The sequence below is a fragment of the Panicum virgatum genome, chromosome 8N, assembly GCF_016808335.1.
Source record: "Panicum virgatum strain AP13 chromosome 8N, P.virgatum_v5, whole genome shotgun sequence".
Classification (NCBI taxonomy): domain Eukaryota; kingdom Viridiplantae; phylum Streptophyta; class Magnoliopsida; order Poales; family Poaceae; genus Panicum; species Panicum virgatum.
In genome coordinates, this window is record NC_053152.1 from 3,027,238 (window position 1) to 3,128,448 (window position 101,211).

A 101,211-nucleotide genomic window follows, 5' to 3' on the forward strand; every position below is an offset into this window, starting at 1 on the left:
GAGAAAAATTAAACAGTTAAGGTCTGATCGCGGTGGAGAATATATTTCCAAAGAATTTTCCGATTTCTGCGCTGAGCATGGGATTATTCATGAGAGGACACCGCCATACTCATCTGAATCCAATGGGATTGCCGAAAGAAAGAACCGCACTCTAACTGAGTTGGTTGACGCCATGTTAGAGACCGCGGGCTTATCTAAGGAATGGTGGGGTGAGGCAATTTTGACTGTATGTCATGTCCTGAATAGAGTGCCCACAAAGAATAAAGAAATTTCACCATATGAGGAATGGTACAATAGGAAATTAAATCTCTCATATTTGCGCACTTGGGGTTGTTTGGCCATGGTGAATGTGCCAATTAACAAGAAGCGCAAACTTGGACCTAAAACTGTTGATTGTGTTTTCCTTGGTTATGCTATGAACAATGTGGGATATAAATTCATAGTTGCTAAATCTGGAGTACCTGAGATGGCTGTGGGTACAATTTTTTATTCCAGAGATGCTACATTTTTTGAGAGTGAATTTCTGATGAAAAATAAACATAGCACTTCTAGTCATGAATCTGTAGTTCCCCATGAGCATTTTTCACCGGTTATACACAATGAAGAACCCCTTGCATAGAATCCTGAGGACGATGACAATGGAGTCGCTCGAAAGAGCAAGAGGTAGAAGATTGCAAAATCCTTTGGTGATGACTTCATTGTGTACCTTGTGGATGACACACCCAGTACCATTGAGGAGGCATATTCCTCTCCTGATGCCAACTTATGGAAGGAGGCAGTAAGGAGTGAGATGGATTCAATTATGTCTAATGGAACTTGGGAAGTTGTCGAACGACCATATGGGTGCAAACCTATTGGGTGCAAATGGGTGTTTAAGAAAAAGCTTAGGCCTGATGGTACTATTAAGAGGTACAAGGCAAGACTTATGGTTAAGGGATATTCACAAAAGGAGGGTGAAGATTATTTCGACACTTATTCACCTGTTGCCCGTTTGACCACGATTCGAGTATTACTTTCCCTAGCAGCCTCACATGATCTTCTCGTTCATCAGATGGACGTTAAGACTGCTTTCCTTTATGGAGAGTTAGAGGAAGAGATCTATATGGATCAGCCTGATGGGTTTGTAATAGAGGGTCAAAAGGGTTTGGTGTGCAAATTGTTTAAATCCCTGTACGACCTAAAGCAAGCACCTAAGCAATGGCACGAGAAGTTTGAGAGAACTTTGATAACGGCCGGCTTTATTGTGAATGAAGCTGACAAATGTGTATATTATCGGCATGGTGGGGGCGAGGGAGTTATCTTTGGGACCAGCCTTAATGTGATTAAGGAGGTAAAAGATTTCTGTCAAATAATTTTGAGATGAAAGATTTGGGAGTAGCTGATGTTATTCTTAATATCAAGTTACTAAGAGAAGGTAATGGTGGGGTTACTCTAGCGCAATCCCATTATGTGGAGAAGATTTTGGATCGCTTCGGGTTTAGCGATTGTAAACCTTCTCCTACACCTTATGATCCTAGTGTGCTATTAAAGAAAAATAAGAGAATGACAAGGGATCAGTTGCGATACTCCCAAATCATAGGTTCTCTCATGTATTTAGCTGGTGCTACGAGGCCTGACATCTCTTTTGCTGTGAGAAAATTTGAGCTGGTTTGTGTCAAACCCGGGAGATGATCATTGGCATGCTCTTGAGAGAGTGATGCGCTATCTAAAGGGCACTATGAGCTATGGCATTCACTACACTGGGTATCCGAGGATACTAGAGGGTTACTGTGATGCCAACTGGATTTCTGATGCTGATGGAATGTATGCCACGAGTGGATATGTGTTTCTGCTTGGAGGTGACACTGTTTCCTGGAAGTCTTGCAAGCAGACCACCTTAACGAGGTCAACTATGGAAGCAGAACTAATAGCATTAGACACCGCTAGCATGGAGGCTGAATGGCTTCGTGATTTTCTTATGGATTTACCGGTGGTTGAAAAAAACTATACCGGCTATTTCTATGAACTGTGATAATCAGACTGTGATAGTCAAAGTGAACAGTTCTAAGGATAACATGAAGTCATCCAGGCATGTTAAAAGGCGTTTGAAATCTGTCAGGAAATTGAGAAACTCTGGAGTAATAGCGTTGGACTATGTCCATACGACTAAAAATCTTGCATATCAATTTACAAAGGGACTATCACGCAATGTGGTAGATAGTGCATCGAGTGAGATGGGCATGAGACCCACTTGATGGACTGTTTCAGTGGTAACCTGTTCCATGAGATCGGAGATCCCGTGAATTGGAATGGCGAAACAAGCTGGAATTAGTCTGAGAGGAAAGACCCTTTATCGGTCCATCTCAGATGTATTTCTTTCCTATGCTGTATGGCAGGCTGGTTTTTACCTTAATGTGTTCTGAATGGCTTATGAGAAGCAAAGATATCATCCTACATGATATCTTCTGAGGAATGCACCTATATGAGTCCGATTGCTAGTCATAGTCTATGAGATGGTGGGAATCTCTAGATGCTCATGAATGGGCCAGGAGTATGACTTATACGCTCCAACCAGAGGGGATGCTCTAGGCAATCTAGTATCAGTAAAGAACATGGGTGAAACTTATTTCGCACAAGACTGACAATTCAAGACTTAGTCCAATGTTCAGTTGTGAAGAAGTGTAGTCTTTGTTCTAGGTGGATGTTCAACTTAACAGTCTCCATCGAAACACTGGTATATTAAACAACAGAGAAGTGAGAGCAATTCATATGTGCCTAAGAATTTGGTGGGGATTGTTGGAATTAATGTGGGTTATGCCCATATTATTTTCAATTAAATCATATAAATTCAAAGGCTGTATAAATTGCTAGGTGCAATAAAATGGTGGTCTGAATGTATTTGATGAGTGAACTAGTGACGGTTACATTATGGTTGCGGTTACCAGTAACCCCCATGCTAAAGGCAGAGGTTACTAGTGAATAATGGACACTTATGTCGTCCAGGTTCATCCTCTACACTTCACCTTCCATTGGCTATAAGAAGGAGCCCTTTTTCAGCCATATACACGAGTACGAGCGCATCTCAACCTTCCCTGTTGAATTGCCTTCTGAGTTCTTCCTGTCCCGGACCTCTGCGCGCACAGAGGATCGGGAGAGCAGGCCTCCGGAACCACACCCGTGCTTGCGACACCTGCTCGGGTGTGCCGGGCGATCAGGTTTTCGGGGAGCATATCGCGGCGCGACTGCTCGCTCTTTCCCGGCGATCGCGATCTTCATCGACTCCTCTTCGCGCGCCTGATCTACGACAACAATCGGCTGTGCGTTCCTCCTGCATCGGCTGCATGCATTACTGCATCGGTTGTGCGTTCGTACGAGGGACTGCACTACAAACCTCGTCCTGCACCGAATTTGTACGACTACTTCAAGCAACATACCATGGCAACTGGTGCGAATGGAGCCGCCAGTGCCTTCGGCAATGGTCCCTCCGCAGGGTACATTCTGATCCTATTTCTATTTACCGGTTTTCTTGCGATGTTAACTGGTAACGTAGAAAATGCGAAAACTGTCATCACATATTTGCTGCTATTTTCCCGATTAATATGGATTAAATTTAACATGAATATGCCTAAATTTCTAACATGGGTGTCCTCCTCTGCATCGCGAGCAGGGCGCCTCCCGCCTGCCCAGGCCGCCGCAGTCCGCCTGCCCGCGGTGTCGCCGCCCGCGCCAGCCCCTGGCCGCTCCACCATTTGCACGCACCGGCCCTGTCCGTCCCACCGCCTGCGTGCGCCCAGGCATGTGCGCCCCGCCACCCGTGGCATGGCCTGGCTGCGCTGCCGCCGCCGCCTGGCCATGCCATCTGCAGCACCTCTGGGCAAGCATGTCCGTCCCGCCGTCCGCGGCATGGTTTGCCGCCGCCGCCGCCTGGCCGTGCCGACTGCCCAGCCCCGCCGCTCGCCTGCCGATGCCTTTGCATGTGTGAAAATAATGTTGATGTACATATACTTGCTTTGAAACCAAAATTATGGATGGAGGGATCAATTATTTCTAGCTGCTAGCAAGGGCAGCGGAATGGGCAGCCGGCGGCGATGCAGGGGCGGGCGAGCGCGGGAGCAGGCTCGCGGCGGCGGCGCCCTCGTGCGTGCGGAGGAGAATGACGGGAGAAGAGAGGGATGGGCAGAATCCCTGCCCCGTTATCCAGGTATGCATATAGATGGGTCCAGGGGCAATACAGGAAGATATGAAAATACATGGCTTGGCAGGTGGGTCCATGTATGCGGGAGATGTACAGAATGGCTTGGCTGTGGTGTGGTAGATGGAGAATTTTAATGGCGTTTTTTCAATTTCATGAATTCCAGTGCCGTATCTCCAAACTGGAAGAATTGTAATAACCTCATTGCAATTCTCCCAAGTAATAATTATGGCAAGCTCCATTGCTCCTACTCGTAGGGGGACTCATTATTCATTCTCGCTCTACGGTCTTAGAGCATCTCCTAGAGTCTCTGTAGAATAGGTTAGCTAGCTAAAAATAGCAAAATTGTGGTAAAAATGGGATCCAAGAGCCTCTCCAAAACCTTGTGCTCGCTTTCCGGCTTGGTATTCAGCCTGCTCCGGTAGCTTTCTTTGCCGAGCGCAGGGGGCTCGCCATCCACTCCTGCGATCCCGCGCAGCGCCGACGCGGTGGAGTGGAGGTCCAAAGAGCGCGCGGCGGCAGTTCGCGGCGGTGGCGGAGAAGGCGCGGGGTGGTGGAAAAGGGAGGGAGGGTGGGTCGCCGGCGCGACAGATTGGAGGTACCGAGGGCGCGTGGCGGTGGCAGCGGCGGTGGCGATGGCGCGCGGTGGCGAAGAATGGAGGGTGGGTCGCGGACGCGGACGCGGCAGAGTGGAGTGGAGATCCCAAGGGCGCGCGGCGGCAGTGGCGGAGAAGGGAGGGAGGTCTGCTAGCGAAGGGCTTGGTGTGACGGCTCAGGTTTTTAAATAGCCAATTTAGGGTAATTAGAACCAAATCATGCATCATTAAATAGGAAACCTTGAATTAATGCATGTGGATGCATGAATGTCTATATGTATGTGTGTCTATGTGTGTGTTTGAACACAGGGGAGAACACTTAAATAACTTTTGAACCGAGGCACGTGTGCATATGAAATTGATTAGGCATCTCATTAACATCATGATAAACCAAAGTTTAGTTGAGGTCAAGGGGAGAAAATGAAGTTTTACACATGAAATGACGAGTTCTTCAAATTACAGCTTTTAAACGTTTAAATCATCTTTCAAATCGTAACAAACAGGTATTAAAAATGAATTTTAAACTGTTGCTCAAATGAATTTTTGCCCAAAACCAATGTTATAGGTTTTCGAATGACAAACAACTTTCGTGTTCAAAGTTTTTCGATTTGCCACACAAAAATAGGAGGAAAAGTTGATTTCCGAAGTGTATACGATATTTTCAAATACACTCAAGTTTTAAATTTTATTTTTCAAACGAAGCCTCAAATGAAAAAGCGCCTAAAACGAAAGATGTAGATCTTGAAATTTTAAGCAAGTTTGATATTCAAAAGTTTTTCATTTGACCTTTGGAATAGGGAGAAAAATAGAGTTTACGAACTGGAGTTTTGAACTTCGAGTTAATTACGAGACTGCCATCAACTCCATCTCCTCCTCTGCTCGCGCCGCCGCAGCTTCTCGGCGTCCGCGTCGCCGTGCCGCTGCTCTCATTGCCGCTTAAGCCATCCGTGAAGCTTCTCAGCCCTGCCAAGCCGCCTTCCCCTCGCCGGTGTGGCGCAGCCGCGACACAGGGCTGCCGCCGGCCGCCGGCGCCCGCGGACAGGCTGCCACAGGCCACCTCAGCCCCCACTGAGACCATCTATAGGTGCGATTCGAACTCCTCTCCCTTTTCCCCAACTTTCCCCTTGCCGCCGGGGCCGAACCTCGCTGGAAACGGCACCGTTAGACCCTCCCCTGTTCTCAGTTCATCCAGGGACCTCGGGTTAAAAGAAATTAAAGTTCAGTGGTTAGAGTGAAAAATAAAATGAACACTATTGAATCCAAATCAGTGAACTTTGAAAATGTCTAGAAATTTGTAGAAAACTTAGAAAAATTCAAAGTAAAATGTTTTGGAATCCTTAGATCAAAACCTACAACTTTTGTTACACCCACCTTTGTATTTGACCAATAGTTTTATCTTTATATTAAATATTAGTTTTATCCACATTTGTATGTATCTCAAGTTCTACCCATGATCTTTAGCTTATTTTTGGACAGTGTGCTATACCCTAGATGAGTAGCTTACTGTAAAAATTTGAGGATATTTTGACAACTCTAGCTGTATGTTTCATTAGATCTTGGTTTATGCCTATGTTAAATAGAATTAAATCCACAGGGTTCTATTTTAGTTTTCCTAAGCTGAAATTTTTACAGCAGCCTTACTTTAGTTTCTACATGCATTTCATTTAGGTATGATAGATGAATCACGTGAAGGACGCGACATTGGAGTCGAGCCAGAAGACGGTGAATAGTGGACACATCCAGAAGATGGACGGATGGATTTCGTTGTGCACGACCGAAGGAAGATGTTCGTCGAGCAAGTATTCTCTAACTAACACTAACCTAGTGTTATTCTCAGGCAAGCCCCGGAGCATGTCCTATCTATTTTAAATTTCTGCAACTTATTATTGTTTCTATCTACTTGCGCATTTAAGTTTACAGGAGTTGCTTGGAACCTTAGCTGCATAATCCTAGGTACCTATGCTTGAACACTAGTATGTGTAGGTCGCTATATGGCTAGGCTAATGGTTTGGTAGAAGTCGAGTGATTTTCTGTCACTCGCGAGAACTATAGGAGTTAAATATCTGCTACATGCTGCTATCATAAGGTTTACGGGTAGGGTTGTTGTACTTGTGATACCCCGTCTGTTTAGTGAAAATGGATATGGCCGCAGTGTGTGGTAGTGGTGGTTAAGCTTTTGAACGTACCAACCACATACCGAGAAATATGGTAATCGGTAAGCTTAAGTACCTGATCGGCCCGGCGAGTGGACTTTACTCTCACCCTCTTTGAACGTTGTTCTCATGCGGCCACATGCGGGTGCAAGAAGGCTCACGACCCGACGTACGGTGGCGTGTATTCTTGTACTCGAAGTGGGTGACCCTGATCCACAACCCGGAAAGAAAGGGGAAAAGTCGCGTGGGCGAAGAGAGATGTCGATCCCCATGCGTGTGTGTTAGGTTTGCCTGGCCAGGTTAACAAATTCGATTCGAATCGTCCGCTTCCCACGGTTTGGGACTGCTTAACCCTTTTGCGACATAGAGTAAGAAGTGGAAGATGATGATGATGAATTTGGCTGGTTGGATGATGAAAGATAATTGTTTCCCACCATGTATGCTATTAGATAGATGCTCACCTAGAATGGTTAATTGAACTAGAATTTGGCAGCTAAAATATGAAATTAAGGATCTACTCTTTACTACTTTTCGACAAAACAAACCCCTCAAGCCAAAAGCCTTGCATGTCTAGATAAAGGGCTAAGTATACCCTTAGTCGGGTAAGCCTTGCTAAGTATTAGTATACTCAGCCTTGTTTGTGGTTTTGTTTTTCATGTGGTACATCTGAGGATGTGATTGATGTCATGTACGGGCTTCATCATGACTTCTTCTATCATCGCTAGACTATCGCATATTTTTCTGCTGCACTTGAACTCTGTTGTCTTTTTATAAATTCAAACTTGGTTTGTAATAATAATTCAATTTCATACTCTGTGCTTTAAAATTTGTGGAATGTTGCACACTCTGAACTGCTTTGTCGATCCTGTTTCAAGTGGTTTAATCGGGATTTTACCCGACAGCACTGCCGGATTACTCCATTTTAAGTGCGTGTTAACCCTAATTGTTGTTTTGATGATGGTTAGCGCACTTAATCCGGATTAATTTGGGCGGAGCTGCCACAGCTGGTATCAGAGCTACAAAGCATACTTCCGAGAGTGTGACAAATCTTAAAATTTGTTTTCTTAAAACTTAATCACAAAAATCGCGTTTGCAAATGCGTTGGTCTGTTAAGGATTGTGCATAGTTCGTAAAGCCCTAGGGGAAATTATGGGAAGTTGCTAGGTGGCTATCTATTTATGGTTTATTTATATCTGACTTCCAGCACTTTACATTTCTGTTAAACCTGACTTTTGTGCAAAACCAACCCTTAAATTCGGTAACGACACACCTACGCTAAGGTAAGAAGGTAAGGATCCTCAGTCAGCTGAGGGAGTCTGACCTTCCCGTCGGTGATGCGAGCCTAACGCTGCCCTCAAGCAGTGGCTTACTTGAGGTGTTGCCAATATATCAACTATCGGTTGACTATATTGGGAGTAAAGTATATTCAGTCAGCTGAGGGAGTCTGACCTTCCCGTCGGTGATGCGAACCGAACGCTGTGCTCAAGCAGTGGCCTACTTGAGCTGCTGCCAATATATCGACCTAAAGGAACTCGAGAATACACTACCTCAGTGGCGTATGTTAACGTTGGCCATACGGTGGAAATTGTATGGCTGCCGTTTCTATAGTGAACGGTAATGTATGGGTGAATATGTGGGCAACTGCATATGCGTTACCCATGTGGCGTAGGACACATGGGGGCCGTTCGTGAATGCTGGCACGAAGGGTCCAGTCGTGAATATTTATATATCTATATGTTGTCAATTTCCTGCAGGTACACTAACCACAATTGCGATAGGTTAAAAACGAATAGAATTCGGCTAAATATATATAGGGAGAGACGTAATTTGTGCCATGCTACCGGTGCTAACCCTGTAAGTCCAAAGCTATTTGGCAGTTGTTTTGTTTTGTGAGGACATATTGGACATGCATGCATCATGGCATATCTTGGTTTGGTTGATCGCCTTTCTTGTTATGTTGTTTTACTAAAATGTGTTGCTCTTACCTGAATGTCCTCCTAGGTTTCTGTTGTAGTAATGCGACCGACATAATATGCTAGTTCAATCTTGAGTTGAGAAGGTCCTTTTGTAAGTTAGTGGCTTTGGGTCTTGCATGAACCTTACCGTTGATCTTAACCTGTCAATCGATCCAACCCTTGATCAATGCTTTGAATCTATTCCTATCAAAACCATTGTTCCTTTTTCCTTCATGGCTCCCTGGCTAAGCCATGATGTTTGTTAACAAAACCCCATCAATAATCATTCTATTCCTCTTGGTGTTATGCCTGATCCTGCTGGCTATTTTGATTTCAACATCTGAATCCTATATTTTCATTTTTGCTCAGTTAATTTTGTATAAATTTAAAAAGGTTCATGGCAAATTATATGGTTATAATTGTAACAGTCATGCATTAACATCACTTCACATCATTGGTCAATGCATGGTGTCGTACCATCATTAGGAATCCGTAGACTGATTAATAGGTAAGCGTCCGAGTGTAACATCGTGGGCTGTCTTCAGTTCCCTCTAACCTATCCTACCATTGCTGGCACTATTGGGTTGCTGCTCTTGATTTCTCGTGTGGTGATGTTTAGTCACGTGACCTTGATGCCGCGACGGAACCTAGACTCTCGTGTGCGCTGCAACCACATGATTGAGCTACTAGGAGCGTGCTGGTGTCTAGGTATGTGTGACGTAACTCACTGCAATCCCTTTCTATGCAACCTTATTAGTGTCATAACTTCTGATCCTTACTCAAGGGTATAGGGCTAACGAGATTTAGTCGCGGGAAAATAGGTACGGTATGCGCATTGTATTATGTGCATCATCAACTTATCCATATGCGCATCATACTTTATGCCTCTCCTACATGCATACGTCAAAGAACATTGTCATCGTTGCATCATGATGTCTGCATCATTGGTCCAGCATCATGGCAATTGCATCATGTCATATTCACCATTTCATTCGCATGGAAAATTTCATCATTGCATTGCACTAGCAGTGCAATCATACATCTCGAGGATGCATCATTTTCATGGTCATTGAGCACATGCATCTCGCATCATATTGTTTAATTTAATCAACAGTTTGAGTAAGAATGTCCTTGAGCAAAAACTCACCTTGATATCTTTTCTATCTAGATTCACCACCCGATTGAGAAATTGATTCTTCCATAACTTAGATCCTCTCTTCTCTGCAAAATCCTACTATATGTTGGTACTAGAATAGTCCACCGGTCCTTTCCATCCGACTTTGGTGGTGATTGTGTCCGCATATATTATCCACATACTCTTGCTGCAAAAACTGAAGCCCTGGAGCTTTTTAGTGTGGAAAAACAATTGATTAGTTCACACAATGGTACGATTAATCTCTACCACTCATATACCATACCTTGTATTTGGATCACCTCTTCGCTATCCATCTTTCTCATAATGCCATACCGAAATTCTTGTTAGAGATATGCTCCTTAGTGGTGTTATTAGTAACGACTGGCAGTACTACGACAGAAACGAGCGAGAGTCTTCTATGAACAACCAACACCAGGTTCTATCACTTGGCCCGCGCAGGTGTCGCGTGAGCCTTCCTCAATTCTGTCTCTATTGTCTGTCTGGAGATCTATATATCAGATCCAAAATCGAGTAAGTCTTTTTTCTGAAGATGCGAAGAGGACAATCATCGAAGGAACTGGTAATGGATGTGAACGTGGGATGACTCTAAGAGGTGGTAGACAAGGGACTCCGTTTAATCTGTCCAGATGTTCAAGCAATCTATGCCAATACCATTGGAACAAGAGGGCATAAAACACACAAAGATGGACAAGTTACCAATCGGACAAAATTGTAGGAGATATCGTGTTTCCTATACCTTGCTTCTTAAACTTTCTCTACATTCTCCATTCTTATCTACAAAGAATTATATCGTTAACATCAACCTTCTCTATCGTGACTTGGTCCTACTGGCTTTGATGGTTAGTCTACTCCTCTTCTCTTGAGACCCTTTCGTATGGAATCTCGGAACGAGATTCTTTTTAAGGGGGGTAGGCTGTGACGGCTCAGGTTTTTAAATAGCCAATTTAGGGTAATTAGAACCAAATCATGCATCATTAAATAGGAAACCTTGAATTAATGCATGTGTATGCATGAATGTCTATATGTATGTGTGTCTATGTGTGTGTTTGAACACAGGGGAGAACACTTAAATAACTTTTGAACCGAGGCACGTGTGCATATGAAATTGATTAGGCATCTCATTAACATCATGATAAACCAAAGTTTAGTTGAGGTCAAGGGGAGAAAATGAAGTTTTACACATGAAATGACGAGTTCTTCAAATTACAGCTTTTAAACGTTTAAATCAGCTTTCAAATCGTAACAAACAGGTATTAAAATTGAATTTTAAACTATTGCTCAACTGAATTTTTGTCCAAAATCAATATTATAGGTTTTCTAATGACGAACAACTTTCGTGTTCAAAGTTTTTCGATTTGCCACACAAAAATGGGAGGAAAAGTTGATTTCCGAAGTGTATACGATATTTTCAAATACACTCAAGTTTTAAATTTTATTTTTCAAACGAAGCCTCAAATGAAAAAGCGCCTACAACGAAAGTTTTATATCTCGAAATTTTAAGCAAGTTTGATATTCAAAAGTTTTTCATTTGACCTTTGGAATAGGGAGAAAAATAGAGTTTACGAACTGGAGTTTTGAACTTCGAGTTAATTACGAGACTGCCATCAACTCCATCTCCTCCTCTGCTCGCGCCGCCGCAGCTCGTCCGCGTCCACGCGTCGCCGTGCCCCTGCTCTCGTTGCCGTTTAAGCCATCCGTCGAAGCCGATTTCGTTTTCGCCACTCCACCCTCGCTCCTCAGAGCCGAGCTCCCTTTCTTCCCGTCGTTCAGCAACACCGCCGCCCATCATTGCTTGCCGTCGAGCCACCTCCACGCGGAGCCCCTCCTCCGCTCGTCCTCGCCCCCAACCAAACCCCTAGCGAGCTTCTTCTCGATGTTCCGCAGCTCCTCGGCCCAGCCATCGCCACCCAGACCCACTGGAACGCCGCCGCCGCGAGCCATGGCCGCAGCCCCTTAGCAGCTCGCCGTGGCGCCGCCCGTCCGCTCAACCATGGCCCAAATCGAGTACCCCAATACCTTCCTAGCCTCTCCGTGAAGCTTCTCAGCCCAGCCAAGCCGCCTTCCCCTCGCCGGTGTGGCGCAGCCGCGACACAGGGCCGTCGCCGGCCGCCGGCGCTCGCGGACAGGCCGCCACAGGCCACGTCAGCCCCCACTGAGACCATCTACAGGTGCGGTTCGAACTTCTCTCCCTTTTCCCCAACTTTCCCCTCGCCGCCGGGGCCGAACCTCGCTGGAAACGGCACCGTTAGACCCTCCCCTGTTCTCAGTTCGTCCAGGGACCTCGGGTTAAAAGAAATGAAAGTTCAGGGGTTAGAGTGAAAAATGACATGAACACTATTGAATCCAAATTAGTGAACTTTGAAAATGCCTAGAAATTCGTAGAAAAATCAAAAAAATGCAAAATAAAATGTTTTGGAATCCTTATATCAAAACCTACAACTTTTGTTACACCCACTTTTGTATTTGACCAATAGTTTTATCTTTATATTAAATATTAGTTTTATCCACATTTGTATGTATCTCAAGTTATACCCATGATATTTATCTTATTTTTGGACAGTGTGCTATACCCTAGATGAGTAGCTTACTACAAAAATTTGAGGACATTTTGATAAATCTAGCTATATGTTTCATTAGATCTTGGTTTATGCCTATGTTAAATAGAATTAAATCCACAGGGTTCTATTTTAGTTTTCCTAAGCTGAAATTTTTACAGACGCCTTACTTTAGTTTCTATATGCTATAGGAAAATTTTTGGAACTTTTAGTATTGTATAACTACTCCTTTTGATTTATTCATGAATAAACTTTGTAAATCAAAAACCCTAGTTTCCTTCATTAGAAAAATCTCATATTATTACTAAAGCTTGGTTTTCAGTACATGATCATGCCCGTAAAATTTTAGCCACTAAAACTAAGTAGTTTACTCTATAGTTTTGTAGTTAGACAAATGCCTAGGAAAGGAATCTAAATTGCTATGCTTGTTGTATATCTCAATAAATTATGAAAACTTTACCACAAGCTCATCTTAAGGAATCTAACCTACTGGTCAAATTTCATTACTAGCATTTACATTTCCTAGCCCGGAGAATTATTTTTGGGTAGAAATGCTTTTTCTGTATTAATATAAAAGAAAAACAACACACCCAGCTCTTTTATGAGTTAGTATAGATAAAATTACTACTCTATAAATGACTGCCCAGGAGATGTTAATTAAGAAGTTCACATCCAAACTCACATCATGTTGGACTACAACTTTATCGTGAAGGAAAAATAATAACATCTACATTGTTGAGCAACTCGAAACTATGCATTCATAAATATGCATTGTTGCATTTCATTTAGGTACGATACATGAATCACGTGAAGGACGCGACGTTGGAGTCGAGCCAGAAGACGGTGAATGGTGGACACATCCAGAAGATGGACGGATGGATTCCGTTGTGCACGACCGAAGGAAGATGTTCGTCGAGCAAGTATTCTCTAACTAACACTGACCTAGTGTTATTCTCAGGCAAGCCCCGGAGCATGTCCTATCTATTTTAAATTTCTGCAACTTATTATTGTTTCTATCTACTTGCACATTTAAGTTTACAGGAGTTGCTTGGAACCTTAGCTGCATAATCCTAGGTACCTATGCTTAAATACTAGTATGTGTAGGTCGCTAGATGGCTAGGCTAATGGTTCGGTAGAAGTCGAGTGATTTCCTGTCACTCGCGAGAACTATAGGAGTTAAATATCTGCTACATGCTGCAATCATAAGGTTTACGGGCGGGGTTGTTGTACTTGTGATACCCCGTCTGTTTAGTGAAAATGGATAAGGCCGCAGTGTATGGTAGTGGTGGTTAAGCTTTTGAACGTACTAACCACATACCGAGAAATATGGTAATCGGTAAGCTTAAGTACATGATCGGCCCGGCGAGTGGACTTTACTCTCACCCTCTTTGAACGTTGTTCTCATGCGGCCACATGCGGGTGCAAGAAGGCTCACGACCCGACGTACGGTGGCGTGTATTCTTGTACTCGAAGTGGGTGACCCTGATCCACAACCCGGAAAGAAAGGGGAAAAGTCGCGTGGGCGAAGCGAGATGTCGATCCCCATGCGTGTGTGTTAGGTTTGCCTGGCCAGGTTAACAAATTCGATTTGAATCGTCCGCTTCCCACGGTTTGGGACTGCTTAACTCTTTTGCGACATAGAGTAAGAAGTGGAAGATGATGATGATGAATTTGGCTGGTTGGATGATGAAAGATAATTGTTTCCCACCATGTATGCTATTGGATAGATGCTCACCTAGAATGGTTAATTGAACTAGAATTTGGAAGCTAAAATATGAAATTAAGGATCTACTCTTTACTGCTTTTCGACAAAACAAACCCCTCAAGCCAAAAGCCTTGCATGTCTAGATAAAGGGCTAAGTATACCCTTAGTCAGGTAAGCCTTGCTGAGTGTTAGTATACTCAGCCTTGTTTGTGGCTTTGTTTTTCATTTGGTACATCTGAGGATGTGATTGATGTCATGTACGGGCTTCATCATGACTTCTTCTATCGTCGCTAGACTATCGCGTATTTTTCTGCTGCACTTGAACTCTGTTGTCTTTTTATAAATTCAAACTTGGTTTGTAATAATAATTCAATTTCATACTCTGTGCTTTAAAATTTGTGGAATGTTGCACGCTCTGAACTGCTTTGTCGATCCTGTTTTAAGTGGTTTAATCGGGATTTTACCCGACAGCACTGCCGGATTATTCCGTTTTAAGTGTGTGTTAACTCTGATTGTCGTTTTGATGATGGTTAGCGCACTTAAGCCGGATTAATTTGGGCGGGGCTGCCACACTTGGCGGGTGGCTAGGGAGCTCCGGCGTCGGTACGCCATGCTGCTGGGTAGGAGGAGACGAGCTGTGGAGAGAAAGAAGACAATGAAAGGTGTTTGACAACCGGGGGGGGATGGAGGGGAGGAGGGGATGGATGGAGAAGCTGTTGGATTTTCCACTCTTTGGATAGCTAAGTGACTAGCTAAATAAAATTCGGCTAGTGTGATTTGGAGAATCTCCTGAGATGCTCTTAGGCCCTCCACAATGTGTGTCTAAAGTGATGCCTAAAAAGGAGAGAGAAGATTGAAGTATCACTCTTCTAGCTATAGCTTGTGATAGCTCAAAAAACCGGGAGCGGGGCATGTACATGCACGGATGCTCCCATTCCTAAACAATTTTTTTTCTGCTCTGTCTGTTGCAAGTTAACTACCTGGCCCCTGATGTATGGGCGCAAGATAGCAATATTTTATTTCCAGCGGATCCCGAGCTTTTAAGTAGCTGCGATGCCAAACTTTTCACATGCTGGAGACTGATGCTTATTTTCTTGCAGGGGTCAATTTTTTCAGGCTTCCCTAGCACATTACGAAGGGCCTTAGTCTTCCCTGCAGCTTGCCTAGTACCAAGCATAACTGTTCGTCCTGGTGGGTGATATGAAGTTGTGGGCAAGTGGATGTTTTCAATTATTGGTACTACTTTTTTTGCGGGTAATTATTGGTACTTTTAAGTCACCTAACTTGCATAAAAATATATGATCATACTCCATCTGTTACAAAATATAAGTCATTCTAGAAATTTTAGAAAAAATTAACAAAAAAGTAAAATAATCATGTTTGCTTTTATTTATTACTCATATCTGACGGTAGTTGATTATTAAATGCATATGCATTTTAAAGTGATTTGTTTTCTAAATAGAGTAAGGATGAAAGCCTACAGCCAAAACCACCGCCACACACACACAACCACCGCGCGCCCGGGGTGTGATACAAATGGATCATCATGGACCTGTTCGCATTCCGAAAACACACGGCGCGGCTAGTGTAGTGTTCTCAAGCTCAGAGTCGCATTGTATTTTATCAGGAGGAGCCGTGTCGAGGATGAGGGGGTGCTGCGCGCACCGGCCTCTCCCTGTCCTCCATTCCTACCTCAAGCGTCTATAGGCCAATTCGTAGAAGTGTAAGGAACATGGCACCTTTTATGCCATTTCAAGTGATTTTGGTGATCGAATGACAACACAACACTTGGACTAATATGATTGTTAAGATGATCTTTCTCAGGCTTTTAGGTTCAAGTGATGACAAAAAGAAAGAGAAAATAGGCGTAGCAAGGGCCGAAGGGCCGCCCCTACGGGGGTTCCGCTGGTAGTCGGAAGAACCGACGCTATGGAATTCTGGTGCAGAAGGGAATCGAAGCCAAGTCAGCCTATAGGCACCGGTTGAACCGACGGGTCAAAAAGGGGCATCGGTGCATTGGACGTCCTATGTTCCAGAGACGATGTCAAGCACCCAGGAGAAGATTCTTCAGCACCGGTTCAACCGACGGTGCATCGGAGTATTGCGTCGGTGCAATGACGTCAGTGCCCAGTAGAAGATTCTTAAGCACCGGATGAACCGGTGATGCATCGGTACAAAGCATCGGTTCAACCGGTGGTCACTGTGTCAGCTGTCAGGAGTTCAACGGCTACTTCGGGTTATGAGTGACCGGATGAACCGACGCTACTCTTGCCTGAGGCATCGGTTCTTCCGGTGATACGCAGATTTTCAGTTGACCGTTGGAGCAACGGCTACAAGACTTGGTGGCCTATATATACGTCTCACCCCGGCCATTTGAAGCTTGCTGGAGTCCCAAGACACTTCATACACATCCAAGAACATCTCCAAGCCATACAAGAGCTCATAGATCATATCCTTAGCTTATAGCACTTGCTTTGTAAAGTGTGAGTGCTAGATTAGCTCTTAGTGAGTGTGATTGCAAGGCCTTGAGCCTTTGTGCTGTGGTTCTCTAGTGAACCAAAACAAGAGCTTGGTGCGCCGGCACCTTAGAGCGTGAAGCTCACCGGCAACGTCATCGACCCTCCGACTTGGTGTGGAGCGGCGACGACATCCTTGTGCGGGGGACGTGGAGACCCCCATCCTTTGTGGAGAAGCTCCTTAGTGGAACCCGGGGCCAAGGTGACCGTGATTGTGTTCACGGAAGAGACTTGGTGGCCGAGTAGCAATACTCTTAGTGAGTGCTACAATAATGTGGATGTAGGTGTGCCTTTGTGGCTAACCGAACCACGGGATAAACACCCGCGTCAAGAGTTTGCTATCTCCTATCGCGCACTTTAAGCTTCCGCATTTCATACTAGCAATTTGTGTGTCTTTACTTTCATAGAATAGTTTCTTGATAGGAAAGGTTATAGGTTGCTAAACTCTTTTGGGATAGGGTTTTCACACTAGAACAATGTAGTTGCACATCTAGATAGCATGTTTTATTTTAAGTTTTGTGCAAACTAGTTGGAGCTATAGGTCTAAGTTTTTAGAGTGCATAATTCACCCCCTCTCCCTCTTAGTCTAGAGCAACCGATCACTTTCAAGAAGGTAAATCCTCCTCTCTAGCACAATCGGTAGATTTTCCTGTTGATCTAATCATTGTTGTCACGCCGCCTCCTTTTCCCTTCGATCTTTGCTTGCGGCATGTACATCATTACATGTTTGCTTGAGTAATATAAGCTTAAATAGTTGATGGATTGTTAATTAGTACTGTATTCCTTAATTAATTAAGATATTTTAAAGAAAACCCAATATATATATGAATAATAAAAAGATGCCGGCTCGTTTACGTCCCATTTGGATCAAAAGAATTTCAAAGGAAAACCCAAAGGAATCAGAAAATGGAGGAAAGAAGAGCTGTTTGGCATGGAAGAAACGCTCGTTCCTTTCTTCACTCAGATCTCTTGGTTTCTCTTTCTTCGCGTAAGCACGAGGCAGTGCGCTTGCAGAAGAAATAGGACAGCCGGCGCGCCGCATCAAGAACCTGGTTCGTCGCTGGCTCACCGCTGCGCGTTGCTCCACGGCGGCCGGCTTGTATTGCTTCCGCCAGCGCCACAACGAGGCTGTCCCAGTGTCGACCAGTACTATACCTCTGCAGCTGCTCCATCACCGACCAGAAGCTTTTGCTTTCTTATTTGCAAAGATCAACTAGATGAAGAAAGACTGGATATGAGTAAAGACAGAATAATGGATGAGAACGAGGGGAGAGAGGGATAAGATTCAGTGGACCAGCCGGAACAAGAGCGTTTTGTTTTTCATTTACACTCACTGGCAGTGGGACAGCGTGCGTCAACACGCCAATGGGAAGCGTGTGCTATCTGAGATGCAACCTGGATATAGTTTTTTTTTCCTGCGAAACCTGGATATGGTTCATGGATGCATGTTTTTTTTCTTTTTGTGGGGACCACAGGTTTCCTACGATTTCAACTCCGCTCCAAACAAGATTTTCCTCCGGTTTTATGATCCTCTCTTTGTCACTCATTCCTCCTTTGTTGCAAAAAAGATTGGGAAAATTGGTTCTGTTGCACCGAAAGATCACGACTTCCCTAAAATACCATTAAAAGTGTGAGCCCCCATAAAATACCACTGAAAGGTTGAAACATTATCTGAATATACCATTCCGTTAAATTTTCTTCACGGAAGGGTTTCTTTCATCTATTTGAGCACAAAATCCAGATATGAAATGATTCATATGCCCCTGCCCATACGAGTATAGCCGGGCCGGCCTGCGGCACGGAAAAATGGCACGGCTCTGGCCCGGCCCGGCACAGGGCTTCGTGGGCCCGGGCTGGCACGAGCACGCTTGCAAAGCGTGCCTAGGCCCTACATTAGGCCTCGGCCCGTCAGGCATGCAAATTGGCCTGCGATCGAATTTGGCCCGTCGGCCCGCAGGCACGACTTCCCCCCACCACCCCCGGCCCGGCCCAACACCAACGGCTCCCCCCCCCCGGCCCAACGGCTCTCTCCCCACTGGCTATATAAATGAGTGGACGGGGACGGAGGAGGCCGACGCAAACCCTAGCCTCCGCCCTCCGCTCACCCTCACCCATTCGCCCAACTCGCCACCGCCTCCGCTCTCGGCTCTCCCAGTTGGGGACCTCCCCACCGACGCCGAGATGCCACCGACCGCCGGCCGCCGCGCCCGATCTACGCCGTCCCTCTCTTATCTCGACTCTCCCACTCTAGCCTCTCCGGCTCTCTCTCTCTCTCTCAGATCTGGCCCCCACCTCGACCGCCGGCCGCCGGGCAGGATCGACGCCGTCCCCTCTCTGATCTCGACTCTCCCTCTCCGGCCTCTCCCCTCTCAGCCTCTCCGGCTCTCTCTCTCGGATCTGCCCCCCACCTCCTCTCTGTGCTCCGGCTTCTCCCGCTCCGGTCACCCTGGCTTCTCGTCGTCCTCCAATGGATCCACGACGGCGACTCCGGTGCTCCGGTGCTCCGGTGAGTCTCTGTAGTCTGTACAGTTAGGGTTAGTGTTAGGGTTAGGGTTAGGGTTTGGGTTTGGGTTATTTCACTCGTCTCACTCTCTTCTCTCTCTGTTCTTGCAGGCACCGTCGAGGAACCGAGCGCCGGAGATGGATCCGACGTCCAGCAACTATGAGCTCCGGTTGCTTAGTCAAGCCGGATGACGAGGACGACATGGACGCCAAGCGGGAGGAGCTGTTTGGGAGCAGTGTTGGGTCTCAGGATGGTGGCGCGGGCGACGGCACCAGCGCTGACGTTGCGGGTCACGCTGCCGCCGCAGCCGCCGCCGAGGAACCCGAGCCGGTCATCGACGTCGATGCCTGCCCGACCCAGAGCGCAGCGGCGGCACCCCGAACCCTCCCGCGCTGGCGACGTGATGATGCCGCGCCTCCCCCTTTCACGCATCTGGGCGGGCAGAAGGGGGGCGCGTGAGCGTCCCCGGCCGGGATTGGCCTCCAGGCCGACGGAGGTGACGGCGAGGTGCAAGATTGTGACGCGAACGCACACGTCCACCACTGCCATCACCTGGATGTTCACGCCGCCGCCGCAGCCGTGCGCCTCCGAGTAGCTCACGCACTGCGGGGAGACAAATACTCCGTCGGATGCAGTCGTCGCCGTCGCCTTCGCCGCCGTGCCCACCGTGCCGGCAGCCAGCTGCTACTCGAGCAGGCTGTCGGCCTCCTCGGTTTCCTGTGCTTCTCTGGCAGCGGCGCGGCGCCCGTCCTCTGCCTTGGCTGCTTCCTCCGCCTCTCCGCCCTGGTCGCTGGATGCAACGCCACAGGGTCACCTGCTGCCGCCCGTGTGATGCAGCTCTCGAACAGGTCGAGGTTGCCAGCGCGCGCGAAGGATGCGTCCCTCTTGTGCCCGTCCTCCACCACGACGCCCGCGCACTGGAGGTGAGCCAGGAAGGGCATCTGCATGCCATCAGTGAGCAAGGCAAGTGAGAGGGTCGCCCCCTCTCCTTCTCCCAGTAAGGCACAGTAGTCATTGTTTTGGGGTATTTATGTCCAAGGTAACATAGCTGCACCCGAAATCTAAAAAAATGGTATATTCAGATAACGTTTCAAGCTTTCAGTGGTATTTTACGAGGACTCAAACTTTTGATGGTATTTTGTGGAAGTCGTGATCTTTCAGTGCTAGAAAACCAAATTTCCCAAAAATATTTTCCTGCGTTTTTTATATTCCTCTCTTTGTCACTCCATTTCTATCATTTTTTTGTGTTTTTTCATTCCTCCAGCTCTAAACAGATCCTAATGGCTAAAATTATTGTGTTAATTAGATAAAATATACTATGTTCCATGAAGAGTGCAATCGTACAATCAAAAAAAGTCTCACAAAAGAGTGATATTGGACCAAGGTATGACTCGTTTAATTACCTTACATGCCTAATCAAGTGGCCAAAACTGATTGGCCATCCTGAAATTACCTTACATGCTGTGATTGTGTAGGAAAGAAGCACGCAAAATAGGTGGGCTCATCTAATTAATAAGTGTACCAAGATTATGTAATAACCATACTGATTTATCTAAAAAATAATTGCACTCTTCGTATTAAAATAACCATACTATTTTTGCAATTAGCGTATCTCTCTTTTTTTCTCGAACATGCAGGAGATCTGCGTATCAATATCTTAAGAAGAAGGTGGGTGAGAACACCCAGAGAACACGGGTTTTGATTTGCTTATTTAGGGGGAAACAAAAACCTTTAGAAACAAACCGCCCTCACACACAAACTAACACTCTATTACCTGTAGCACTTTTTTTCTAGACCCAACAAGACCAGGATCAACTATCCTAACCAGACGGTAACTAGGCGAGGATATGAGTAACTCCTCGAGCTCCAGCAAAACCCCATAAGTGCAGCTCCTCCCTGATGGAAGAAAGAACTTGTTAACACTAATTTGCGCCAATACACTTGAAAGCGCTAGAACGTGCGGATCGTCGACACGATCTTCACCAACGGGCTCCCTGGGCACAGACCGGTCAGACCGATTATGGCGACCGGTCAGACCGGTTCTATAGAGAACACCGCGAAAACCTAAAACCTCGAGCTCGGGAGTGACCCCGTCGGAGCTCGTGGATCTAGGGTTGCTCTGAGGTCGGCAGGCCACTCAGAACATCATCGAATGCCATAGAGACGAGCGACGAACAGCAGATGAGATTGGAAAAGTTAGGGTTTGGAGGTAAAAAGTAATGGATAAGTGTGTGAATCGATTGGGATTACCTCAATCGGCCTTAGCCTTTATATTTATAGGCCGGGGAAGTCGTACCCCTTCTCCAAGTCAGATTACATAAAGATTCCACAAATAAAACAACTCCTACTCGGACTAGAACTGGGCAGACCGGTCTGACCGGTCGGCCCGACTGGTCAGACTGGTCGGCCCGACTGGTCAGACCGGTCGGCCTCTGACCTGCCAAATTTGCCTGTCAACATATGCCCCCTCTGCTTTTTGGTGAGTTTCACAAGCCAAAAAGTAAGAACTAATCTGATGTACATGTTTTAACAGAGCATACAAGTCTAAAATAAAACTAAGGGCGATATCTAATACCGGCCGTCTTCATCTTCACGCACTTTGCCATATGTTGGGCAGAATTTCGTCAAGTATCTCCCATTGATAGCTCTAGGTAGACGCTCACCTCGCACCGTCTCCATCATATATCAATTACCGGAGATAACCGTGATAATCTTATATGGACCCTCCCAACTTGGCGACCATTTGCCAAACTTGTTACTTTTCATCCCAAGAGGCAAAATTGTCTTGCAAACCAAATCTCCAACCTGAAAAGATTTAAGTTTTACTTTTTTGTTGTAAGCTCTAGCCACCCGAAGCTTGTCCTTCTCAATCTCCTTTAAAGTTTTCAAATGCTTGTCGGTCACCTTATCAATATTATCCATCATCAAGTCATGGTAATCAACAGTAAAAAGGTTATTTTGTTTTGCTAGCCTATAAGCGTCCAGATTTACCTCAACTGGTAAAACGGCATCTTGACCATACACGAGCTCAAAAGGAGTAACCTTAGTAGCGCCATGTCGAGATATGCGATGAGCCCATAATGCTTCGGATAACACCTCATGCCACCTCCTAGGATTTTCTTCTATTTTGTTCTGGACAAGTTTGATCAAAACCTTATTACTAGACTCGGCCTGTCCATTGGCCTGAGCATAGTAGCGCCATGTCGAGATATGCGATGAGCCCATAATGCTTCGGATAACACCTCATGCCACCTCCTAGGATTTTCTTCTATTTTGTTCTGGACAAGTTTGATCAAAACCTTATTACTAGACTCGGCCTGTCCATTGGCCTGAGCATAGTATGGAGATGAATTGAGCAACTTAATCTTATAAAATTCGGCAAAGGCACGCACCTCTTTTGATATAAATGAAGAACCTTGATCCATTGTCAAAGTTTGTGGAATGCCGAATCTATGAATAATATGCTCAGTAATAAACTCAATTACCTCCTTATGTGTCATATTCTTCAAAGCAACTGCTTCGGTCCATTTAGTGAATAATCCGTAGCAACCAATACAAAGTGATGCCCCTTTGAAGACGGAGGATTAATTTGTCCAATGAAGTCCAACCCCCAACCTCGGAACGACCATGGTTTAATAATAAGATGCATCAACGCAGCAGGCACCAATTGCAAATCATCAAACCGCTGACATTTTTCACATCTCTTATAATACTTGAAACAATCAGACATCATGGTAGGCCAATAGAAACCGGCTCTTCTAAGTAACCACTTTATCTTGGGAGCCGATTGATGGGTACTACAAATACCCTCATGAACCTCACCCATAGCAACTCTGGCCTGATCCGAGTCTAAACACTTAAGAAGCAAATCTTCGGCAGTTTGGTGATAAAGCTCATCATCAATTAAAATATACTTGAAAGCCAAACGCCGAATATTTCTCTCCGCACCACGACCAGGATCTCTCAAATATGATATAAGAGGGACCCTCCAATCCTGAGCTTCGGCCGCGATGATCAAATCATCTTTTTTGGCCGAATTAGAATCAACAGCAGCATCACCGGTCAGACCAGTCTCTGGACCGGTCAGACCGTTCTAGGCGGTCAGACCGGTCTCACTGACCGGTCGGACCGGTGCGTCTAGAACCAGAAACTCGGCTTTCGTTTGCATCGGCTTGCGAATGTTGAAATATTTTTTCGTAATATTATAGCCAGATGCTTGCTGAGCCAGAGTGTTTGACTTTCCATTCTCTTCCCTTGGAATATGTTTAATAATAAATTCATCAAAGGAAGAAATAATATCAAGGCATTTAACAAGATACGCATTTAGAGAACCATTATAGCATTGGCATACCTTGGATACTTGCTGCACCACCAGAAGAGAATCTCCAAAGGCTTCAACATGCTTCACGCCCATGGATTGCAAGAATTCCAAGCCAAATAGAATCGCTTCATATTCAACTTGGTTATTTGTGCATTCTTCTTCCAATCGGTTTGAGAATTCAAAAACGGCGCCATTCGGGGAAATAAGAATAGCACCAATTCCTTGACCATCATCACAAACCGATCCATCAAAGTACAACTTCTATGGTATGCAAGTAATATAGCCGACTTCTAAATCATGCTTGTCATCAACCCGATGCTCAACAATAAAATCCGCTACAATTTGGCCCCTCGTAGATTCCAAAGGTTCACAAGCCAAATTATATTCAACCAAAGCATAAGCCCACTTACCGATTCTACCACTCAAAATCGGATTTTGCAACATATGCTTGATCACATCGGTTTGACACACTACTATGCAAGCACTAGTTAGTAGATAATGCCTTAATTTGGTACAAGCATAATAGAGAGACAAACATAATTTTTCAATGAACGTATACCTTGTCTCTGCATCAATAAGTCGTCGGCTTAAATATGTAATGATATACTCCTTTCCTTCAGTTTCTTCAGTCAAAACAGCCCTAATAACTTTGTCTTCAGCAGTCACATAAAGTCTGAAAGGTACTCCTCTCCTAGGCGCCTTGAGCACAGGTGGTGAAGACAAATAAACCTTGATCTTCTCGAACGCTTCTTGCTGTTTTGCCCCCCAAGTAAATTCGGTTTCATCCTTTAACCGAAGAATAGGAGTAAAAGCATCGATCTTTCCAGACAAGTTAGATATAAATCTTCTCAAGAAATTTACCTTGCCCAAGAACTTCTGTAAATCTTTCTTGCATGTAGGAGCTTCAACTTGCTTCATGCTTGGCTTCAATTCTCTTTGGATCAATTTCTATCCCCTTCTCATGAATAATAAAACCAAGAAACTTCCCAGCCGACACACCAAAAGCACATTTGAGTGGATTCATCTTCAAATTATACCGGCACATCCTCTCAAGAGTAAGTCTCAAATCGGCTAAATGATGATCTAAACCAGCCGATTTAATGACAATATCATCAATGTACACTTCCAAGATGACACCAAGCAAATCATGGAAGATTAAATTCATAGCTCTTTGATAAATAGCACCCGTATTTTTTAAACCAAAAGTCATAACAACCCACTCAAACAAATCGACAAATCCCGGACACCTAAAGGTCGTTTTAGATATATCTTCTTCGGCCATAAATATTTGATTGTAACCGGCGATACCATCAAGAAAACTAATGACACGATGTACGGAAGCATCATTGATCAACATATCGGCTATGGGCATAGGATATTCATCCTTGGCAGTAGCTTTCTTAAGATCTCTAAACTCAATGCACACTCTAATTTTCCCCGAATTTTTTTTCTCAATGGGCACAATATTAGAGATCCAATCAGCATAACAACAAGACCGAATAAATCCAGCATCAAGTAAACGATGCCTAACCGGTTACTTATAAGGTCTAAAACAGGCTTTAATCGGTAAACGATGCTCAACAAGATCACGACTTAAACCAGGTATTTCATGATACTCTCAATTAAAGCAATCAACATATTCTTTCAATAAATTAACCAAATCGGCTTTATATTCAGCCGATAAATTTTTGTTTACAAAGGTCGGCCTAGGAACAGTTCCATCACCAATGTCTACCTTTTCTAAAGGATCAGCCGATGTAAACCCTTGGCCCAGCTTATCCAGATCACCAGAGTCTTCAATGGCTTCACACATATCGTTCGTACGTGCCCGATATTGATCTAGCCTCTGCTGTAGCCATTCTGCGTTAGACCGGTCTGACTGGTCGGAGGGTCCGACCTGACCGGTCGGCCCTGTGCGCCGAACGGGACAGGACCGGTCTGACCGGTCGGCACAAGCGGTCTGACCGGTCGCCTCTAGAGTTTCTGTTGTACTCATCTGATTTACATTAATTGATTCAATCGATTGTCCATCGGCTTTAGTACAGCAGAAACAAAACCATCCTTAGTGCAACTGATCAAATCATAATCGGACAGATCCATGTCCAATAAACACTTGACGTTGTCGTGTACACTAATAGAATCAGAATCGGCCAAAGCAACAAAAGATGAAGTGTCCCCATGGACTATCTCAACCTCATCGCCGATCCACCGAACAAGAAACTGATGCAAGGTAGAAGGAACGCACTGATTTGTATGAATCCAATCCCTCCCAAGAATCAAGTTGTAGTTACCTTGCACCTCCGAGACGAAGAAGGCCGTAGCAAGCGTCTTGCTTCCAATAGTGAGCTCCATGGAGACAACTCCCTTAGCGCTAAGGGGCTCGCTTCTGCCAATGCCACTGACCGTAATGTTTGTCTGAATCAAGTCCTTGTCTTGGCCACCGAGCTTCTTGTACAATGAGTAGCGCATAAGATTTACAATGGCCCCAACATCCACTAGCATACGGGTCACCGGCTTCCCGTTGATGTGCCCCCTCATGTAAAGAGCTTTGAGATGATTATCCTTCTCGCTTGGCTTTTGGAACACAGCTTCACGGGGCCCGAACTGAAGATGAGCCAAGTCTTCCTCCGGAACCATGAAGTAATCTGAAGACAAGTGCACCACATTGACTTCCAAGTTGGTGCGCTCCGGAGATGCCTCGTAATCCACCAATTCCTCGTCTTCTAAAGTTGGAGGAACTGCTGGTGCTTCATCAACAGAAGGAACCGAAACGGGCGGCACCGATTCGGCTGCTGGCTCTGCACTGGGCTCGACCGGTCTGACCGGTCGGCTGCGGCAGTCCGACCGATCTCCCTGGATGATCAGCTGTCTTGATCTGCCAAACCTTGCCTTGAGGGATCATGTGTCTGTACCTGTTGAAGTGCTCATCCCTCATGTTCTCTGCCTCCTGCTCCTTCTTTTCCTTGTTGCGGAGACGCTGTAGCTTCCTCTTCTGTGTATGAGTCAAACCCGAAGGGCACCACCTAGGTTGATGGTACTTGTCTGTTGCGCTCTTGCTGCTACCGGCCTCATGATCATTGGCCATGACCGGCTTTTGTGAAGGAACATCAACCGATTTCTCTATGTCCATTGGTTCTTTGCCCGCATCTTTTATGGGCACCTTGATCTCACCGATCTAAACAATAGCATCGGCTTTAGGCTTCCCTGGATCAACAACAAGCTTCTGCTCCTCCTTCTTTTCTTTGATGCGGTATTCAAACCTTGGAACAGGAGCTTGGCCTGATCTCTGATGAGACTGGTCTAACCAGTTAGTGGCGACCGGTCTGACCGGTGCAGTCTGCTGCACTGGACCAGATTGGCGTGGTCCCAATCGGTCATGCACAGGTACCCTGGAACTTTTCCCCCTGATAATGGGGAGGATAAGGCATCGGGAAACACTGCATCCATATCCCTTCATGCTCCCATGCCGGATTTGTTGCATTTGACGCTGGCGGCACCCATGGCATGGTGGCATACATCTTCTGGGGAGGATACAATGTGACAACATCACCTCTGCGCCTGCTGGATTCCCTCCTTGGATACAATGTGACAACATCACCTCCTTTTGAACGGCCTTTGTGTACTTATTTAACAACTGGTTGAAGGTAGGCTTCAGATTAGCAGCTCTTCCCTACACCTTCACCTCATTGGTCTTCCAAGTACCCACTTCTGCATGCTTTGGCTTGAAAGTCCGGGGACGGTCACCAGATTGAATTGACCGGTTGGAGGCACCGGTCTGACCGGTCGTGCCTGAGCAGCAGACCGATTTTCTATTGGAGACCTTCCTTGCCCCCCGAGCCTTGGGTTTCTAATGATGATCTTCATAGTACCTTTGCCGTCATCAGTCTTCTCCTTGATAACCTCTCTGGCAAGAATCTTATCACTTGTATTCATCGGTCTTGGATCACCGATGACAACATTCTTCCCCTTAGCTCCTTCGGCTTGTTCCGGCCGAATGAGCACCTTGACATTATCCAAATCAATTGTATGGACAGGGAATGACGCCTTGTCATCTTTCACCTCCTGCATTGTCAATCGTCCTTCATTAACAGCCGATTGGATTTTTTGACAAAAGATATTGCAATCATTAGTTGCATGAGAAAAAGTATTATGCCACTTGAAATATGCATGCCGCTTTAGCTCCTCAAGCGGCGGTATGGCATGAGACAACTTGATGTTTCCACTTCTAAGCAATTCATCAAATATGCGATCACACTTAGAAACATCAAATGTGAAATGAACTTGTTCTTGCTGATTCTTTGGAATCGGCTTAAGCGATGAACAAGAACATGGCTTAGCTTCTGATTGCCATATGAACTCAGCAACCTCCTTTTTCTCATTGTCCGAATCAGATTTACAATCAACATGTATGGACCGATGAGTATTATGAGCATCTTTTGCGTTCTGGAGCCTAAATTCTAAACCCAAGGCTTTCATATGCAAATAATTAACAGTGTGGTACTCAAAGCCTTCGAGTTCTTTTTTTCAAATAAGAATGCAAACCATCAAAAGCTAAATCAGCCAATTCCTTTTCAGAAACTGTTAAATTGAAGCATCGGTTTATTATATCTTTAAACCTTCGGAAGTAATCCGAAACAGGCTCATCTTGCCCTTGCCTAACCGATGCCAGATCCGACAGTTTAGCTTCATTGTGCCCATTATAAAAACAATCATGAAACTTACGTTCCAATTGATTCCAAGATTGAATATAATTCGGGGCCAATGAAGAAAACCAAGAAAAAGATGTTCCAGTCAAAGATAATGAAAATAAGCAAATGCGCAAAGCCTCATGGAAACCAGCTTTTCCTAGTTGTAAGATATATTGGTCAATGTGCTCCCAAGGTGCTCTATTATCATCACCACTAAATTTCACAAAATTAGGAACACACCAACCAGCACGAAAATGAACCAAATCAAATTCAACGGGATATGGCTTTTGGTATAATGTAGAATTACCTATATCCACACCGAATTTGGTTTTCAGCGCACTAGCCGGATCCTCTTTTAACCTAGAGGGATCGGCTTCGCATCTACCACTCGTGGATGCTTGTGCTACGGAACTAAGATGATGTTCTATAGGATCATCTTGTACCATCGTCTGAACCGAACTTATTGGTGCACGCCCAAAAGAATTTCCATGTACACTATCAAAAATTGGTTCGTGTGGAGAACTAGATTCTTGTCAAGAAAAAGGCTGCACACAATTTGTCATCTCATTGGTTTGTCTAAGGGTTGCCAAGCAAGGAGTAGACGTGTTCGGTGTAGATGTTACTGGGCTGACCACCATCGCACCGGTCTGATCGGTCTAGCCGTATTCAGCTGTACCAGTTTCAATGGTGATGTTTTCCGTACAAAATAGTTTGTCGGCATGCCATATAGTGATTCTTGAACAGATGCTGGCGTAGCCAATGAATTAGCAGTTTGGAAAGCACAATTATCATCTACAGATTTGCCTTTTTTCATGATATCTAATTGATCTTTTCAATCATTCATGGGCTTGTATATATCAGCAATCTTTTGATCCATAATATATGATAATTGGCTAAATAAGTCGGAAGATGAAGTGCTTACATCGCTTATTACCTCGACTTGCTTATTCTTGAGCGTGAAGGAGGGCATCACGAAGTCTTGAACCCTCGTGGCCTGGCCTTCTGATTTTTCTTGAATCCCTTCAAGAATTGTGCTTTGAAGTGCTCCCTGACCACCAAGTAATCTTGGCGCTCCTCCTCGCTGAGTTCCTCGATAGATGTGGAGATGTTGCCTTCGTTGAGGTCGGTGATGACGCCCATCTTCTTTGAGAACTAGATTAGATCGGTTTAAAAACCAGATTAATCTATCCCCAGTGGAGTCGCCAAAAAGTGTGTTGACACTAATTTGCGCCAATACACTCGAAAGCGCTAGAACGCGCGGATCGTCGACACGATCTTCACCAATAGGCTCCCTGCACACAGACCGGTTATGGCGACCGGTCAGACTGGTTCTATAGAGAACGCCGTGAAAACCTAAAACCTCGAGCTTGGGAGGGACCCCATCGGAGCTCGTGGATCTAGGGTTGCTCTGAGGTCGGCAGGCCACTCAGAACATTCTCGAACGCCGTAGAGACGAGCGAAGAACAGCAGATGAGATTGGAAAAGTTAAGGTTTGGAGGTAAAAAGTAAAGGATAATTGTGTGAATCGATTGGGATTACCCCAATCGGCCTTAGCATTTATATTTATAAGCCGGGTAAGTACCCCTTCTCCAAGTCGGATTATATAAAGATTCCACAAATAAAACAACTCCTACTCGGACTAGAACTGGGCGGACCGGTCTGACCGGTCGGCCCGACCGATCAGACCGGTCGGCCTCTGACCTGCCAAATTTGGCTGTCAACAGAACTTCCCTCAGGTTTGGCTGCACTCCATCAAACACACATCGGTATCTCTCGACACGATTATTATAACAAATGCCCAAATTACTATTCCTTCCATCTAACTTCCCTAGGCTTATGGAGCACATAATATTCTTGTGCTCATCAACATATGATACCACCAAAACTGATTTGTTGCAAATCCGTGGGGCTTGGAATTTTCACCTTCAGGCTGTGTGTTCTTCTATATATGGAGATTCTACCGGGAATAATCTTACATAGAATTTCTTCTCTTTCCTCATGTGCAAGAACAACTCTAGAGAAGATATGAGGTTGCCTCAAAAAAAATTTGAGGTTCGTCCTCGTAGTAGTAGTGTATATATATATATATATATATATATATATATATATATATATATATATATATATATATATATATATATATATCTGTGTGTGTGTGTGCGCGCGCGCGCGCGCATATATATGTATGCATATTTTGGAGGTATATTTATTGCTCTCCATTGTTTCATGCCTATATATACTCGTGTACCTTGAAAAAAATTAAAAACACTCGTGTACCTCGAGTTTGTCACACTTTCATTAGCAGCGGTTTGGTAGATGCCATAGTTAATTTCTAGCCTCAGACCCCCAATGTCATAAACTCATTACTAAGCCACACCATTGTGTAAGGTTTGACGAGAGGAAATTTTTAGATGCGCATTGGGCAATGCCGTATTTGCCAAGATGTGTAGTAAAGGGAAACATGTCCTAAATTCTAGATCAGCCTCCTGTAACTCTGTGTGAATAGTTGTTAGAAGTAATTAAATTCCTTTGTTGCAGAGGAATACATCATGGGAGATTTATTATCGTTCGCTTATCCGGAGATGCTCAAGGGGTGTTACCTGAAGATGTTCGAGGAGAAGTCCACCGCCACTGTGCAGGTCATGCTGCGGCGGGTCAATAAGAAGCCCATGAAGAGTGTCTAGCTACGGTAAAATCGCTGCACACATCACAGATGAGCACAGGCACAGTGGCTCCTTCCGAGCTGGGAGCATGCTCTTCACACGCACACAGGAGGATAAGCTGATATGCTCCAACTCCAACTCGTCGGTTGAGGTTCCACTGGCGAGGTCTGATGTTGAGGTGCCATCTGTTTGGGAACTTCACATAAAGCTTGACCTGTATATTGAAATTCCCAACGGCAACAATGAGAAACTCAAGCATTTTGATGTTACTCTCACCTTGGGTAAAAAAAATACGAGTACAAAGTTACAGCCAAAAGGCACCGGCATCGAAGTTGAAGTGAAGCCCACCTGGTGCCACAACCAAGAACAGTTAAGGCCTCAACTGACTAGCCCAGTGCAGGTAACAACAGATTGGCCACCAATAGTTGCTGCGCAAAACTTATTGACATTTATTATCGCTTTTCTTTTTCTTTTTAACTAATTTTCCATATGCTACAGATCGAGCGGACAGCTGGGCATCAACTTGAAGTAGTGTCCACCATTGGAGATGATGTAATGTCGTTCACTGAATTCGTAATGGCTCAACGTCGCATCCTGGCTGACCATCCAGGTCAGGAGGATATCTTGGATGGACACCACTTCTTAAATCGTCATTCCACCCGAGAACACCCACTGCTCCCCAAGTATGACATACAACCAGAAAGGTGGCTTCACGTCAAGCTAAAAGCGGTGGATCCGAAAAACAAGACGTCATCATGGACAACCACCCTAGTCATGCGGAGTGCTAACTTGTACCACTAATGTGATTTGTCCCGGTTAGGAAATCCATTTTGTCCCGGTTTCCCAACCGTTTTGTCCCGGGTCTAGCAACCAGGACGGGTTGGTAACACCAACCCGGGACAAAAGGTTCTTTTTTCTCTATTTTTCTTTTCTCAATTCTTTTTCTATTTTAATTATACTTTTGCATTTCAATTAAACTTATGTATTGGAATTCAGTGTGTATGATTATATATATATAGTTACTTATATAATATTTGTCCTAAATAGTTTTCATATATAAATCAATTCACTTATATATGTATACACATATCTATACGTGTGAATTCCTTTACATATGAAAATGTCTAGGACCAATATTATATAAACATATATATACACACATATATATTATTGGAGGGCTTATATATATAATACATACATACTCATAAATAGATATAAAATACATACACATATATATTTACATAGATATATTCGTTCTTAATTACATATATACACGTATATTATCATATTTGCTGCGATTGTTAATGTGTGATTTTCTATCATAGTAGAATTTGCCTTTTGGATCAAGGACTTGCTCAACAATAAATCCGGACAATTATTCTTGAATCGCCATAATCTTTTCCTCCGGTATGAGTTTATCGCGCATCGTCTCGACCTATGGAAAAGGGGGATAATTAATTTCGACTAATTAAAATACTTGTTCAAATATTAACAAGTTTTTTACTTATTTCCCCCTCCCAATCTGCGAAGGCCCTTGAAGGTCCTACCACACCATAGATGTTCTTGCATACATAGTATGCGCATAAATTAGTGCCTTGTTCCTGCCTCATACACTTTAAGAGAGAAGAAATTATCAGGTATTTACATGAATATATAATAAAACTAATGAAACGTTTAAAGAATCATCCAAGTGCGTACCACAAAAATTGTCTTGATCTTCAATTCCTTGTCGAATTTGCCTGGATGATTTTTAGCGACTTGTTTCCAAACCCTGTGCATGATTAGAACAATTATAGTCAAGTAACACAGTGATTCAAAGTATCGGTCATCGACGGAGTAGTGGTAGAATTACTTTTTCATAATGTTAAGAAGATCACTGTATTGTTCTGGAGGTCTCCTTAATGAGTCCATAACCACCATCATGCTAATGTCGACAAGTATGAGCATTAGGACCCAGTGTTCACTGCAAGATTATACGGAATAGTTAGGGTTTAAACAATTTGATGATACAGAATAGAAAGAGTTAGATGGTAGGAATCACTCACGCAAAGTTATATGGAAACAATATCATTTGCTTGTTGTGATAAACTCTTAAGTATTTGAACAAGTTTTGAAATATCCCATTGGAATTGTCACGTAGAAGCCTCTAATTACAAGTAATTGGGTCGATGAAGCCGAGGTGAGAGTATCCCTTTCTCCTGCAAGTTTGTATCTCCATTCTACATGATACCGAATAAATCAAGGGATCAGTATGTTGAGATCATGGAAAACAACACGTAAGGAGAGTAAAATACTTACAGAACCCACAAGCCGACCATAGAGATGTCGAGGTCCTCCTGATGGAATAGTTGGTAAACTTCTTCACAGTTTATCCATATAATGGCCTCCCCCCGTAAGAAATCGTCATCTTTAATCTTTGCGCCCTGCATGAAGATGCAATCAGCCATCGCACGCATGTAGTGCTGGTGCAGCTTATACATTTGCGTTGGAAGCACAGACACTACTTCATTGGTACAAGAGATTTGCCCAGCTCATACGTCCATTTGACGACCACTTCGGCCTTTGGAATATCTTCTCTCCCTGCAATCTGAGCCGCCGTCAGGTTTGCTTCTTTCAAAAATGTAACAAAGTCTTGTTGTTGCGTCGTCTGTCCCACTACGAGAGGCTCTATTGATTGTTTCTTTTGGGCTCCGAGCTGTGGGACATTGGACGACGACGACTTTGATTGTCTCTTCTTTTTCTCAGTAGTTTTCATAATTGTGCGGTCATAGTCTGAAGGGGGATTTTTCAGAATGAATTTTCTCTTATTTGCTTCGCACATTCCCTTAAAAAATTTTAAATCTCCCGGATGTATCACTTTCTCGGGCTTCGGCTTCGGCTTCGGCTTGATGTGCTCTTTAACGCATTGATCACTTATCCGTCCACATTCTTCAAGATTCATGTCCCAGGGTTCAATAGGAGCCTCCTTTGTTTTTTTCTTGTTTTCCTTCTTCTTTGGAGGCTCCTTAGCCGGTGCAGCTACTTTCTTTGCCGGTGGCTGTTTCTGTTTCTTTGCCGGCGGCGGAGGGGGTGATCAAAGAGGTGACGGTGATGCTTGAGTGCTCATCGGCGCATGAGATGATGGTGACGAAGAATGTGCCGGTGAATCTTGCCGAGATAATGCTGCCCTTGGGGAGTTTTACGGAGATGCCGGCCTTGGAAAGGCATGCTGAGATGCCGGCCTTGGTGTTCGATCATCCGACTTTAGGATGATGTAGCGCTTATCCCATAGGATGTAGCCATGAATGGCTTCTGCTAGTGTCCTATCCCCATCGCCTCCAGGAATATCAAGCTCGAGCGTCTCCCAACCCTAGCACACCTGCTCCACACCAAGTCTTGTGTATCCTGCCAGAATTTGCTGCCCGTGGTACATGTCACCTGGTTGGGTTGGCATGGCGGTACCGTACGCAACAGTGAACATTAAGTTCTTAATGCTAGTCTGCAGGTCACAAGGTGTCTGCTGATTGATCTCATCCACTGGAAATCGCTGTGGGGCCGTCGCTTCAATTGCGTCCTGGATCCTCATTGTCTCGACGGCGACGTCTATGGAAGAGCAGCTGCTTTTCCGTTGAGACAGATGATCGGCTACGACATTAGGCTCTGGAGGCACCGGTTGCGCTTGTTGTTGCTGGCTCATTGCTATGGCCACTTGGCGTTGAACCTCTTCCTCCAGTCTTTGATCATGTGACATGAGCCGTTCCTCTAGCCTTCGCAAGTGCTCCCGCTCATCATTCTTTCTTCTTTGCTGACTTCTATATGATTCAATGTAATCCCTGAACCCATACTTGCACGGAACCACGCCTTTGCCTCTTGTGTGGCCCGGATGTTCTGGATTCCCAAGGGCATAAGCCAACTCATCCCTCTCTCTATCCGGCTAGAATGTTCCCTCGGCCGCTGCTTGTCTGGCCTCCAGTAGTCTCTGGGCTGCTAGCTGGATTTTTGGCCCATAGATGCAGGCCCCAGTCAATGGGTCCAAGCTTCCCCCGTGACCATAAAACCAGGTCCTTGACCTTTCAGGCCAGTTCATGGTCGCAGGTTGGATGCCTCTGTCAAGAAGATCCTGCTCCATCTTCTCCCATTTGGGTATTGCAAGCTTGTAGCCTCCTTGCCCTAGAGTGTGATGGTTCACATTCTTCGAGGCATTATCTTTGGCCTTCTGCACCTTCTGAAGCCCACGCTCTGAAGACTTGTATTGCACAAATGCATCCCAGTGACCCCTATGCTTTTTGAGCTCGCCGGTAAACATGGGCGTGGTCCCGGTCTTGATATATTTCTTCGTCAAAATTTTCTTGAATGATTGCAGCTGTTCGGCCATCTTGCTCGGGGTCCAGCACTTGCATATCTCTTCAGATTCAGCTGGAACCGTGAAGTTCTTCTTAAGCTCCCGCCAGCACCATTCTTTTTCTCTTTCGGGTACCACATCCCGTTCCTCGCTTGGATTGGCAGCTTTCCATAGCCTGAAGCTGATCGAGATGTGGTCCCTGACAATACATCTGGATTGTCTTACGAATTTTTTGGCGGCAGCTTCTGGAGCAATCGGTTCACCATCTGGACCAACTTCCGCCATAATGTACCACCCTTCCAGTTTTTTTGCCGGGCCTTGCTTCGTCTTTTTCTGCTGCGATGATGATCCAGACGGCTATATAAAAACATTCATATATATTTATATAGTATTCACATAGATTCAGATGAAAATATGATTTTCAATACAAGTAAGGATAGTTGTGATATGTACATTAGCACTTTGTTCACCAGCAGCGTCATCCTGAATGGATGGTGCCTCAATTCTATCACTGGACATATTCAAACATATGTTGGTATTACTGCCATCATCAGCTTGTTCGGGGGCATCTCCTTGTGCACCACCACCATCGGCAATCATATTCAATAGGAATTGTTCGTCTTCCGCGTCTGTGTGTCGCGGGTCCATCGTAACTAAAAAATGAATACAAATGAAACCCTTAAGAAAATTCTCTAAAGAATGCACATATTTGCGAGGATTTGATCGAAATTCGTTTAGATGGACGAGGTCGAGAAGGGGACTACGTTTGGATCGGACTACGTTTACATGGACGTGTAGATGGAAAATACTCTAACCATTCGATCGGAAACATGTCGGTAATGATCGGAAACTATCGGAAATGATTCGATCGGGATCGGTGAGTAGACAACGGAAGAGCGTTGAACGAATGTGTGTGTGTGCGCGCGCGCGCGCGCGTCGGTGAGTGAGTGAGCGAGAGACTGAGCGTAAGTTTGTGTGTTAGCAAGAGTTTGCGAGCTCGAGAAGTAATATAAATGACATAATTAAATAATAAATATATGATACATTAAAGTCTTTGAATGATATAATTAAATAATAAATACATGATAAATTAAACTCTTTGAATGACATAAAAAAAATAATAAATACATGATAAATTAAAGTCTTTGAATGACATAATTAAATAATGAATAGATGATAAATTAAAGTCTTTGAATGATATAATTAAATAATAAATACATGATAAATTAAAGTCTTTGAATGACATAATTAAATAATGAATAGATGATAAATTAAAGTCTTTGAATGATATAATTAAATAATAAATACATGATAAATTAAAGTCTTTGAATGACATAATTTAATAATGAATACATCATAATAGAAATTTTCTCTAATTCTCTATTTCCTTCTCTATTTCTCTCTAAATTCTCTCTAATAATATATCCATAATTAAATTCTAATAATATATCCATAATTGAATTCTAATAATATTTCCATAATTGAATTCTAATAATATATCTATAAATCAATTCAACTTAATATATAATAAATAAAATTTTCCAACTTTTTTTCATGATTTTTCACGATTCTACGATTTTTCCAACTATTTTCTACTATTTTCATGATTCTTCAACAATTTGATAACTATTTTATATAATTTTCTACCTATTTTCTACAAACTCCTATATATTTTCGACTTTTTCTAACATAATAAAAAAAAGCTGACGTCAGCACATAGTAGTGCTAACGTCACCAAAGGCTTACGTCCTTGGGCGGCGCCGGCGGTGGTGCGTCGGGTCAGCGAGGCCGCGGCCGAGGGGTGCAGCGCGCCGGCGGTCGAGGTCGCGGCGGCACGGCGGCGGTTGAGGGCGGGGGGCCGGCACGGCGGGCGTCGAGGTCGGGGCCGGCGAGCTCGGGCCGGCGGCGGTGGAGGTCGCTTGGGGGCGGGGGGCCGGCACGGGGGCAGGCGAGGTCGGGACCGGCGAGCTCGGGCGGCGGCTGGAGGTCGAGGGCAGGGTCCGGCACGGCGGCAGGCAAGGTCGGGGCCGGTGAGCTCAGGCGGCGCACGGGTGGAGGACGTCGGTGCTCGGGGCAGTGCTCGGCGACGACGGCGCTCGGGAATGACCGCGCGATAGGGCGGCGAAGCTCGGGCGGCGGTGGTCGGCGGCGCTCGGGGACGATGAGAGTGGCGAGCAGGAGGCGGTTCGGATCGAGCAGGGGACGACGGCGCGCCGGCACAGATCAAGAAAATCACGAAGTGTTGGGGGAACAAGGGGCGAGGAAGAAGGATAGTTATCTAGGGGGATTTTGTCCCGGGTGGTGGTTTCACCCGGGACAAAAGGGCCTTTTGTCCCGGGTGAAACCACCACCCGGGACAAAAGGGTCTTTTTGTCCCGGGTCGTGGCTCCACCCGGGACAAAAGGTGTTTTTGGGCGGGCCGGGAAAATTCCCAGCCCGCGGCCCACCTTTAGTCCCGGGTGGATCTACCACCCGGGACAAAAGGGGCCCATTTTCTCTCATTCCAGCCAAATCTTATGTTTGTTTTTGTTTCTTTTTACTTCTCTTTTAAAATAGGCTTTCATTTGTTAATTCAGTTAAAAAAATTATAGTTCCAAAAATTATGGAATAAAATTTCTTATCTCTATATAGACTTGATACACGCAACAAAAATATTTAATTTTCATTCAAGTGATTGGGTCAACGAAATATCTAACTTTTTTTAAATCATATTTTTTATTTTGACCATGCAAAAATATATTAGGTGAACAAATTTTTTCAAACTTTTGCTTTTCGACAGAAAGTGGGTTCTACACGATATTAACGTTTAAAAAGTGAATTTTACATAAAACTAAGCAATTTCATGACATTAATGAGTAGTGTGTGAGTTTGTGAGATAGTGTGTGTGTTAGTGAGAGAGTATAGTGTGTTAATGTGAATGTAATTTCATGAAATAAATAAAATTTGTTGGGTAATCCATATTATTGTATGAAAATTATACTTGAGTCTGAAAATTATGTGAAAACTATAAAAAATGATATATATATATATAACACATAAAGGATAATGGTACAATACATATATAATAAAAGTATTCGAATTGTCATTACTTTTGTATATAATAATAGAAAATAATTCAAGTACATGAATGATTAGCGGTAACAGACTTTCTTTTGACAAATGTCCCTTGATTATGATCACTGCGCAAGTATGGAACATCATCATTGGCTAGCAGGATGCATGGATCAGCATTTACTTCGAAAGGTGGAATGGCAACAAAGTTATTATATTCTTCTGACAAGTCTTTCTTGTCCTCCACTCCAACGATATTTCTCCTCCCTGATAGAACTATGTGTCGCTTATGCTCATCCTTTGGCTTGTTTATCCCCTTTTTTGGCTTGCTGGACATGTCTTTCATGTAGAAAACCTGAGCGACATCCTGGGCTAGAACAAACGGCTCGTCTCTATACCCAAGATTGTTGAAATCAACTATTGTCATCCCATAGTCATCTTTTGTTACCCCTCCTCCAGATAGTTTAACCCATTGGCAACGAAATAGAGCCACCTTGAAATTAGGACCGTAATCCGGCTCCCTTATCTCTTCAATATAGCTGTAATATGTGTCTTTTTTTCCATTATTGTCCGTGGCATCCATACGAACACCGTTGTTTTGCTTGGTACTCTTTTTATCTTGGGCTATCGTATAAAATGTGTTTCCAATTATCTCGTACCCTTGATATGTTAAGATATTCCAAGATGATCCCCTAGCCAATAAGAACAGTTGTTCACTTATATCCAAGTTATGCATTAGATGCTTCCGCAACCAGCTGCCGAAAGTGTTCATGTGCTCACATGTAATCCATGCCTCAGACTTTTTCGGGAATTTGGAGAGCAGAATCTTCTTGTGTTCCTCGATATCCGGGTCAACCAAGGATGATTGTTGAAGAACCGCATAATGCGCTTTTTTGAATGAGAAATCATCTGTGCAGACATAAGATTTCTTTCCTAATGTACCCTTTCCATTTAGTCTCCCCTCATATCGCGATTCAGGGACCCCAATCGGTTTAAGGTCATCAATAAAGTCAACACAAAAGTCAATGACCTCCTTAGTTCCGTAGGCACTGGCGATGCTTCGTTCTGGACGAGCTCGATTACGAACACATTTCTTGAGTACCCCCATGAACCTTTCGAATAGAAACATGTTGTGTAGAAATACTGGTCCGAGGATATCAATCTCTTTCACAAGGTGCACTAGAAGATGTTTCATGATGTTGAAGAAAGATGGTGGAAATATCAGCTCAAAGCCAACAAGGCATTGCACCACATCGTTTTGCAGCTTTATCAAATTGTCCGCATCAATTACCTTCTGAGAAACTACGTTGAGGAAGGCACATAGCTTCACGAATGTTAACCGGACGTTATCAGGCAGAATCCCCCGCAGCACAACTGGAAGAAGTTCGGTCATAAACACGTGGCAGTCATGAGACTTGAGATTTGTAAATTTCCGCTCTGCCAAATTTAGGATTCCTTTTATATTGGATGAGTATCCAAATGGAACCTTTATACTGCTCAAGCAGTCAAACATGCATTCCTTCTCTTCCTTGCTAAGAGTATAGCTGGCAGGACTTAAATATTCTCGTTCATTATCTCGCTGTTGTGGATGTAAGGCATCTCGTTCTTCTATACGTTGCAATTCTTGACGTGCTTCTAGTGGATCTTTTGTCTTTCTATAAACTCCCAAGAATGCTATCAGGTTGACGCAAAGATTCTTCATGAGGTGCATCACATCAATTGCATGACGAACATCTAAGACTTCCCAATACGGTAGCTCCCAAAATATAGATTTTTTCTTCCATATGGGCGTCATTCCGTTTTCATTCGGAACAGGTTGGCTACCAGGTCCCTTTCCAAAAATAACTTCTAGATCTTTTACCATGTTGTCAGACCCGGGGCAGCGGGACTGGTTACAGGCATAGAATATTCTAGAGTAAGGGATAGACCATGGATGTACCTTACCTCTTTTGTAACTACTCGAATAGGCATAGAACTAACTGCAGTACAAAGGAAACTACCCGATTGTGTTCTAGTAGGACTCCAACTGTACTCGGCTAGGACTTTCCATGTAACCCTGTACCCCTGGATATATAAGGGCGGGCAGGGACCCCTTCAAACAATCATCAACACCTAAGGCAATACAAACCACATAGGACGTAGGGTGTTACACAAACTCGCGGTCCGAACCTGTCTAAATCTTTGTGTTCCTTACACCATCGAGTTCTAGTGCCGTCAATCCCTACCTACAAACCTTACTGCTAAGGGTATCCCTGAGCAGGCTTGGCGATAAACACCGACAGCTGGCGCGCCAGGTAGGGGATTCGGCGAGTTCATCAGCGAATTAGATGGCCGGATCAAGCAACGCCGACAACGTGCCAGCAGGCATGACCCTCGTTTTCAGTTCCTGGGCTTGCACGGCTGACGGAACAGGAGGCTTCTCCAGCCACCTTGTCATGCCTAACTTGCCTAAATCGAAAACCCGCTCCCGACTCGCCGGCATCCCCGAGTCTGCGGATCTCGGCGAGAAAAGAGTTCCACCCGAACTCAATTCAGACAACCCAGAAAACGTGTCAACTCTAAACCAAACTCTCGGTTCGGTCGAGTCCGGCACAAACTCTGACTTCGAAAAACCCCACTTTTCCAAAACTCTTGGAAAATACTTGAATCATCTCAAGACGATCAAAAGCCCCAAGATCAAAAACTCAGAACTACTTGCCGGAGTAGATCAAGTTTCACGGTCAATCGAGGGCTACATCAAACTTGCAGAAACTGCTTTCAGCCCATCTACGTCACAGCAGATCCCAAAAGCGTTGAACCCACCACAGAAGAGGTCGGGTGATATGCTCTCAGGGATCGATCGGGTGAATTCGAAGCTCGCCAACTGCATTAAGGTGGCTGAAAGCACTCTGCAAAACAAAGAGCAGAAAGCAGGAGGAGGAATCTGCGGGGGAGCTGGTGAGACAAACCCCCGGCTTGTTCGGATGGGACCGTCTATCTCCAGGATACCGCAGAGCCCTTTACCGAAACCTGCTCATACTCGGACTCCGAAACCAGTCGAGTCCAAGTTCGGTCAAGACTTTGATCGTTTCATGAACGGTCTTGAGAAATTTGAACCATTTGACAATCTCGAAGATTGGTCAGACAACGTCGAGCTATTCATGGATGCTATGGCCAGCGCATCCAAACACGCTGACGCCCTCTGGGAACTGGCCAAGCTTGAAAAAGGAAAAGCCAAAGCTCCAGAACAATCCAGCGATTCAATCTATGACAGACCCTGGATCAAGGAGCCTGAGGGGCTGACTCCCACTCAATCATGGCTACACTGGATGAACGAGAATGCCCTCCGTGTAGAGATGGGCATCCTACTTCTCGCTCACCCAAAACATACATATTCCAAAATTGGTGGGCTAACCGACTCCGAATCCGAGTACTCCTCTCACTCGGAGGACGAGCTGGATGACCTAATCCAGTACGGTAAACAAGTCGAGTCCAACTCGGCCAAGAACCTCAAGTCAGATCAGAACTCCCTGCCTAACTTGGTTATATATGCAACGCCACAAGGACGTACAATGCATCTTAGGAAGGCACAAGATCCCAACACTCCCGACTCACAGTTGGCAGATCTGCCCTACCAACAGAGCACTCTTTTAGACCCGTCCTCAAGCAAACAAGACCAAGAAGTTCAAGATCTCTGCCGTGAAATCCTCATGGTTTGTATCTATGAAGAACCTGAGGGCGATCCCACGGAGCGTCTCAACCTCAATGGCTACAATTCTGATGATTTCGATGAGTACCTTTCTGACAACATGGAAACTACTCCTCCCGCAATCACTGAAGCCAAAGCTACCACTAAGCAGGATCTACCTGCTCCTCCCCCTCCTCCAGCGGTGACCGTCACCGTCCAACTAGATGAGCAGCATCCAACAGAAGATCTCTACGAACGTCGTCGCCAGCTCAACCAGAAGAGGGCGTTCAAGCGTCAGCGCCTTGCTAACACCCTACAAGAACAACAAGGCGACAACTACAACTACTCCAACTACGACCTCCGCAGTGTGATCAACGTTGGGCACGATGCGCGCAACATCATCATCTCAAGGAGAAAGGAACGGGAGGAAGTCGAGGCATACAGCCCTTCTTCTAACTACCGTATCCCGCTAAAGGCTTCCGCATCCTTCAAGAAGCACAAGCCGACAAACATCAGTACCCGTCCTCAGGGTAAACCGTGCACCCCGCAACAGGGTGAATCGTCTCAAGGCGAAAACAGGATCAACAAAGTACTGCTACGCAAGTGCTTCATCCACCCAAAGAGCTCTCACACGATCTTCCAGTGTGACTCACTCCGCAAGGCCCTTGGGCCACCTCTCCTGAAGGAGACCCTTCCACAAATCTAGTCGACCCCTGTATCGACTAGTTTTATCTTCAAATAAATTCAGTCATGTAAATCATTGCTTACGTCCAACGAGCAAGGGGTAGGTCTTAAGAGTCAGAGTCTGTCACTTTACAGTTATTGTAATTTCGACAAATCCAAATAAAGTTGATTTCTCCTATATCGACTACTTGGCTCTCGCTCACACGACCAAAACCCCATCTTGAAAGTCTTCCTTAGCATTAGAGCAGCTATCGAGTAGTTTTCATGGTTCACACTTGAGTGCTTTTTTGACATTTACGTCTTGGGCAACCCGACGGGGTTCGTACCTAACAGTTCTGTTCTAAAAGACACTCTAGTCCTCTGGAAGGACGCCCTACTCGCCCTGCTCGAGTAGGTCTTGGATACACTTTTGGCACCTTCATCTTGGGCAACCCGACAGGGTTAGTACCTAACAGACTTGCCCTAAGAGTTACTCTAGTCCTTGGTCAAAAAGGACACCTTACTCGCCTCGCTCGAGTAAGTTTTGGATATCTTTCTGACATTTTTGCCTTGGGCAACCCGACGGGGTTCGTACCTAACAGTTCTGTCTTAAGGATTACTCCAGTCCCTGGTTAAAGGGACACCTTACTCGCCTTGCTTGAGTAAGTTTTGGATATCTCTTCGACATTTACATCTTGGGCAACCCGACGGGGTTCGTACCTAACAGTTCTGTCTTAAGGATTACTCCAGTCCTTGGTTAAAGGACACCCTCCTCGCTGGCTCGAGTAGGTCTTGGATACTCTTCCGGCACCTTCATCTTGGACAACTCGACGGGGTTAGTACCTAACAGACTTGCCTTAGAGTTACTCCAGTCCTCAGGTAGGACACCTTACTCGCTCTGCTCGAGTAAGTTTGGGATGTTTCTAGAGTATTCACGTCTTGGTTAACTCGATGGAGTTCAATCCTAACAGTCTTATTCTAGAAATCAATCCATTCCATTAATAGGACATACTACTCGATACAATCAAGTAGTTTGGACATTTTCGCAAAACAGTTGCATACTATCTGGGTAACCAAACAAGTTCTATCCTAACTGGTCAACTACGAAAACCCCTTAAGGAGTACAGATAAGTTCTTGATACTCTAAAATAAGTTGACACAAGTTTCCCGCTTGCTTAGTTTACTATGGGAATCTCCGTTACAGAATCTTTTTGCCTCGAGTACTTGACGGGTATTACTCGCTTGCTTGAGATACAAAAAGAACTATTTTCCCTTAGCATTCTGAGTAGTTGTCGAGAGCTGCCTGTCTTCTTATCTATCAAGAAACTTCTTACACCTCCTAAGTACTCAATAAGAGTTTTCTCCTTGATTGAACAACAAACTCCATATTAGCTCTGTGCTAATAAAATACTTCCTTCAAAAAGGAAATCCATACTAAGCTACGGCTTCCTACACCTTCTATGGTTATTCCCACTTGGTTAATCCTGCGGGATTCAATCCTAACCGGTCAGCACTATCCTAAGGCATCCGCGGATACAATGCATCGTATCTACTATTATAATTGAGTGGGCGCGATGCTACCTACACTCTGGACCCTCGAGTACAACTACTCGACACATCAAAGGATTCGACAATCCTAACAAGTACTCGACTTTACACAAATATCCAGCATTTGTTCAGCAGTACTCTTGGCTTACATGCTAATTCAATTACAATAAAAGTTCAAGGAGACTTAACCCTGCTCAAGGACCCTACAATTTGATCAGGCACTCTGGAAGTTTCTGCCAAATACTGACGTAACTGATCATCATTATAATCAGCCTTGGCTCCTCATCCAAGAGCATCCAGACGAGTGGTTGGCCAATAAGATTTCACAAGTCCAAGTATGTGACCAACGTACTGGCGAGTGATAGTCCAGACAAACCTCTAAAAGGCCCCGGGTACTTTACAAAGTCTACCCACCAGCATGAGCGGTTCATCTCTGTCCCTTTCTGAGATTTCCATGGCCTCAGTCACCTCCAGGGCAGCATCCCTGACTCCTCTCAGCTCCACGAGCTCCCGCTGCATCAAGCCTCAGGACTCTGACAAGGTCTTGAGCTGTTGCAGAGTCGACGCTGCCTTCCGACCGGAGTCGGATCTTCTTGAGTTTCTCTATTTCATCTGCATTTCGGTACATAAGAATCTTTAGATCCAGTACCAAGCATTTCTGAATCTTTAAAGATTCTGCACAAGCTGTGTACTCGATAGAAAGAAACAATCTTATAAACACCAAGCAGATATACTAGTCGATTGCATCATGTATGCTAATGACTAACCTTTCATTGACTGGGAGAGCTTCTTTAGCTTTCCCTCAAGAGCAGTCTTCTCAGACGAGAGCGTCTTAACCCTCTCTCTCTCGGAACATTTAGCTCTGTCTCATCTTGGGACTAGCTACGATCCCATTTCAGTGCCTCCTGCAAAATAAAAGATCAGTACACTACTCGATCTACTACAAAAAGTCGACAAAGTATTTGACTACTTACCTCTAGCAGCTTGACAGCAAGCTCTACCTTCTCTCATTGCAAGACACTTCCCGATGTGACCTGGGAAGTACTCGCCAGCACCTCAGCCACAGCCCTTTTGGGCACATCTCCAATTCTCCCTACAGTATTCCCTGTGACTTGGGAATCTAAAGGAAGAGCATGCTACTTAATTAGTTTAAGAGCAAAATTGGATACCTTTCCTACAAAGGCCTTACAAGCTTACCTGCAGGGGTCTCTGCGGGCTGTTGATCATTACCTCCCTCAGGAAGCTTCTCGCCTTCTCCTTCTTTTGGAAGCCGATCGCTTCCGCCATCCGCCGGGACCCTCTCATTGCCCCTTTCAGGGTCAGGCAATGGAGAGTCCAGAAGCATGGCATTGGCCATCGCCTCCGCATCTTGATCACTCATGTCTGGAGTTTTCGGGGGCTTCTCCACCCCCGATTGGGAAGCTAAATTGTTCTCAGCCTCCACATCTCCCTCAAGGACTGCATCTCTACAAAAACAAAGTAGTTAAAAACTACTAGACACAAAATCAGATCCTATACATACAAGTTCTAAGGAACTTACGTAGGAGCTCTTATCAGAGCAAGTTCCTTGATACCAAATCTGCGGACAGGCTTTACAATCATAGCCCGCTTACCCGCCTCGCCGGCAACATTTAGATCGGAACTACTCGCCGAAAGAGTAGTACCGGTCCCACTTAACGGGTCCACTGTAGTGGAGGGGACAGTCTGTCCCACCGTAGTATCATCCCCAGATGATGATATCTATGGCATTTTAGCCGCCGGACTTGAAATGCAAAACACAAATCAGCAAAACGGAAAACAAAAGTACTTGATTCCAAAAATAACTAGCTACTTACTCGTCGCAAGTAGTTTGGGAGGAGCTGCGACGCTTCCTCGCCACGGATCGAGTACCCTTTGATTGCCCAGTTTGGGTATCAGTGCTTGGAGTAGGGCTGGGTTCCCTATCACTCCTCTCGCCAGCTTCCTCCTCATCTGCAAAATCAAAATTACACATAAGTATTGTTTGTATGAAACTTCATATGAACATATTTAAGATTGATTAACATATCGAGAAGTTTGGAAGAACAAAAGGCCGAATAAGTGCCTGACAGTGAAGGACTACTTTTAAAGTGCTCCACGTCCTCCTACAGAAAGCAAAATCCTATCAGGTTTACACTAAGGTAAAGTACTCGATTTCTACGCATCGACTACTCTTATCAAGTACCTGCTTCGGAGGATTCACAGCAGAAAATGCACCAGGAACAACTGGGATTTTCTTTACATTCTTCAGCAGTCATTGTACTCGACTAAATGCTACATCGTCCGAGATCTCTTCCTTCGAGTATCTTGACGGATCAGTTGTTCCTTGTATTGAAATCCAAGCGATTCCCGAGCCTGCAACGGCTGGATTCTTCGCTTCATCAGTCAAATATGACTGCTTCCCCAGTTAACATATTCTGCATCAGAACGGCAATTCGCTCGAGAAGTTGGGGGATTTGACTCTAGTCGACTGGCTTTTTATTCCATTCAGGCCACTGAATTGGAGGGCCTGGGGTAATTGGTGGTAAATTTCCTAACTGGTTCTCAACAAAGAACCACTTGGGCTTCCACTCGATTACTTTATTGCTAAGTTTATAAGAAATATACTCTCTATCTTTCCATTGTCTAAGCTGGAGACCCGCACCGCCTACTACATCTAAAATGAAGGAGTCGGGCTGCGGTTTCAAATAGAAAAGATAGCGGAAGAGCTCAAAATGGGGCTCCATGCCCAGAAAAGCTTCGCACAAATGCACAAAGATAGAAATATGAACAAAAGAATTGGGGGTCAGATGGTGCAGCTGGATCCTGTAGTAGCGCAAGAGCCCAGAAAAGAAAGAAGAGCAAGGAAACCCCAATCCCTGTTCTAAGTACGAGGTAAAAGCAACGATTCCCCTCGTATTTTCATACGGATGATCTTTCCCCAAGGCAGGACGCCATTGGATAACAGATCTAGGAACCAAAAGACCCTGCGACACTAGAGAATCTAAGTTAGATTGAGAACACTTGCTTGTGTTCCCACCCTCATCATGGGTTGGCTCTGCAGCCACACCCTTCCCCTTGGTCGCTTTCTTGGGGGCCATCCGGAAATCTACAGATCGCTTCACGCGCATACACTGGCGGAAACCCTAGGGAGACAATGGGAGCAAAACGAAGCAAGAACTTTGGATCTGGGAGCTCGAGAGTGAAAAGACAGATCTAAATCAGTAAAAACAAGTGGTGGCCGGTGGGGTAAAACCTAAGTTACCGTTTCATTTTATAATGGCGGTGGCAACATGGTAAAAACGCCCAACAGGCCAACAGTCCGTTGCAAATCACGAAAAAAACAGGATTTTAAAGAGACATTCCTTTTTCTGAGATTACATTCTGGAAAAGAAAACACTCATATCCCTAGTCGACTACTCGACACTCTTTTCCTTAACGGGGATTACATTCCAAAACAAGGATAAGTACTCGACACAGTACAACTACTCGACGTTACAACTCGAGTACTTTTTCCTAACTAAACTTTATAATGACTCGGACCTGCATGCCCATCGCCTGGATCTCTTGGAGCTTCTAGTCGGCGCTTGCTGTAGACTAGATCAGCCCGAGGCCATGACAAAGTACAAACTTGTTATTCCCACTAAGGGAATAATGATACTCATACTCTGGGAGGAAAGTTTCAAGAGTTTGGAGGCAGATTACAATAATCACCTCGCAAGTCCTCTTGTAGCATCTTGTGGAGAAATTTCTCCTTCTCCCAGAATACGTTGTGACAAGATTAAGTCTCCCCACCAGAGATGCAGTTCTTGGGCACCTAGAAACAGGCCACCCCAAGAATAGGACACAATGTGGTGTCACTCATCCTCTAAAACCATGCCTCATTGGAATATGCAAGGACATGATGTCCTGAATGGATCCGATGAGAGCACTAGAGATGCACGATGAGGTAGCAGGGACTTCTCTTGTCACTCGCAAGTTCTCTTCTAGCATCTCTTGTTGAAAAGGACTACACAAACTTCAGGAGGGCGAGAGCAAGAACACCAAGGATAAGCCATGGCTGCTACACTTTGGTGCTTCTAATAAAGGCCTCTCCCCCGCCTTTTATAGCCACAAGGGGCTTACTGAGGAGAACCCGTGAATCAACAGTGCACGTTTCACGGAAGCATTTATTGTAGCATTTATGGATGCAGTCAAAGATGCAATAATGCAGATTCTCCAAACAGTAACGTCCCACGTGAGCACTAAATAAAGAGCCGTACATCCCGGGTCTTATTCCTGAAGTTATTTCGGGTGCAATCAGTGTGGCGGATCCAATTGTAACATTTTTCTGTGATTTTACCAAAAAAAGAGGTCTTTTCGGATTCCGGATCTGATGAATCCTGCAAATAATTTGAAGAATAAAATCTGATGCCACGTCTTAAATCCTTAATTCCAAATCTACGCTCGGGGGCTACTCGCAGCAAAAGGGATTTTGATTTAAAACTCGGGGGCTGCGGGATATAGGCACCAGAGATTTATTTTTCAATTTTTTTGGAAAATAAAGAAGAAAAAGACTGAAGTGACCCTCAGCCTGATTCTGCGATTCAACGTAAGGCTCGGGGGGCTACTCCATATGGAGCGCGAGTACTTCGCGCACCATATATGATCAAGATTTCGGGGCTTGAGCACCTCACAGCCTTGGAGCAAACGGAAGTACTTGGGGGACTACTCGACGTATCTGAAGGAAGCACCAGAAGCAACCAGAAGGATGTTCTGACTACTTGAAGTACTCAAAGACGCCCAGCCAAGTACTCGACGCCTGCAGAACTCAGCTACGAAGAGCTCGGGGGCTTGTCAGACCCGGGGCAGCGGGACTGCTTATAGGCATAGAATATTCTAGAGTAAGGGATAGACCATGGATGTACCTTACCTCTTTTGTAACTACACGAATAGGCGTAGAACTAGCTGCAGTACAAAGGAAACTACCCGATTGTGTTGTAGTAGGACTCCAACTGTACTCGGCTAGGACTTTCCATGTAACCCTGTCCCCCCGGATATATAAGGGCGGGCATGGACCCCCTCCAAACAATCATTAACACCTAAGGCAATACAAACCACACAGGACATAGGGTATTACGCAAACTCGCGGCCCAAACCTGTCTAAATCTTTGTGTTCCTTGCACCATCGAGTTCTAGAGCCGTCGATCCCTACCTACAAACCTTACTGCTAAGGGTATCCCTGAGCAGGCTTGGCGGTAAACACTGACACATGTCGAAGACGTCTTTACCACTACGGTGCATCAGTTTTGTTCGGTGGTCCGCTTGACCTTTGAAATGCTTACCCTTCTTTTGTACCGAATGCCTGATGGGAAGAAACCGACGATGACCCATGTATACAACCTTCTTACATTGAGTCAACCATATATTATTGGTATCATCTAAATAGTATGTGCATGCTTTATATCCCTTGTTCGAATGTCCTGACAAGTTACTAAGAGCAGGCCAGTCATTGATCGTTACGAACATCAATGCTCGTAGGTTGAAGTTTTCCTGTTTGTCATCCCACATCCGTACACCTTCATCGCCCCAGAGCAATAAGAGTTCTTCGACCAATGGTCTTAGGTACACATCAATGTCATTTTTGGGCTGCTTTGGGCCCGGGATAAGCACTGGCATCATGATGAACTTCTGTTTCATGCAGAGCCATGGTGGAAGATTGTACATACAAAGAGTCACAGGCCAAGTGCTATGACCACTACTCATCTCACCAAAAGGATTCATGCCATCCGTACTCAAACCTAACCTTATGTTTCTCGCATCCAAATCAAATTCAGGGTATGTTTTATCTATTTTCTCCACTATGACCCATCAGTGGGGTGTCTCAACATCGAGTCTTGCTTGCGTTCCTCTTTGTGCCATCGCATCAACTTAGCATTATCTTTATTTCTAAACAGACGCTTCAAATGTGGTATTGTAGGCGAATACCACATGACCTTCGTAGGAACTCTCTTCCGGGGATGCTCCCCCTCGACATCGCCAGGATCATCTTTTCTGATCTTGTAATGCAATGCACTACATAGGGACATGCATCCAAATTCTTGTACTCGCCTCGGTAGAGGATGCAGTCGTTGGGGCATGCATGTATCTTTTGTACTTCCAATCCTAGAGGGCAAACAAGTTGTTTGGCTTCATACGTTGTGGTAGGCAATTCGTTGTCCTTAGGAAGTATTTTTTTAACAAGTTTGAGTAATTCACCAAATCCCTTGTCGGATACACCATTTGTCGTCTTCCATTGCAGCAACTCCAAGGTGGAGCCAAGCTTCTTCAATCCATTTTCACAATCTGGGTACAACAACTTACGGTGGTCTTCTAATATCTTCTGGAACTTCAACCTCTCCGTTTCACTCTCGCATTCTGCCTACACATTGTGCAATGCCTGCCCCAGATCGTCGCTGGGATCATCTTCTGCTACATCTACTTTGGGCTCTTCCATGGGAATATCGTCATCGAATGCACCGAATCCATCATTCCCGAGTAAGTGGTTGTCAAAATCTTCTTCTTCATTGTCTTCCATGGTAACACCCTGTTCTCCGTGCTTCGTCCAACAAACATACTTCTCCATGAAATCATTTGCGAAAATGTGGTTGTGTAGGATTCTTGAAGAGGAGTAATCCTTGTTATTCTTGCAATTAACACACGGGCAGCACATAAAACCATTCTGCTTGTTTGCCTCAGCCACAGACAAAAAATAATGCAGGCCTTCAATTAATTTGTTAGAACGTCGATCAGCATTGTACATCTATTGCCGGTCCATCTGCATTTTAAAGGAATCGATTTGAATTCTTTACACGTATCGAATAAATAAAATATATCAAACCTAAATTAAACTAAATGAAACATAACATGAATAATTAAAAGATCTGCAATATCCATCATACATCTTGATTAATTAAAAGGAGTACTTAATCCATTACAGAACTTAACAAAGGAGTACTCAACATGAAACTTAAAAATTCGCACAACAACAAATAGGGTTTCAACCGTCCTTGCGTGGGAACGCAGAATGCTCTGACGGATTTCTTGCTGGCGTAGAAGAAGATGGCGGAGCTGAAATCTCCGAGTTTGGTGGTGATGAACCGTAACGCCGCAATAAATCCTCAAGATCAAACGGAGGTTCCTCGCCCCTTGCCACACATTCTCTATATTCTTTTTCCAAATAACGAAGCGCTGCACTATGAAAAGTGCTAGGTTTCTTGGACCGGCAACCTACTGGAGTTGTACCCTTTTCTCCAGAAGCACAACGATCACCCCCACCGGCGCCACTCCCTCCAGCTGCTGAAGCCATATTTTACTGGAAAACACCTTTATTTTTCACAAAATTATAAATTCTTACAATCTCTAATTAATTGAAAGAAATCTCTATAACTTCTAATTACTTTAACACCCTTCAGTTCCAGGAGAACACTCTTTTCAATATCTAGAAACCCTCTAGAAGAAAAAAAAACTTTATTTCAGAAAATGTATATGTCGGTAACCTTGACCCTGCGGTGATGACACTGCCTTTCGGGGGGACACGGTGCGGTACAAGTGCGTCGACAATGGGCCAGTCGCAACACCAACATTTTCGGTTGATAGGAACACAGCACTTACCACAGGCAGCATGCTCGTAGATATGCTCTCAGTAAAACAACGGCCATGTTGACCACGCCAAATGATGTGTTCGCATCAATCGAAAATGCTGGTGTTGCGACCAGCCCATTGGCGACGTTCTTATAGCACATCGTATATCCCCGAAATATAGTGCCATCACCGTTGAATGGAGATTAACGACATATACTTGTTTCGAAATAAAGATTTTTTAAGCTTCTAGATGGTTTCAATGTGAGCCTGAATAAATACATCACTAGGGTGTCAAAATAATCCATTCATAATAGAAAAAAATTCAAATATACTCATTTTATTAATTCATTCATTAATACAAAATACAACTATCCACAATATGGCATATATACAAGTAAATCACATAAAGTGTCTACACATTCTAAAAATTTCTACTATCCACATACTCATCTAAATCTAAATGAAAATCACACATACATACATATGCAATCTAAATGTTCAAGAAATGAGCTACACATTTTCTCTATTTCTAAAGCATGAAATGAGCTACACAAGCAATGTAAGAAAACAAAACAAGCCCCAAACCTTTTGTCCCGGTTGGTACCTCCAAACGGGACAAAAGGCCCATGTCCCCCGCGCTGGCCCGCCTAGCCGTTGGACCCGGGACAAAAGGCTTTTGTCCCGGGCCCAAAGGCAGCCGGGACAAATGGCCTGAAAGAAAGGCTTGTTCTGTAGTAGTGTACGTCCAGGGCTTCATTAGCCAGAAAGGGGTTCTGCACAAGCTTCTTGACAAGAAAAACTGCGGATCAGTGATCCCAGAAGATTACCATCATCCCTTAGAAGATCTATTTTTGGCGTCAGTTACCCAAGATTACGGGGAGGGGAAGCCAAAGAACATGAAGCAAAATGTGCTGAAATCGCCAAAAAACTGACGGGCATGGAGCTGAACCGGGACTTTGCGGTGGAAGCCGTGCGCGTGCTGTCGAGCTACCCAGAACTCGTGCCCGGTATAACTTTGGATCCCTGGGTGGCACTGGAGGGTGTTGACGCCTTTTCTGGTCAACACACGAACGTGCTAGATCACACGGCGCGAGGAGGGGCTCCTTGCAGCGCCTCCTGTGTGGAGCGGTCAGACTAGTCAGAGGGACTGGTCAGATCGGTCGCCGTGCAGAACGACGACGATCCGACAAACGCTCACCCGGGAGGGACCCCGTTGGGGTAAGCGCGCGTAGGGTTGCCCTAGGCTCGGCAGGCCAGCTAGGGCGTCCTCAAACGCCATGTAGATGAGAGAAGAACAGCATGTCGAGGTTGGAAAAGGTAAAGACAATGAAAGATAAATGTATTTGATTGGTTCGATTCGGTTGGATCTCCTCAATCGGTCGTGACCCTTTATATTTATAGGGTGGGGAAGACTTACCCCGCAAGAAATCCTGTTCACAAATCTAAATCTATAATATTTCCTAATTGTACTCGGACTCCTCATGGACGGGTCAAACCGGTCGGGCTCCTGCCGGATCAACTACAGCACCAGACCGGTCATACCGCTTGGTCAGACCGGTTGATGCCAATTTTGGCTGTCAACATATGCCCCCCTGTTTTTTGGTAAAGCTTGCTTGCCAAAAAACATTCTTCTAAACCAAAATTTTCTAAGAGCGATGATTAGTAATGCATCGGCCATATATTATCTCTGAACATGCTAAAATAGCCGAAATAAGAGAACTAGCACATGTAACAATTTCTAGCTTAAAATCAGCAAACTATTTCGGCTTTATATTCCTTAGCATGTTTAATAACAAAAATCTTGAAATAGCCAATGCGGTCGATTATTCAAATCATAGCTCCTTGGTAAAGCATAAAACTGATAGTCATAACATGGCAGCCAAGGACTATGACCAAACCATGGATTAAACACACCTGAATATGCATTCCATGGTACGTGCATCGACGGCATAAATGATGAAGACCAATACGATGACCATTGATGCTTTCTTGATCTTTATGGTGAAGAATTCCTTCTTTGTTTGCCTTCCAATTGATAGCTTTGTTTTTGTTTAGAAATCTTCTTATATTTATCCAGAAGCTCCTCAAAGGTCGGCTTGGTCCTATTTTTTGCACCACCAGACTTCCTAGGTTCAGACCGGTCAGACCGGTCCTGTCAGAACCGATATGTTTGCTCTTATCTTACCCCCCGGCCGAACTTGAACATTGTTCGACTACATTGTTTGAATCATGATTATCATTGGGGGCAATTTTACTAATTGAGCTATCCGATTTCTCTTCAACAATCGGCTTTTCTTTATCTAGTGTCAAATCTAAATTTTTGTTTAATCATCCATCTTTTTTGACACGATAAACTTGCTTGATCATCTTGTATTTCTTTCTCTGTATAGACCGATCTTTTTCATCAAAACGGTCTTTAATGGTAGGTGATGGTTTACCAATTGTCGGCTCCCTATAAGTAATGTAATCTGGATATAAATATCTAGGAAAAGATGGCATATATGAATTATAATATCAGGACGGATAAATAAGATCCGCATGGCATAGGTATAATTGGCCTATATGACGGAAACGGCATTGAATTAGAAAAGTTATTCCGTTGCCGATTCCGATCATGAAATTGCTGTCTTGGAGTAGATCTTGAGTGTTTTGGATGTTTTGGCTGACTATCATCATTATTTTGTTTTTTAGATTTAGCCGGAAGATCTCCAAGAAAGGGCTTCGGCTTTTCCTTTTGATGCTTGTGACGGCCTTTGGATTCAACGGTTTTCCAAACACCAATCTCGGGTTTTTTTTAGGCTTAACCATCCTAGGTTTTGATTTATTTTGCAAAACCCTAGATGAGCCGGTTAGACCGGTCTTGGAACCGGTCAGACCAGTTGCAGTGAAACCAGCATCTTTGCCTTCGTTTTGTTGCCTCCTGAGTGTTGAAGTACTAGATTTAGTCTCTGTGCTCTTGCCAGGGGATTTTGGCTCGATAATTTCAGCTTGAGACAGCCGAATTGTATCTTGACCAACAACATTAAGCAAATTTTTGCAAGGATTATTGCCAAGATAAATGTATTTGATTGGATCGATTCGGTTGGATCCCCTCAATCGGCCGTGACCCTTTATATTTATAGGGTGGGGAAGACTTACCCCGCAAGAAATTCTATTTACAGAACAAAATCAGGGGGGGAGAGATCCCCACCTACTCATTTCATTCATCGAAAGTTAGCTTACAAAGAAGCATCCCCGGCATACCGGGGTTAGATTACAGAGGGGTGGAGAGTAGGAGAATGCATGAAGTTAACAACAAGAGTGAAAGTAATCCCTCCATGCTTGAATGTGGTGAGGCGCGCGCTTGTACCGGAAGCGCCAAATGTCCAAATCTTGTGCAGCTCTACGAATCACTTCACGAGGAGGCAAGACAAGCTGTTCAAAAATTTTCACATTTTGCAACTTCCAAAGATGCCAAAGAATGACTAGAGAGGTATCTGCGCGAGTCTGATCAGGGAGGGCCAAAAGGCAGTCGATTAGCCAAGGAGTCTTGTGCACACCTGGGTTAAAGAGATGCCCAACCGATCCCAGACCACGCGCGCATGAAAGCAGTCCACAAAAATGTGTTCGTCAGTCTCAAGAACCCCCTGGCAGAACTCACAGTTGGCCTCATCACGCGAGCGAATGTTCTTATGGACGAGGTTCGCTCTAGTGTTAAGCCGACCATGAAAGAGTAACCAGCCAAAGAATTCCACCTTTCCTGGGAGTTTGGTTTGCCAAAATCGGGCGGCATCAGGGACGAGTGCGTCATTAGCATGCAGTAAGCGGTATGCATCACCGGTAGTGAACAAGGAGTTAGCCAAACCATCAAGGAAATGAAGATCAGCCTGGTCGGTGAGAGGGGAGAGCTGGATACAATTCTGGAGAATGTCGAGTTCATCCTGAGCTGCTCTGGTTAAGCCTGGATGGAGGTGACGAGAGAGCACCCCCCCCCCCCCCCCCCCCGCGATAACATCACTGACCGTGCCAACAGTTTGGGTATAATGCGAATATAGAGCAGGGAAGGCCTGAGCGAGAGTGGTTCCGAGCATCCATTTGTCGTGCCAGAAGGATGTGTGATGTCCGTTCCCAAACAACACCGTGGTGAGGTCACGGTATCGTGGTAGTTCAGAGAGGACCAAACTGTGCAGAAAGGAATCATCCGCGGCCTCCGAGTGGTTGAGGAACCAGTGCTTCCAAGGAAGTGAGGAGGAGTCGTGTAGCCTGTGAACAAATTTCATGAGGAGACAGTGATTCTGATCCTCGAGGTTATTAATCCCAAGCCCCCCCCCCCCCCCCCCCCCCCCCCCGCAGGCTTTACTGCTGCACACACTTTCCCAATTCAGAAGACACTGTGAGCCGTTGCAAGAGTCGTCCCCAGTCCAAAAGAAAGAGCGGCGTCGCACATCGAGCTTCGAGATCACTGTCTTAGGAAGGAGGTGGGAAGACATGAAGTAGACAGTGAGGCCATCGAGAACTGCATTAACAAGAACAAGCCGTCCACCAGTGCTAAGGAGTTTAGCTTTCCAACAGCTGAGATAGCGATCAAAACTCTCAAGCAGGAGCTTGTAGTCGGCCACACGGAGCTTGTGGGGGGAGAGTGGTAAACCAAGATAGGTTTGGGGGAAGCAAGAGACTGCGCACCCAAGAATGGATGCCATTGCAGCCGAATCCACAGGAGCTATGTGTAAAGGGACAAAGGTAGACTTGTGGAAGTTAATCGTGAGCCCCGTGGCAGTAGAGAAGGCATCCAAGATGTTCTTCAGAGACCATATCGACGCAGCATCGCCATTTGGGATGATTAAGGTATCATCAGCATACTGAAGTACAAGACATGGGAGAGTATGTTTGATAGGGTGGCACAAATCACAACGGTGTGATGCTTGCTTGATCATTTGCTACAGAACGTCAGCAACAATAATGAACAGATAAGGGGAAATGGGATCTCCCTGCCTAAGCCCCCGGTGTAGGGATGAAAGTGGTAATCTGAACTGTTAGAACAAATTTAATATTTTAAAATAGATATGTATAAAATTGGATGGTGATCATTTCGTATATTATCAAGCACATTATTACAAATAAGAATAAAATTTTGCATAAATTATTTTATGCATTATTTGCTCCCTACAACAAAAAAAAGTGAAAAAAATACCGAATTTGTTTCCGAATCCATACCGAATTTTATATCTATCATTTGAGAAAATATAGGATGAATTTGAGGTTTACCTTTTATAAATCTTTACAAGCTCAATGCTCAAAACAAGAATACAAATTTGTATACAAGATTCTATATCCTATTTATTCGCAATCAAAGAAAAACGACCAAAAAACTGATTACCGAATAATTACCGTTTCCGACCGTTTTCAACCCTACCCCGGTGGCAGTTGATCCACCGGCCAGGGACCCCATTGAGCAGAACAGCCGTTTTCCCGCTGGATAGGACTTTCATAACCCATCCACACCACCGATCGTCAAAGCCCCGAGCCCTAAGGATGGAGTTCAGGATGTTCCATTCGACAGAGTCAAAGGCCTTTTTGAAGTCGAGCTTTAGAACAGCAGTCGGCACACCCCGTTTGTGACAGCAGCTAATGAGGTCGGCAGCGTAAACGAAATTCTCTGCAATACTCCGCCCATGAACGAACCCTGTCTGGTCAGCATCAATCAGCGCGGGAATAGCATGGCTCAGGTGATTAACCATCACCTTGGTAAAGAGTTTCATCGGACAGTTTTGGAGGGGAATCGGTCGGAAGGCATCGGCAATTCTAGCACTGTCTTTCTTCGGTAGAAGCACCAAGTGCGCTCTGTTCAGGCCGTCCAAATCCAATGAACCATCATAAAATTGTTCAAACAAGCGCAGGACACTTTCCCTCAAAGAAGGCCAGAATCTTTTGTAGAACGAGGGGCTAAAACCATCCGGACCAGGGCTACCATTCATGTCCATCGAGTACAGGGCACTGGTGATCTCCTCTAGAGAGAAAGGGCGAGAAAGGTCCATCCCGGACATCACTGTTGTCGGATAAAGTTTAGAGAGGCTGAACCTCCATTCCACCTCGCGTGCCTGACCAGGCAGGTTTGAGAAAAAATTGTGGAGAATCATTTCTTTGGCATAATGGGAGAGGAAGGAGTGCACATCATGTTCCAAGCAATGAATGAGATTTTTGCGTCTGCGGCTCGAAGCAGAAGTGTGGAAAAAACAAGAATTCTCGTCCCATTCAGTGGCGATCCTAATGTAGAATCGTTGACGCCAGAAAGTCAGGTGCTCATTGTTAATTGCTTGGACATTTTGAGCAGCAAGGCGACGGAGGGTTGCCTCACTAGCGTGTAGAGGGCGAGTTTCTTCTAGAAGGTCCAGAGCCTGCACAAGGGCCCGGGTGTCATGTTCACGCTGATCAAGCGGCCTAAGGCGGCGCGACCACCTACGGCAAGCGCGGCGACAGGCTTTCAGCTGCTGGGTGAAGGTGTAGGTGTTCTAGCACACATGTTGTTCCAGGACCGTGGTGATCAGCGCAGGGAAGTTGGGGTGCTGGAGCCAGGAGTTTTCAAAATGAAAGCAAGAGCTGCGTGGGATCTTGGTGGAAGCGGTCACCCACAGAGGAACATGGTCCGAGGCAAAGCGAGCTCTGGAGGAGAGGGAACTGTTAGGGAAAGCGGCATCCCAGTCCGTGTTAACGAAGCCCTGATCCAGGCGAACCAGAGTCGGGTTCTCATGTCGATTGCTCCAAGTGTAGGCACGATCCACCAAAGGCAGCTCGAGGAGTGCTAACTCGTTTATGCAGGAGTTGAAGGAATCGGCTTCAGAGTAGTTGAACACGTCGGAATTCTTATCTTCCGGAGAACGTGTGAGGTTAAAGTCTCCGATGATGATCCAGGGTCCGGAGATGGAGGTGGCAAGAGCAGCAAGTTCCGAGAGGAACACCTATTTCTCAGCACTGGTCGTCGGTGCATATACATTCGTGAGGTTCAGGCAAGTGCCGTCAGCGTTGAGATGGACAGAAACAGTGACGGAGAAGTAGCGCTCAATGGTTCCGGTGACAGAGCAGACGGAATAGTCCCAAGCGGTTAAAATCCCACCAGAAGCTCCATTAGAGGGCAGAGCAGAGTAGGAAGACAAGCGAGCAGGGAGGAACATTTACCGTTTCAACGTTGTCAAGAGAGGGAGCTTCGTTTCCTGAATGCAAGCAAAGGTGGGTCTGGTTTCTATGAACTCAGCAAGAACGTCGTCACAGCGGCTAGTCTGGCCGAGACCCCTGACGTTCCAAGAGAAGAAGGAGATGCATTGTTCAACATAACACACGAGAGCACACCGAGAAACACATAACGAACATAACATTAAGCACGGTACAACTTGCAGGTGTACAAGGGACGCCGGCCACCGCTAACCGGGACAACAACCACAACGACTCACTAAGCCCCCGAACACAGACATGGGGGAGGGCATTTGCGAGGAACAGCCATCGCCATGCAGAGCGACCAACTAAACTACGACCAAGCCCCACCCGGCTACAGGTAATGGGAGGGGCAAGAGCGGGCCAAAGACAGGCCGGCAACACACACACACACACACACACACACACACACACACACTACAGATACAACCAGCGTACAACAACATCAAGCAGGAAGGGCCACCTCGTCATCCAGATCAGAGAGGTGAGCGACGCCGCAGAGGCGCCCCAAGTGACGCAGCTTGGCCGCAGGGATCCTTGCCGGGGGAGGGCCCAGAATGCCAAAATCCGCAATGGCAGACCTCATGCACGCCGAAGCTTTGCCCAAGTCAAGCTGTGCCTCCTTGACGCGAGTGGCCTTGGTCGTGGCGTCGATGTAGAATGGGATCTCCTTGGCCGCCAGCCTCCTGCTGCGGCGAATCTTGGAGGCGCTGTCCGCGGCGCGCTTACGGCGCACACGCCTGCGACGGACACTCACCTCGTGTTCTTCTTCCTCCAGGAGCTCGCAGAGAGTGGGCACACCAGAACGCGGTTGGCGGCGAGTCGACGCCGCCTGCTCGATGTCACTGGAGACCAGCGATGGAGCAGGAGTGCGCGGGTGGTCCGGTGTGGGCAGCTCCTGGATCACCAACGTGGGAACCGCAGCAAGTGACATAGCACGTTGGAGAGTAGAGAAGGCCCCAGCCACCCAAGTCCGCATAGGGACCGAGGGTTACAGCAAGCTGCCAAGTGCCCGGCAAGCCCCCGATGGCCGAGAGGCCGCAGAGGGAGCAGAACGTGACGACGACGCGCGGGACCGCGAGCCAGGGGGCACGCCGCGCCCTGGGTGGCGAGGGCTAGAACCCCCACCATGAAGGTCGCCGTCGACGGAGCCATCGGAGAAGTCGTGGTCGCCAGGCAGTGGGGCACCGAGGATGTGCGGCCAGCGCCCCACCACACGGACATTAGCGATACCAGAGATCTCGCCCCAAAGGTTGTGCACCAGCAGCTTGGGCTTGATCTTGCGCCGATCACTGACCAACACAAGGACACAGACGACGGAGTAGTCGGCGATGCCCGAGCCGCAGTGGTTCGTCACCTCCCTCAAGCTGCTCTTGGCCACACAGCACACCTGGCCCAGAGCCTGTAACACCGTGCGGATCCCGCCCTCCGACCAGTGCTCGGGGGGGCGGGGAGTTCGTGGCAGCAAGCTCCACCAGGTCCTTATAAGGGACCTCGACACGGAAGTCAGCCTCCTCATGCCGGACGAGTCGGAGCTGGTGCCCGGCCATGTTGATGGGGCCGCGCTGCATGGCCACCTCCCTGAAGAATTGGTGGCCCAAGACCACCATCATGGTGCCGTGGGAAGAAGCAGCCAGCCTGACAGGGGGTTGCCACCGCGCCGTTCAAGGGCACGCCGGATGAAGAGCCCTGGATCAGCGCAGGCAGGCTTGACGAAGGCATAGGCCAAGCGACGGCTTGACTCCATGTCCACGCAGGGCATGTGGACCTCAGCGATGTCATCCCCGTCGCAGGAGATATCTTGTGGGGTAGCAGCATGGCGTGGGATGAAGGGGGTAGCGGAGCGCCAGGGTCTATGGTGTGCAGCGGCTGCAGGGGTGGCGTGAAAGGCGGGGGTGGCGAAGAGAACGGCAGGAGGGCCATCGCGCCCGTGGCGAGCTGGAGGGGATCGGGAGCGCTGTCAAGAGGGAGGGTGTGGGGGGTGGAGCGCAGGAGCCTCCCAACCATCTGTCGACTGTAGGCGAGAGCCAAGCCCCGCGCTCAGCGGACGACGACCGCGCAGCGTGGCTCGGCGGCGAGCCGGTCTCGCCCCTTGACGGCGAACGCCCAGCACTCCACGCCCAGAGCGAGCGCGGGAACGAGCCCGCCATCGAGCAGGAGAAGCTTCGGTGGCCGTAGCGCAAGCACGATCGGCAGCGTACCGGCTCGCGGCATGCTGCAACAAGGTGATCAGAGGCTAAGCACTGAAAGCACTAGGTTTGGGGAGGTGCAAGGGATCGAGCACGGCGAAACTTATGCCCATCGGTGCATTTTATAGGCGCAGGAGCGGTAGAGAGGAGGACACGGAGGTAAGGGGCCGCGGCTCCCGGGCAGGGTGTAACGAATATGGCCCCATATTAGGCCATTTCGAGTGATTTTGGTGATCGAGTAACAACGCAATCAATGGGACTAATGTGTTTATCAAATGTATCTCATCAGGTCCCTAGAATGAAGTAAAAAGCCCTAGCAAAGCAAAACACAAAGAAAGAACTCAAAGAAACGCTGAATTGGATGAGTTCTGCAAAAAACAGTGGGTTCGGATAATCCGACGACCCTAGGGTCGAACTATCCGAGCAAAGAAGCCGGATGATCTGACGTAGTGAGAAGAGCGTCGGACTAAGGCTCGGAGCATCCTTCAGAGAAGATATTTTGGTGATCGAGCCGTTCCCTTCATGACCGGATGATCCGACGGTGCGTCGGACTAATGACGTCAGCATAGGAGGTCCAGAAGGAGTAAAAGTCTGAGGGATCGGATGATCCGACGGGTGTCGGAAGGACGTCGGACAAATAGGTCGGACTAATGACGTCAGCAGGAAGGTTTGAACTGTAACGGCTACAGGACTGCTGCCAGTGGGATTGGATGATTCGACGCTATGGTCTTAGTAACGTCAGATTATCCGACGCTTTATGCAGGAAAAAGAACAACGGCTCTACAACGGCTAGTTCGCTTGGATGGCTATATATATATATGGGTTCCCCCAGTCATTTGAAGTTTGCTGGAGTTTAGAAAAGTCTCACACACGTCCTCAACATCTCCAAGCCAATCAAAGAGCTTAAGTGATCACATTCTTAGGTTTAGCACTTGCTTAGTGAGTGATAGTGCTAGGTTAGCTCCGTAGTGAGTGAAAGGCAAGGTTGTATGCCTTGTGAGCTGGTTCTTGAGTGAACCAAAGTGTATCTTGGTGAGCCGGCCATCCTTGGGGTCTTGGTGACTCGCCGGCACGTCTTCGACCCTCCGGCTTGGTGTGGAGCGGCGACGACAAGCTTTGTGCGGGGGACGTGGAGACCCCCTTCCTTAGTGGAACCCGGGATCAAGATGACCGTGGACTTAGTCTTCTCGGAAGAGACTTGATTGCCGAGAAGTAATACTCTTTGTGAGTGCTTCAACAACGTGGATATAGGTGTGCCTTTGTTGCTAACCGAACCACGGGATAAATCCTCGTGTCACAAGAGTTTGTGTTCTCTCATCTCTCTTTAAGCTTCCGCATTTACTCTTTGCAATCTTTGTTTGCCTTTACTTTCATAGAGTAGAATTTTGATAGGAAAGGCTATAGGTTGCATAACTCTTTTGGGATGAGGGTTTCACACTAGATAAACTGTCAGACCCGGGGCAGCGGGACTGCTCATAGTGTAATGGGCCTCATGTGGTAGCCCAAGGACCTATTTGTAAATCTTATACTCGCCAGGGGGCCGGAAGAAAATTGCCACCCCTCCCCTCCTATATATATAGTGTTGGAAATATGCCCTAGAGACAATCATATTTCCTTGTATTCATGATTAATAAAGTGTTCCTTGAATATCAATGGATGACAACTTGTATTGATTAATGCTTATGTGAAGTATTTGTGAAACTCTTTACTTGTATGAATATTCTAAAGTGTTCCTAGTCGGAGTTCATGTGAGGACGCACATGAATATTAGACTAGCACGTGTATTAGTTGATTGACTATGTTTCACAAGTCATGGACATAGAGATGTCAAACTAATAATGTGGGCTCATGTGAGACATGAGACTGAACTGATCCAACACGACATGATGACTTCTCATTACACAATATGTACGCTGTGTCCTAAGACCTGAGATCGTTGTATGTACTCAAGATATGAACCGACTTACTTAGAAGCCATCAAACGCTACACCATAACTGGGTAGTTATAAAGGTGGCTTTCGGGTCTGTCAAGAAGCATGCTGTGAGACATAGTCGGTCAAAATGAGATTTGCCCCTCTCTACAAGAGAGATATCTCTGGGCCCCTCGAGTGATTCGGATCAAGAAATGCATGGCCATGCTAGGGTTAAGAGTTAACCAGTGATTCCGAATCACATGATCGAGAAAGAGTGGTCGGCTTCAAGCTAGACCAAATATCGTGAGGCAAAGGAAAGAACATGTATAAGATTGTGACGGGTCGATAGATATGATTCGCGCGTGCATAGGAGTTGACACATCTTGCTAGAGACCGCTATCAACTATTGGCGAGTAGGAGTACTCAGCCATGTCTATTCACGTGTGAGCCCATAAGGTCACACACTTAAGGGCCATAAGCCTAATGAGGATGAGATCCAAATTAGAATGGGCTTTGATGCACTAATGGGCCTCGAGAGGCCCATAGAGTTGGACCCTTGGTGGGGCCAAGGCAGCCCACCTAGGGCGCGCCCAAGGTGGGGCCCATTAAGGCCCACCTGAGGGGCGCCCACCAGGCCTATATAAGCAAGGGGAGGGGGCGCCATACCTCTAACACTAGTCCCCTTGCTGGCCGCCGCCCTCTCTTCCGTGCATCAAGCCCTAGTTGTTCTCGCGAATCTAGCAATCCGGGGTGCGATGCTTCTTCCCGTACGTGTGGACTTCGTGGAGGTGCTGCACTTGCTGCACAAGGACGAGCCGTTTGTGACATGGTTCACACAATTGCACTGCCCGCTTCCATCTGCACCACATCGACGCGATACAGAAGTTCCGCAACCGCGCGTCTAGTGGTAATCTCGTGATCTATAACTGCAGTAATCCTGGTTTATGCGGTTCAAAAATTTTGTTTTTGCTACCCCATATTTTTACATATAGATGACCGTAGGGGTCAAGGGGCTCTATCTCCCCCAAAATGAGCAGTTCTCTCTCTTGAGTTGTGCTCACCTGCTCTGATTTTGTGTGCCTTCGGTGCCTTCTCCCTCTCTCGGCTGCTTGGAGGATTTCGATCCCCAACAGTTTGGCGCCCACCGTGTTTCTGGCACGAAATTAAATCCCATGGTTATACCACACGAAGCCGAGCTCCCTAACCCTTTGTTGATACAAAGCCTGCTGAACCAGGGTTCACCAAACCGGTGGGAACCGGACCGGTTCCCACCGGTTTGGGCCGGTATCAAACCGGCCCAAATTCAAAATTCAAATTTGAATTTTAAAAAATGAAAAATTTCCAAAAAAAAATCCTAAAAATACTTCAAGGTGCGACGATTCTAATGGTGTCAAATTTTCTCAAAAATTCGTTCATTTAGTATAGTTTGCGGGGATTTGAAGTTAAACAAAAAAACGTGCATATAAAAATATACAAATACAATGTTAAAGTAGTACAAAAGAGGGTTAGAGGGTTCATTTAGGCTAAAATATGTTATACAAATATTTATTTAGTATATTTTGCGGGCATTTGAATTTAAACCAAAAAAGGAAAAAATTTGAATTTGGCCGGTTACCAGTTAAACCGACCGGTAAACCGGTCAAATCGGCCGGTAAGCCGGTTGGAACCGATTGAACATACAATTTTGAATTTGATTTTGAATTTGACCGATTTCCACCGGTTTCCGGTCAAACCGGTCCAGTAAACCACTACCGGACCGTGCTGGTTTTGACCGGACCGGTCGGTTTATTTAACCCTGTGCTGAACCAACCTCGGACTGTGCATCTTAGCTTCGTCGCGCGCCGAAGGCGGCTTCACCAACGGCTCCCGGCCACCACCTTCGGCCCGACCGGCTTCGGCTCCCCAGCATCATTCTGCTCCAGCTCCACCTTCGGCTTGGCTTCGGCCCACCGGCATCATTCTGCTCTGGCCTCCGGCTCCACCTTCGGCCCGACTGGCTTCGGCTTCAGCTCCCCGGTATCAGCTCGGCTCCACTTCGGTCACCTTTCGGCCTAGCGAGGACCGGCTTCGGCACAACCCACCTATACCTTTGGCCCAGCGCTCCCGCTCGACCCAAAGGCAAACTCAGTTTCGCAAAAATCTACGGCGGGCGAACACCATCGGAGGTAAGGCGCTAACCATCGCAGCTACAACATTTAGTTGACACACATTGCTGTCTATTTTATCAATATTTAAATCCGAAAAGCAGCGCCACGGTGCACGCGAAGTGGTTAATTTTGCTAGCTGTTGCACGTGTTTCCTTCCTCTGTTGAGCTAAAAAATATGTTAATTTAAAGTGCACAGAAAAGCTTTTCATACCTACTTAATAAAGGCGCATATATTTCTATATGTCCATGTTCCTCGGAAATTAGCACCCACAGAAGTATGTTTTTAATTTTGCTTCTGTTCTAAGAAGTCTTCGGTGGTGACTAAGTCGATTTTTACCCTTCAGTGGCGATTTATTTTCACCTTCGGCAATGACCCAAAGGTCGGCCTTTCTTGAGTCTTGACCCAAAATAACAGGCCCATTCGCTTATTCATTCATCTAATACTGCAAATGTTATTTTTGGCATTTCTTGACCTGTGTCTTCGACGAGTGTTATCCTGGTCAACAAAAATAGCGCTATCCTATCTTACTTTTCGATGTCAAATAGATTGTGCTTTGCAAATTTTACTCTTCATTTTATGAGTACTAACACCATATGTAAATTAGTTGCTTACCCCCTTTGCTCGGAGTGGACCTTCGGTCTATATTAAATAGGGCTGCAGCACCCTCAATAACACAACTTTCGTAGTCACCACTTCGGTCATCATTGTTATTGAATTTCAGCATTTGCAAGATTATTGAGCTTTTGCTGATTATGGGCTTCGGCATTTCTATATTATGGACTTCGACATTTCTGTAATTATGGGACTTCGGTCAATTCACAAAGGATCTATATAAATTATGTTTACTCTTCGGGTTCCAGGAATTTTTGGACTTTCATCTATCGGTAAAGTAAACTCTCATCTCCTAGAAACAAAGCACTTGCAGCGTCGAAGTTGTATCTATTTTGAAGCACTACTGTTATCTTAAATGCATGAATATGCTGCTTGCACATTTACCGAAGAGTTAGTTTTTCATATATATATATATATATATATATATATATATATATATATATATATATATATATATATATATATGGATTTATCTAACTCTTTTTGGTGCCGAAGAGACTATATTGCTACCTTTCGGTTCTCAGCGCTGAAGCGACCTACCCCTCCTGTTCGAAAAGGGTGTTGTCATCAGCGGAGGGGCTGAAATGCCCTTAATAAGTGGGCACAGTCCGTCCTCACTTTTATGGCAATGACGACCAGTACCCTGCTTAATGTCTTACGATTTACCCTTCGTAGTGCATTGCTTAATTACATGCTTATCCTAACCCCTTTCATTTGAAAGGATACTATTTATCTGTTGTGCAAGATTTTTGCCAAGGTAAGAGACTCTATTTTGCCCTTGTGATTGCTTACTTTGATCGTGTTTTACATGCTGTCTACATCGCTTGAGTTACCGTGCACCGTAGGCGCACTTCCTCACATCTATGCAAGATATTGCCTTCGGGATATGGGATTTCACCCCGAAACCAAAAACAGTCTTATATGGAGATTCGGTCAACTAAGCCTTATGAAAGATTCTCCTTCGAGCTATTGGTTTTCATCCTGAAGCGAATAACACTGTATATGGGGCTTCGACAATCTATGTTTTATGCAAGATTCTCCTTCGGGGTATTGATTTTCACCCCGAAGCGAATAACACTCTATATGGGGGCTTCGGCAATCAATGTTTTATGCAAGATCCTCCTTCGGGTTATTGGTCTTCACCCCGAAGCAAATACGGTTATATATGGAAATGACTATACCTTGGTCTTACGGAATTTTATTTGGCCTTCGATACTGATTGGCCCCTGGATAAAGAATGAGCGTCCAAATGGACAAGGGTGCACCGAAGCGTTTATCCCTCTTCATCTTAGTGAAGAGGGAGTCATCGGTCATTGGTGCGTAGCAAGCAAGAATGCTTGAAAGAAGCAAGCACGGGCCGCAAAAGCTGAGTGGCCCTGCACCCCTTAGCTTCACTTCACATACTTTAATGTTTTGCCACGCGCAATCGGGTTGGCCCTTGTTGTTAGGCCAACCCTTCGTTTTTTGCTCTTTGCAATTGCATTCATTCAATCATTCATTCATCTCATACTACAATCTTTGCATCATGTTGCATTGCATTGCATTGCAGCGGGGAGCCAAAGATGCTTACGCTGATATGGAAAGTCCTATCGCGCGAAAACCGAAGGCTAGGGATTACCTATGCGAGCTAAAGAGTCGAAGGTCTCCTAAGAGAAGTCCTTTCGTGCGAATAATCATACCGTCCAGTGTGTGAGTGTGATCATTATTTAACCTAGTGCTTGCTTGGAACGACAGATCATTTAAACCCGACAGTAACGGGAGCATGTATCTGTATGGAATCATAATATATAATGCCTCTTCAGTCTGTTCATAAGCTATTAGATCAGTTTGTGATAAAGCCTGTGAAAGGGCTCATGATGTTCTGAGTTACTATCCCATGCAGCAACCACGACTTCATGGAAGCCCGGGAACTTGGTCCAGAAATTTTCGAACTTGAAGGAACGTGGCCGACGCGGTCCACTTTGATTAGAGAGGAGAAGTGGGCAATGATCTGATAGGGAGGTGGACAAAGCGTGGAGCACATGCGTGTCGAATACAGCATCCCACTCCGCGTTGCGGAAGACACGATCCAACTTTGCCAAGGTGGGGTTTCGCCTCTCATTGATCCAAGTGAATTTCCGGTTTTGTAAACTGATTTCTCTAAGCTCACACTCCTCAAGGGCGTCACGAAAATTGTCCCATTAGCCTACGATTGAAGTTGCGGTTATTCTTGTCGCTCGCCTTGTAGATCATGTTAAAGTCACCTAGGATTAGCCATTGTATCCCCCCACTGGTTTGGCATTGGTAAGCTCCTGGAGGAAAGCTTGTTTCCTTGTGTACCTTGAAGGACCATAAACAGCAGTGAGGAGGAAGGCATGTGAAGTTTCTCACCGTCGCGGAGATAAGGAATTCATGAATGGCAATGTCCCTCAGGTCAACATAGTTGTCATTCCACAGCAACAAGATTCCTCCTCGCGTCCCGCTCAGTCCGGCAGCAGGCTTGTATGCAAAATTGTTAAGGCGATGCCCTCCCAGATAAGAAGATAAGAAGCTGTGAACTGATCGATGGTATTCAGCTTTGTTTCCTGAAGACAAGCAACGGGACAGAGTGTTGCAGCTAGCAATTCGTGAACAGCATCATGACGTGCAGGCTGATTCAAACCTCTAACATTCCAGCACAAAATGTCAATCTTTGGCGAAGTCATTTTGAAACATGCAGAGGCACACAGTAGGCAGGCACGCCCAAACAGGCGTGATCATCGCAGAGCAACAGCACCAGAAGAGACGGAGTGACCAGATGTAGAGTCGGAAGATGCGCCGACGAGTTTGCGCTTTAAATGACAGGCAACAGGCTGGGCGGGGCAGCCGGAGTTTGATAGTGCAGTGATATCGCTGAACAAGCAGATGAAAGCTAAACATGAAGTAAAAGTGGATAGCTCGATCGGACATTGTGGCGGGTGCTTCGCTTCTGACACCAGGCCGCTGTCGGCAGCGCTCCATCAGGACTCAACTTTTATTGGTACGTGACAGAAAGATTACCACACAAGAAAAATCAATTGCACTTATTGTTTGCTATGACTATAGTAATGGACACAACATTTGTGGCTATGCCAAAAAAAGAAAGAACATTTCTTTTTGGACGCAGAGATGGCAACATTAGCAAAGTGAGATCATGGAGATCCACCGACCACCACCAATCCACCAGGAGCAGTGAAAAACATGACTCCTGCGGTCCTGCCTAAACCTTCAGATAATGCATGTCACCTTCATGGAATCATGGGCACCAACAACCCATTACCAATATAATGTAAAACATTTGAATCCGGCACTGAGCTGGTAAAAATGGAGATCACTACAAAATGTTCTAATACCAAACACAGTTGAAGGCTTGAAGCTCAAAGTTCCACACGTTGATAGTTTCATTTTCCTCTCTACCAACCCAAGAACACTGCTCACCAATTGTAGCTTATATAAGCATGACCACGCCATGCACACTGCAGAGTGCAAACCCAAGTGATCTGCCAGAATGGCACAAATAAAAACTTCCACGCATGCGGAAGCCCTCGTCAGGGTGGCATACGTGGTGGCGCTCGCCATCGCGCTGCTCTCGCCGTGCTGCGTGGCATCGTCGAGATCACTGCTGGTCTCCACCTCCTTCGCCGATGCACCGGAAGGCAGCCAAGCCGCCGCCCTGGCGACGGCGGTGCCAGAGCCGCCGGCTGTGGATGCAATCCTGCCGGTGGGGACGCCGGAGTCGTCGGCCCCTGCCGCCGTGTCTCCGTCGCCGGCGGTGCTAGAGCCGCCGGCTGCAGATACAGCCCCGCGGCTGCAACCGCCGGAGCCGGCCCCAGTCGCCGCCGCGCCGCCGCCGTTGATGGCCCACCACGGCCAGCACGGGAAGAGCAAGCACGGCGACCACGACAAGGCGCCGTCACCCAAGTCGAAGAAGCACCGCCCCAAGGCGCCGCCAAAGCACCACGGCCACCACGCCCCTCCTCCGGAGCCGGACGTCCCGCCGCCCGGGGAGCCACCGGCCGCTCCGGCGCCCGGCAGCCCGCACGGCCAGAGCCCGCCGTGGCCGCGCCCGCCGGGCACCGGGCAGTGGCCGCCGCTGCCGCCGTTCCCGTCCCACCCGCCTCCCGTCCCCGCGGGGCCGTGGCCGCACAACTCGGGGAGCAACCCGTGGCCGCCGCTGCCTCCGTTCCCGTTCCACCCGCCGCCGTTCCCGGCATGGCCGCACCCCGGCCCGGGCGGCAAGTGGCCACCGCTGCCCCCGTTCCCGTTCCACCCGCCGCCGGTCCCGGCGTGGCCGCACCCGGGGCCGGGGAGCAAGTGGCCGCCGCTGTTGCCGTTCCCGTTCCACCCGCCGCCGCTCCCAGCGTGGCCATCATGGCCGCACCCGGGCAACCCGTGGACGCCCGCCCCGCCGTCCCTGCACGGCACCGGCGGCGGCCCCGCGACGGCGGCGCAGCAGGACCCCAAGAACTGATGCGCGTGTGCGCGCCTTTTGCCTCGAAGCTTGGGATCTTCGATGACCGCTAGCTGCAACAACTCCAGATAACCACTCTGTTCTGCTGTTGTGCTTCAGCACCGGCTAACGGTAATTTCGTCTCACAACATTGTAGTATCAGCCTCCAGCACCAACCAGCCAACAGTAATTTTCTCACAATATTTCAGCACCAGCCAGCAAAACAGGGTGAACATTAGTGGATGAGTTAATCAGTAGGAGAGATCGATCGGTCGATCGGTGTTGATTTGGGTTGTGTTTCCTTTAGTAGCACAAGTACTGTAGACAATTTTGACTACAATTAGGGTACCAAATAAAAGCAGTTTACAAAATTAGCTCCACAATTCTTACGCTACTTCGCGAAACGAATTTAATGAGGTCTTTGATCATACGATTAGAGGTTGGTTACTGTAGCACTACTGTAGCCAATCATCGACTAATTGTTATTATTAAATTTGTCGCAAAAAATTATATCCATTTATGAAAAGATTTTATAAATAAATTTTGTTTAGTACTCCATACATACAAAATTCTTTTTATAGCGCCAGTAGCACAAGGGAACTAAACGGACCCTGGTCAGGCGGCTCAAGACTCAAGGAGTCAATCACGATTGTACAAATAAAATCACGCTGACAGGTTCGGCGATGTTTAACCTGTTTAGTTCGCGAAAATTGTTGGATTTGGATACTGTAGCACTTTCGTTGTTATTTAGCAATTAATATCCAATTATGAACTAATTAAGTTTAAAAGATTTGTCTCGTCATTTACAGTTGAACTGTGTAATTAGTTATTTTTTTCAACTGCATTTAATACTTCATGCATATGTTCAAAGATTTGATGTGATGTGTACTGTAGAAAAATTTTTGGGAACTAAACGGTGCCGATCATCTGTCCAAAAATTTTTGAAAAAGAATCTTGGTAATTTAGAATACTAGGTGAAGTTGATTTACAAAATTTTTTACACAGATGGATTGTAAATCGCGAGACGAATCTAATGAGCTTATTTAATCCATAATTTGCACAAATTATGGATTAAATAAGCTCATTAGATTCGTCTCGCGATTTACAATCCATCGGTGCAAAAAAGTTTTATAAATAGATTTCATTTAGTACTTTATACATGTGTCCAAACATTCGATGTGATGTTTTTGGTCAAAAATTTAGGATCTAAACAGTTATGCTGGCTGGCTTAATCACTTGTGTTTTGCCTGCGATTATGGGCCTGTTTAGGACCGCGTTAGCGTCGCTTATGAGCCGAATACGCAGAATAATCCCGGCGAACGGCCTGCGACAAATGCGCGTACGCCAGCCGCCAGCAACGCAAAACGCCGAGAAATGAACTACGTGTGCGAGAATCGCAGAAGCGGCCTCGGAGCTGCATTGGGGTTATACGCATCGCGATTTTTACGCCCGCGGTCCCAAACAGGCCCTATACGTAGAAGAACTCATCACTCTGCAGGAAACAGAGGTGCGTCCTGTACAGTTCCGTAATGGGCCGAGGTTCGGCTATTGGGCTGGGCTGGGCTGCACTCTACTGCCGTCTTCTATTTCTAATTTTCTATAGTATTTGAACAGCCAAAAACCCCAGCTCCACGTCAAGGCCAAACCTAGTCAATTGTGTACCACACCCACATGCCACTGTACGTCACCGCAAAAGTCCTAGTGCTTTTACTCCCGTATCCAGCAAGATTTGATCTTCTACTGTGTACTGGAGAAAAAAAAGAATACTAAGATTTACAGTGCCTTTGTTTGGTTCCCGGTCACTATTCCTTAGCGTATGCAAGTCGAAAAAAATCTTCCATGCATAAAATTTAGAATGAAGTCTATTTGCAAAAAAATTTCAGGAATGGGTGTAACTTTTTGCGACGATCTAATGACTTTAATTAATCGCTACAGTGATACTACAATAACCATTCTCTAATTAAGCGGTCAAAGACCTCATTAGATTCTTCAGCGTTCCTAGCGCAGGAATTCTGGAGTTAGTTTTATAAACTGACTTAGTTTGACACCGTAATTAGCAGTCAAAGTTAACTATAATTCAGGCCAATATCTTCTGACCGGCACTGGATAAATGCACCAGTATATTAACAAAACGCTGGCTCCGTCTCTGTACGACGGCGACTCCGTACGTCCGGACTCCGACATTTGCACGGGGCACACCGGACACTGTGTTCTACTCCGACAGGAGGGAATAATGGGCACGTTCGGGCTTGGCCTACGATCGAAAGAAGAATATTGGTGCTGCTGCCCGAACCAGAGCCCTGAAAAACAGATTTTTTTTTTACTTCTTGTTTAGATGTGTAAAAGAAAAATTGTAAAGTACTTTAACACTTTTGTTTGTATTTGATAATTATTGTCCGATCATAGGTTAACTAGACTCAAAAGATTCGTCTCGCAAATTATAGACAAACTGTGTAATTAGTTATTTTGCTCAGCTAAATTTAATACTCCGTGCATGCGTTTAAAAATTCGATGTGATGTGGAATCTTGTAAAATTTTGGAATTTTAAAGGAAACTAAACAAGAGCTTAGTCGAGGGGCGTCCTTCCGTCGGTCCTTGATCTAACGGTGGCGGTACGGTCTTCCTCTTGAAAGCGCTAACGCGCTGCATGCCTGCATGTCAACTTGCCTGTCCTGTTAACTGTTGGCTTTGCAACCTCAGCTAGCCTCCCTAGCCCGCCGAAGAATTACAATTAACAATAACAAATTTTACTATCTTGTTGGTGGCTTTCTTCTGCGAAACATGACAAAATTGACGTCACCTTCAAATGCTCTGTTCCTTATTAACGTCACTTTTCCTTGTGTTGTGAGATCCGATGATCATATTGGCTCAGGAGCTCCTGATGTCACCTCCTGGAAAAGGATGGCAGGAATTATTACTAGCATCTACTAGTTAGAAAATGCTCAAGTCTTTTCCCATCCTATTAGATCAAATCAGAATGACTCGAGAGCTCTAGACGCGACTCGTGCAAAAAGAGTGGCTGATAATTTCTCACGAAAAATGCAAGACCTATTTTTTTTGCTAAGAGGAATGCGGGACCTTGTTGAAAAACAGGCTTATTAGCTTTGCTAGCCGGAATTCCTATTCATCTTCCGAAAGAATTGGATCAAGTTACGTTTCAGTGTTTGACATCTATGAACAATAATTGGATGACTGAGATATGTGGAGGCGATGGCGTGGAGCTGAGCATGCACCAGCATGCGGAAGATATGGCTGGCAGCAGCTTTATGGTAGGCACACGTGGCAATGCGAGTGGAAAGATGTTAGGAGAACTAAGCCAATCCCAAACTTCAAATGGTGTTGTCTTAGCTTTTAAAATTTAAACTATGCATCCAATTTCAAATCAGTTTGAACGACAATGTTCTTCAGAATTAATGCGATGAAATGAGATCTAGTGTGTTATGTTTATTGTTTTATTTAAATATTTCAACATTTAAGTATAGTACTCCAACATTTTGAATATATAGTTTCAACATTTGTATGTACTAATTCAGCATTTTTTTTAAAAAAAATATTGCATTGGTTGTTCCAAAATATTGAATTAAGTTTTTCAAAATGTTAAATCGGTTTGTTAGCACAGATATTGAATCTTGTATTACCAGTACTGGAGTAGAAAAATAAATGAAAATATTAGTAAAAATAAACAAACACGGTCACGGCAGATTCTCCTCTGCTGATGATGACAGGGCTACATATATAAGCGGCTTGGTCGCTTCTTCTATTTATTCCGGTGCGCATTTGTGATTGGGCTGGGGTCTTCTATTCCATCTGGTGGCATGTCACTGCTGGAATTAGAACACAACAGGCAAAGAATAAAACATTCTCCCTACTCAATTCTAGTCCCAGCTGATCAACAACATCATGTTACGATCCGACACCTTGCTAGGGTCTAACTGTAATAGGATCAGAAGCTAGCAACCTGTTCGGCTGGGAAAGAACGGCTGGGGTGGCTTGGCTGGATGCATGGTGTTTTTGTGTGCTCCCGCCATCCCCATCTGCGGCTAGTTGCAGCCCGGCCAGCCAGCCAAACAAGGTCTAGAGCCTAAATATATATATTTTATTTAAATTTTGTAGTACTTTTAAAAAAATGAGTCTAGAATTGTGATGCTTTTTTTTATTTTAGTTAAGCTTTGGGATTAAGCTGAAATTAGCATCACGGCTTGATAGGATAGGGAGGCTCTTTTTTTCTTAAGGATTGTTTTTTTTTGAAATAAATCCTTTTTTTTAAAATACCCAGGAGTATTGGGGAGTCATGTCAGAATTTTGGGCATCCACGCTGACCGGACTCAGTACAAACGAGACTACCTGAGAAGTCTCAGAACGCGTCATACCGAGACTTACGCACACCACCTCACACACGCACACACACCAGCACACACGCACACCACCTCAGTACCCGGTGAGGTTGAAATAAATCTTGAGAAAATTAGGATAGGGGCCTCGGGGGCCCTCACACGCGTCGGCTGATCGGCTCACAAGCCTCAGCTGACACGTGCGCGAGCCGCTTGCGGCTTTCGGCGCCGTGCGCCCTTGGCCCCCACCCCACCGGCCGGCCGGCTCCCACAGCAACCAGCAAAGCCACAGCCACGCTGATTCTCCTAACGGAAGCGTAGCCTCGAACAATCACGGACTACCGGGCCCCGCGGGACTCGGCCCCACCCGTCACGCGGAGCGCGCACCGCCGAGCCGTCGGATTTTACCACCAGGGCCCCCAGCAACGGAGGCAGACAGGTGAACGGACCACGCGGCGGTTTCCTCCGCGCATGCCGCTCTGCCTCCGCCCGCCACCCCCGTGCACCGGCCGCACGGACCACGCCCACCTCCCGCCGTCCAGGCCGGGGAGCACAGCACGCTGCGCCTCGGGTCCAGCCAGAAAATCGCGACGGCCCCGTGCTCCTCCCTGCGCCATCCGCATGCGCCAGTAACGGCCAGCCGCCGTCGGCTCCACCTCGCGACTCGTGCGCCGGGTCCACGCCGCGCGGCGCCCCCACCGCTCTCCTCCCCGTACTACTCCCCCCGCGCGACCGCGACGACTGCTCGACGCGCACCTACCCATCCCGCCAGGCATCCCCCCCACCCCTGCAGGCTGCAGCCCCCGCCCCACCCCACCCCACCCGGCGCGACCGCCTCGCCTGCCCCGGCCGGCCATGGACGCGTTACTTCCCCCTCCGGCGCCGTCCTCCGCCGCGTTCGGCGGCGGGGGCGGGGTCCCCGCGCGCGGGCACCACCGGCGCGCCCACTCCGAGACCTTCATCCGCCTCCCCGACGCGGACCTCCTGCTGGACCCGGACTCCGACTTCGGCTTCTCCGACATCGACTTCCCCTCGCTCTCCGACGACTCCCCCGCCGCGTCCGACCCGACGCCGCGGCCCCAGCCCCAGCAGCCCACGCCCCCCGCGCCGCCGCCGCCGCGGCCGCCGAGCGGGGCGCACATGAGGAGCCTCTCCCTCGACGCCGCCTTCTTCGACGGCCTCTCGCTGCAGGGAGGAGGGGGCGTGGCGGGGCACAAGCGGAGCGGCTCCATGGACGGGGCCACCTCGCCGTTCGAGGGCGAGTCCGCGCCGCCGGGCGTGCTCCCGGACTACGCCAAGAAGGCCGTGCCCGCCGAGAAGCTCGCCGAGCTCGCGCTCCTCGACCCCAAGCGCGCCAAGAGGTGTGCAGATTTTTTTCTTCTCCCCCCGAGCTGCCTCCCTGAGCTTGCGTTCTACTACTTTCGAGTTGATTTGTGGTTTCGAGATCCGTATCCTTGTCGCGCTTTGATGTTTCGAGGGTGTCTTGTTGAATTGAGGTGGAATTTTGGGCCGTGGTCTGCGGTTTGCAGGATCCTGGCGAACCGGCAGTCGGCGGCGAGGTCCAAGGAGAGGAAGATCAAGTACACCAGTGAGCTCGAGAGGAAGGTGCAGACGCTGCAGACGGAGGCCACCACGCTCTCAGCACAGCTCACGCTTCTTCAGGTAAGGAATGATGCTTGGGTTCTTTGACCGTTTACTACAATAATACCATCTCCTAGTGGCCATCTTGGGGTTGTTGTGTACGAAACATATGATTGCCTCAGCCAGCACTAATTATTTTACTCCACCTTGTCTCTTGCTACAAGTACCACACATTAGGTATTATTTTATCCTATCTCTTGAAATTCTTTGGTCTCCTGCTGCGCTGGACAAGTGTGGCAACGAAATTAGCTGACTCAAACCTTGTGGGATGATGTATTCAACTAGAGAATACAAAAGGTTGCTCTCACTCACATCCTCTCCGTATGATTGGTCGCAATAATAGTTCACTGTTTTGGCTTTATCAATTAAGGCCATGTTTAGTTTCCAAAAATTTTCAAGATTTCCCGTCACATCGAATCTTCGAACCCATGCATGAAGTATTAAATGTAGTTGAAAAAATAATTAATTACACAATTTAACTGAAATGACGAGATAAATCTTTTAAGCCTAGTCAGTCCATGATTGGACATTAATTGCCAAATAACAACGAAAGTGCTACAGTTCCCGAATCAAAAAAAATTCACAAACTAAACGGGGCCTAAACTCAAATAACTTGGGTTTTCAATAGAATTCTCTCCTTGCTGGTTCGTGGATAAATTTCTCCTATGCCACCGGACTTCTAGACATTTCTTTATTTAGGCATTTTGTAATTGATAAGGTCTCAACAATTTAGGCATTCTGTTATGGGTATTTGAACTTGGGAGTTGGGATTTTTAACCTTTTGCTAGAGCTTATATATGTTGCCATCTGTTTTATGATACTTCACATGTGTCCTGCTCATCAAGTTCTTTCCAAGTTTTGAGTTGCTATTAGTGCATTGTGGTATCACTGATTGTCAGTGCCATTCGTTTGAATTTAGTTTTTGTTTTAGTTACTTGTTGTTTTTGTAGATACAAATTTACATTCTTCAGAGCTCAAAATATTTATGCCCTTACATTTATCTATCTTACCTTTCTAGTTTAGATGAACAATTTTGAGGACATCCACCCACTTTATGTTCTGTATTAGCTGAAAGCATGAGTGGCTATTAGCAGTGTCGGTACCCCAGGACTGGGGTACCCCCTCTTGCTGTGTCTAGGCAAAAGCCTCGTAGTTATCCTTAACTATGCCCTGACGGCCGAGCAGCCGGACCCCTGTGGTCCTGAGCCCTGCTCTCCCGGCAGGACGGCCCCGGACCCGCTCCCCGCTTGGGGAGGGTCCGGTGACGCCACGTAACCCGGAGGAGGTAGCCCTCAGCCAAAACGGCCGGGGCCCCCGGACCTCCCAGGGAGTCCCGGACCCCTGCCGGCTCCGGACCCCTGCCGGCTCCGGACCCCATATGCTATCCGGACCCCTCAGCAGGGAGGGAACAGGCACCCCGCCTAGGGGGGTCCGGAGCCACCACGTGTCCGCAGGCACAGGTACGCGCGCGGCTATCAAGCTTCCTCTGGAAGACTTGCCCACCTACTGCATTCAATGCGGGTGGTTCATAAGTGCTCTGCCGCAGCAGAGCCCGAGGAGACTTTTGCCAAGCTGTACTGTTGGTCGCGCGTTACCAAGGTGCACAGTACAGCTGCTGGCGCCACTTACGCCACGCGCGTCAGTCTGCTACGCCAGTTAGACACGACAACTCGGCGACGGAGTATCATAACGGCTACGCGGTAGACCCAACAGTCTACGCCGCAACCTACACTGCCTCAACGGGCGCCTCGCAAATGGGAAAGGAGAAGACCCCCTCGGTCAGAGAGTCTACAGGACGGAGAAGCGTATCCGGCAAGAGATTCTCCATCACTGTAGCACCATTAGTTTAGTATACATCCTTGTTGGGCACACCTGTCGGGGGCCAACGCCTGTGTACGCGTCCTCCTTGCTCTATAAAAGGGAGATGCCCGTTGTAAGCATCTAGACCCTCAAGGTATGTTTCGGTGATTAATGACAACCATTATTGTGACTAATGAGTTTGTGCAGCTTAATAGATCATTATCGCTCATTTGGTCATATGTCAAAAGAGGCCCCTCAATTTCGGTTATTCTAAAAGGCGATCTCGGTTTTCAACTTATATATGTCAAGGCTAAGGATCTTTCTAGTCCTAAGTGTCACAAGGTTGAGAAGGACACTTAGGTTAGTATAGGTTTTATAGTTTTGTAGTGATCGCACTATTAAGAGGGGTTAAGGCTTAGTAACTTGAGCATGGACATGGTCATTTGAAAATGGATGCACACTATGGTCACTCAGGTTTCTAGAAGTTCAAATAAGTGGTTCTCAAACTATATCTCAAGAATATTTGGATTTCATTCAAGACTCAAATCAGAAAAGACAAAATCAGAAAAAGTCTATACACCGGTTTAACCGACGCTCTCAATTTTCTATACGTCGGTTAAACGAAGTCAGCAGAGTCTGGACAAATTCAATACACCGGTTAAACCGACGTGTTTGAATTTAACGTCGGTGCATTGGTCCAGAGTTGGTTTTTCCAGGGAAATTCAAGTTCTATTCACCGGATTAACCGACGCTGTTTGAATCAAGACGTCGGTGCAATTGACCAGTGAGATGGTTTTTTCAGAGGAATTCAAAAGTTGTACTCACCGGATAAACCGACGATAGGTTTGAGTTAACGTCGGTGCAGTTGTCCAGAGACTTGATTTTTCAGTGGTTCAGTGGACAACTACACTCACCGGTTAAACCGATGCTACGTCGGTTAATCTGCCCCAGTTGTAACGGCTAGTTTTCAGAAGAGGCAGTTTACATTCACCGGTTAAACCGACGATGACAATGGGGGGTACGTCGGATTAACCGGCGCTACGCAGTTTTCTGGCAGCTTTTCTCCAACGGCTCTATTTGTGTGAGCTGCCTATATATACCCCTCCAATGGGTCATTTCGCCCACTCTTGACACCAGGCAACATCCAAACACTCATACCATAGTCAAGAGCCACCTTGAGCTTCATCATTCACATACTTGTGCTTTCAATCAATCAAGAAGCAAGATTAAGGACTTGAGTAGAGAAAGGCTAGTGTGCATCCGTTCTTGGTGATCGGTTCTTGCTCAAGTGAAGGCCTTAGCTTGTTACTCTTGGTGATTGGCATCACCTAGGCGATCTTGGTGATCGAGGTGTTTCTCGCGGAGCTTGCCAAGGATTGTGGGAGCCCGGAGAAGAAGATTGTACGTGGCTTGATCTCCACCACGCCGGGATGGTGAACGGAGACTCTTAGTGAGCGCCCTCGTCTCGGTGACTTGGGAGGTGACAAGATTCTTTGAGAGTGTCACAACGTGGATTAGGGGTGTGTGCCAACACATCGATACCACGGGAAAAAATCCGGTTGTCTCTTGTCCATTCCTTTTATTCAAGCATTTTCCTTCATGCAATTTACTCATGTGCTTGACTTAGAGATCATAACTTAGCTCTACCTTGCTAGGCTTTACTTTGTTTTTATCTCTCTTAGCTTGTGTAGGTAGCTTAGTTATCCGGTTGGTGAATTGGTGCCCTACTAGTATTGCATAGGTTAAGGTTGCTTTACCTTGCTTTAGAATTTGAAAAAGGCCCAATTCACCCCCCCTCTTGGTCCATCGATCCTTACAATTGGTATCAGAGCCTCGTTGCTCATTTGGATCATTAGGCTTCACCGCCTAGAGCTATGGCCAAGATGGGTGGTTCGCCGCCTCACTTCGAGGGCAAGAACTTTGCCTATTGGAAAGTTCGCATGGCCGCATACCTTGATGCGATTGCCCCCGAAGTGTGGTTGGCCACTAAGACCGGATTCACCGGAACTCCCACCGCCGAGCAATTAAAATGGAATGCAAAGGCTAGAAATGCAATTTTCGAAGCCATTAGTGAGGAAGTCTTTGCTAGAGTAAATGGCATGGACTTAGCAAGTGATATATGGAAAGAGCTAATTGAAATTCATGAAGGCTCCACAAAAGTCCGTGAACAAAAATATCACTTGTTTAGAGCTAAATATGATTCTTTTAAAATGCTTGCTCATGAAAATTGCAATGATATGTATTCCCGCTTGAATGTCATTGTCAAGGACATTAATGCTCTTGAAGTTTCTAAAATTGACAGTGGCTCCATCAACCGCAAGATTCTCATGCTCCTTCCGAAGCCCAAGTACAACATTATCAATGCTATGCTTCAAAAGGAGAATCTTGATACAATGGAAGTGGGAGAGCTTGTGGGCGAAATTCGCGCTCATGAAATGAGTATCCTTGGTATGACCGAAGAGCCAACAACAAGCAAATCAATTGCTCTCAAAACCAAGGCCAACAAGCACCGCAAGCTCAAGATGATCAAGCAAGATTCAAGCTCAAGCAATGAAGAAGATGATCATCATGAAAGCTCATCCGATGTTGAAGATGATGGAGAGCTTGCTCTTATGATGAGAAAGTTCACCCGCTTGAATGACAAGATCAACAAGAAGGGGTTCAACTTTGACTCTAAGAAGGGAATGTTCCGGCCAATGGATGTCAAGAACAAAATTTGCTACAATTGTGGAGAAAAAGGTCACATCCGTCCAAATTGCCCCAAGCCGGACAAAAGAAACAAGGATCACAAGAGCAAGCATCGCCATGATTCAAGCGATGATGAAGAAGAAGAAAGAAAGAACAAAAACAAGAGACTTGGGAAGAAAAAGAGCCATGACAAGAAGACCAAGCTCTTCCCAAAGAAGAAAGGGCACACCAAGAGAAGTTTCTTGGTGGAAAAACAAGAGTGGGTGACCGATGTCTCATCAAGCGAAGATTCAAGTGATGAAGAAGACATAGTCACCATCGCCCTCACAAATGAAGAACCATCACTACCTCCACCTCCAATGTGCCTCATGGCCAAAGGTAACTCTAAGGTATGTGAGAGTGAAGATGATAGTGATGATGAGCTTGACCCTAATGAGTTTGCTAACCTCATTAATGAGTATACATCTGTCATCAAGAGGGAAAAGGGCAAAGTCAAGATTCTTGAGAGTACTCGTGCAAAGTTAGAGCTTGCCCACTCCGATTTGCTTGGCAAGTACAATGACTTGCTCAAAAAGCACAATGAGTCACTTGTACTTGCTAAGCAAGTTGAAGAGAGCCACAAAAAGCTTAAACAAGAGCATAGGGAGTTGGCTCACAAGTATCAAGAACTTGAATTTGCCTATGAAGTAATTGACCCAAGTCTTGAGAACTTTGCTCATGAAACTATTGAGAAGGTCAATGCTTCTACTTCATGTGATGACCTACTCATTAATGCAAATGCTACTAATGCTTTGCCCGAGCTTGCACCTTCTAGGGAAAAGGAATTGATGGATCAAGTTGCAAGCCTCAAGAGTAGTGTGGAGAAGCTCTCAAGAGGAGAATACATCCACAAGGAAATTCTCTTCAACAATGCACGTGACTATGGCAAGAGAGGTCTTGGTTCATTTCCGGAGCCAAATCAAGGCACTACTCCTTCTCCGGAGATCAAGATTAGCTTCATCAAGGAAGTTGGATCATATTGCCAACATTGCCAAGTCACCGGGCACCACACTAGGGAGTGCACCCTACCATCACGTCCTCTTCCCACTTTACCTAAGAATTACTCATCAATGTTTGAAAATAACCATTTTCTCTTGAGTAAAGTGAAGGGCAAGGTGAAGGCCAAATTCATTGGCAAACTCACTAAGGAGTCAAAGAAGAAGCTCCCCAAGCAACTTTGGGTCCCAAAAGCTCTTGTCACACATGTGCAAGGCCCAAAGCTTGTTTGGGTTCCTAAAACTCAAAAGTGAATTCTCATGTGTGTAGGTGAACTACAAAGCCGGTGGAAAACATTGGGTACTTGATAGCGGTTGCTCTCAACATATGACCGGCAATGATAGCATGTTTACCTCCCTTGAAGACCCCGGCGATCATGAACATGTCACCTATGGTGATAACTCAAGGGGAAAAGTTTTAGGTTTGGGTAGAATAGCAATTTCTAAAGATTTATCTATTTCTAATGTTTTGTTTGTAGAAGCACTTAGTTTTAATCTTATTTCAATTGCTCAATTGTGTGATCTTGGACTAACGTGTGCCTTTGACAAGAATGGTGTTGTAGTAACTCATGAAAAAGACAAGTCATTGGTATTCACGGGGTTTAGGCATGGCAACATTTACTTGGTGGATTTCTCTTCAAAGCAAACAAGCACCATGACATGCCTCTTCACCAAGTCTTCTCTTGGGTGGCTTTGGCATAGAAGAATTGCTCATATTGGCATGAGCAACCTCAAGAAAGCCCACAAGAGAGGGATGATCACCGGCTTGAAGGACGTCACCTTTGACAAGAAGAGCTCAAAGGGAGTACAACTCCTCAATTGTGAAGATCCGGAGTGACAACGGCACCGAGTTCAAGAACATGAAGATTGAAGAATGGTGCGATGAAGAGGGCATCAAGCATGAGTTTTCCGCCACCTACACGCCTCAACAAAATGGAGTGGTGGAAAGAAAGAACAAGACTCTCATCACTCTAGCTAGAGCAATATTGGATGATTATGGCACGTCCGAGAAGTTTTGGGCGGAAGCAATCAACACGGCGTGTCATGCATCCAACCGAGTATATCCTCATCGACTCCTCAAGAAAACTCCATATGAGCTCATCACCGGGAAGAAACCAAATATATCATACTTTCGAGTCTTTGGTTGCAAATGCTTCATCTATAAGAAGAAAAGGCTCGGTAAGTTTGAAAGTAGATGTGATGAAGGTTTCTTTCTTGGTTATGCATCAAACTCCAAAGCATATAGAGTATTCAATCAAACCTCCGGGTTAGTTGAAGAAACATGTGATGTGGAGTTTGATGAATCTAATGGCTCCCAAGAGGAGGTTGTTGGCTATGAGAATGTAGGTGATGAGGAGATTGATGAAGCTTTGAAGAATATGTCCATTGGGGATATCAAGCCGGAAGAGGTGCATGAAGACAATGATCAAGGGGGAGGACCTTCCTCATCTACACCAAGCACCTCCACGGCGCCTCAAGTGGATAAAGATCAAGAAAAAGATGATACACAACCTCAAGAAGATGTGCCAACACCAACAACCCAAGTTCAAGAACAAGAAGAGCAAAGTGTTCCACCACAAGCACAAGTCACTCATGATCCACCCCAACAAGCATCCACGCAAGTACCGCTAGTGAAGCATGGTCGCATCTCCAAGGATCATCCAATTGGTCAAATCATTGGTAGTCCATCAAAGGGAGTAAGAACTCGCTCTAAACATGCTTCATTTTGCGAATATCACTCGTTTGTTTCTTGTATTGAACCCACTAGCATAGAGGAAGCGCTTGAGGACTCGGATTGGGTGATGGCTATGCAAGAAGAATTGAACAACTTCACCCGCAATGAAGTTTGGGTCCTCGAAGCTCCTCCGAAAGACAAGAACATCATCGGCACCAAGTGGGTCTTTCGAAACAAGCAAGATGAACATGGGGTGGTGATACGCAACAAAGCAAGACTTGTGGCAAAAGGGTTCTCTCAAGTCGAAGGTTTGGATTTTGGTGAAACTTTTGCTCCGGTCGCAAGACTTGAAGCTATCCGTATCCTTCTTGCTTACTCTTCACATCATAACATTAAGTTGTATCAAATGGATGTGAAAAGTGCATTCTTAAATGGCGTTATTAACGAACTTGTTTATGTTGAGCAACCTCCCGGGTTTGAAGATCCGAGGAATCCTAACCATGTTTATAGGTTGCACAAGGCACTCTATGGGCTCAAACAAGCTCCAAGGGCTTGGTATGAGAGGCTTCGTGACTTCCTAATCATGCAAGGCTTCAAGATCGGGAGGGTGGACACCACGTTGTTCACAAAAGACGTCAACGGGGATCTTTTCATTTGTCAAATTTATGTTGACGATATTATTTTTGGCTCAACTAATGATTTGCTAAGCCATGAGTTTGCTACCATGATGTCTAGGGAATTTGAGATGTCCATGATTGGCGAATTGACCTTCTTCCTTGGTTTTCAAGTCAAACAAATGAAGGAAGGGACATTCATCCATCAAGAAAAGTATACCAAAGATATCTTGAAGAAGTTCAAGATGGATGAGTGCAAGCCAATCAAGACACCCATGGCAACAAATGGGCATCTCGACTTGGATGTGGACGGTAAACCGATTGATCAATCCCTCTATCGTTCTATGATAGGGTCTTTGCTTTACCTTACCGCATCTAGGCCCGATATAATGTTTAGTGTGTGCTTGTGTGCCCGCTTTCAAGCTAACCCAAAGGAGTCACACCTTTCGGCTGTGAATAGGATCCTTCGGTATCTCAAGCACACTCCTAGCATAGGCTTGTGGTACCCCAAAGGCGCTAGTTTAGATCTCTTGGGATACTCGGATTCGGATTTTGCCGGAAGCCGTGTGGATCGCAAGAGTACCTCCGGGGGTTGCCACTTGCTTGGGCGTTCTCTAGTTTCTTGGTCAAGTAAGAAGCAAAATTCCGTGGCTTTGTCCACCGCGGAAGCGGAATATATAGCGGCCGGTGCATGTTGTGCCCAAATCCTATATATGAAGCAAACCCTTTTGGACTTTGGTGTGAAACTAGATAGGATCCCACTCCTTTGTGACAATGAAAGTGCCGTAAAAATTGCCAAGAATCCAGTTCAACACTCTCGCACAAAGCACATTGATATTCGCCATCACTTCTTGCGTGATCACGAAGCCATGGGGGACATTTCCCTTCAAGGTGTGAGATCCGAGGAACAATTGGCGGATATATTCACAAAACCTCTAGACGAGAGTACCTTTGTTAGGCTAAGAAATGAGCTCAATGTGTTAGATGCGGCAAACGTCATGTAAGTTGCCATGTCATATAGAAAAATGCATACATATAGGACACTTGTCTAACCATGGTAAGATAGTGATGAGCAAGGGTTTAGCTAGAGGTGGTGGTCCACTTGTTTTCCTCTAGGCTTGTAGAAAGGCTCATCATGAAGAAGCTTCCCGTGGGTTCAAACTTGACAAGTAGATCTTAATTTCTTGTTATGCATTTCTTGTCATATAGGTGTGCACTTCATATTTACTATACTTTCGCATGTGGTTGTAGTTTGCATCATCATTGCATGCGTAAGGGTCACAAAGGAGATCACTTGATGAAAATGAGACTTGTTTTCATATACAAGATCTTAATTCATGAAAAGTGAAAAGAGCAAAGTGTTAGGTGCGTTATTGCCTAGTGAGCAATGTCATGATGAGTTTGAAGCTTTCTATCTTCAATATTCCTATGACATGGCTCATACATTTTATTTGGCGTTTTGTCTCTCTTGCGGCTTTTCCTTGTGTTTGAAAAGAAATTTATTTAAGCAAGTGTGCTATCCTATTTATTTTGAGGGGTAAAGTCGCCTATGCAAGTCCATTAACTTGAGTTTATTTGAATCTTATAAGTTAATTGGACTTAGCATAGAAGAGTGAGCTGAGAGAGGGTTTTCGGGTTCACCGGTTAAACCGACGTTCAATGGAGCCTCATCATCGGTTTAACCGGCGTTACTAAGTTTGTCTCAGCTCTGTCAAGTTTTCAGGCATTCAACCGGCGTATACAAAAGTCAGAGCATCGGATCAACCGATGATAGTAAATGCAAATCAGACCTAGCAATCAACCGGTGCTTTGATCAATCAACCGACGAGTTCATTTTTGACAGCATCAGTTCAACCGGCGTTCAAAAACAGATCTGGTAGAGTCTCGGGTGAACTACACCGACGCAATCAACCGGCGCTCATACCCTAGGCGTCGGATCGACCGGCGTAAAGGAAAATCGCGGGTCCCGCCTGTCATATATGTCCCTTGCCCGCGGCCTCTGTTCTCTCAGTTTATTCTTCTCGCCGCCGCCGCTCCGCTCCCGCACCCGACTCGCTCGCGCCGCCGCCGTTCCACCTCGCCGCCGCCGTACGCCGCCACTGCAGGCCTCCGCCGCCGCAGTACGCTGTCCTCGCTCGCCCGCGCCGCTGCCTTGTGCCGCTCGCGTGTTTTCTGCGCCGCCCCGCGCGCGCAACCGCCACCGCGCCGCGACGCCGCCGCCTGCGCCCCGCCATTGCCGCCACCAGCGCACAGCTCCACCTCTCCGCACCCAAGCCAAGCAAACCAAGCCACATCACCCACACAACGCAAGTTCGCCGCACGCGAAACCCTACTCGCGCATCCTCGCCTCGCACGCCAAGTGTTCGGTGTTTTGCCCGAACCATCGCGCTCGCCCTAGCTCGCAGCGCCGCGTCCTTGTCGCTCCCAGTTGTCGAGATGGGTCGTGAGAAGAGGAAGGGGAAGGAGGTTGTGGTCGAGAAGCCCGCTCGTAAGCGGACTCGTGCAGAGAAGGAGGCTGAGAGGGCCGAGATGGTGGCCAAGGCCGCCGAGGAGCAGGCATCAGGCCGTGCTCGTTCGTTCCAGATCAGGGAGGACCCCAGAGGCAGAGGCAGAGGCAGGGGTATGGGTAGAGTCAGAGGTGCCAGGGCCACCAGAGCCGCAGCAGCAGCAGCAGCAGAGTCAGATCAGTCAGATACAGCTGCAGATTCAGATACAGAGGCAGAGCAGTCCGAGCAGTCTCAGGGGCAGAGCACACAGGAGTCACCGACTCTACGACGGTCTGGCCGCACTCGGCAGACATCCCCAGCAGCAGAGACTTCACCAGCGACCGAGCGTCGCACTGGACCGAGGACGCGAGGAGGTCACCAGCCACAGGAGCCTCGCAGGTCCACAGCTGCAGCAGCAGCAGCTCGTAGAGCCGAGGCCCTAGAGGCCGAGCGCGCAGTGTTCCGTATGGACACTGTTGTGCGTCTAGAGCCAGGCGTGCTGCTCCAGAACTTGACCAAGGCCAATGCGGCGAAGGTCAAGAGGCTCAGGTGGAGTGTTCAGGAGGAGGACTGGTTCCCCGTGACCCGTGACAGCCGGGTCGACCGTAGGTTCTGGACGCTTCTTCAGGCCAGTTTCTACGAGACCTACCAGAGGCGGGGTCACAGGATCTTCCCACACAGAGTGCTTGACTGGGTGTCTCTGAGGACAGCCGCAGGGGGAGCAGATGTCAGAGAGCACTTCGCTCACTTCAGGGGCCTGCCCAGGTTACTCCAGATTGAGCAGAACAGATATATTGAGGACTGGGTCAGAGTCTTCTATGCCACGGCCTGGATTGCTCCCGAGCGTCGAGCAGTACACTTTGTTTATGGAGGCCAGGTCTTTGGTTTGTCGAGAGCGACGATAGCAGGGATTCTCGGAGTTGACTTAGTTGACGTCTCGCTGCACGAGATGGTTTACGGAGATGCAGATCCACCGCGCAGAGCGATGATTGGCGGGATTGCACCCTCTCATGAGGCGATCTCTCAGTGTTTCCGCCAGCCGTTCCCTGCCTCCTACGCCAGAGTTCCCAGCCTGCTGACCCCAGAGGCATACGCAGTACACATGGCACTCCGGAGGACTTTGCTACCGAGGAGTGGCTACCCAGAGGGGTTTACAGGACTGCAGCAGCTCCTGCTTTTACACATCCTCACTCACGAGCCGTTTGACATAGTTGACTTTATTCTGGCTGAGATAGAGGATGTGATCACAGACGGGATGGGTGTGGTGCGACAGTTTCCCTTTGCACACTGGATCAGTTATATTTGTTCTATGATTGTGCCAGCAGAGTCACCCATCAGCGCTCCCTACCGTCACGACGAGGCTCCCCGGTTCCCAGTTTACCGACCGACAGCTCCACAGGACCGGAGGAGGGGCAGACAGGCAGAGAGAGCTGCCATGGCACAGTTGTCACAAGAGGCACAGGCCCGTGTAGCACAGGAGGACGAGGCACTGCTTGCCGCCGAGGCACAGCTTCCCGGAGGAGAGGATGAGATACACTGGTCTGAGCTTGAGTCAGACTCCTCCGAGGACGTAGAGTACTTCCCTGCAGCAGCCCCAGCTAGTCACGACCACGAGGCAGGGGGGTCTAGAGAGCCAGCTCCAGAGTCACCAGCAGCTGCTACAGTCTCTGAGTCTCAGGTGACTCAGCCGTCCGAGCTCACTTCACTTCTACAGCAGCTCGTGACCCAGCAGAGGGAGGACAGACTTGCTCAGGAGGAGGCCAGGAGAGCCCATGAGGCTCAGATTGCTGCTATTCAGAGAGAGGCAGCCCGAGAGCGTGCTGCGACCGAGGAGCGTTTTGTCGGGCTTATCGACAGAGTTTCACAGAGGACAGACGCTCAGTTTCAGCAGATGCAGCAGGGGATGATGGCGATGTTCGGGATGATCTCACAGCTTTACTCTCACACCGGACTCGCCCCGCAGCAGCCAAGACAGCCAGGCCTTCAGGGTGTTGGAGCACCTCAGCTTGCCGTCACACCAGCTCCGCATCCTCCAGCTCCTACTGCAGCTCCAGCTACCTCAGCGACACCGGAGACCACATTCTCGATGTCAGCACTCTTTGGGTCTGCCGGTCGTCCGCTCTTTTCACCACTGCCGGCGACCACACTCTTTCAGGACTCACCGTCAGCGGTTCAGTCGGTCGCCCTCCCCTCCTCACTTCAGGCAGCACCTTCAGGGGGAGGAGCAGTAGAGGAGTCCCTGCTTCCACAGTCGACGCAGCCGGCAGCCTCAGCAGTCACCTCTTCAGATATTGATACTTCTTCTGCTGACCCGGTTACGACTTCTACGGATCCTCTACTAGGCAGTGCCAGCACGAGAGCCTCCACGACAGTTACTCCCCCAGTGAGCTCAGACCCAGACCAGCAGCTTCCGTCTGTCACCGAGGGTGAGAGTTCTCCGTCCGACGACGACGACCCGGACCGCTTCGTCGCCGTACCACGACAGCACGACCCATAGCTCGCCTTTTGGTGCTTTGATGCCAAAGGGGGAGAGGTGTTAGGGGGAGCACCAGAGTTAGGGGGAGGGTAGAGCTAGAGAGAGCTCGTAGTTATCAGGACTTTGATTATTTGTATCACATTTGGTGTTAATTCATGGATATGTACATTTGTCGCTTGAGTATGCCGTTCTTTGAGACATATCTATGGATTTCGTTTGAGCCTTTGAGCTCTTTGGTCCTGCTTTCGAGTTTGCTTGTGTTTATCCTGTTTTATCTTTCTCGCTCTCTCGTTATTTATGTTTGTGTTGTCATCAATCACCAAAAAGGGGGAGATTGTAAGCATCTAGGCCCTCAAGGTATGTTTCGGTGATTAATGACAACCATTATTGTGACTAATGAGTTTGTGCAGCTTAATAGATCATTATCGCTCATTTGGTCATATGTCAAAAGAGGCCCCTCAATTTCGGTTATTCTAAAAGGCGATCTCGGTTTTCAACTTATATATGTCAAGGCTAAGGATCTTTCTAGTCCTAAGTGTCACAAGGTTGAGAAGGACACTTAGGTTAGTATAGGTTTTATAGTTTTGTAGTGATCGCACTATTAAGAGGGGTTAAGGCTTAGTAACTTGAGCATGGACATGGTCATTTGAAAATGGATGCACACTATGGTCACTCAGGTTTCTAGAAGTTCAAATAAGTGGTTCTCAAACTATATCTCAAGAATATTTGGATTTCATTCAAGACTCAAATCAGAAAAGACAAAATCAGAAAAAGTCTATACACCGGTTTAACCGACGCTCTCAATTTTCTATACGTCGGTTAAACGAAGTCAGCAGAGTCTGGACAAATTCAATACACCGGTTAAACCGACGTGTTTGAATTTAACGTCGGTGCATTGGTCCAGAGTTGGTTTTTCCAGGGAAATTCAAGTTCTATTCACCGGATTAACCGACGCTGTTTGAATCAAGACGTCGGTGCAATTGACCAGTGAGATGGTTTTTTCAGAGGAATTCAAAAGTTGTACTCACCGGATAAACCGACGATAGGTTTGAGTTAACGTCGGTGCAGTTGTCCAGAGACTTGATTTTTCAGTGGTTCAGTGGACAACTACACTCACCGGTTAAACCGATGCTACGTCGGTTAATCTGCCCCAGTTGTAACGGCTAGTTTTCAGAAGAGGCAGTTTACATTCACCGGTTAAACCGACGATGACAATGGGGGGTACGTCGGATTAACCGGCGCTACGCAGTTTTCTGGCAGCTTTTCTCCAACGGCTCTATTTGTGTGAGCTGCCTATATATACCCCTCCAATGGGTCATTTCGCCCACTCTTGACACCAGGCAACATCCAAACACTCATACCATAGTCAAGAGCCACCTTGAGCTTCATCATTCACATACTTGTGCTTTCAATCAATCAAGAAGCAAGATTAAGGACTTGAGTAGAGAAAGGCTAGTGTGCATCCGTTCTTGGTGATCGGTTCTTGCTCAAGTGAAGGCCTTAGCTTGTTACTCTTGGTGATTGGCATCACCTAGGCGATCTTGGTGATCGAGGTGTTTCTCGCGGAGCTTGCCAAGGATTGTGGGAGCCCGGAGAAGAAGATTGTACGTGGCTTGATCTCCACCACGCCGGGATGGTGAACGGAGACTCTTAGTGAGCGCCCTCGTCTCGGTGACTTGGGAGGTGACAAGACTCTTTGAGAGTGTCACAACGTGGATTAGGGGTGTGTGCCAACACATCGATACCACGGGAAAAAATCCGGTTGTCTCTTGTCCATTCCTTTTATTCAAGCATTTTCCTTCATGCAATTTACTCATGTGCTTGACTTAGAGATCATAACTTAGCTCTACCTTGCTAGGCTTTACTTTGTTTTTATCTCTCTTAGCTTGTGTAGGTAGCTTAGTTATCCGGTTGGTGAATTGGTGCCCTACTAGTATTGCATAGGTTAAGGTTGATTTACCTTGCTTTAGAATTTGAAAAAGGCCCAATTCACCCCCCCTCTTGGTCCATCGATCCTTACACCCGTTAGAGAAGGACTCAGGTCCAAGAGGGGACTGGGAACCAGAGGATAACTCATCCACAGATACAAGAGCAATACAAGCCTCAGTGGACGTAGGGTATTACGCTCCGGCGGCCCGAACCACTCTAGATCCCCGTGTGTTCTTGTGTTCGGGCTCCTGGGTTAGATCTGAAGAATAGCTTGCACCTCCCCGGGTATCCACCCTCCGGGGTTAGGCGGGTGCACTACGCCACCCGGCTGTGGCCCTCCTTCTAGAGCTGCGACAAGCAGAAGAAGTTATCCCCCAAGTTGCCTTGGTTTACAAATGTCTTGCACATAATGCATTGGTTTATTTAAGCTAGCCACTCTACAATATCGATAATTCGATACACTATTTTATGATAGTCTACTAAAGAAATGTTGAACGAAGTATTTCTCCGGAGGTATATATTGTACTATCTATACTACTGTAAGTAACAATTGAGCACATTGTGGCAACAGGTAACCCTATTTCATTATGGATACCGTTTTCCATTCATCTTGTATGCTCCTCATGGATGCAGATACCTTGTGTAGGGCTCTAGTCTGTACAATCGTTGTAGCACTGTTCTCTCAGTTCATTATGTTGCATGAAGGCTGGGGCGAATATTCGAGGCCAAAAGGTCATTATGTTGTGGGCAAATTTAGACAACTTGTACTTTTTGCTGCATGATCTGGAGCAGAATAAGCTGATTCATGCAGGTGCAGTTGGATCTTGAATTGTGGTTCTATATAGACTGTGAATGATGTGCAGTGGACGTGTGAATTAAAAGTTGCCATGTTATCTGCAGACAAGCGACAATGACCTTAGATGTTTAGCCTTTGGTTCATGGCCAACACAGCTTGAACGTTGCAATAATTTTGAACCTTTTTATTTGGTAATCTTGTCTGCAAGTATTGTTATAGACTTATAGTTGATGTGACTACTGAAGGATTTATTGCACCTGAAAGTGGTTATAATGGAGATGCCTCTGTACCTGATAATTAGGTCATGTTGCAAACAGGTTCTCTATTTGAAAGCTGAATTGATTGGAGATGTGGAATCAAATGGGTGGTGTTAGGCCAAAGCTTTGGTTTTGGTGGTTGGGGATAGTAACCCTACATTTATCTCTCCATAAAATTTGGCCAGTTATGGAAAGCAAGAAAAAGAACAAAAATAAAAGGATGTTCTGAAAAGTTGACCAGATCTAAACTTTGTTGGCCACTAAGACTATCTTTTTGTGCTATTTTGATACTTTCTGATTGGCATGATTTTGGATTGCCACTCCATTGGTAATCATCCAGGATACTGTCTGTGGCTGATCATCGGGCCTGTAGTTAGTGCCTTTGTTTGGTTTAGTTAGGCATAGCCCTATCCAATGTTTTTTTTTGGTGCCCTTGGTTTGGAACATCTCTAATATTGTTTCCTTTATCGTGCTGAATGCAGAGGGATACCTCTGGTTTAACCACTGAGAACAGGGAGCTCAAACTCCGGTTACAGGCCATGGAAGAACAAGCTAAACTTCGAGATGGTATGTCCTAGTCATCTTTGAGAAGCTCTTAAGGCACTGTAATATAGGCCCTGTGGGAGACTGACTTTTCCTTTTTCAAGAACATTACAAGGCAACCTGTTGAAACCCCTATTGTGTTTGGTGCAGCTCTGAATGATGCCCTGAGAGAAGAAGTCCAGCGGCTTAAGATAGCCGCTGGGCAAGTCCCTAACATGAACGGGAACCCCTTCAACGGAGGACTACCACAGCAGCAGCAGCAGCAGCAGATGGCGTCCTATTTCTCACAACCGCAGCAGATGCAATATTTCGGTGGCCACCAGGGCCAGCATCACCATCGCCGGAACTCTTCAAACGGTGGTGGCCAGTCCCTGAGCGACTCGATGGATTTCATGTGAGGCAACTAGACCTCAGGCTCCTGAGGCCACATAATACCAACTGCAACTAAAGTACTGTAAAGGTAGCTGATGTATACCATATTCGTATGAGATGTATCATTCTTATGTTAGCTAGCTGTTTCTTGTACCATTAATCAAAAAGTCATCCATACATGACAAACAATATATCATCCCTTTGGTTTTGGGGGTTAGATTCCTTGACTGCTTGACATGTTGCCTGTCGTTGCTGGCCTGTAAAGATGTTCCTATAGTAGTGAATGGAATGGTTTTCCTCGTATGGTTTCGGATGGGTTGGTGGAAGACTGAACTACTCGGGCCATTACATTTCCTGCGTACCTGAATGACAAAGATGCCTCAATGAAGTAATCTGGGGATGGACTACCAGTTGCCGACGAGAGTGGAATTTGTTACCCCTTTGGTTCCGTATGCCAGACGGCATAAACAGCTTTGTCAGGTATCGATGTGATATCTTATGAGAACCTTTTAGCTTACTCTTAGTTGTAAAATTCAAAATTTCAAAACTATCACATCAAAGAGGAATTTTATATGCATGGAATATTAAATTTAAATAAAATAAAAAACTAATTACATAGTTTGCTGGTAAATTACGAGACGAATCTAATGGGTCTAATTAGGCTATGATTAGACACTAAATTGCTACAGTAATTGCTACAGTAACCATGCACTAATAATAGATTAGTTAGTCTCATTAGATTTATCTCATAGTTTACAACCAAGTTCTGTAATTAGTTTTGTAATTAGTCTATATTTAATACTTCAAATGTGAAAAAATTTCATTTCAAAAACTTTACACGCGCAACTAAACGAGGGCTTAATTTGGTTTTGCTATCTTTGTGATTTCACTGCGATATAAGATAAAAGGTTGATTTTACTCTCCAGTCCTTTGCTTACAAGCTGAGCAGTTGTTGTTGCAAATCATGTATCAATTTACTTGTTGCGCCATTTACGAGTTATTCATTCGTGGTTTGGTTTCAAGTTTATCAACTCCATTAGAAAGTTAGGTATACTATACCATAATAAAATTATATCTTGATGTATCCTATGGAGAGCTTTCTCCGATCCCTTCATTTTCAGTTTGAAGCTGATTTTGTTTTTTGGGGAAATCAGAGGTTTTCGTAAGCCGCATGCAAGCGAAAAAACACAATAAGTCGAATTTAACAAGCCCATAGACTATTAGAATCGTGAGCCCAATTAAATAAACCCAGACGCAACAGAGCTAACTATTAGAATCGTGAGCCCAATTAATTAAGCCCATAGAAAATATTTAACAGTCAAGCAGCCCAACCACCAGATGTGAAAATCAAGCCCAACTACGAAGCCCATGGACGGGCACCCCGTGAAGTCGACACGCGTCCTCCTCGGCCCATCCACCCGTCGTCTCCGGCGCGGCCGAGGCGGCGCCGGAGGCCGGAACACAGCGCCGGCCGCGGCGCCCCACCACCGATCTGACGATCGTCTCCGTCCGCCACCGAGAACCCGATCCGACGCAGCGCCGAGTCAGCCGGCAACGACAGCGGCCGCTGCTCCGTCCCCGTGGCCCGTGCCCCCAGCTGGCCTGGCCCGCTCCGACCTCCGACGCAGCAGGTAGCCCGTCGACCCACGCTTTCCGCATGGAGATTCTCCGCGTCCTCTCGTCCCGCGCTGGGTTCGCTGTCGCGGTGCGGCGCGCGTCGCATGGCTCGCACGGTTGGTGGTCGGCACACGGGGCGTTCCCCGATACCGGCGATCCCCGTGCGGTTGCAGGTGCGGATCATGCCAAATCGCACGCGCAATCATGGCATTGCCATTGCACTTGCTCATACGTAAGGGTTCACTACGTAAGCGAATCGATCCGGGGACAGGAGACCATGCCATCCTGTTTCGTCCGCTCCAACCACGTGCATTGTGGCGGAATATTTCGATTAGATCATTGGTAGATGTTACCTTACCTAGAATGATTTCTTGATTTGTTTCTTTTTTTTGGGGGGGGGGGGGGGATGCAAGGGTTTTCATTGGCGACCCATTTTTTGGGGATGCAAAGGTTTTCATTGGCGACCCATTTTCATTTTTGAAGCTGCAGAGAACATGCAACACTGTTGTAGTTGTAGGCACTATCTTTAGCTAGTTGGTGAAGAGGGTTGGGAAAACAAGCAGGGATGTTGATTCAAGGGATGAGACAAATTTCATCCCAATCTTCAGGAAAATAAAGCTAAGTTTTTTTCCTAGAACATGGTCTACATGATGTCTCCTCTCTAATATCTTATAATGACATAATCCTATTTATAGTCTTGAGTCACGAGTCATGGCCACGTCAAGCAGGGACAATCAGATGATTGGATTTGACTTTGGAGTATGACTGATTTGGACCTTAGCTTGCTAAGCATGTTAGCAGGAATCTACCCTGCCAGCAACTCCCTACTCCTTTTGTTTTCAGTTGTTACGCAGCTAGATTATGCAAGTGATTGTGACAATAATGTTCCTTTTTTTTACCTCCCATTTTCAAACTTCACTTTGTTTCTGCTTCTTCATAGCCGTTGAAAATTTGTCAGCCATCTTGCTATGATCATCATTCAGTAATGGCCTAGTCTGCTACTCTGCTGAAAGGGAAATCAAGCTGACCATGCATTGCCGCACTAGATTGTGATGTGCTGCTTGCATACTCAAACCTGATATTTTTTTGTGCTCAATCGCTAGGATAAAAGATAAGTATTCACCAGAGTGGGCCCTTGTACTTAAATGTAGACAATCACAATTGTACAAATTGCTATTTACCTAGGGGAGAAATATGTTGTCCTCTACTGCTGCTTTGTAATCCGTTTTTACTTCTTGGACCTGATGCTGCCATGCTGGAATCTTTACCAGGCTCTCCCTGAAGTTTCAAATTCGTATTATTTTACCCACCATTAGCTCATTTACGCTGCACCTTGTCACTCGTGGGGCCATGCGTAAACTTTTGCTCCCCCTCACAAAGAAAATTTGTGCAGACAGAACAAGTGAAGGCTGATGCAGTTGTTAGTGACTTGATGAGGTAACCAATGAAACAGCAATACAAAAAAAAATAGCATAGGCCTTAACATGTGCCAATCTGAAAGTGCCTTTTATTTTGCATAGAGGAAGACTGACTTCTTGACCAAGAACTATGTTTTTTTTTTTATTTTCGATGAAGGCACCACGTAAGGTGACTACATTATTTTAACCTAGTTGCCAAATTGCTGGCATTGTGACCTTCTCCTTGCACCTGTTTCATATAAAGTATAAACCAAAAAGTACTGTGCAGTGTGAGTGTGTTCATCTGTGTTTGACTTGCCACTTGTTGATACATTTTTCAATAGTTCATTATTGTGTAACTTATTATGTATTAAGAATGATGATACTTTAAGGTACCTTAAAGCCTTGCTGGTGATAAGGAGACCAAACTGAGTTGATCATGCCGAACACAAGACAACAGGCTGTTATGGTGCTGTTGTCTTCTGCTATTGCTAGAGAATGCTTCTCCCAACAACTGAAGGCATTTTATTGGGGGCAATTCCTACTCCCACTTAGTTAATCTGATTGCAGTCCTGAAAATGCTGACAAGTTTAGTTTATATGCACAAACTCTCGTCTCACCTGTTGTAACGATCATTCATTCTTGACATGTTTTTTTTCTCGAACGCGCAGGAGAACTGCGCATCAATATATTAAGAAGAAAAAGGAGGGTAAGATCCCCCAAAACAAAAAGCTACAAGGTTAGAGGGCCTGCAGCGCGCCCTGAACACACTAAAAGACTGTTTCTTTCCATTCTTGACATGTGATGACCATGCATGATATCCTCCACTTATGACTAGGAGTCTGGGATTCTAGGGGCAAAAATGAATATGTTATATAAGTTTTTTTTTGCAGTAAGCGGACTCCATCAATATCTGCACAAATCACCATGATGATTTGACTATTATCAACTTAAATGCTTTCTTCTTTTGCCAGTTTCATCACTTGCTAGCTATGATTCAGATGATATTGAGGTGGTCCACCTGCCGGCTCAGTTCATCTGATGTCAGTGACAGAAAACATGTTCAATGAGCATGGTCAGTTATTAATATCCCAACTCTATAGTTGACTAAACCGTAGAGTCATTTCTATCAGTTTCATGGAATTAATTATAATTCAATATGGCAAAACCTTGGTCCCTATGAAATTTAATGCTCTAGAAATACATACATTTGGGATCAGATTAATGACTTTTTCTTTCTGACAAAACCTTTAGACTATTATGGTTTTATATGTTTGGCCTTGAAGGTAGTCGTGTGATTATGTCCTGTGATTATCTTAAAGTGTCATATCAATTCAGAATTTATTATTTTCTTCCTTTTTTTTGGAAAAAAAACTTTTTCCTTTTCACTGCCTAGGATTGTTCAATTATATTCTGAAATACTTTTTTTGTTGAACATGAGAAGGAGAGTACTAATGAATTCAGAATGCAGAGTTAATCTTTTATGATGTGCTGGTGGCACCAGATTAACTTGTCATTTTGTACCAGACACAGTTTGGAGCAATGCAGGACCAATTCTTTACTTCCTTTTGAAAGGGGGAAAAAAACAAGAATCATTAATGCCAATCAGCCTAAAGCTGTGCATCGTTGTACTCCATCCACAAGCTACTGCCATTTCTGATATTTGGAACTGGTCATGTTCCTTGCCATTTTAAGTCAAGGACAAAACTTCATAAGTTCAGAATAATAGCAAGAGGCAACTTGGAGCCAAGAAGCCTATTTGGCCTGCACTTATTTTTTGGTGTAAGTTCCACTTCACAACAACTACTCCTTGAGACAGTCATCATTGTCCTTGTCCAGTTCCGCTGTAGCGGCGACATCTGATAACTATTTATATTTTGTGAGAAAATGACTATTTTGACTACGTTCAGAATATGCCAACAGTTAACTATTGAAGCATCATCCTACAATAACAGCACTATATGATATCTTGATAGATATAAAATAAATATGCGTCTATTGAAACAAGTTGGTGTCATGAACTCATTGGACACTGGTAATAATTGAACACCACTATGGGATATGATAACTGTGTTTCGGCTGGTAATATACATTTTTTTTGTTATCAGAACCATCTTATATAAAGTTCAAGTTTTATACCCTTTTTATGGATTAGTTTAAATGAACTGTATATGCACTGTCGAGCTCATAGCGTGGAGCTATTTCTTGAGCACAAAGTTGAGATTTGAACATAAACTCTGTGTCTATGTTTGCAGTTTGGCTTTTTCCTTTTTAATTGTAATTTCTACATGACTCATAATGTGATCAATAGAAAGTAGAAACTCAACACACAAATTTCTTATTCATATAGTAGTCGAGTCCAGCAAAATACTATATGGCTCGATGCTGACACGTGGCAAGAAGCATTACAGGAATATGCCCTCAGCGTGCTCTGAGTTCCATCTACTTCTATGTGACAGGCCAACAAAGTGACGCTGCACAGTGTCTCTTATTTTAATATGTATACTCTGAAGTTGGTACTTGGTAGAGAGCCCCATAAAGAGCCAAAAACCTTTGGTCAGATCCATGTTGCACCAGAGCTCCAAGTTTAAGACAGTTTACCTTGCATTAGCATCAAGGTCCACATCCTATTCTCTCTTTTCCCCAATGTTGTATCCACCCTTTGTCTCCTCATTCTGTATATAAGTGATACTAGAGCATATGGATCAAAGCAGCTCTTATGGTAGACAGTAGGTAAATGGAAACCATGTCATATCCTTGTTCTCCCCTTCTCTCCTTTCCTATACACGAAGAGAGTAGTTATTCTCTATGGTCTCCTCAGCTAGCCCACCATGAGAATTCCTCTATCGATTCTAGCAATACACATGGCCATGAGAATTCCTCAGCTTTCCCTTATTTTCGAGAAGACTGCGAGTTCTTTGACACCACTGCCATAGATTCTAGCGATACACATGGCCAAAATGCTTTTCATGTTGATGTGTTCACCCATTGTCCTGAGAGGCTTCTGCAGAAAGAGAGTGGTAACTTGGTGACTATCCAAGAGGAGCTCATGGAGGAGAACAGTCTAAGTGATCTCCTTCTCACTGGAGCAGAGGCTGTCGAGGCTGGGGATTCAAGCCTTGCCTCGGTAGTGTTCTCAAAACTTGACGAGATTCTGCCTGTGACCTTTGAGAATGCAGCAGCCAGCTCTTTTGATCGGCTGGCCTACCATTTTTTCCAAGGTCTGCAGTCCCGGATGTCTGGTGCATCCTTTCCATGCTACCCGCCAGAACCAGAGCAGTCTGGTACCATGTCTGTGCACCAGATGATACAAGAGCTGTCGCCATTTGTTAAATTCACGCACTTCACCGCCAATCAGGCCATTCTAGATGCCACCTCAGGTGACACGGATGTTCATATCATTGACTTCAACCTCAGTGAGGGCATCCAGTGGTCATCACTCATGTCAGACCTTGCTCGCCAAGGTGGCAAGTCGTTCCACCTTACAGCAATCTTAGTGGATCCTGATGACAGTAACAACACTCACCACACAGCTGCACGGTGTCTTGCAGAGTTCGCTGAATCCTTAAACCTCCCCTTCCAGTACAGCTCTCTTTGCATGCACAACAAGGAGGACATGGAGGACTTTTCCAGGAACCGTGAAGGCTCAATGGTTGTCTCATGTGACACAACGAATTTGTGTTACAAGTCGTGGAGCAAATTACAGATGCTACTACTTAGCTGTGTCAAGAATTTACAGCCTAAGTTAGTGGTCATCATAGAAGAAGAGCTGGTCAAAATTGGAAAAGAGGTTTCTATACCTCACTCTTCGTTTGTGGAGTTCTTCTTTGAGGCATTGCACCATTTCACCATGGTGTTTGAGTCCCTGGCGAGTTGTTTCAGCACTAGTAACAATAGTGTCTGCCTTAGGCTTGTGGAGAGGGATATGGTGGGGCCAAAGATACAGGACTTTGTGGGGCAGTACAGGTCTGTGGCACTTGGGGCTCCTCCTCCAAAGGATTTGGAAGGGTTTATGTCCAGTGACCTGAGTACCCGTAATATTGCTCAGGCCAGGATGCTGGTTGGGTTGTTCAATAGGAGCTTCGGGGTCACGCATGAGAAGGGCAGGCTTCAGTTGTGCTGGAAGTCCAGACCTTTAATCTCTGTTTCTGTTTGGACTCCTGTGTGAAAGGAAATGAGGATGTGATGCTTTTAGGGCTAAATTTTCTTGTAAGAGTTTGCACTGGAGATTTTTTGTTGGAAGATATCTTGTAGAATGCAATTAAAATGCCAGTCTTTTGCTGTAAGTTTAGAGCTCCCTGATCTGTGGTTGCATAATCTTTTTAGGCTCTTGCAATGCAACTTTTACACATGATAAGTTAGCCGAATATTTTATCCTTCTCTAAGAGGGCGTTTCTTCTGAATTTTCTCAGGTAGGTGCCACTTCTTACCTGCCTTTCAGTTTCAGGTTCTTATGGTATTAGGCTACTGTTGATGTTGACGTGCTCTTACCTTTTGCTTTCCAGTGTTTCAAATCGCGGGCTATACCGCCACTTAGCGGCGTCCTTCTCCACTCCAAAAGCTGTAGTAGACAGCTATAGGGCGGAAGCTAATCCAACAGTGGTGCCGCCTCGCCAGCCGTGCCTGCTCCGCCACGAGGCACTGCCCGGGATCATCTCTCCGCATGCGCGGGCTCGACGATGCTGCTGCCCGTGCAAAACTTTCAGAGTTTTGACATTATGATGATGACTGTCCATGTCGAAACTTTTCTCTGTAACTGTCATCTTCAGGCTTCAGAACAGAGAAAGAAGATGGTCATCAGTAACTGGAAAGTGCCGATGGTGGCTAACACTTGTCCTGCAATGTTATGTGTAAACTTTCAGAGTCTCGACGCTATGGTGACTGTCCATGCTTAATAATCTCTGTACTGGCATTTGCGGGCCAAACTTTGTACGAGCATCTGCAGCTGAATTCAAAGTGTACCCTGTGGGGGGCAGTTTCATTCCAAAGATCATAGGTGAAATTGTGATCTTTCAGTAGATTCTGAATATCACCTGCGCCATTGTTTTCATTTTCATTCCCTAGCTTTGGAATCGCGGGTGGATCCTGGTTTTTGAGTCTCACTCCACCTCCGTCTCCTACATCTTACCAATCTTCTTCCTTGGTTATTGGGTTCAGTTCGCCCAACTGGTCTTCACTGTCATCGTCGTCATCCTCTGAAAGCATGTCGATCAGCATCTCCATTGTCTCG

General features: G+C 46.0%; 4 protein-coding genes across 9 annotated transcripts; all 4 read left to right on the plus strand.

Moving 5' to 3' along the window:
* Positions 1–30,879: 30,879 nt before the first annotated feature.
* LOC120686590 lies at positions 30,880–52,763 on the plus strand. The gene is made up of 3 exons (XM_039968800.1): positions 30,880–31,382; positions 31,481–31,772; positions 52,570–52,763. Exons 1-3 carry the CDS (start codon positions 31,071–31,073, stop codon positions 52,761–52,763), a joined length of 798 nt encoding a protein of 265 aa, XP_039824734.1. The 5' UTR covers positions 30,880–31,070.
* Positions 52,764–69,248: 16,485 nt separating this feature from the next.
* On the plus strand, positions 69,249–70,719 carry LOC120686861 (vegetative cell wall protein gp1-like). Its single transcript, XM_039969055.1, has one exon. It carries the CDS (start codon positions 69,384–69,386, stop codon positions 70,344–70,346), a length of 963 nt encoding a protein of 320 aa, XP_039824989.1. The 5' UTR covers positions 69,249–69,383; the 3' UTR covers positions 70,347–70,719.
* Positions 70,720–75,460: 4,741 nt separating this feature from the next.
* LOC120685544 (transcription factor VIP1-like) lies at positions 75,461–93,270 on the plus strand. The gene is made up of 4 exons (XM_039967533.1): positions 75,461–76,017; positions 76,186–76,318; positions 92,535–92,619; positions 92,746–93,270. The coding sequence occupies exons 1-4, from the start codon at positions 75,512–75,514 to the stop codon at positions 92,991–92,993; spliced, it is 972 nt and encodes a 323-aa protein (XP_039823467.1). The 5' UTR covers positions 75,461–75,511; the 3' UTR covers positions 92,994–93,270.
* A 1,126-nt stretch (positions 93,271–94,396) lies between these two features.
* LOC120686307 (protein NODULATION SIGNALING PATHWAY 2-like) lies at positions 94,397–100,994 on the plus strand. 6 transcript variants are annotated; one of them, XM_039968508.1, is made up of 4 exons: positions 94,397–94,598; positions 96,653–96,720; positions 97,509–100,393; positions 100,487–100,994. In XM_039968508.1, exon 3 carries the CDS (start codon positions 98,719–98,721, stop codon positions 100,147–100,149), a length of 1,431 nt encoding a protein of 476 aa, XP_039824442.1. In that variant the 5' UTR covers positions 94,397–94,598; positions 96,653–96,720; positions 97,509–98,718; the 3' UTR covers positions 100,150–100,393; positions 100,487–100,994. The 6 variants fall into 6 exon arrangements, 5 of the variants coding, with proteins under 5 accessions (XP_039824442.1, XP_039824440.1, XP_039824444.1 ...); XM_039968506.1 differs by having other exon boundaries at positions 96,653–100,393; XM_039968510.1 differs by lacking the exon at positions 96,653–96,720.
* Positions 100,995–101,211: the final 217 nt, after the last annotated feature.

What these genes read in the sequence shown, in the direction of transcription:
- LOC120686861 (XM_039969055.1), top strand. Translation starts at nt 69,384, where the DNA reads ATGGCACAAATAAAAACTTCCACGCATGCGGAAGCCCTCGTCAGGGTG.
- LOC120685544 (XM_039967533.1), top strand. Translation starts at nt 75,512, where the DNA reads ATGGACGCGTTACTTCCCCCTCCGGCGCCGTCCTCCGCCGCGTTCGGC. An exon ending in GACCCCAAGCGCGCCAAGAG is followed by an intron (nt 76,018 to 76,185) that starts GTGTGCAGATTT and finishes TGCGGTTTGCAG; the next exon opens with GATCCTGGCGAACCGGCAGT. An exon ending in CACAGCTCACGCTTCTTCAG is followed by an intron (nt 76,319 to 92,534) that starts GTAAGGAATGAT and finishes TGCTGAATGCAG; the next exon opens with AGGGATACCTCTGGTTTAAC.
- LOC120686307 (XM_039968506.1), top strand. Translation starts at nt 98,719, where the DNA reads ATGGAAACCATGTCATATCCTTGTTCTCCCCTTCTCTCCTTTCCTATA.
- LOC120686590 (XM_039968800.1), top strand. Translation starts at nt 31,071, where the DNA reads ATGCTCTTCACACGCACACAGGAGGATAAGCTGATATGCTCCAACTCC. An exon ending in AACTGACTAGCCCAGTGCAG is followed by an intron (nt 31,383 to 31,480) that starts GTAACAACAGAT and finishes CATATGCTACAG; the next exon opens with ATCGAGCGGACAGCTGGGCA. An exon ending in AGTCATGCGGAGTGCTAACT is followed by an intron (nt 31,773 to 52,569) that starts TGTACCACTAAT and finishes GTTCTGTAGTAG; the next exon opens with TGTACGTCCAGGGCTTCATT.